This window comes from Megalops cyprinoides, chromosome 2 (assembly GCF_013368585.1).
Source record: "Megalops cyprinoides isolate fMegCyp1 chromosome 2, fMegCyp1.pri, whole genome shotgun sequence".
Lineage (NCBI taxonomy): Eukaryota > Metazoa > Chordata > Actinopteri > Elopiformes > Megalopidae > Megalops > Megalops cyprinoides.
The window spans coordinates 43330706-43474884 of record NC_050584.1 but is presented as its reverse complement, the minus strand read 5'-3'; the positions used below and the strand labels follow the sequence as shown (position 1 = coordinate 43474884).

The 144179-nt window shown below is 37.9% G+C and overlaps 5 protein-coding genes across 8 annotated transcripts; 2 read left to right on the top strand and 3 right to left on the bottom strand.

Moving 5' to 3' along the window:
* Nucleotides 1-44651: 44651 nt before the first annotated feature.
* LOC118796397 (neurturin-like) lies at nt 44652-49549 on the top strand. Its single transcript, XM_036555253.1, has 2 exons — nt 44652-44877; nt 49107-49549. Exons 1-2 carry the CDS (start codon nt 44652-44654, stop codon nt 49547-49549), a joined length of 669 nt encoding a protein of 222 aa, XP_036411146.1.
* A 38388-nt stretch (nt 49550-87937) lies between these two features.
* On the bottom strand, nt 87938-107845 carry ranbp3a (RAN binding protein 3a). Of its 4 annotated transcripts, none has more exons than XM_036521385.1 (17): nt 107808-107845; nt 97917-97972; nt 97697-97733; nt 97510-97596; nt 96300-96371; nt 95563-95628; nt 94719-94811; nt 94153-94286; nt 93483-93599; nt 92929-93041; nt 92750-92825; nt 91695-91794; nt 91352-91476; nt 91030-91150; nt 90776-90918; nt 90411-90600; nt 87938-88806 (listed from the first exon to the last, which is right to left on the bottom strand). In XM_036521385.1, the coding sequence occupies exons 1-17, from the start codon at nt 107827-107829 to the stop codon at nt 88763-88765; spliced, it is 1596 nt and encodes a 531-aa protein (XP_036377278.1). In that variant the 5' UTR covers nt 107830-107845; the 3' UTR covers nt 87938-88762. The 4 variants fall into 4 exon arrangements, with proteins under 4 accessions (XP_036377278.1, XP_036377282.1, XP_036377281.1 ...); XM_036521389.1 differs by having other exon boundaries at nt 94165-94286; XM_036521388.1 differs by lacking the exon at nt 107808-107845 and adding an exon at nt 107640-107778.
* A 1526-nt stretch (nt 107846-109371) lies between these two features.
* ctns (cystinosin, lysosomal cystine transporter) lies at nt 109372-114671 on the bottom strand. The gene is made up of 11 exons (XM_036522475.1): nt 114593-114671; nt 113930-114020; nt 113718-113796; nt 113449-113536; nt 113170-113273; nt 112121-112258; nt 111869-111968; nt 111039-111158; nt 110544-110714; nt 109965-110082; nt 109372-109820 (listed from the first exon to the last, which is right to left on the bottom strand). Exons 2-11 carry the CDS (start codon nt 113988-113990, stop codon nt 109684-109686), a joined length of 1116 nt encoding a protein of 371 aa, XP_036378368.1. The 5' UTR covers nt 113991-114020; nt 114593-114671; the 3' UTR covers nt 109372-109683.
* Nucleotides 114672-125053: 10382 nt separating this feature from the next.
* ccl25b (chemokine (C-C motif) ligand 25b) lies at nt 125054-129885 on the top strand. Its single transcript, XM_036521316.1, has 4 exons — nt 125054-125119; nt 125454-125543; nt 128239-128356; nt 128561-129885. Exons 2-4 carry the CDS (start codon nt 125480-125482, stop codon nt 128661-128663), a joined length of 285 nt encoding a protein of 94 aa, XP_036377209.1. The 5' UTR covers nt 125054-125119; nt 125454-125479; the 3' UTR covers nt 128664-129885.
* A 9181-nt stretch (nt 129886-139066) lies between these two features.
* On the bottom strand, nt 139067-143916 carry LOC118771301 (serine/threonine-protein kinase NIM1). The gene is made up of 4 exons (XM_036519260.1): nt 143905-143916; nt 141613-141802; nt 140597-140865; nt 139067-139825 (listed from the first exon to the last, which is right to left on the bottom strand). Exons 1-4 carry the CDS (start codon nt 143914-143916, stop codon nt 139067-139069), a joined length of 1230 nt encoding a protein of 409 aa, XP_036375153.1.
* Between the last annotated feature and the right edge of the window lie 263 nt (nt 143917-144179).

Here is a 144179-nt window from a genome sequence, read left to right as displayed (position 1 = left end):
ACAAACATTTTCTGCAAGGTCCACGGAAGCTTGAAGAAGCCAGGCTGTAAACATTTTCATTTCCTCTTGAGTAAGTGCACAAAGTCCAAGGGGATCATGTGGGTAAATTTCAATGTCATTAACTTGACTTGAGTTGCTATTCTGAAACCAGTTCTGAAATCGAACGTTTTCACAATACAGGGGCTTTACTAGTATAGGTCGAATATTACTTTATAGCTCTTAGAGGACTTGTGAAGTGCAACATATGATAGCCCGTTTTGTTGTATACATTGCACAGGACAGGACAAGTTTGTTTGTATACTCATCAACTGAAAAATATGTATATGTATATGTATAAGACCGCACTTCTTGTGGCAGTTTCCCACAGTAGTGCTAAATTACAAATATGGCCCTAATGATTCAACATCCATATGGCTATATGCCTAACATTGTGGTATGCACTTTTTGAAAGTCACTCAAGACAACAATAGCGTAAATAAGTAAGTATAAATCTAAGTATTGTAGCATTCCATTCAGCCAAGCCGTGCAGTTAGCTGCAGGAAACAGTTAGCATGGGTTGGCTGCCCTGTATCTGATTAGATACCAAGCCTTTGTAAAAAAAATAATTTGGGATGTTGTAATGTAGAGGATAATACTGCCAACTATACAGATATCATTAAATTGGGTTAAACATTACATTATGTGACCAAGTGATATATTGATTAGAAAACTGGAACTGATGGTCATTAGTTCAACTCCACATGGGGTAGCGCTGTTGTGCCCTTGAGCTTAATGGTAAATGTTCCAGTTATATAAGAATATAAGCCATATATGAATAGTAAAGAATAATAATGGTCAGAGAAGAGTAATATTCTGGCCTGACATCTTGTTATGGCACTGCATTTCAAAAGTGCAGAGTTATATATGTGGCTTCTAATCAAGAAGTATAAACAGAATGTCACCATTGTTCAGGGTTTAGCCTACTTTCTAAAAATGGAACTTGAAAAGGCATTGGGGAAAAAACAGCATTGCACTAAAACCATCGTTGGTAGAAAGTAGATTTATATTCCTTTAATCATGGCAGTGTTTGTCTCTGCTGTGCATAGTTCACAGTGCCGTGACAGGCATAACAGCTTGCTTTGGCTTGAGGACCCTGGCTGTGCCCACCAAGGTGGGGAAGTTGGAGGGCTGGAAGATAGGAGGACCTCCCAAGCTGTAACTATGCCAACCCTCATGCACTCTACGTTTTCATGTACATTGTTTATTATTTGTGTAAAATGTATTTAAAACATCAGTTTATGTAATGTAAAAGCAGTATCAAGGTATGTCAATCTTGTTGAGCTTGTAAAAGCAGCTGTATTGAGAAGGGGTTGCAGAAGACAAGTGTAATGTCAGTTTATTTTCTAAGGTAATGTTTTATAGTCAAAATGAGAAAACATTTGCTCTGATAGTTTATAACTCAAACAGGGTGATTATTTGAAACCTACATAGTACTAGAAGGGATATGCTCATGATCCATTTTTTGACAAAACTTTTAGACTTATTTTTCATAATTCTTTTGCACACAATACACAAGTGGAGGTGGGAGACATTTCACCTTTATGCTGTGATTAGTAAGCCGTAGAGAGATTGACTTACTTTTAGTGGCATAACGTGGAAATGGCTAATTACGGTGTGTGACATAATCTGTGTTTTCATACAGCATTTTGCAAAATAAAAGAAAGAAAAAAGCTCCATTATTTGACACAGAAGAGGAATGTGAGTCTGTATCTTGTACAATCAGTTTTGTAAAAATGGAAAATATAGTACAATCTGAAATTTACAGGCACTAAATAGTTCTCCACCAATACAATGCAAGAATAAGGTGTATACATCTGCCAGATGAGGGCAGTGCAACATAAAATATGGTTATAGACAGAACTACAAGGATTACCATTGCATAAAAGCACAATATAATAAATATTATATGAGGAACACATTCAGTCCAAATGACAAGTATAGTATAAGATCAATAAATATCAATTTCAATATTTTTTTCTCGTTAGATTTTCTACATTTTATGCATAATGGTGAATTTTATACTGCTGAAATTTTGCTAGAGTGACTCTGTAACAGATAATAGACAGTTTTGCTCTGCAGTGAAGTGATATTCACTATGATAGAACTCTGGTCATCAACCCAAAGTTTCAAATGATCAGTTTATATGCTGTAACAACATTGTAAAAGTATACAGAATATACAGTGTTTTAGTAATCTGAGTAACTACCAAAAAAGGCCAAATGCTAGCGCTGAAAAGCAAGTGCTGACCAAATAGAGATTGGAGATACATACATTGCTTACTGTGAGGGGAGAAGAGCAGGCACCTTAAAGATTTGCCAGTGTGCATGGGTTCTAATTGGTTTGATTGGCCAGCCATGCATAAAGAAAATGTAAGAGAATTCCAGCTGGCTATTTTGTCACAGAGTCTCACTAAGCCACAGGATAATTGCCTTGGATCACATCAAATTGCCTTTATCCCAACTGTGATGATGTACTGTATGTGGAGTTGAGTGGAAACTTTGCTAAACAATTGCTCCACTTAATTGCTTTTCAGTTGTATTTGAGGTGCACATGCCCATCAAAGACTGCCATTAAAAATAAATATATTTATAAACAGTTTTTTTCTGGCATGTAATCAGGATTTTGATCAGTGTACATTGTCTTTCACCATGGCAGCAACAAAAAGCTTGGAATGGATTCCTGGGCAGTCATTATGGGATTCATAGCTGTACACTGAACCAAGAAAGAATGGTTGCTAGTACAAGCACACTTATTTTGACAAACAGTAATTTGTCAGTTCAGTGAAATGCACAGTGTGGATGAATATATAGGAAGTTTTGGGTGGCCTGGGACTATTGGTGGGCAATAATATACAAATCTACCGCTGATCGCTGAGAACACACAAAATCCCGAGAATAAATTTATACAAATGGTCTTTTTTCCATTTCATTCGGTCTCTTACCAAACATGATGTCAAATAAACAAAAGTAAAATAAAACAGAATGTGATCCTTTAAAGCTCAGTTTAACCTTTGTGTTATATTCACCCTACAATGTGAACAATGAGACAAATGACACATTTAAATAATACTGTCTCAATGATCCAAGTTGTGCATTGTAAACTAAAGTCCACACAACCCAGCTACACATAGATTGTGCCTTGGCATTGTGTAAGGTGCTTTCACGTGTAGCCATAACAAGAATTCAAACAAATAAATGAAAAAAAAAGAAGCACATTACTTCAGCAACAGGGAAATTGGTTGCACATGTATCTTGCAGAGCAAGAATTTATTCATTCATATAAAGGTTACTAGCTTTAATACTACAGTGATGTTATTACCAAACAGTGGTGTACTTAGAATAATTGCCACAAATCTGATTACTTGCAGGAAACACATGTGTCAATGTCTTTTTATGTAAAAAATATTGGCTGTGCATGACTACCATTCTCATTGAAAGGAAATCCTATAAATAATTGCAATGATGCAAGCAAGATTAGGTCATACTTGGCCAGATGGCCTTTGGGTCTGACAATCCACCATGGCAAATAAAAGCAAGAACATGAGTGTAGCTGGAGATTGTGCAGTGGTTTGTGAGCCGTGCTTCTCCTCGTCTCTGAAGTGTGTCAAAAGTTAACTACATGACAAGAATTTTATAACTCACAGTGTTAAATTGTTAGGAGCAATGAGTTACAATATGCACCACCATCAGTCACATTATGGGAAGTGTGTCCTTCAAAGACAGCCCATGTACATTTAGCTGTGAGAAACAGGAAGCCCTATTGTGGGAGTCCCAGCACAGGCCCTGTGTTATGAGGATTACACTTGAGAAGCGTAATGTGGTCTTAGTGGTGGCATGTATGTTGACCTTGAGAGGGTAACAGCAGCCATTCTCAATGTGAAAGTAACTGATGACTTGCATCATGAGGGTTGTAGCCCTCCATGACAATGTTATAGCAACCCCCCCATCATAAAATGATGAAATGGGCAAGCGCAGTGCTGAACCATGTAATGTGGCACCACAAAACTCATGAGAGCTTTTGCCACCAAAATCATCATTACTTTGGCACAGTTGCTGGTGATGTGGTCAGTTAGCTGTGTCTGCTTTGAAGGGGCTCCACTTAAAAAGGTTGCGAAAGCACCTCTCCCACTCCTGAACAGCTCAGTCAGTAAGGGTGCCTGGTCCATATACCTGCTGAGCCCTGTTTTCCCCACATTGCCTGTTTGAGTCTGCACCATGTCTGTCATGACTGGAAATTCAGAGCAGTGGAACATACTGGGCTTATATCGGAACAGGTTTCTTGATGCTCCACTGTATGAGCAGCTCCTAGCAGCTCACCAGGGATGTATAAGCTTTTAGGTTATTGTCAGTGAAAGATACTCGTGCAACAACTCTCCTGTAGTGCCCCAAGGCTTGTATTTTAGCTGTTAATTGAGCAGGTAATCAATTGGCAATGCTAAAAAAAGAAAACATCACTTACTGGCATAAATTATTTGGACTACTCATATCATGTGGTGGAAAAAGATAATCTGGTAAGTGTAAGTATGACATATCCAACAACCTCAACCTGTGATCTCCTCAAAAGACTACATTGTATCTGAGGCAGTGTGGTATATGGTGTGCATTGTGGAGATTTGTGGGTCAGGGTTGTTTTTTTAACAGACTGTTTTCCTGAAGTGTAATGGGACAGCTTGGACTGATGGGTGGTCTGGGGCTGTAGGGCAGATGGCAGCACCATAACATTACTGGGAAAGAGGGATCTAAATAAAGGCTGACCATAGTCTTGAAAGTAAAAAATTAGCTAAAGTCTGCGACTGACAAGCGGAGAGAGTCTTGATGGAATTAAACTTTTATTGATGTACCTTTGTACAAATAAAGCAGACTGCACACAAACCAGGCACTGGAGAGTACAATGTGATTCAATGAAGCTGTTAAATATACCAGATGGCAAGCAAAACAGCTGCTTTTTACTTGCCTTTGAAGGAATAAGAAAGGAACAGAGGAAAAGAGGATTATTGTGGCATATGAGACATGATTGATCTGAGGCAGATTCTGGCAAAAGATGTCTTATTCAACCATTTCAAATATGTCCAGACAGCACCTCAGAAAACAGGCTGGAATCTGAGAGCCACAAGGGAATAGGAGGAGAGGGAAACTAGGAATGTCCTGTGGATGACATCTGGAGGTTTACTCAATGAAAATGTGCATAAGTGAAGCTGTTTCACAAGTTTGAAACACAACTGTAGACACTTTGCCCAATGCTTAAGCTCCAAGAGATGTCCAAAAGTCTTGTATAGCTAGTAAATGACCCACTCTGAATTTCATAACTTGATGCTTGCATCCCCATCTTAATGTCATGGAGTCCTAAGAAAGGGTGATGAGATGGGAGAGGCAGCATCTAAAATTTCACACGCTAATGACTGGGTGAAATGCATGTGGTAAAGATCTCTGCCAGTTGTATCTCTCAAACAGCAGGGTGCGGAAGGCAGTAACTGAATTAAGTGATGATTGAGACCGGACACTTCACTTAGCCATTGCGCAGAGTACATTAATTAGTCTTTTTCCACTTCTTTCTCCTTGTCACTTTAGCAATTTTGATGGATTATAAATTTGCTAATGCAATCATGCCAAGACCAATATAAATAAATTAACCAGTTCTCTTCCTCTAGAGCTTATCCCTCATTGTGAAGTTGAACCTATGGACAGAAGTAGAGAGGAACAAGTCAATTGTATTTCAAAGGCTTAATACAGAAGTATCTGAGGAATGGATAAAAAACATAATCAGAGCTAAATTCACTGATAAAAAAGATGTTTTGGTTGTGTTTTCTACTGTGATGGAAATGGCTATATCTAGTTGTGATATTTTGTAATTACATGAGTGCATACATGTAAACAAAATAACAAATGAAATATTACATAATGGGATGCAGTGCATGTACTGCATGTTTGTTTGCCGCACCAGAAATAGCAGCACATTTCTATACTTGCAAGTATGTTGCCTTTAATCCAGTTGATCCCAGCTGGATCCCCTCAATATCTCAATTTGCAGCTTGATTTCTTGTCATCTGAGTAGCAATGAACATATGGTCTGCCTTAGCACATGATTGTGAGTACAGTCATACAAAATTTGAGGGTCATGTGTCCTTTTAAGGGTAAAAGGAATAACTGATACGATCACCTGTAAAAGAAATGTCAGGTCTCCCAGCCTCCACAGCTATGTGTATTTTAGGAGACACATTTTCTGGAGAATAATGTGCCTGATCCTGGTCCACTAATGTTTTGCCTTGATTCTCCTAACTGGGACAAAGCAAAGGTAAGGTCTGATGCTTGCTTTGTGATCTCACCATATGTCCTTCTTAATTCAGGTAAAATTAAAGCTGATGGATTACATGCTTTTCAGAAGAAATACAATGGCACTGCTTTTATCTGTCTCTGTGACAGACGTAAGCAGGCTTGCCCTTTTCTGGGATCAGTTAGTCCTTTCCTGATTCGCAAAGCAAGAAGCAATCAAGCAGTCTGATTCAGAGGGGCACTCCGACTAAGTGGATGACCCCATTGTTTGAAGAAAGAATAGCCTGTCAACCTGTGGAGTTCTTCAACTGAAAACGTTGAGTTTGTTATTAAAGGGGAAATGGCCCTTGTGGGTCAAGTAAGCATACTGTTTGTTTGGAGAAATGAGAACTTGAATTGAACAGATTCCCATAGGAAAGGTGGTTAATGAGATAAGTCTAATTCTGTGAGCAGTCAGCAATATGTGTCTGCTAAGAGAAATGTCTGTCTCTTAATCCCATAACAAAACATGCTCCAGTGATCGTTATCAATTATCTGCTCTCACCTGGGTGTGTCTGAGCCATGTCATTTTAACCGTACATTACATATGCTGGTTCCAGCATTCAAAAACAAGATGGTCATTAACCACAAAAGGGTACTGAGACAAGATACAGTAAAACAAATATTTACATTTTAGTTAAATTCTTATCTGAGCAGAATTATTTTGACTGCAAAAAATTTGCATTGATGAATGTCAATTGAGATAGACCAGGTGATCTACAGCATCAGACTGGCTCTCAGGTGATTATGATACTGAAAATAAACTATTCTTTTTGCTTTTCATACACAACAATATTTTGAATGAAGCACATTCACAGCTATCACAACTGCCTCAGGGAAAATAAATGCCACATTCCAGGGTGTATGAGTGGCAAGTGCAGACAGAGCAACAGGCATTTCACAGAAGACCACCTTTATAAAAGACATTCATGGTTGCCAAGTACACACCTTTAGTAGTAGCATGTGGGATACAGCCCTTTCATTAATTGATGAGAAAGTTACACACAATCTCCTAATACGTTTCTTGATATTACAGAACTGAATGTCCCCCACACCGCCACACACGTAGTTTAGAAAACCACAGTGAAGTGCTTTTTGCAACATATATTATTTTTGCCTAAAATCTGGAACATGTACTTGTTTCCTATCACAGGACACCTACTGGACCCCCTGCAGTTTGCCTACCGGGCAAGCAGGTCAGTGGATGATGCAGTCAACATGAGACTGCACTACATCCTGCAAGACCTTGACTGCCCAGGGACATATGCAAGGACCCTGTGTGTGGACTTCAGCTTGGCATTCAGCACCATCATTCCAGAATCCTCTCCTCAAAACTCTCCCAGCTCACTGTATCCCCTGCCATCTGTCAGTGGATCACCAGCTTCCTGACAGGCAGGGAACAGCAGGTGAGGCTGGGGGAAGTCACTTCTGGTATACAGAGAGGCAGCACTGGTGCTCCCCAGGGATGTGTCCTCTCCCCACTGCTCTTCTCCTTCTACATCACGGCTGCACCTCCAAGGACCAAGCTGTTAACCTCCTGAAGTTTGCAGACAACACTACGGTCATCAGACTCATCCAAGATGGTGACGAGTCTGCATATCGGCAGGAGGTTGAACAACTTGACGTACTCAAGACTGTGGAGATGACAGTGGACTTTAGGAGACACCCCTCAGCACTGCTCCCCCTCACAATATCCAACAGCCCTGTGTCAATTGCGGAGACCTTAAAGTTTCTGGGAACTACTATTTCCCAAGACCTGAAGTGGGCGAACAACATCATCTCCATCCTCAAAAAGCCCCAGCAAAGGATGTAGTTTCTGTGGCAACTGAGGAAATATGGTCTGCCACAGGAGCTGTTGAGCCAGTTCTACACCGCAGTCATCAAATCCGTCCTGTGCACATTCATCACGGTCTGGTTTGGAGCAGCCACAAATCAAGATAGGAACAGACTGCAGCAAATGGTAAAGACAGCAGAAAAAATCATTGGTGCTCCCCTGCCCACCCTCCAGGACTCTTCAGTAGGCGCTACAGAACCCTGTATACCAAAACTACCAGACACAGAAGCAGGTCCTTTCCTCATGCCATCACCCTCATAAATAGCTGACCTGTATCATCTGCTATGCCACAGCTGCTCTAGTTTCTTCAGATAGTTATGACACTCTGCTTCACATCTACAAATACTGTATTGTACAAATACCAATACATCACAATTTCATTCCCATACGTGATGCACATTATTGTTGTTTGCACTACCGCACACACTTGCACTTTATGTATATTGTTTGTCTTTTATATAATCTGTATATTGCTTGTATATTGTGTATTGTCTGTAAATAATATGTACATTGTCTGTATATTGTCTGTATTGCTTGAGAGACACCAATGGCCGGAACCAAATTCCTTGTGTGTGCTAACATACTTGGCCAATAAATCTGATTCTGATTCTGATTCTGATTCTGATTTGGAATGCCCAAATGTGTCATGGGAATGCTTCCCAATGCAGAAATCTCAGCTGACAATCTGGGAGGGCACAGAAAAACAGGTGTTCTCTTCCGAAACATGTAATGTCTCCGCTGCTCTTTTACACTCCACAGACCCGATGCCAAGCTTGTGCAGACACGAATCGCAGGAAGGCTTGCATTCCATTAATGCACAGCTTTAAACAGGCAGACTGTGGGTGTCTGATTGACCAGCAGGGGTCACTGGTGAGCAAAAGAACTAACAAACCCATGGCCAACTTACCCAGCTCATTCCACTGTTGTGGGCTTCCACTTATCAACGACTCAGCCTGCACTTGAAACAGGCGCTTTTTCTGTCTGAGCCACTCAGGAGGCCCTCGCTGGTATCTCAATATGTATTTAACATCAATAAAAATATCATGTGCACACTAGTCCAGTGTGATCCTTGTTTCAGTGAACACTGCACAGCCTTTCATGGGTACTATTAATACCAAAATGAACCTGGACTTTTTCTGAATTAACAGGCAGTTCAAATGAAGACAAAGTCTCTCTCTCCAGTATTACAAAGGTATAACAATGTAGTGTCTTATTGTCGTATTGTATTGTATTTTACACTGCTGATGGTGTGATGGTGTCAAACTGCTCTGCTGCTTCAGCCATTACTGCCAACTGACTGCATGAAGACCACATGAAACCAATGGTCTATATTCTGTATAGGCTGAAAGGAAATATGCATGAATAAAGCATTGTACATTTCATTACATAACATTCATAATATTCATTCACAACATGTATGTAGGGGAGTGGAGGATTCCCTCCATTACATTCCGTGCAGTTCAATGTTGTCATTATTCTCTTCCATTCCAAGTTCTTCTGTATGAGCTTGTGAACTACCAAGAAGGACATCTTGGGGGCAGCAACGTGCTCATATTCCAAAAGCATTCAGCACATAGTATTCCATAAATGCAAGACTCTGGACCAGAAACATATGATGTCAATAAATTTGTTTTGATTTCTAAAAAGTGCCATGTGTTTGGGAATTCAAAATAGTCTTAAGGATGGACACTAATGATACAGAAGTTTACTTTCTGATCATGCTGTTGCTTGACTTTGCAATGCATTCCAATGAAGTAATGGTAGAAGTATGCGTTTATAACAGCTGTTTGCTCCAGCAATGTTTGTGATTCTGCACCTGCTGCCCCACAGTTTGCTGTAGACACACTTGAACCTGCAACCTTTTGCAACATTTAAGAACCTTTGGTTGCATGGAAAAATAAATGTTTATCAAATCCTGTAGAGCAATATGTATTTCTATGGATATCTCTGGGATACAAGATGAATCTTACTTGACCAAATCAGCGCTGCTCAGGTCAAGAGGTAATGACAATGACTGATGACTGATGACTGATGTCGACTAACTACTTATGACTAATAAATATCGCACAGGTGAGTACAGGATTCATGGAATTTTGACAAACCAGTATGGAGAGCCACTTTGCCAGTCATGAGATGGTTAATGAAAAAATTGTGATGACACTGACTCAGAGAGGTCTTATCACAACCGTAGAGAGTCCTTGTCATGTGTTTTGAGTGTCCAGTTCTAGCTGTGACTGTCCTGTCAAACAGCCACCTCAGGACTCACCAAGTAAAAGTCAGCCCTCTAGTCTGGTATTAATAGCTCTAGCTGTCCCTCAGTCAAATGGAAAGATAACAAGCTGCCACTGCACTCCTGCTGTCACTCTGTCACACACGCACATTTGGCAGTGACCTTACTGCTCGTTCTACACGTACATTCCGAGCTCAGTTGTTTTTCAAGACTTTCTTTTCAAGACAATATGACTTAAAAGTGCTTTTAAAAAATCTAAATATACTTTTAGAAATTGGTCATTAAGCCTGGGTACCTCTTATTACACGGCATGACCTCAGCAGAGACTGACTCCTCTACCCAAAAAATAATGACTAATTTATGAGATAAATTATAAATAACAAATGCATGAGTATATCACTTTTTTTTTTGAAAAGCTGAAGACAAATATACGCCATGAGCTGGAATATGCCACTTCTTCAGAGTGGCGGAAGATGCTTGCGTGAGAAAGAGGCCTAACATCATTTGAGAGTCTCAGTGCCCCAGTGGCTTTGTCAGCTCCAACCCCAAAGCTAAATGCAAGCAACCTCCCTGGATGCTGCTGAGTGCTGTTTTCACACACTGCCTTGTGGAGCCAGGGGGGAAGCTTTTAGTGCATGCTGATATTAGAGGTATTCTCCCAGCCTGCTGCAGCACTCCCACTGAGACCTCAACATGCCACACCAGCACCTCCTCATGCCACTCAGAGAGCACCATGCATACCACTCGGACACTGCGGACACTCAAGGAGACAGCCTCAACACAGCCTAGTCCCTTTTTTCATTGCCACGTTTGAATGCACAGCAAGTCCTTTCCGATTTATGGAACTGTCATGGAAAAGACTGTCCTAGAGGATCTCTGGAAGAAAAGAGTGATGGCTTCTATCAATCTTTTACTGATGCATGAGCTTTGGTGCTGACTGCACCGGGGGAGAATGTAGGGCCCTCCAGATTTAATAGATCCATCTCATTGAGCTGAACTTGCAGAGGAAGAGTCTGGCTTCACCCTCCCTCCCTTGTCTGATGAAACAGGCAGGCCGCCATGGTATTTAGGGCACCATGTGTGTGTTCAAGCATTCTCAATAAGGGGATGCAAGTGTACAAATCAATCAGAGACATGTCCAAACATGGCACCAAATGCTTTGGAATTATTTACTTACTTTATACAACAAAAACAAAAGACAACTACTTGAAGCTGAATTAATTAAAAATGTGCAAATGTGCTGTTTCTTTGCCTTTTATAATTAACTGTGTCAGGGTAAATTAAACCAAGAAAGACAAATCAATACAGAATGCAATAGCTGTAAAGCGCAAATCAGCCTATTTTTTTTTCTTGCTAAGTCATTAGAAAGGTCTGATACAGGAGTCGAATTCCTGCCCTGTCCAAGCCCATACTGATGCATTAGATTGTGTGTGTGTGGATGCTGTGGTCAGCAGGTAGCCACACAGTTGGAGATAGACTGAGGTCCTCATTCTGGCCCTGTATTCATTTAAGAAAATATGAATTAAAATGCTGACTTCCCTATACTATTACAGAGTAACCCCGAAACCACGTTGCGAAAAATCACTGATCTGACCTTTGCCGTAACTTGTAAATTACTGACCAAGAAGCATATGCTAATCAGGACCACCAATTCAAAATACCACCTTCAGCTAGAGTCAAAGCTAGAGCTGTGTGACAGCTGTGGAAATCTCAAAATTGTATATGAAATCTCCACTGCTTCAACCCTGCCATCTAACCGAGCATGTGAACTGATCTTACACCCATTCCTCCTGCATCATCCCCACAAGTATAAATCTGCTCCTCAGATCCACTGTGTTTAATGCTGAATGCAAAATAGGCAGACTCAGAGCTGGTGCCAGTAAAGAGAGGCACTATTGCAAATTGTTATTGATACCATTTCCCTGAGGTACTTCCACAATAGACAAAGGACAGAAGGAAACACACAATGTCAGAAAAGGGAGACCAATGCCAAGTCTCCCTGATCATTTTGAACAATGGAAGAGATTGCTTGTACACTGCCATAGTAGAAGCAGCTCGAGACTACCTAAACAGTTTACTGCATTTTGTCACTGAAAAAACACAAATAAATAATGAGGAGCTATTCCACTTATACAGCCACCAGTTAACTACAGATTGCAGCAAAATACAGTTTATTTTCTCATAGTAGCAGGATTCTGTTCATAAGGAGCAAACATACTGTTAATATTCAACATTTCCATTGAATGGACTGTTTTAAAACAAGATTCTTGCTTTTTTCTCAGCCTCACTAGCAGGTGAAGAGTGTGATGAGCGTCCCTGAAATTCCACAGCCAGCACACAAAGCCTTGCAACCCAGCACAGACCGTACATCTGTACAGAGAGAGAACCATCCAGTTGCATTCCATTTAAGTGGAAGTGAAGTTCTGGAGAGAATCGTTGCCTCTGCTCAGATCTCAGTGCCAGAACTGTTCCGCAGTGGCCGGTGATTGATGATGTCACAGCGCACAGCGCGGTAAATGCTTCCACACATCTATCAGTCAGGCAGCAGTGAGCTGTGCAAATGCCGTCTGTGCGGTCATGACCTCCTACAAACATCCACCCCTGTGTCTGAGAATGGAAGACTCTGTGTATCTATATAAGGGGGGACCTCAGGGATTAGTAAAACTCTTGATTTTTCTCAGGATGGTTGACTAATTGGACTGTAACATCACTGTTTTTTCACTTGTTTTGGTTTTGACATTCCCCAAAAAAGGATTGGTAAGGGACATTACTGTGCTCCCTGACTGTGTTTTGAAGCTCCCAATGTTTTTGAAGCATTTTTTACGATAAAAGTTGGTTATTAAACTGACCTCTTGCAGTTTCCATACAGACGATACAAGATTACTTTAAATAAATGAAACCTACATTGACATATCTAACTCTGTCTTTATCTACTCTAAAAAGTATTTTACATGTTCATTGATATGATAGCATTTACACAGATGAAGCCAGAAAAAGTGCTAAACAGCAAAATCATTGAAAAACAAATTGCATTGACAAATTCTTTTTTCTGGCATTGGCTGTTGTTTTATAGATTTAGAAGATGTTCACTTCTAGTTAATATCCTTTATCAAAACCATTTTCAAGAAATGCAATTTTAAACATGAAATTATACACATCCTGTATTACAAAGGATGTTTCTCCTATTTAGCTAGTGATGGATCACTGATCACAGTCCACTTCAAACCTACTCCAAACATACTGTAACTGTTCTATTACCTTAGAGATTTTCCATTCCAGTAATCCCCAATAATATTTTCCAACTTTATAGTTTGATGAACACATAAAAGCACATTTAAGTACACCACCATTGTTTGTAAAATGTAAATAAATTCAGAGAAAAAACTCTTTTTGTATCTTATTTCTTGAAATGTGTGAGACTTTCCAAATAATCCCACATGGTGGCCATTTGTGTGTGGGGCAGAACCAATTTAGTTGCCCTAGCGTGTCACTTTATCTTTTCCCGCTGCCTACTTAGATGTTTATTTGACAGACAATTAGGCACCAGTGTGGTGGAGACAGTCCAAACATTTGTGGGCAGAGCTTTTTTTGACAGGTAGGCCTCTTTCCATAACCTCCTGTCTCAGTGGCCATTCAGGATCAATGCAGTTTCACAGTGCCTCTGGTTTCTTCATCAGCCGAGTCTTTCTCGCTTCACTCGGTTTGCATCCCATGTATATTTTTACTAGGAGCTGATGGAGAGAGGATGATTAGCTCCTATTTCCATCCACTGCTCCTAGAGACCCTCATTTCCCTGACACCCAGACCAAGCCAGAGGTCAGATTCCTGGAGTTAAATAACTTTTGGACAGCAGTGGTAAGGTCCACTCTATAAATGAAATTTCTTTAGAGTGGAACTACAGATATGTCTTTTTTGGATCTACTGGTCATGTCACCTTACCACTGGATGGAACATTGCACAATGAATTTGTTGGATGAAATATATGCAATGCAGGCCCACACATGGTCAACTAATGGCACCTAAATTGGACTGACAAGTTTACAGATGATTAACAACGGCTGTGTTTGTATGTCCTTGGAGTTTGCTTTGAATTACCTCAAAAAAACACTGTTTCAGCACACATAAAACCTCCACACAGAAAAACATGCACATTTCCTCAGTATCCTTAATTGTTCCCAAATGAAGAATAATGTTTGCATTTATGTCCACATGCTGTTGAATTTGATCATGTTATCCGTGTGACTATTCTTCACAGAGGCATCTGTGGTTAAAAACAGTATAAATCTTTAAAAAAAATACTTGATTAATCAAAGACATTTTTGTGAGGTGTAACAAAACACAACAGAAGGTCCTCTGAGAATTGATTCTGCCATCTGGGGACAATATGACACCAGAAGCTTGTTTCTCATCGGTTGATAGAACTCTGACGTTCAGCTTGTCCTCTGTTTTATTGGTTTTGCATTTCTTCATGGCTCAGTTTAATGCAGTGGCTTTCTACTGCATGAATTTGCTCCAAAGCACTTGTTCTTGCTTCACATAATGTTAGCCTTTCAGCTCCCTTCTGTTTTCAGTCTCTCTCCTCACATACCAACTCTCATTTGCTGATAATGCCTATGAGCAGACTACCTCTCTTGTGTGTAAGTCTTTCTCTTTCTCTTTTTTAACTCCTCAGTGGTGGAATGAACTGCCTCTTATCTTATCAATAGTTCCCTAAATATTCACCTTTTGAAGAAACTCTTCACTTCTGCTGCCCTTTCATTTGGAATACCTACATCTTGTTTAATTTACTGCATTCAAATGATTTGTGTCTTGGCATCTTCCTGATAACCCACATAATTTTTCCTCTAATGACCTATAGTTTTTCCCAAGAGTCACTGTTACTCTGCCTCCTTTTTGGCTTGCATATTACTTATATTTCCATTGTAACAAGTAACATGATCTTAAAATGTTATTTTGGTTTATGGTTACTGTAATGTAACTGTCTTACAGAAGGGAAATGCTAATATAAGCTTATATAAGCAAATATGTCTTTGTGTGTGTGTATGTGTGTGTGTGTGTGTGTGTGTGTGTGGGGGGGGGGGGGGTTCCCATTCTCAGGAACTGTTTCCTATCAACAGAGAACAGAAGCTGGTCTTGTTTAATTTAGAATACATGACTTGAGTCTGCACCACCAAGTTTCAAAACCCACCAGGGGTCTGTGACTATGTGCAAATATTTACAATCCTTGCTAATATCAATTACACAGCATTCCAGAACAGATTTCTTGAGGCATAGTTAAATGATCATTCTAGTGCTGTTTAATGCATAACTAAACATGGGGATCTTTAGTGCTCCAGTCTCTCCGGTCACAGAGACAACATGACAAGAAGAAAATATTAAATCCAATCTAAGTCAACAGCTTACACATGAAAGTGCAAGAGGGAAGTGATGCAAGCTGAGAAAACACACACATAGCAGAGTGTGAGCTATTCGTGTCAATTGATGCCTTTGAAGACTGCTTTAAGTCTCTGGACTTTGTGCTGCACCTGTCTGTCAGCACACACAAATTGTCAAGGGTGATATGGTCACTGAACTGTATGGTCATCTGATCTAGGCCTTTCACAGGAGTTCACCGATGGACTACTGATTCTCTAAAGCCCCCTCCCTTCCACAGGTTACACAGCGCTGACCTTGGCAGCAGGATCCAGGAAATGACACGCTGTAACACCTGTCAAACACCAAGCAACCCACCTCCCAGGGGCAGAGAGATCTGATGTCGCAACCTTAAATGGTTCATCAACATTTAATCCCTTGGTGTGTGTGTTACATTCACCAACCATCTAAATAAAGAAATGCATCATAACTGACTCCACACTGCCTTTCAGACAGAAAGAACATTCTCAAATGAATTCTGCCACTGCATACACAACCAGACATTGGGCAATGTACCCGAGTGAGTGATAAATTGCCTATGACAAAATCCCATGTGTGGAAATATCACAGCTGGCCAGTACAGAACCCTCCACTCTACAGATGGGTTCCTTAAAGATGATCAGAAAAATAAAATGGCACCCAAAATTAACAATATCTTCACCAAAAGGAACCCTAGGTCACCAATGTTTCTTCATTTGTCACTTAACATTTATAATTGTAATTCCTTGTAATTCATTAACTACCTTGGGGCATATCACATTCTTTGGAATATCACTGATCCAAGGAGAGGTTATGCACAGTGGATTTAGAGATTTGGAGACTGTATATTTGTGAATCTAACAAAGTTGTTGTGGTGGTTATTATTTCAGTTGCTGGAATAACACATTTAATAAAAGAATGACATATTACTGTTGTTGTTGGTTTCTTTAGGGCTCTGTTTAAACTGTTTTGACATGGGGGGCCGTACTCCATGCTGTTGACCACACTGTGCACATTGTGAGTGAAGTGTCCACTTTCTGCAACTCCTTTTCAAACATTCCTCTGCTCCTTTTCTGTGTAAATTTGGGCAATGAACCTGAACAGAAAATTTGAGATGTGTGTGGGTTTGTGAATGTCCTTGTGCCTTTAAGACTCTCAGGGTGTATGGGCTATTTGGTGGATATTCAAGCTGTCATTTTAATATTATAATATAATATTATATAATATTTAATATAATATTAAATCAAACCTGACAATACAAAACTTCATGTAAAATGTAAAAAGGGAAGCATTTCCTTGGATAAGCTGACTAGAATGACAGTGAGACCCTGATGCTAAGGAAAACAGATTAGCAGACTACAAATAATAGGAGGCTGTAGTCCATGTCTATCCAGAAGGTGTAACTGACAGAAAATGAAATGCTTTTGGATAGGCATACAGGAGCCTTTAGTTTTGAAGTAACAAAATCACTCGTTGCAAAACATTTGCCGAAAGAGAAGCCACACTCACAAACTAATAGCATGGGCCATGACTTATGACACTAAGATAAATTGCCAATCAATCCTGACTGATATATTGGTAACTATGTTCAGCTTGCCTACATACCGTATGATCTGGCAAGTAATGCAACTGACAAAAAAGCAGGAAATGTCAAGGCTATAGTTGGCCATTTGGTGAAGATTCTTTCTTTCCAGATAATCAGTCAAAGAAGCTGAGAAATAAACTTTTTGCTGACTACTATGGAAACAGCTAAGAAAGAGAAATAATCCAATAAACCTGAAACAATAATAACTAATCAGCTTTCAGGTTGGCCCTTGAAGAGAGACTTGGACAAATTCAACATGATTCAGTATCACTTTGTTCTACTGGCCCATGCATTAGTTATCACTTCCTGTAAAAACAGTGAACAGATAAGAGAAAAGGGTTTTATATCTAAACTCAAATGGATTTTCCAAATCATTACTTGATGATGTGACAGAGGTTTAAGGACTACTATTTCATCCTGAATTCCAAAAGAGCAAAACACGTCAGAAGTACACGTATTTGCAGTCAGAATGTAGAACAAATTAATTGTAATAGTCATTCCACATCACAACAAGACACACCTTAGAATGACACATGGAATTTCTGGTTAATCTAAAGGAAACAACAGACAACAAAATGACAGGAAGAGCAAGCATGCCCAATTTTTTGCAAGCATGCAGTATTGTGATACTACTAACAGCCCTCTACACCAAGAGCATCTCACAGATGAATTATTTACTTAGTGCTGAGGAGGAGGAACTCAATACATATAGCAAGCCAAATACACACACAGAGGGCTCAAATTCTAGCAAGGGCACTCAGAAAGAGGAAATGTACATGTCCCGGTGGTAAAATTACAGCTGTTATAAGGTGGACTCTCTCCCTTTTTTGCAGCTGAGAGGGAATATTTTGCAGGCATCTGTGAGATATCTCCAGGGAAGCCCACTCTCTCTTCCCTCTGTCTCCATATCACTTTATCTTATGAGGGGAGGATATGACTACATGCTATACTTGAATCGTTCATATTTTTCCTCACTGATTTATAGGGGACCTTGGAGCTAAATCTATCATATCTTTCAGGTGCACTCCAACACTCACCAGCACTAGAATGATGTTTTAATCCTTATTTTACAGGCAGTAGTGCCGCCAATTTTATGTAATCAGTTTCAGATGTATATTTTATATATTTATTTAATTAAATGTAAATTTTCAATTTAATGATAAATCTCCAACAAATTACATTCTTTTGTTCTTCCCTGGTTTTTGTGACAAAATGTTCATCACTTTCATACAATCCATGCATAAATTTAGCAATTCTGCGTTGCATCTTCATTTGATGAAAAACACTGTCATCCGATGTAAAGCTGGTTATATTTCTAGTTAGCTGAACTGCTTTTCATGAAAGGAACCTTCAATACTTTAAACACCACTAAAACAAAGATCTTTATTGCCAAATGGTGAATTGCACTTTGAGAAAATATAGGACATGTCTATTCTGAAATGTAATCAAATGTGCCCTCAGTGTTCATTTATCAGGGAAGTATTTCATCAGATCATCTTCTGTGTTTATCCCTTCATATGTATGAAAACTTAAATAAAATAATTCCTTTCATTGCCACTCTGGGGTCTTTATTCAAAAGAAACTCTATATATTGGATTCTTCTTGTGGCTTTTCATCTGGGGCCTTGTTTAAATTCAGCCCTGCAAATTCTTCATATTTCTGACCTGGGGATTTTTATAACACTAACATATAAATCACACAGTTCAGCTCCAAGGATGGGAAGATGTTTACTAGTCACATCTGTGGGAAAATCTATGCTCTTCAGGTCTATGCTCTGTAGGTGAGCAGCTGGGAGACATTGCACTGGAATTCAAAGCATATTGGTTGCAGCAAACATTTCTGGGTCTTGTTGGCAGATGCAAAATGTAGCTTTTGGGTTTTGAGCAGCTGTAACTGCATCCTGTCCCCGTACTGTCGCTGTACCTACTGTATGCACTTTTGTAAGTCGCTTTGGATAAAAGCGTCTGCTAAATAAATAAATGTAAATGTAAATGCACCCTCTTAAGACTGTTTTATGACAGTTCATTTCAAATCAACTGCTATTGCTTCATGAAAATGTTCAGCAGCTGAAATGGTTATGAATATTGCGAAGATTACCAGGGAAAAGGGACATCTGTAGTACAAAAGTGTTCAAGCCCTAAGTACCAGCTAAAAGTATTTTGTGACAAAAAGGGGACATCCATTTCAACTTGACCCTGGTCTTAAAATAATAGCCACATATGAGATCCACAGCCAAAACCCCAATGAAATACCTTTAGACAAAAGTAGATCTTCCTATTTCTTGGACCCAAATATGGAAGTAATCTCCCCTCCCCAATACACAGACACATCGCAAAAGAAAGTAAAATAACAGAAAAATAAAAAAATCAAACATGAATCAGAGAGTTATCAAAAGAGCTACCTTAAAAACCCCAGCACAAATTACGTTTGATGGGTTCCAGTCAAAACAAATGAAAATGATTGATAATTAATGGTTGTAAAACAAGTATTCTCAGGTAAGTTTAGTTTCACAGAGTATTCTTCAAGCCAGTGTTCTTTTCAGAGGCTGGGCCCAAGATCTGGATTGCAGCTGCATATCTCAGGGTAAAAGTTAACATGATCACCATCTTTCGTTGAGCTGTCTATCACAACATTTTAAACAAACTCCAGATAATCTCTACTGTCAAACAAGCCTTGAAAACCAAGCTGGAACAAAATCAAAGCACTCTTCCTTTCTTTATCACAGTTATGCCATTATCATGTATTAATAGACTATGACTGCCAAGCTAAGTTTTTCCAGTTGGCCTTGTCTTATTGATGGCATTGTTAATCCTTTTAGTGCAGCTCATGATCTATTATTATATCATCAGCTACATTAAACTGAGTTCACAGAATCTTGGCTGAAATGTTTTTTTGCCCATGTTTAAACATTCCAAGGAACTCAAACAGATGCATAAACTCCAAAATTGGTAATATATGTCGCATCTCTCAGCTCTACTATAAATCTGTATTTGATGTTATTGTCATTGTTTAAACTAACAGGTCCCAGAGTGCACAATTGCCCCACCTTCCTAGTATATAGAATACAACAACAACAATGCAACCACCTTAACTACCACCATAAACAACAACAACAACAACAACAAAAATCCCAATGACAGTGACGGTGATAAAGACGAAAACAACAATGCAGCTGGAGGACTGATTCTGATTTCAAAGATTTTTTTCCAGGTCCGAAAATGAGGTATGAAAAGTGGAATGACAGTCTTAGCTTACTCTCCTCGCCTCAGCTCCAGCCAACGCTTCCTAAGGACATGTTTAAATGAGGCACATCTAAAACTCCTCGTATAAACAAAGCAACTGGAAGAAGTTCCATGATTACTGTAAGAGTGTAACACCATTAGTGTAGAACAGAAACACTGAACAGCAGTGAAAGTGACGGTGATAAAAGTTGTGCTCGATGTGTTAGCTCCCTGTTTTTATCCAAGACTAAGCCTCTTCATTTTTTTTTAACCTTCTGCCGTGTTGATACAATGCTATTTTTAGCAATGTGATCTACAGGCCAGCCAACGAGGAAAAGTGAAAAGTATGAAGTCCACTAAGTTTGAAGAAAAACAGAGGTATCCTTTCCACTGTGCATGGGACTGTTTCCTAAAATGTTTCAAAAGATTTGTCATATATTGTGCTTGAGGTTTAATGCTTCCCTTCTTAGGAAGACACACAGCAGCAGGACGTGGACTGAAATGACCAAAGCATTGTTTAACATAATTACACCTGAAACGCTCATAGGGGGAGAGTGAGAGAGAGACAGCCAGATTGCAGTGTGCCACCGAACACCTGCCCAGTCTCTTCTCCTGTGAGGTTTGTATTAACAGCACTACAGTTATAATGTACCTAATGGCAGGTTTACGCTAAGAAATAACTCCGGACAAACCAAACAGTAATTCATGGTTGCTCACTTACATTTTTGAATAGCAGACATAGATTAAGATGTGTAAAAATATATCAGATAACTACAATTCATTCTTCTTCAATATCTAAAGTAATTATGAAAAATGATCAAATTGTCTGCTTTGAAGGAACATTTTGACAGTGCTTTATTTTGTGGTATATTGTTTTCTTTTTATGTGCCAGAAAGGTACTTTGTAACAAGTTGAACTGATAAATACTTTGAGAAACTGAAGAAAAATCACAGTAATTTCTGTGGAACTAATTATGGAATAATTATGAGAAAAGATATCACAGTTATCAGTCAGCACTGTTTGTTTCCACAAAACACCAATCATTTTTGTGCTTATTTTGGAGTTGTCATTTTTCCTCTGTAGCCTTCCAGGAGTTCCATATTTGTGGCTATTCAGGAAGTGACTGAATAGCTCTGGAGTAATAATCCTAAATGTTTAGACAATGATACTCGGATGATATTTTCAATGCTTTCTTTGGTCTGAAGAAACAGACAGGTTTCAGCCAATAATTTCATGGGATTGTACACTCCTAAAACAAAGACTTCAGATGCAAAAAAAAAAACTTGACATACAATTGCTTATTCAGAGTATGGGTCTGTGAATGAACATATTGCTTATGGTTAACGTAAAAGATCACATTGTTGGTTGTGTTGTGAAAGATTCAGTTGTTTAGTACCAGCAGTGTAAAATATTGCCCTGCAATCCTTTCAAAACAGAGCTTTAAAGAATCTTAAATCAGACAGCTGTTGATGTTTATTGTGGGTTAGACCCCCCATACACTAATGCTTCTCGTCCAACAAGGTGTACCCCGTGTGATAAAAGCCTCCAGAAAGTAGAATATAGAGAGAAAGCAGGGAAACATTGAAAGTGTGTGAAAAATGGCCAACCTCGCTTTTGATTCAAATTGTATACATTATGCACAGAAATGTTGACATTTGTTGGGGGCTGGACCTATTTTGTAGGACTGAGGTTTTCCTGTTTTCATTCTAAATTTCAGCTCAAAGTTCTGATGTCTATTTTTTTTAGGTTTTTGCCACACGTTATAACACTTGTCATATTTGCAAATAGGGAATAACAGAGACAAAGTGGTCTTCAGGCCACCCCATAACCTTTCTTGTTTTCCATGCCATTATATTCTGCTTGATCAGGCTCATTTGAAGACTTCCAGATCACACTGAAAGAATCTGGCATTCTCGCGTCTCTCTGAACAACTTTTACTGTGCCAGCACCATGCATATCTCCTAGCGTCCCTTTGGATACGATTTCCATCAGTCTTACATGCATATTGGAATGTTACCGGGACCATGCACTGACAAAAGCACAGATGAAGACACACATAGTGCTTTTTTGCTGTTTTAGGATCATGTCTCATACAATGGTAAGTTATGAAATGCAACATGTATCTGTCTTCAGAGGGTAACCTCCAAGACTATGTACAATGAAAATGTATTTTTTTTGTATCACCGCATCTTAAATGTAAATATGTCTTTCATATGTGTAGTGATCTGTTGAATTCCACCAAACCTCTTCTAATCCAGGAATGTCAGTATGTTTTAAAATTCCTCAAACACTTCCTAGATTGATTTGTTATTTATGATAAGGCAGCTGGAACACCAAAAGGGGAAGGTATCAAAGTATGGTATTGAGTTGAAATCATGCAAACAGAAATAAACAAAATACCTTTTCACCTTTAGTGATAAATTAATGCTCGGTATCAATGCCTCTCACACTGTGTTTTATAGGTTTGCACAGACAAACATTGTAAGTAATGCCTTTGTTTGGTTGGGGGGACAAATGGAACCATATGGACCATGTTTTATGCAGATGACCCACATTTGCTCTAACTCTTCAAGGTCTTTAAAACAAGTGACTCAGGGGACTCAGTATATGTGTGTGTGTGTGTGTGTGTGTGTGTGTGTGTGTGTATACCTTGAAAAAACTGACTGTAAAATATTGAGTGTAGAACCACTGGCTCTGTGATCCTGAGCGCAAAGCTGTTGCTTGCACTCTGGTGCATGTGACCCAGATGGTGGAAGCAGAGCCTGCAAAAACATCTGGTGCAACATGGAAGAGGAAGGTGAAACAGTCCCACACAGGAATTCCCAGCAACAGTGGAGACCACACGTGTCAACCTGTCCTGTTTTCTAACAGGCATTTAAAAAGTAACCCCCCCCCCAACCCACCATGCTCCTCCATAACAGCAGAAATCAAAGCAGCCTCTGCAATCGCCTCCCTGACAGATGGATTCAATCAATGGGCAAAGATTGCACAATCCTACTGTGCCAAAAATGTGTTGACTAATATTTCCCATACCTCTGTCAGTATGTACACACCCCATATGTAACTGAGTGAGTTCCTGTTTTTATGTGCTTTTTTTCACACTTTTATACATTTTCTTACAGTGCATAATATTTGATATGCTTTCCAAGACATTCATGAAGTCTTCTCAGATCAAACAACAGACTTCTGTGATAGTTTGGAACTGGGAAGATGAAAACAGGTACTTGCATGGCCTCAGTAAAAAATCATTAGCAGCTAACACTTTTGAAGAACCCATCACATGTAGGATTCCATGAGGAGAAGTGATCAACTGAACTGAACTAGACAATTTCAGTAAAATGTACGGAATTACAAAAATTTGATATAACATTAGTTCTGAGATATTTTTAACACATGTCCACAAGGTGAAACAGTGTTTTGCAGTAAATTAATAATCCTGTGGTAAACCAGCAGTTTTATGGTAAAAAAAGGTTACAAAAAATCTGACCAAAAAAAAAATTTTTTTTCAAGAACTAAACAAGAATTTGGAGAAAAATGGCATCCTGAACATACGAACCCTCTATTTTATTCTTGCCTAATTCAACAAAGTAAATGAGGCATTGATTATTCCCATATTAGCAGCATTAATGAGATGTCTGTAATGAGGCTGTAAAACAAGTCTGGAAAACTAAGGAAAATTGTTTACATTGCAGACGTGAGGGTCAGTAAACACCGACACAGCCTTGAGGTGCCAACAGTAACCTAATGAAAACTCAGACATGCAAGAGGCGCTGATTTCAGTAGATGCCATCTTGCATCCATAATGCATTTCCCTGGGTTGTTTTTGACTTCAGTGGAACAGTGTGTCATAACAGCACAATGGTGTGACTGGCTAACTCCAACAATCAGGACTTATAGATAAAGAAAAGAAATCTAGAAAACAAAAGAATCAGACAAGTACGACAGTGACAGAGGCACATGACTTCAAAGATGCAACAGCACAAGTTTGACCACTGTCCTACTGTTCCTTAACAGCAGGACATATCCTTTACTGCCCATGCTACACGTGGTCTGTATGTATTGCCCTAATGCCCTATTATATTTGTGTGTGGGAGAGCCTAGGTTTATAGTCTTTACTCCCGAATATCTTAGTGTAAATAGCAATTAGGATTAATAACCATACTTAATCATCCACCCAAAAAACCTTCATCAGGCTTTGAATAAGGATAAATAGCCATTTATTAAATATATTATGACTGATGTCAATATTATTATGGGCCATACCAGAAATGGTGACTGTCATATATATAGGCAGTGGAATAACGAGGAATATATTTCATTGACTCTGGAGTTAAGGTGCATATATTTCAGTCATAGACATTCAGCAGTGTGTAACCATCAAAGTAAATGGACTGAGAAATATTGGTTAATATTAGCTTTTGTTAACATTATTGGTACTTTCACACTCTATATGAGGTATTGTAGACATGAGCTTATTAAATAAAATAGACAGATACAGGGACTAATTTAAAACAAAGATTATGTATGAATAATAAGTTGTGGTTACATTTCTTCCATGGCCACCTCCATTTTTTCCACATACATTAAAAAGATGGGAACAGAGTGGATTTGACAAATATTAGCAACATGTCTCAGTGGATATATTGTCCTATAATCAAAAAAAAAAAAAAAAATCTAAACAATACAGCAGTGGTGTAGTGATCTAGGATTTGTGAACATGTAGGGTTATTATAAATAGAAAATTCTCATTAAGGGTGGTTAAAGGGTGGTTAAAACCCACAATAAACATCAACAGCTGTCTGATTTAAGATTCTAAGCTCTGTTTTGAAAGGATTGCAGGGCAATATTTTACACTGCTGGTACTAAACAACTGAATCTTTCACAACACAACCAACAATGTGATCTTTTACGTTAACCATAAGCAATATGTTCATTCACAGACCCATACTCTGAATAAGCAATTGTATGTCAAGTTTTTTTTTTTGCATCTGAAGTCTTTGTTTTAGGAGTGTACAATCCCATGAAATTATTGGCTGAAACCTGTCTGTTTCTTCAGACCAAAGAAAGCATTGAAAATATCATCCGAGTATCATTGTCTAAACATGTAGGATTATTACTCCAGAGCTATTCAGTCACTTCCTGAATAGCCACAAATATGGAACTCCTGGAAGGCTACAGAGTTAAATTACATATTTTGAGGCAAGTGATGCAATTTCCAGTGGATTAGTGGATTTCAGGTAAAGTAGCACTGTAACTGATAAAATAAAAGTTTCACGCACTTCAGGTTTACTTACATACTTTTTCTACATAAGTAGCCTAGTTCAGTTGAAATACATTAATAAAATCTGTCTCTGTTCAAACAACTGCAATGATAAGCTATAGATGGATATTATCTGATATTTCCCTTATAAATAACATTTTAAAAATCTTTGCTCCTTCTTTTTTTTCCTTTCTGGCTGCTGCTGTTTCTGCGTACTCTTTGGCTGTTGTCTTTTGGCCAAGTGTCAACTTAACAGAAACACCTGCCTTTTACACATTTTAAGGGAATTGCTTACAAATCTGAGTGCAGATTGTAACATGCTTTACAGGTTGCTTGCTGCTGAAACAAAAACAGAAAGATCCCAAGGAGAATTCACATTGGAGGTAAAATACATAAAGCCTTACCTTCTGTCAGTTTCACCCTTTTGAATCATTCCTGCACAACAGTTGAAGAAATGAACTTTTGTCATCATTATCATCATCTTCAGCACAGCTAGCTACATTCAGACAGCAGACAGATCTCAAAGCTGGCCAGGATTCAAACCACACAGACACACCTCTGTCAACACCTTATGTTCAGTATGTGTTGATGTAAAGTCTATTACACATACTGTATTACATTTTTTGAAAAATTGTAAGTGAGTTTACTGCAATGTGAACCTTACACATACTGTGACAGGAATCAGGGAAGGGGCATATGTGCTACCCAAGTTTTGAAAATGTAGAATTGTAATATGTTTCTTCACCATGGACCTGGCAATGGTTTCAGTGTCATGGAGTTCCACCCACTTGTCTCTGATGCTGCTCTTTAAGGTTATGAAACACTTACAACAACCTGAAGAAACAGTCTACTGTGCTAAAGTCAATATTTCTTTCCACTTATGCTGTTTGCATTGGTACAGTATTTCTTTGTGGATGCATTAAAATATACTCTCTCTAAAGTGACAAGGTCTTATCAATCATCCAGTCCTAAAGACAACATGCTTGTTGACTCATCAGTCAAAAAGCAAGACTGATGAAAGTTTGAAGTTTGAAATTTCAGACAGAAATATTAAAGACCTTGTTCATTCCATGGCAGTCCATGGCAAGTGCCATGGCTCTCTGTTCTTTCTGGGCATTATCATTTTTAATACATCCTGTCTTTGTATATGCCAATATAATAAAGGCTTTTTGAAACACTGTTTTCGATTGCAAGAGTGCCTTGGACAGCTTTGGGATGAAAAAACTCTGAGATTTCTATTGGAATTCATACACTTTGAGCTTTCCTTATCCTGTTTTTGTCCTTTAACCCTCATGCGCTTGCAACATATCAATAAAAATCTGCAGATATTTTGGGCTTGGCACTAACTTATATTGCATTCTGCCATTCGTATTACAGGGTTCTCTCACAGTTTTCTGAGGTTCTACAGGAAACAATTTATAGAAAACAGCTGTTTTTGTTGGTACCTTACAGTATTGAGCGATTAATTTTCATTGGCTGTTGGCAGTCTCTCACTGCTCATGAAACCCAACACTAAACAGGAATCGGCAAAACTATCAAGACTGTTTGATATCCACTTACAGCTTTTTAGACATTAAAAATAGCAATTATCATCAATCGGTCCTGACACACTTCACAGTCTGAGGTGTTAAGCCAAGGTACAATTTCAGAATACACACACTGAGTTCCTACAGGAATCGTGGTACATGCATAGCAAACTTTGACCAGCAAAGCATTAGATGAAGGCTAAAATTGTAATGTATGTACTATGCATAACTGCCCCTACAATTACCCGAAAAACCTTGGCCCAAATTCCTTTTACACATCAGGAACAACTGCAGGCACACTATATTCCCTTGATTTCACACTCAGGTGTTTATTTCCAGATTGTAGAGGAAGGCATTCTCCTGAGCTCCCCTTCTGCTGTTGATTTGTATTCTTGATGATGGCCAGGCTTTAAACACTGAGCTGTTTCTGGAGGAGATCTGGACTAAGGCAGCTGTGACATAAATTAAATTGAAACTGTGGCTGGAAACTCAGTGGCAGAATCCTCCCTACTTAAACTAATTTCATGGTTTATAATTTTGTAGCATTCTTCAATGTGAATCAATAACTGTATAAGCGCAAGGGACATTCTCATCAGTATTGCTTTCAGTTTCTAAAAGTTTCTATGCCCATACATAAAGCACGCTGTTGATGGCTGATATTACATGGACATAGAAAATTGTTATCATAGCATTATACAAATAAAGCATTTATTACTGTTCAATAGTAATCTGTCTGGTCAGTTTTAATGTGAGTTATACATATGCTGCAATTACCATTGAAAATATAAATTATATAATTTGTACCTTTTTTACACAGGCCTGAGAACCTGGGTTTTTCCTGGGTTTGATTTAAATGAGTCTTCTTGCATTATCTACCTTACAGCCAGCCTGCAAACCTGGGATTTGGTGGTCTTGTGTTAACAAGGGGAGCACAGATAAATCCTGGGTTCACAGTCTAATGGGCCATAGTTAAAAAAAAAAAAAAAACGGGATTCAAATCCCGGGGTGAAGCTGGGTTTCTGTGTGACAGTGGCTTTTGTTATGAAGAAATTTTCAGACAGTAATGGGTGGGTCGCTAAAGCTACAGTAGTACATTCTCAAAACCACTCCCCACTGCCTTCTCACACACATCAATGTATTAGTAATACAAAAAGAAAGAAAAACAACTCTGCTTTGATTTTTTTTTTTCTTTTATGTACTGTACAGTAGCTTACTCCTCATCAGCAAAAAACATGTATCACTGAGTGTCAGGCAAGACCTCCACCAGCATTTCTTCTCCATTCTGGGACTTCTCATTCTGGGATATGTCTTTGGAATGTGCTACATTATTTCTGTGTGTATAGAGTAAGGTGTGGCTGCATAAATGTGTGCATATCATGGCTTCAGAGGCTAAGAGATTAACAAATAACTATGACATCAGGGTAAAAATGAATAAGCCAATACCATTTTGATTGTCCTCAAATACACAAGTTAATTTGAAAATCCAAGTTTAGTTGGAATTTAACATAATTGTATGGAGCTGGACTGACACTTGATGTTAAAACTAGTGAACAGAAATAAGAAATGGAATCCTGATCACAGCCCAACAGTTGAAAGCGCTTGGAGAAACGCTGCTTTTATTTTTAGCCAGTTTGTTAGTTTGTTAGCTAGCTAGATAAAAGCTTGACAATTGATTGAATATAAGCTTGAAAATGTATTGAATCTGTTAGCAAGCAAGATAGCATAAATGGATGACAATGGAGTGTTCTTGCTACATATAGGCAGCATCTTATTTTATTGCCAACCAGCTTGGTAGTAACCTTGTTAACTAGCTAGCTATCCCTGGTAAGAAAATGTGAAATTATACCTCATCCCTGTCCTTATATGCACAGATTGGCCATTTATAGGCTAGGAAGGTGTTACAACTAAATAATCTCATAGAGAAACAACACAGCCAACATCCTACTCTATAACACTATAATTCGTATGTACAGTATGGTTCTAATCCATAAAATGCAGTACCACAATACATGATATCTCCACAAAAATATGCCATGTGTCCACAGAAAACAGTTTTGCTTAAATTGTTTGGTTCACTGATTGTTTTAACATTAACAGACTTAGCTCCTTTTTTGTCCATAAATTGATGTGTAACCCTCTACATGCATATTGTTCCGCTCTCATGTAGGTTGGAGTTCACACCACTGTTGATTCACATACAGCAAGTGACTCTCAATGACCCTACTTTTAGTTGGCTCTCCTACTGCTTGCTACAGAGCAGAAGTGAACGTCATGAAAAGCATCATTAGTTTGTTTGAAATATCACCATTAGTGTATGTGGGCTATAGAAAAGAGGGCAGTTTGGTGGTCTTAGTGAGAAACAATGAGGTGCTACAGGCTCAAAGAAACAGGTGCCAGTATCTGCCTTATCACCCTACATTACTAAAAAGAAAACAAATTTCTCCTTGTATGTATACATGGATATAAAAGATTAACCTTCACAGACTCTGGCGAGACGTTTATTAAATCCTTTTACTAAAAATGCTTATCTACTGTATGGTGGACAAACCCCACATAGTAAAATACCTTTTACTAAAGGTATGAGGAGGAAATTTGCTTGGATTAAGACATTATGAACTGGAATTCAGATGTATCGAACATGCGAAGTTCAGGGTATTCATGCGTATAAATCCACAAAACCTCTGGGAAATACTTTAAGCACACAGAATGTCTCAGAGGTAGATTATTTTTTATTATTCTTTTCTTCTAAACTATTCAGATGTCAAGTGCAATCAAAAGCCACTGCTCAAACGTTTTAACAATATTAGTTGTTCTATCAATCATGAATGAATCAGCATTTTGTCTTACATGTCTGTAGAGCAAATTTCTGCCTTTACACACCACTATATAGTGTGCATGCATTTGTGTCCCGGACATGTCCCAGTCTGTTAGTATTAGTCAAGAGAGGAGCCACTACGGGAGCTACTCTTTTTGACTGAACCAAGCTCAGACTTTACATAGTTTTGTCAGGTGTGCTTCTAGGCAGTTTTATCCTCTGTGTCTTGATCACTACAGTTTGCATATGACAGACCAAGTCCCAGCAGCAGGCCAGGCGCTGCGCCACTTCCCAGGCGGGCCTGAGAGACAGACACACCGAGAAGGCGCATCTCCTGCCGCTCCCGGATTTGCTACAGCAGGCCATAAGTGATTAGCATGTCAACAGAAACCTGACTCTGCGTGCTTCAGTAAGGAGGAGCCAGTGTGGGGAGGCAAGGCATTGCTGAGACTACACACTCCTTTCCGCAACCCTCCCTTTACCCCCCCCCCCCCTTCCACCAGCCTTTCCTACCTAGAGTGCAGCAGCCTGGAGTTCAGCACTCTGTAACGGGGGAGCACTCGAGTAAAGTCCAGGCACTAAAAGAAGAAGCTGCATTGAACATCTCAAGGCAGGAGATATTTTTTGTTATCTGTCTATTTTATTTTTTTTTTTATAAGGTTGGGACACGGATTTAACTAATACAATACTCTGGACTGACAGGATTTAAGGTGAAGAAAGAACACCTTGCTCACACTAGGTGAAAGGACTGTCATAAGTGGACAGCGTGGGGAAGCAGCTTCATCTTCTCTTGGCAGAGGTGATCTTTCTCCTGAGAAGGACCTGACCCTGGGAAAAGCCGTGGTGAAGGATACAAAAACAATGTTCATGAGAGTGGAGCGATAGGACCGTTTTATGTTCATTATAAAGTGAAGCGGATTGTGTGATTCTGTCAGGTGTGTAAATTCGATACACATTGACATTGGCCGTGTCAGTAACTTCAGAGTTATTTGGATAAGTGTCCTGTTGTACACCACTTACCAGCCTCTCTCTTTCACATCTCTGAATCATTCTTGTGGAATCCCTGAGACTTCAAGTAAAATGACTTTGAACAGCGTACGTGCGCCTTTCCAGAGCACATTTTATTAACAAAGTATCGTGTGTAACAGGAACAGGAAAATTCCAAGCTGTTTAATCATCAGATGTTGATGAACATACTCATCCGCTTCATCCAGGGTGGTCTGGACTTTAAGTATATTAAATAACTTTCAACTGTTAATTTGTTGATTCTCTGTGGTTCAAGTTCAATACCTGTTTATACTTTACCCATTTATATTTTATATTTGTATTATAGTTTGAAGTAATAGTTTTGTAGCTGTAAGAAGATAAAGTCACCATTTGTTTTAAAAAAGGTGCTGGATGTGGACATCTTAACATTTCTGAAAACGGACATATATTGTTCGCTGGATAGTTTGTGAAGGACATAAATCTTTACTATCCACTTGTCCTCCTTTTGTTAGCTGAGGAAGCTTGTTGTTAAAATATGAAGCTCTCTTTGAGGGAACCAATCTCTTCAAGGCAAGATGGGAATTTCTGGATGGTTCCTACATGACAGCTCCTGCGAGATCTTACGATGCAGTGGAGTTTTGAGGAATAGTGTCAACGCTCCCTGATCGCTCTGTGGGCTCTTGATGTATGGATGATCAGCGCAGAGGGAGAGCACACGCCGGTCTCTTCTGCCTCTCCCTGCTCCTGCAGCTGGTATATCGACACAGCCTTTACCTGGAGGTCACACAAAGAGTGAGACACGCAGACAAGTCTGGATAAGCCGGGCGAAAGGTAAGGACATATCCTCTTCTGTCAATATAAGCTAGGGCTTATGGCGAAGGCGTTAATCACAGATGAGGTTTGAATTCAAGGCATTAGCATACTAGAAAATGGACAGGATTGACATGGTAATATCTTTCAAAATCAAGATGATAGCATTTAGTTACTGACCAAGCTAGTGGTGAGAACATCAGATTGGTAATTTTGAGTTTTTAACAAGTCTATTAATTTAACTTGTATACTTAATGTTGGAGCAAGAGAAATAAATCTATCTAATAAATCTATTTCCTATTCACAAAGCAAAAACTGAATCTTGTGCGTCAAAGGCCAACATACTACTGAACAAGTGATAAATAATTCATAAATCTCCTTGGTATGCATTATTATATATGTGGCCTGTTCTGCCCTGTCAGTTCTTCTTTGACTTCCACAGAAGGGAACCTTTAAAGAACTGATTTAACCAGTGCTATAAAAGGCAATGTGAAAGAAAATCCTAATCAAAGACTTGATTAATTGCTGCCTATGGAGAGAACAAGGTACAAGAGGCTAAGCCTGTAGTCTTCTGAGCTGTTCAACTGCGTTAACCTGGGCTACAATCCGGCTTACATGGCAAACCCAATAAAGACTGCTGCTGGTTACATAGAAAAACCACCATCAATCTGTCAGAAAGGTCATTCAAAGCAGTCAATTTTATGTCAGTGGATTCATGTAAATATTCAAATCATACACACACCAAAATTGTGTTTAATAATATGCAAAATATTATAATGTTATATATAATAATGCGTAGAATATAAAACCTGTATAATAATATCTAAATATAATAAAGATTGATTCTGATTCTGGTGTCCTATAGCTTTAGTCAGTTTTTAAGAGATGCATTCAATGAGACATGTTTTGAATCTTATGGGATGTGGTTGAGAGATCTGAGTGGATTACCTTCAGTGTAAGGCAGTAATCATCAGACCTTTCAAACGGCACAGAAATGTTTCATATGCCTGTATTTTGGCAAAGGGAAGACTTGAAAACACGTCGTATAGGAAACACGGACATAGCTGAAATCAGCTCATGCGAAACCAACTGGGACACACAAGCTATTGCTTAAAAGATTACATAAAAAGCATTGCCTTCTTATGTCAGATCATCACAAGTCAGCTTTTTACAGTTAGTAATGTCAATAGAAGACAATGTTACATAGTAGTAAAGCAGTCACCATAAATTTATTGTAATGTTTGTTTAAAAAAAAAACAAACAAATGTAAGCCCGATACCTCGTGTGTCACAAATGAATGTTCCAGCTGTAACAATGTACTGAAAAAAAAAATCAAATGATTTTACCATCTTTCCACTGCAGTAGCAAGTGAGGAGCAAGCCTAACAGAAAGTGGTAATACCTTTGCAAAACTGTAATAAATGATGTGTCATATGATATGACATGATATGATATACAATATAACATATGACACTAAAGTAAAAGGTTGAACTGGACAGAAAAAAAAACCACAAGGGGGAGTTGGCTCCAGTTTTAACCAGAGCATCTGACAGTAATTAGTGCCATTACCACCTTCGCAGTGCCTACATACTCAAATTGTATTGTGGTACCGTGGCCCTCTGTACTTTTTAGTACTATTCAGACACATTAAATGAAACATGATGTTGAAAGCTGAACTAGAAGGAGGCATTCCTTTCTGGATATAATCTTGGCATCAGTGGTAAATCACAATTTGTCAGAAATGATCAAGTTCTCTGTGAGATAAGTTCACATGTAATGTATGATGATAGTCTTGGTACTTTTATGGAAATGTTAAACATACAAGAATGCATTAATTTGTGGCTCATGTACGTTAAAGGCTTTCAAGAAAAATCCAGAGGCCGACTTTGATGCTTATTTATGCAAAAAGCTATAATGCACAGGGGGTCCTCAGCTACTATAAACTGTGAGATTCCCACATGGAAAATAAACTATAAAACATTACAAATGCTTAGAATGAAACTGAGCCCATCATTTGTTCACTTCCCATTTCCACATTGTCTCCCCAGCCCGCTCTTGTAAAATGCCACAGGGCATGTTACTGATAAAAATGATTGAGCTGAAAAGCTGTAATACTTGTTGCACTTAAGTGGCACAACATCTTAGTTTCTTAGTTTCACCAAGAAGGAGAAGCCCACAGAAGAGTGATATTTCCAAAATTTAAATTACTTTTATTAAAGACAAATAAAAGGGATATTCAAAAAAAGAAAGGCAGATAACTTCTAACTGATGGCCACACGTAAATAAAACAAAATAAGCCTTCTCCAGTTCCTGCTCTGGACCTGATATACTTAATTTGGTCAATACTGTGATAGGTAAGAGCAAGTCTATTTCATGAAACACTTGTTATCTATTCCCAATGATCTTTTCCCTGTCCACACAAAAAACCACAGATACATCACATGATACAGGGTAACACGAAAACCTGTTAAAGCCATGAACATAAAAACACACAAAGTGACATGAAGGCAACACAAACAACATTAATAAATGGCAGTGAGCAGTAAATGATACAGGTTAAAAAACTGATTTTCCAAACATTCAAAATATGAGTCTCCGCTTCCTCAGTTCTGTGGATGTAGCTCCCTTTGAAGCCGTAGCGGTGATGTACAAGTCAAAAGGTCAGTGCATTTGTCCACTGGTCAAAAGTTCCTACAGCTAGAGTTCAGCAGTCAGTCTATCCATTGGTCGCTGTTCAAACAGATCAGTCATGTGATTTCAGAGGAACAAGATTCATTTATACTTCAATTGCAAAGCCTACATCAGCAAAAGTGATTACCAAAAACAACAATCTTTGTAAATATTTAATAAAAGGTGCAAAATGCATAGATTTTGGTCATTACACAGTCAAATTCTTATGAGCGTTGCATGGTATGGAAGGTCAGTGTGTGGACAACTTATACACTCTGGCTGTGAACGGTTTGATAAAGAAAGCACGGAAAGGACTGGCTTTTTCATCAAAATACCTTATTTAATTCATTATAGATATTATATCATGACATAATATGCCATGACTAAAATATTAATAATATTATATTATTAATATATTAATACATTATTAATATATAAATAATTAATATTGTTTGGATCATGTCTCAGGAGAGTCCTTTATATCTAAGTTTTGCAATTCACATTACTCTGTGCAAAACATTCATATTCATTTTTACTGTTTGTAATCCTCAGTATACTAAAATGTAAGCCTACTGAACATATCATGCACATTTGAATGTGCTGGTCTGAATATTAGCGGTTACATAAACCCATTCATATGATGAAAAAGATAGGATTTGCTTTTTATCATGTGGCTTCCTATTGGTTTAGTAAATGATACCTAATCTGCAACCACTTTCAACCTTCCTTGAGAGAGTTCAGCCAACATTGCTTAACTTCTTCCATATGCACGGGAGACTTGATGCGACACAAGGAACTGTTAAAATAATAGGGTCAGATTCATTTGGGGATAAATGAAACTGAGATAAAATGAGATTAAAAGCTAACCTCATGTTTTCATGCTTTGGAAGTAGGCCCTGTCAATCAATATAGATGTCACATACAGTAGTCCTGCAAATCAATATCACAGTACTTCATGACTTCTGTTGGCCAATGTAAAACTTAGATATAATGTTCCCTTCCATATAATACACACACAGACACATTGCAAGTCACAGACCTTACTGTATTGGATATCACGTCAGTTTTCCATTTGACTTTTTTCATCCATTTCATCCTATAGAATATCAGATTACAATAGAGAATTTAAGAGTTAAGATGATAATTTTGGAATCTGCCGTTATGTATTACATTACAACCATTAATACTTGTAGAAATACACATGCAGATGGATTGAAATATTGTTCAATACTTTTTACACTTTACTGCGTATTGGTGTAAAATGTATATTGCCCAGTGTTCACAATAATATATCTATATATACTATAACATTAATAAAACCTTTAAGTGACAAAAATGTGATCAGATGAGTGGGGTGATTATGTCCAAATGTGTGATTAACAATTTTACATATTAATTTCCTCCCCTAGCCATAGACTGGTCTTTCCAACAATGGCAATGATGCTGAGAAACACCATTAAACAGCAAAAAGGGGAAATAGGAAATAAAATATAAGTTTTGGCAAAATCTGAATTCATGTCTTCAGTCTGGGGAAGAGCAGAATATTTATTACCAATATCCAGTGATCTTTAACCCTTGCTTTGGAAATAATTTTAAAAATTTGACTTTGAGAATGACTTTTCAACGTTTCATCATCTTTTTAAGTGTCCTGATATGGTAGGCATTAGTTTCGGCTGAAACGTCCAAGAAATTATAAGTATAGTATGTAGAGAAGTACAGGGGGGGAGCTAGAGGACGCACAGCTCCTGCACCTTACCAGGGGTCCTGACCCCTCAAGCTGTAGGCTGAATTTCATTGGTGACATCACTGCGTTCTGATCACAGACTCTGGGTTATGCTATTGTGAGGCAGACTATGATCTCAGTTGGCCAGGTTAGAAGCTCCATCTGCCCTTTCACTAAAACACTTCAGTATGTTCTTGGAGCTGCAGTTGTTCTCCCAAGACTCACATATGCTGAAATCCATCCGTCTTGGTTATTTGTTTGAAATATTAGAGACATCAACGTACACTTTAAAATCTATTAAAATATTGATGATACAAACAATGGGACCAGTAAAATAATAATAAAAAAAACATCATTTCAATAAGGTACACACACACACACACACACACACACACACACACACACACACACACACACACACACACACACACACACACACACACACACACACACACACACACACGTAAACCACAATGATAGATGAAAGTTTTGTGTCAGAGCATCTGTAAATATGTATGTCAGTCCAAGGCCATCTTAGTCTCCTTCATTGGTAAAGCAACTCTGAAACTGAGAACCACAATCTGACCACATTCGGATGGAGCTTTTCCTAACAAGACCCCACATGACACTGTTGACCTTTCACCTTTGGAACAACACCCCTGAGGATTCTCCTGGTATTTCCCCTGACCTGCACCATACATAATGACATCCAGAAACCCACCAACCCAGTGCCCCCTCTTTCTGCCCCCCTCTCTGTCAATCCCTCTGACAGTTGCAGTGCCCCACAGCTTAAATGCATCAGGGCTGAGCTCTTGCCAGTACTGATTAACCAGCATTAGCTCTCACTCACTGACACCAGAAGTTGCCAGCTACTTCTATTGCGTGAGTTCCTCTCTAAACAGCCAGATGCCATTGTGATGATAAAGACTGTAAAAAAAATACATTAAATGGCTATAAAAATCCAGTGCTGCACCCAAAGACAAAGAAAAGTTATGCTGGGACATCTGAGGGTCTCAGCTGTTACTGGTAAATACTATAACTTGTGGTTTATTCACAGTGCACTGTTACAGCTAAGTATAATATTATTTCCCAAGAGACCACATATAAAATCAGATCAAATATATAGTTAGCATAAAAAACCTAAAACCCTGTTTATGCACATGTAAAAGTCATAGATTTTAATTATTGATTAAACATTTATGCCATTGGTTTAATTAATTGTTCTTTCATGACTGTTATAAGGTTAAATAGTAGTACTTCACTTTAGAGTGGTGCTTAGGTACAGCTGTTCAGGTTATTTAACCTGCTGCCTGTCAACCCTGGCAAAAATAAAGAAAAACAAAAAAGAACAGATATGTCTCACATACCAAGAGAACAATATAGATATAGGTATAGATATAATATGTCCAAGTCCCTTTTAGCAATGAATCATGGTTTTGAGTAGGCCACCATAATAGACATTAGTTAGTCTAGCATAGACATACAAAATAGTAAGTTAATTCTTCTGTACAAGAGACCAATCAATGTTTAGATCTGAGTGTGATGCTCTGGGCATGGGTAGTGGTAACTTCATAGCACAGCAACACATTGATAAAGTCCTGGGACTTCGTTGGCTGCCCTTCCTGAATGCTCATCCTGACGTGACACAGTTCCAACAGGGCAACATGTCCTCATGCAGCTGTTTTGTGGGATGAGAGTGTGACCACTATACCATAGATGCCCAACATGAATACCACTGAACCTTTTTCAAATGAGTTGTGAAGTGGTGTGACATCTGCGGCTTCACCTACGGAAGCAACACTTGCTGGTCCAGACTCCACCAGAGGACTGTGTCAGAATCCCACAAGACAGCATGTTTAACCTCATGCAAAGCATGCGTAGTTAATGCTGCTTGAGGGTGCTTCCAGTGGTAGCCAGACATGCTTCAAGCCTTTGAACCTCATTGTCCATGACCTGTTACAGCTCATCAACAATATAAGTGATGCCAAGCTATCCAATCAACATCAAATTCTAACCAACCAAATTCTGAATATTTTTTATGTGTATGATTTGACAGAGTGATCATTTACCTTTGAAGTACAAAGCCTTTGAAACCAAACTGGAAAGTTAATACTCTTTATGTTACCAAGGCATTTTCATGCAAAAAAATTCTTACATACATTCATAACATAAATACATGGTATTGTTAAGTCTCCAAAAATGCCCACCCAGTCCCAGATACAAAATAAAGCCTGCTTACGATGGAGAAATTGCTGTTCATGCCATTGTCACTACTAATAATGCCCAAGTCCTCCTGCACAATAGTAAAATTTAATGTCAAATGTTCATGGTCAACCTTCACATCTACCTCTGTTACAGTGGGGCATTTACTAAGTTGTAATTAGAAAAATGACTAATGCTGTCTGTGACCTCAACCTATTATAATGTCCATCTTTTAAGACTTGTTTCTCGCCATTTGATTCTCCTGTAATCTCTGTCTACTGAGCCCTGTCTCCACTGGGTTGTCTCTGTGTCTACACTTTCTGTTCCAGGAATAAACCAAAAAAATGGATGTTTTCCGCTTCTCATAAGCAGGGAGCAAGTGCAGCCTCTTTGCTGCCATGGTAGGAAAGATTGCTGAATCCTGATGACGATGACTCTGAGATTAACTTTGGTGGCTGGGCCTACGCCCTCAGCCTGTGAATCGGCAGTGTAAATCGCCCCCCACGTGACAGAGATAAACTGGGAGGTATTAGCAGTAATCCATCTCTGATCTTGGGAGCATGTTCCCATTACCTCTCAAGTCTTTCCTGGCCATTTCCTTGCCCATTGGCTTAACCCAGCAGGGAAAATGTCCCTTTAAGAGAACTTCAGATTCAAAATCATCACTGCTGTCTGGGGCAAAAGAGTAGGTACAATTTTGTCTTCTTCCTGTGATGTCTTCAGTGTCTTGTGCAAAGTGTGTGTGAAATTAGCTTTGTCCATTGCCTCTGAGAAGTGTTAGTAACCTCAAAATGAAATTATTTGTATTATTTGCTGTGACATGATGGCCCATTAAAGGCAACAGCATTATGCTACTGCATGTGGGGCATGTCTCTGAAGGCATACTGTCCTAGGACTGCTTGATGACACACTGATGTGATAAGCATGTAGCAACTGCAGAACTCATGAACTGGTCCACTATGGACATGATTACACATAGTAATACAATCAATACCAGATGATGACACTGAAAAGCTCAGTGCTACATGCTAAGTGAAAATAAGAAACTTAGAACTCTAGGGCTAAACCAATATCTCTTCCATATTATGTCTTCAGACCATTTAAGTTTAGATTTTATCTCACTTTTCAGAATGAAATGTGTAATATGATTTATTAATAACCCCAGTATCATTCTTTCCTAGGCTGGAAGTGTATACTGATATTTTTGTTCATATAAGCAAATGAATTCATGTGGCAACAGTAAGTGGCTGTAGAGGGGAAAATGACGCATATTATATTTTGCATTGTTTCTCTTGACAGCCTGAGAAAGTTAAACTGTGGTAAAAGGGACCCAAGTGACTTTCATTGTGACCAAGATGAGAAAGTGAAGGGCCTACTTGACTGCCTGAAAAAGAACCTTTAGAATACTTTTGTTTGTTTATAATGTTCCACAAATACCAATGTCGTTGACAAGGTTCATTTCCGTAAGGGTGGGAATGTTCAAACAAAAAACTTTTTAACGTTTTAAAGATGCATCATTTCAAAAGCTTCCTGAGAACATGGTGACATGCCCTTTGTGATTTGTTAAGGGACAGGCTGCTGAATATAGAGAGCTCTACAGGATGCATTTAGTTGCCTTGCTTTTCTGTTGCACACAATAGTTTGATACGCAAACTGACATTCTCACAAAAGGAATGTTTACACAATGATAACGATCTCACAACTTGCATTATAAACGGGACATCAATCAGAGGGCTTTAAATATATAATGCAGCATTAAAAGTTAAAAACCTATGGCAAAACATCAAGAGGGTGCAGAGCCCAACAGCCCTACAGTAGATTCTCAAATTCAAAGTTGTTTTGTGGATATTATAAATAACAACACCAAAACAGACACATTCACACCTATATCCAGTCCTATAATCTACATGATACAAACAGATACATTTACATAAGTATATATGTTCATGATAATGCACTGAATAAAACAAAAACTAAAAGAAAAGTATGGTAGTTTTTTGTTATTTACAAGCTAAAAAATCTCTGCATGTTAGAATTGTCAGTGGTAGATGAACCAGCTTGCATAACTTGTAAAACTGGGGTGCAAAAATTATTAAATCAACAATTTTTGACCTTTCAAACCTATCCAAGTAACACCACCTACTTGTAATATTCTGTAAAATATCTCAATGTTATCAGAATTAGCAGAATACTTGGGGAAATTCTCCATTTAATTGATTTTGAAATACTGAATTAATAGAGGCAGCGCTTTACTCATTCAAGAAAAAATACAGATAAATAGAGCTTGGACACAAAAAAACCTCTACTGAATATGGGGGAATGGAGAGAGGGTGGGAATACAGAGGGTATTCTAAATATAGCCTGCATAGGAGAATGTGACAGGATATGTCATTCAGGGTGGGTATGAACAGCATGATGCTTCTTTTTGTGTATTGATAATAAAGACAACTCAGCTGCAGGCAATCTCACTAATGGCTCTCTTCGCAGTTGTGCCCTTTTCAATTCACATGAGCACTGTAGCAAGTACTGCTTCGGCTTTGGTCAAAATGTTGACAAGTGCCAAATTGCCTAAATGTAGTTCCCTCAAACGTTAGTCATTTTCCAATGCCCACAAGATACTGCTATGTCAATACTGCTTTGTATCCTAGATCCATTCAAAAGTGTAAATATCAAAGGCTGTGGATCGTATGAAGCATAAGACATTTGATGGTATTAATCATATATGTCATCAAATGATAAACTGTAAATACAGAAAATCACCTAATTTAGAATCACGCCATCATATAAGCAGCAGAAACAGTATAGCATAACAGCTGGTTCATTCAGGACACATCCAGCAATTTCTTATTTTTCTTATTTTGCCAGGAATACAGTTTCTGGTGCCTGTCGCAATAAATTATAACACTTACAAGGAAAGAGAGTTTGACTATCTGAGAGGTGTCATCTCTGTACAGTTGTTGCTGCACACCTTCCCTTTTATATCCATATAAAAAATACTGAAGTAATGTTGACCATTAAGGCCTTTAGGATTTAGGATTAGATTAGTGGTTGTTAGACAAGTTGATATCTACCATTCATTATCCAACAACTTTAATAATATCTCTTGGCTGAACAGTATACACTTGCAGTTTACAAAACAGATTATAAATAGATACCTTGTTAAAAAAAGTGGGCTTTTCTCTTCTTTTCTGGAAAGCACATCAGTGTTGCATAAAAGAGCAATCTTATTTTCAAAGGAATGCTGACATTAACTGGCAATGCCAAGATACCAACGTGTCAGTCTATCATTAGTGTTTCCTGTATATGCTGTAGGCAGTACCCCACAAAGGTCATTATCCAAAGCATATGACATATATTCAGCAACATGTCTGTGCCAAACAATGTGTACTAACTTGTAACCTCACTGACTAATGGAATTGCCATGTTGGCATGAATCTGCCCTGTTGGAATACATCCTGCGTTGGCACATCTCCTTCACACAGAAATTTGTATTTGAAACAAACAAATAAGGGTTATCCAGCACAGCTCACAGGTTGTAGGTCTGCAGAAGATTCCTGCAGACTGTCATTGTGGAAGTGGTCATCCATGCCCCTTATGCTTTGGATTTAATGAATGGAAACAGCTGTTCAGGCTTCATTACATGTTCAGTGATGAGGTAAAAAATGTGATAAAGTCAATGCCTTGCTAAAGAAGACCATCTTTTGCATTTTGAAAAACATTTTAATGGCTGTAATGCTGTATAGTGTAGGAGGGAATTCATTTCTAAGGAATGCCAATCTAGGCTCATATTTGGATCACATGGATCATATTTCGATTATTGAACGCCCTAAAGGGTAGGTTGTAATGGAGTAATTTATAGATTTCAACTAAAAGAGGACCAATGACAACTGTTGGGATTTGGTCAGACCTCAAAAATGATGATTTCTTAGAAAGAGAAAAACTTTTTCACCTTCATTCCAGTTTGCAGTTCCCTCTCCAGTTAATAAGAAAGGTATATATTTAACAGGTAAAGGTTATGACAAAATGTATTCTTATTTATACTGAAATTTTACTGGTTTATGTTGTTATTAATGCATGTATTTAATGTGATTTAAATAAGTCAATAGGACAATTACAATTTTTTCAGGTTTAACAGTTCTGTTCTGAATGTCGCTGCTTTGAAAAGAAAAACATTTTCTCTTTTACAAGTACACACTAAACAGGAATGATAACAATCTGTTCAATGACACAAAGTAATTCATTTTCAGATTGTAAAACCGGAGAAGGATGATAATTGGTGATGTTACCGCAGGAGTTCAGGAGCACAGAGAGGATGTGGCATAATCGGTTGTAGCCTTTGCAACTCACTCTAAGAGGAATTCTAAAACAGGAAGCCTCTATTTACATGGTAGTAAACCATTAGTGACGTTTCAAAATGTTTGATGGTAGTGTCTGATGAAAAGCACACACAGTTCCCTTAGTGTTACCAAGAGAGCGCTAATGCTCTAGGTCAGATTCCCTGCTCACTCTCCTCTCCTCTGCTGTGCCACACACCTCTTGAGATGGGGAACATAGGGCCTGGTGTGGGTCTTCAGAGGCCGCTGCACTCACTCATGGTCTGGCAAAACACTTTGGAAAGCTGGTCTGGATATGTCCTCAGCCACTGTCAGTTTACCATTTCCTGAACTGGAGAAATGTTTTGCACACCATCACGCCTCTTGTCCTACATAAACTCAAATCTACTTAAAAAAAATCAGAACCAACAACAAATAATACAGAGAAATTCCAAGTATTCCTGTAAGGTAGCCAGCGGTGTTCACACAGACAGGGAGGCAGAAATAAAATACAGCAGCACACACATACAACCATGATCTGAAAGGTGGTAAACATGACAAGCAAGTAAACATGTCCTTTCTATATTTAATGTAATGTAATGTCCTATTGTTTGTTTTTTGTTATTGTTGCTTTGCACACTCTACGTAAATACATTTTTTCAAAAGTGGAAAAATTCATAAAACGATGTTTTTCGGGTCCTGAAATTCCCAAAGCTCCAGTCATAGGGAGATCTGGAAGAAAACTAGGGAGGGCTGAACCATATTTGGTTATTGCTGCTGCCTCCCAGACTATATTGGTGAAAGAATTACACTGGGCACACAACGTCTCAGACACCTGCACTGCTCCATAACATGCTTTGGAATTGCATTTTATTTTCTCCCTCTAAGAAGAGTACATGTTGAAGTGAGAGACAAATCTGGATGAAAACAAGACAGTAGCAGACAAACTTTAGGGATTTGTAAAATCAAACTTTACCCAAAATCACATGAACTCAGTTCATGAACTCAATCAAAAACTTCACAAACCATTTTACAGACACCAAACTCGGACAATTGAGCAATGCTATAGTGTTGTCATTGACATTTTGAGTCCTTTTGCACCTTCTTTTGTTTGGCCTTGGTTCATAGCATCTACATAATTTATATCTTCCTGAGGTTTTCCATTATTTATTTCACAGACAAGTAAAGAATGGATATCTGCAATAAAATACTGTAGTGGCAAGTGTTGGATGAGGTATTGCACACTCAAAGTTTGGCATTGAAAATGTCCCTACAGATTGCACAGATCTACACTATATGGTATATGAAATATACATAACAATGTTAAACATGTTCTGGCCCTGCACAGATGAATTTTAATACAGCATGAGACCACTGCTATACACACAAGTAGCTCTACAAACAACATGAAATACATCTTATAATGTAAACCACCAAAAATATGAAACGCAGCCTTGAAATCTCCTTAGAAAGGGGGCAATCCAAACCGCTTCCAGATTTGTCAGTGACAAAATATAACACATAACACATAACATTTGTGGAAAGAGTCCGTTGGAGTAAGCATGACATATGCAGCACATGGATTCACTGTGCTCTTCACACTTACCTGTACTCACACTGTAATATCAGAACAATTTCTCCTACATTATAAATGGCCAGTGCACCATGTACACTTTATCTAATTGCCCCATTCTCTGTCCTTGTCTTGCAGAGTTTCAATGCTCTTACTCATTCTAAGATGAAGTTATGGAAGTGTGCCGCCCTCGCCTTGATGCTCTGTGGTGCAGCACTGTCCCTCTTCCTCATTAGAAACATGGTTCCTGCAAGGGCTCAACAGCTTCACTCTTGGGCTTCATCCTCAACGCAGCCATTGCCATCACCCTCAACCTCAAGTTCCTCTTTGATGGACAGGCACCACCGCAGGGCCAGAGCAGCAGAGGGAATGAACTCTCTCCTTTCCGAACGTAAGACAAACCGTTGCTGCCTTTCCCATGATTGTTTTTTGTGTAGAAGAGGTAGAACCTGAGTGGACATTCTTAACCAAAGGGTTGCACTTTACAGCATCTGGGTAACAGCTTGAAAAAACAAATCCCGATAATCCCTGTGAGTACACAGATTGAGTCATCAGCTCCTCTAGGAATTGGTGCCTCTGCATCCACCCTTTCCTTTTAATGACTTTGTAACTGTCTAGTAAATTGAATTTACTGGAATGTTTTGGATTGTTTCACTGATTTAGATGGTTAAATATGCACAACAAAGTAAACTAGAAGTTGCTAATGCCCTCACAGACGTCAGCACAAAAAGCTTCACCACACAAACTGAAAATTTATTTATGGAAAAAATGAAAGCCTTGTGGTTATTTATTTATCTGGCATACACCCTTATCCTTTCTAACTTACAGGGCATTAGAAATTGTATTGTAGAATATCAAAAAAGCACAATACATCCTTTAGAACAGTCATTTTACCAGAATAGAGAAAACTCCACTCTATAATCGAAAAACCAGTTGGTGGTCAGATTAACTAAAAATGGTAGTCATTTAAAGTCTTAGATCAACTCACAGGTTAAATTCCAGTTGGATGAACCCAGACCCCAACTCTTCTGAGTTTAAAAAAGGGTGCAAAGTAAATCTGTTGTTCCAGTAGTGGTAGAGGCCCCATACTAAGAACGAGTAGGACCTCACAGTCCTCCTTGTCCTGGCTGAGGCGTTAATACTGCAGGACCTAAACATGAGCCTTGTTATGGAATCTACTGTGTGGGGTTGCCTGCAGAGACAGAAGAGAGACTGCAAGTGCACATGGTTCAGACTTTGGGGTACCACTACCAAGTCCTCTAGTGGGTATGGACTATGGCTAAGAACCAGTGAAGGGACATGAGGATAGGGGTGGCCTGAGAGTAAGTGTGAATGGGGGAAACTAGTTCTGAAGTTCTGGGTGAGATGAAGCAGTCAAAGAGTGAAGACAGGGAGGAAAGGTGGATGTGGACCAGTTGTCCAGGTAATGAAAAACAAGCAAGATGCCTACTATGCTGGCAAATATTCCTCATATGCCATTGAAAAGTGGCAGGATGTGATTCTTGGAGAAGAAAAGTACATTGTTGAAAGCAACTCCAAGGTTCTTGGTGGTCTAGGAGGAGGTCAAAGTGGTGGTGTTCAGGGAGGATGCCTCCCTGTTGAACAAACCCCTTATTAGCCATTAGTTAAATTAATTAAGTTTATGACCTCCAGCTTTGCATGCAACAGCCACTATAATTTTAGACATGTACAAGTGTTCATAGTTTTCTTATGGTTTGAATTTTATAGGAATGAATGTAACAATGGATTCTCACGTCTAACACATTTTCTGGTCAGAGTCTTGCTCTGATCTATATAAGTACATTCTTGCAACAGACGAGGTGAGTGCTGAAGCTATGGAAGTAACTAGGTATTTACAAGCTTGTAGTACAAAGAACTGTTTGATTTATCATATGTACAATAGAGCTACTATAGTAGATCAGGAGTGCTCCAAAGAAAGAGAAAGACTTAACAGGTCATCTTCGGCTAAGCATACAATTCACAGGGCATCTGGGCTCAGGGCTGTCTTTCATAATAGATCCCTTGTTTCTTTTCCAGGGTCTGCTTTCATTCTCTCCAGAGCATTAGACTATTCCCATACAGAGTGTAATCTGTTTTATTTGGTAACAGAAATTTCACACATCCAGCATTTATTTGACTTGTCAGATCACCTAGCTGAGATTTTTGGGTCAAGTGCAGTGTAAAATCGCCAGTTTCTAGTCACATAATTGTTCCTGCTACTGCACGGCACATAACTTTTATTGAACCACTGCTCTGGTACAATATGCTGCTACTGGTACAGTATGCTGTGCTTTCTGTCAGAAGTCTGAATTATGTAATTCATGTTTTGCAGTCTAGCAATGGACCAGACAAATCTTTTCTACTTCCATTTATAAATAGGGAAATCACTTGACTTCTTACCACTGGCTATAATCCTTCAACACCTCTGGGATGAACATGCTTTTCACAGCTTCAATAGACCCAAGACACAAGCATGGGTCCAAGGGAAGGGCACTCTGTCTAGATGATTTTTAACACTAACATTTCTACTATGTTCAGTAAGACCTACTTTAACATTTTAATTGAATCAGCTAAAAAACAGAAACCAGTTAATAACAGGTTTTCCTCAGACAATACACTTGTAGTGATCTCCAGACTCCACTACTTCTCTGATTACAGGGTGGCACATGTTTACAGCTGCAGGATATGTGCTTAATAGATTTCTCTAGGCTCAGAACTGATCAATTCAACAGACGTATGGCTGTGATCGTGTTGGCTCACATCTAGACTGTCTACAGAGGTCTGTAGGCTTTTATAGGGTCACGGAAGACAGGCAGACCAGAACTCAAACATGTCTGTTTCTTTCTGCCAGGCATAGTACAACCTTTATATACATCTTCAGAGAGATCACAGAGGTGACACAGTACCATTAACATTTTAATTTAAACGTCCATGCAATATTTTGAGCACAGTTTGTTCTGACCTTGTGCATAATTCCAACAACATAGTCAAACATTGAGTTGTCAGTATTATTCCTGGTTAAAATTGGGACTGACAGTAAGTAGCCCACTCATAAACACACACAGTGTTTTACCTATCTTAGGACACGGGTGGGGTAAAGTCTGCTAGTACATTGACTACAGCACTAACAACATTCTCAGATGTACTGTAAGTGGATGCCATGTTTTAGTGGGTATGCCAAGACAAATTTGTGTGATTTCTGTAAATGTTTACATTTTATTTTGGCAACACTAAAGAAGTTTATGCTCTACCTGCCCAGCCATAATCTCTTGGCATGCCTAAGGTTGTTTTATTTGAGGTGGCCAAAGCTGAAAATACTCATGGGATGTGGCGAATCTGAATTATACCATCTAAAATAAAACTCATCTGGTCTGAGGAACAAAAACTATTACTGACCTTTGAGTGTTTAACTGTAATAGAAAATCAGTGCAACAGTAGATTAGACATTAAAGGTAAAATGCAATAAATATGGTAACAAAGAGAACTATCTTATGCTCCAGTTGAAACATCTAAATTAGTATATATTTTATTTCGTACCATGGATCAGTTAGAAAATTCAGACAGACAAATTACAGTTCCTGTACAGATACTATTATCATCCAACTAGCTAGGTAATAAGCTAATTTATCAAAGAATGATCACAGTGCTGTTCCTTTCTGGTGTGCATTGTAATTAATAATTCTGGGACTATGTGACTGAGCGTTTTTGCTTAATGTTCTATTCAATTCTACACCTTCTATTCTGCAGTTGAAGAATTTTCTTCTAAAACCAATTCTGGTATTCTAAACCGAATCATCCCAATGTCCTGTAAGGGCAGACATTACATTAATGCTTACACACTGATGCAGCTTGGCTAATGAACCAGATACTGTAGATGACTGAAAAACTGAAAAAATTTCATAGCCAAAAATACATTTTTGGCTATTCAAATCAATTTGTGATTTTCTCTAAAAATCATTTATCTTTCCCTGGAGAGAAGGTAGTAGGTTTCATAGAATTGTCATTCATTTATTTTGAAAAAAAAAACCATATACAGTGTATATATATATATATATATATATATGTGTGTGTGTGTGTGTGTGTGTGTGTGTGTTAGTATGGAGATTTTGGAGCAAGCCTAAAATACTTGGAGCATTGCTACTTAAGAAATCCAGACACAGTATTCTCCACTGACCCAAGCATTTTGACTGAAGCTCCCAAAAATCAAAAAATTGGAAAGCGTGGAAAGCTTGAGATTCCATATTTGCATCAAAAAGCATTTCCCTTCATGTTCATCCCCCACACTTGAGTTGTACTTGCACATGGATAGTGAAAGTGAAGTAGCTGAATGCTCATTACATGCATGAACTTTAGTAAAATGTGCAGCCATACTGAACAGGGGACAGGTTCCCATTTTTGGCTCTCCTGTAGTATCCAGACCAGAGAAATAAGAGTATCCACCATTAGCTTGACTTCTGTAGATCTTGCAAACTTGTGGTTGCTCAGTGCTCACTGGGATCATCTGCTCCAATCTCTCAGCAGAGCTCCAAGTGCAACTGAGCAAATAGCTCAATGTGTTGCTCACTATGAGCTCCACTTCAGTTGTCTAAAACTGTTGCAATGTCTTCTTTTTTTACCCAGTCTCACACGTGTTCCAGAGCTTCACAGAGGGAGAGCTGAAGCAAATCATTGGGACTTTTGTGGACAAGAAGGTTAGAAGAGACAGTCTGCAAGTCAGCCAGAGCAAGAGGACTAAGCGGGCCAGAAAAGGACTAAAACCTTGTTCGCTGAGGTACAAGGAAGTTACAGTAAGTGAGCTGGGCCTTGGCTTCGAGAGCGATGAGGTTCTGCAGTTCCAGTACTGCAGTGGGAAGTGCACTGAACACAGACGCAATTATGACATAACTTTGGAGAATATGAAAAAAAAGGGCATCATCGAGAGAGAAAAGAGAAGCAAAGCCCGACACAAACCCTGCTGTCGTCCAATCACTTATGAAGACATATCTTTCCTATCAGTCCTGGGCAACAGCAGCTCATATCATACCATTCACAAAGTGTTAGCCCAGAAGTGTGGTTGTGTATAATGTGAGACACAGACTTGTACAGGCATGGAAGCCAGAAAGTCATTGGTGGAGGATACCCAACTTCATGCTTGTTGGAAACTTTTGCAACCTCTACTACTCATCAAAGGCAGGAGGAAACTGGCGAATGAGCAAATGTTCATGTCTTTGAGTCAAGACATCACATTTCTTACACTGTGTTGATATTTCATTTGTTACCTTAAACTATTTTATGTCTACAGCTGAGGATGATAAAAAGGGATGGAAGCATTGCCTATTATGTGTTGTTCCTATCCCAAACATCTATTTTTATTTTAAAAATATTCTTTTAATGGGATGGAGTTAGAGAGTTAGGAGAAATGCTTTGAAATCCCAAAATATGTTATGGACATTTTCTGCATCTTGCTTTTATTGAATATTGAAGTCTGAAGCCTTCAGCTAATCAACTGTGAGAATCTACCTCATTTTCTTTGACCAAGATGGACCAAAATGGAACAACCAAACCAAGAGAAAATGGACACCTTCTTTTGCTGCTTTTTAAAATGCTCTCAGAGGGAAAAAAGTATAAGGTAAAAGTGTTCCTCAGAACAGAAACCATACTGGAGAGATATGAAGAAATGTGTTTGTTGGACTGAACTTCTGTCAAATATGAAAAGCCACCCAACAAAAACACTGACTTCACTTGTCACATTATGGTCCCATGTTATCGTTCTTTCAGAACTTGAATACCTTGTATATAATACTTGAAGGAAGAGTAATACTTTAGAGAATGTTCTATATTAAAATTGTAATCATCTGTTTTTGCTCATCAGAAAGCATTGCCAAACCTTTCCCATACCACAATAAGGAAGTTTCTTTGTTATTCTAGTAATCCGTTTACTTGTGGAATCCAGGGTTTTACATGTACAGAATTCAAAATCTTCCTTTCACTATCACATCCAAGTATGATGTCATAAAGTCTCGCTGATGGGTTTTGGGATATGTAACAAAACTGGTCTCTGGATGATATTTGGTCAAGTCTAGCTATCACCACCTTAACCTGAACCCAGTGAGGTGCATTTAGAATTCAGTCTTTAACAATTACTTTCATCATTTCAGAATACATTAACACTCTGTATTACTCATCATGCATAACATCAAGCCCAGGAAAAATAGTATGCTGATGCAACTTACTACACCACTAAAAAGCAGTTTTCCCTGTGAACAACTGAACAGCCAAAAACAACAACATTCTGGTCTGCTGACAAAATGCACTTAGTGGTTGAAATGTATCTGAGTTATTTCAATAAGCATGCTCTCTGTGATTTCTGTTTTTTTTTCAGTTTGGTGATTCTAACAAACTGATGGCATGGAATCAGCATGAGATTGTAGGCTGGCCGGTTCACAGAGAAGATGAAAAAAGTCACAACTTTAAAATAAGAGATTCAAATTAACATAGAACTAATTGTTTGAGATCAAATATTAATGATGCAACCCGGAAAATTACGTATGAACAAAAGCAACAGGCACATTCATCTTGAACTTTTCGAATAGATTCTTTACACTGGAATAGTTTCAAGTAAATCCAACCACTTTCACATTACTGCATGCTCTGTAACGCTAGATCTGTTAGAATATATAAGGGGTACATTTAAACAGTCTTGTTAGGTCATTTAGACTGCAAGTTAACGAATAAACATTCTTCTGGATTTATGCTTCAGTGAAGTCACTGTTTTACCCTGATTTAGCCTCCACAAATCCGTAACATTTGTGCAAAGCCCATAATAGATTATTGTAATCCACTTAACTCCTTTATAACTGACTTGTCCAAAAAAGATTGCACACTAAAGCAGGAGGCACTGCACACCATGTAGCAGACAATTTATAGTAACCAGATTATCAGAAAATACTGAAGATGTAGATTCCACATAGATTACATTCGTGAAATGGTGACGGTCTGCAAATACATCTTAAATTATTTATTCTGAGAGAAAAAAAAAACAGCAGAGAATATTCCGATTCAGGCTGAATAACTTATAACAACTTTGTGAGGTTTCAAAATGTTAATGCAGAGCATTCTGGAGCATATGAGATCAATATATGATATGTCTAATATTCCAATGAACTACACTACCACCACTCCTCAAAGAATGCTTAACCTCCTCAGCCCTTGTCCAGTGGAGTACTTGATTATTATTACTGTCATTATGCCTCAGTCTTCCTCTTATAGATACCAAATTCGTAGTTTGTTGATAACATTGTTACTGCACTGAAGGTGTCATTAAGCTGAGGCTGTTAGTTTCTGAAGAGAAGGAATGCACCATCCAATGATCAGGGGCCTGGAGAGACCTCTTAAGTTAAGTCCAATCAAGTAATTAGAGCAATGAGGTAATTAAAGACATGTGCTGGGAGTAAGCCAAGGGAGACTGGGCTCACTGCGACCTTAAAACTTTAAAGCCTGTGTTAGTGTTTCTCAGCGCTGGTCCTAAACCAGAAAACTATTCTGTTTTATTGTTCAATTGACCACTTACATAATACAGCTTCATTAAGCTGTTAACTGAGTACTGATCTGGATATGATGTCTCTTCATACATTATACATTTCTGCACTGTTGAGAAAGAAGTATTTTGTGTGTTAAGTATAATAAAAAGATCCGAGTAAACAGTTAATTTGTATTTCTCAAAGAAATTACCAAAAAAAAGATTAGCCCTTCTTACTTAAGAGCTTAGAGGGAACAAGCTCCAGTATATTCAGTGGCTTTCTGGGACCAATGTTGAGAAACTCCTATAAAAAAACACACACACACAAAGGATTCCACTTTTGTGAAGCAAAGACTTACAAGCCACATAATCAAGGACTATCCACAAAGGTTCATGTCTGGAAGTCATATGGAAAAGAGCTATTTAAATTCACACTGCAAAGAGCACAGACATATATTTTATTTCATGTACTTTATTTCTTGTGTGAGAAATGTGCATGATATGCTTTTTCCATGCATGCAATTGGTGGAGGATTATTGTGGAATGTGACAAACTCTCCTTCATTGTGAAATACTTCTCATTTGATTTATGCAGTAAAGAATATCAACATGCCTCTTGAGAAGAGTTTCAGTAATGGCAAAACAAACAAGCTTGAAGAATAGTACATAACCCATAATGCTGGCAGAACCCCACACATTGACACTCTACAATATATCCCTCTCAAAGACAAATATCTTTTTGTTTAATACCTATTATATTCATGTAATGTATACCCATGTAAACTGCACTGCTCTGACATACACTACTTCAGCATGACCCTGTTTTGCTTTGTTATTTTACCACTTTATTCAAAGTACCTCAGTTTTCTTTTGTCATCCTTCCTTCCACTCCACCTCTTCTGAATTTTTTGAAGTGACAAAAGACAAATGGCAAACAATAAACTTCAGTTTTGGCTTTGTTGGACACTGTTGACCAACTGCAGGAAAGTTGATGCAATGCATCTGTATTATGGATACTCTATATTTATTGGAAAGTAAGTTATGGTTTATTTATTTAGATAGCATTGTTGACAACGAGGAACACTTTTATTTATTGACCTATTCGTGCCAAAGTGGAAATTACCTGTATTATATTCTTCATCCTATACTGACTGTTGAATAAATTTTACCAGCTTTAAAAAAATCAATGTTGCATGTTACTCTATAAATACACTGCTGCTATGTGTTCCAAACACACACGATACCGCATGTTACTAGTTTGGCTTTTTACAACATTGTCACACAACACTTGGACTCCCCTGCAGTTATACAATATTGAGCATTTATAACATATCACAACCTACTACAGAAAAAAGTTCAGTTCAAGATCTGAATAACTGTGATGCTTTGATGAAGGCTCCTTCACAGTGTTGAATCACAAGAACCAGCAGTGAAGCAGTTGTTACCAGCTAGCAGTAAAACCCTTTTTAGAGTTACTTAACTTTATACCTCTAAATGTATACCAATAAATGCATATCTCTAAATTTACCACGGGTATCAGAATGCACAGAGGGCAGAATGCATGTATTTCTGCAAGTGTGGCATTTTGGGGTCTGTCAGTTAGACTTGCTGAACCATGTTTAACATGTTTTGACAGCCAGTTTGACAGTTTGATGTTATATATTATTAACACCTTCATATACTGCTATAGTGACACGTTAGCTAGTTAATTAGGCTCCAAGTTACCCTTGGAGCCACATACAGTATACTATGCTGACTGAAGCAGAGTAGATGAAACCCCAATAGTAGCTGTCCAAAAAGTAGCTAGCTAGCTAGCTTTAAACTACTGAAATCACCATATCCATGTACCATGTGCTAGCTAGCTAGCTGATGTTAACAGTAAGTGTGTTATTTTTTTCATTGCTTTGAAACTATTCTCATTTAGCTAACATACATGGGTCCTAGGACACCTTTGGAAGCACCCTGAGTAAGTAGCTACACTATGAGTCTACATTATTTCATAGTGAGTGACAAATGTTTTTGGAACCAGGGGACTATATTCTAGTTATCTTGCTATAATCTGGAAATTTAGCTAAATGTATCCTGTGACATACACAGCTACAAGTATGAGAAGATACACCATAGCTTGCTAGCTGCTTAACATGAACTGTTCCCCCTAAGACTATGTGTATCTGCTTCCAACCATACTACCTAGTGCACACCACCAGGTATACAGCAAGCATTTAAAAAGTCTGATTTAAAAAAAGCCTGAGAGTGCACTTTGCTCCACTATTATGCCACAATGTTTATAATTATATCTATATGTAAGTACTATTGAACCTCCTCATGCACTTCAAAAGAGGCCATATATATTTCGGGTGATATTGCTTAGTGTGTCAAGAAAATAAAATACTGACACCCAACACATTCTCCCCTTGCTGCCTTTCTGTGGGGAGTAAAAATATGAATGAAGAATGCTTGCTTCGATTTTTGGTACTCCCAAATAGGCAAGAACACATTCAGGGAATTTTATTCCATACTTGCTCATGCATACTTGAATTTGCGAACCTGATGTAATATGTTGGCTATGGACTTCTCTACTTTTATGCTTGTTGGCTAGTAGCAAGTAGGTGATTTGGAACACAGCCTGTTTCTCCACCCAAACACATTTGTATGGGACTAATGATGCCATTTGGAGCATGTGACTTGAAAAGGACTAGGTTTATGATTGTAGGCACAGAGGCTCCTGACTGTAGGATGGGTAGGCCTGTGACCTTTTCAAGATGTGATGGTGCAATTATATGGCAAACATATACATGTGGTAAGTATATGTATGTTTCTTTCTGGAGTGCAGTGAGAGTACAGTACACTTATCTTCATAGGAGTCTTAAGCCCTCCCTGTAAGATGTGCCAGGCAGACAGGCCACCACAGGATGCCCATGATGCTCATGTGCCCAGTCTTGGCCACGATCATGACCACAGAGCCCTAGAGGATCAGACTAGCTGGATGAACTTTTTCTCCACATGTCAAACAAGCTGGCTATGCACATATCTGTGAAACCAGTTATTATTAAATACTATAATACTTTGCATACTAAGCTACCTGAAAAACGCATTCAATATCCTGTATATATAAAAAAAGAAACCTGAAGTTGGCTGCAGTAGTGGGCTTTCTCACAAGCTCCGTTATGTGGTTGAATCCAATGATTACAGAGACCTCAAAGCCTCCTCTTTCCTGGAAAATTCAATATCTGAAGTAGAGAACCATAAGCTATTTAAAAAGAGCACAGTGAAAAAGGTTGAACAGCATGAACTTATTTCTTAATCTTGTTACACAGCAAGCATTCCCTCCAACCAGCATTTTTGGCATTTATAATAGTTTTTTTTTTTTTTTTTTACGTATCACTGCAAACCATTAAACATGATGCCACATAAAAGAACAGTTGATCTTACTTTTTAGTAATATTATTTACTATATATATAATATATATCAAATATGTTTCATTTATATATTAATTATATATCAGATATATTTAAATGCTACAACATTTAAAACAGGCCTTAACCTGGTTGTTCACTATTAAGTAATGCCTGACAAGACCTTACCTCTACAGGATCTAGCCTCCTAATAAATGAAAGTGGCTCCACTGCTCCTTGCTTTATTGCATTGATTTTGTTTTTATTTTGTTGGTAGTTGCTTTACTGGACCTTAAAATGTTGCATGCTGTCTTACAAAATTGGACAATATTAGTTGATGGTGGGTCAGTGCTCAAGCACATTTTAATTTCCTTCTTCAGAAAAACTACACTTCTGCTCTCTTCTTTTGCAGGTCCAACCTTTTTTTCTCAGCCATTTTCACAATAATTTTGCAAATTACTGAAATATATAAACAATCCAATTTCTGTGGATATACTGCAATTTAACAGCACTGAGGTAAGAGGTAATTCAACAAACATACTGAAAGCAAACAAAGCTGGATAGATGCAATTTAATCTGCTTCTATGACTCATGTCTGCGTGATTATATTCATTATTGTGACTGCAGTACTCATAATAATAAAAAAATCATGAAAAATAATCATCCATTATTATGTTTATTCAAAGCTCAATTTGTCTCCAAAGGACATGAATGAGTAGCTGCAACACAGAGATCCTGGATACAGTGTCACCGCCCTGTACTCCCTATAACAATCCTTTCATCTATTCACAGGGCTCGCCTGCTTTCTTAATTCTATACTTCTCCATGTTTTGTCTAGTTTCATTATCCATTATCAGTGAACAAATAACTTAAAAGGATGCCAAACATCCTTATCAAATTTAGCAAGTATAATATCTTGAGCACCCATCAAACCACTGCAAACCTACCTTATCATTGTGGAAACAAACTCATAAGGATGAGTTCATAAGAATCATAATAATTCAGCATTCACTGTACCGTGGAGGAAAATTATATGGTTGGCTTCTAACCATTGTAAGTCATTTTCCAATCTAAATTAAAATGCATAGTACTTAACTATCTTATACTATGTCATAGTATTGTATCATGATTGAACTTACATTTTACATTTAATCATTTGGCAGGCACTCTTATCTTATTCAGCTTATGAGGAAATGTACAATTCAACATTTTCGTGCTTCTTAGCTGGATGGGCTTGTTCACTACAACTTATTTTTGGGACTGCTTTCAACAACATTAAGAGGCAAGTGGCACATCCTTCACTGCCAAAGAAATGTAATCATCACACCAAGTGGCACAGATGGGGTAATGAAGCCATTTATATGGAAGAGAGCAGAATTTAATTTAGATAGATTTTAAAAGGCTGCAGACTGTGTCCCAAACCATGAGGTATTCCAATCGGGAGGCTCTGATGAGACTCCTAATCTCATCAGTGACTCATGCACGGGAAGATGAAATGAAAACATTGCCTCACTTTGCATGAGGTATTGGTGTACTTTAAACCCGACTTGCTGCCCTGCATTTTGACACCATCTAGCATGGGTTGAAACTAAAATAAACAAAGAGAAACACATGGCACAAGACAAAGAGTGAAAAATCTGTCTGTACAATAAAGGAAGACAGAAATGACCTTCCAAAGCAATATCAGATCATGAGGTCGTGGAGTAATCAATTCAGTGACCTAATGCCAACCAACACTTTGTTATGCTGGATTTACTCCTTTAAGGAGCAGTAGACATTAACTGCTTACAAGATCCAATAAGTACCAAAACATGCAAATCACAGTGAGTCTGGTCTAAAATGTAATAACAAGTCTGATCTGTAGTATTTACTCCTTTCTGTGAGGGAGGGGAGACATCAAGAGATTGACCATAACCATCTATTGCCTGGTATTGACAGGATATTTATACAGTCTCCAAGACAGTTTATCTGATGCTTACAACCACCAAGCGTTAGCTTGTACCAAGACATACTACCGTTATTGTGTCTGGGACAATTCTTTTGTAATGGCAATGCTATAAATAATATTAAATTTAGTGATCCATTAAATCAGTGAGCCATATAGTTTGGCTGAGATCCTTTATTAAGTGTGCATGTTTTATAGAACATCCACTCAAGATAACAACGCGAAGACCCTATGTGAGAAAAGACTGTTCTTACACATTTTCTGCATATATTAAGGTAATAATGGAGATGCCATCTTTTTCGTGCATAGTTTTTATTTCTTATTTTCTGATGGGACATTTTGACTTTTGTTACCAGGGGGTAGTATCTCACTCACACACCTACACGCATACATTCTTTTATTTTGGGTTTTTTTTTTGGCACCTGCTGCTACGTCATCACGCAGCTGACGGTCCCCCTAAGGGTGGGGCTACCTCTGATTGCCTTCATAGGAGCTCCAGGTGATCAAAGGTGTGGTGGAGTTTGGCGTGTGAATGGTGGCAAGTTTAAACTGAGCAAGTGGTTTGCCTCCAAGGAAGAGGAAGATATGAGCTTGATCAACTCGTGGGCACGAAGCCGATTCAAGGTATGAGCTAGCGGTAAAAGTAATTTAAGCATATGCACATTGTTGGTTGTGAAATAAGAATAATGACGGCATGCCAGTGAACCACACCACGACCGACGCCAATGCCATCCATCCATGAATGCCAAACACCATTACAGATTGACCAAGGGTTGACAGTGAAAAGATTAGGCTGAAAATTTACTTTAAAATTTTTTAGTTGGCTTAATTTGCAGATCATGTAATTAAGATCATTTAATAAAAATAGAAAATGAATGATGCTGCAGGTTTGCCTCCAAGTTGGAGCATTGTTGTTGTATGCTTGAGCAAGTATCAAATAATAAATTAAAAATTTGTTGTTCATAGACACATACTATTATATGCTAAAGAAGAGTGGGCCTTGACATTAACTTTTCTACAAGAATTGGAAAACCGATACAAGAATTGAGAATTAAAATTCAGTTCTACATTCATATAACAAAAACTTCTACAGACTTTTAACTGTTCAATTTTATGTCCTACTAAATCCAGTTAAAATGAACAATCACTAATCTTCTATTTTTCATTCTAATAAATCAAGTTAACACATTCCTCATGGTAGTCTCTACAAATAAAAAAAATATTTGCTGTGCAGTTGAGGATGAGCCAACAAAACATAGAAACACCCTTCTCAGTAGTCTGTGAAATTTGTCATGACAAATTGTGACTGTAATGGAATTTAAATAATAATCACTTTAATATACTTTATTTGAACATTTCTTAACATATAAGGTGCTTTATATAGAAGGATAAAAACAAACATAAATAGGAAATGACAATGATCACATAATAATGAGATAGAACAATATAACTTATATAACATATAAAATATCCAGAGACTTTTTTAAATGAGTTCAAAATATTAAATATATATAAAATTTATATATATATATATGTATGTAAATTACAAATTGATAAATACCAAAATGAATAAAACATTACCAAAAAAGTAACCACTCATTTAAAATCAAGTTTATAAAAGTGGGTTTTTAAAAGGGATTTAAAGGGAGACACAGATTTAGGTAGTCTGATCCCTTTGGGAAGACTGTCCCAGAGCCTAGGAGCTTTTACAGATAAAGCACGATCCACTTTGGTATTCATTCAGGACTCTGGAACATTCAGGACTTTATCCGATGATATAAGTGGCCGATAAGTTCTACACGGATTTAACAGCCAGTTATACAACCAGGAGCCAAAACATGTCTTGCTTTAAAAGTAATCAGTAAAATCTTGAAGTCAATTCTAAAACTAAACATTGCAACAGGGCTAGGACATGGGTTGTGTGATTTCTCTTTTTGGTCCTGGTTAGGAGCATAGCTGCTGCATTCTGCACTAACTGCAGGTATGAAAGTGCCTCCCAACAGAAAGGATGTCTTTCTCCAAATCAGTGCATGACAGCGGTTACTGCGGGAAAAATTGAACTAGCTTCCTTACATGTTGTTCAAAATTTAGATACAAAATTACTCCAAGATTCCTAAAAGTAGATTTCACATTAGCGGTTAGGGGTCAAAGCTATACTGAATCTCAGTGACATGTTCAGGAGCAATAATTACAACATTTCACTTGTCAGAATTCAGCTGAAGAAGGACTTTTGACATCCAACGCTTAATGTCTCTAAGGTAGTCCTGAAGAGTTAGTAGAAATACAATAGAAATACCTTCTATTTGTGCTGAGTTTAGATCTATTGAGGTAGGGGTGGACATTTACAAGCAAAACCTTTTATGCTTTCAAGAACTGTGAAGCTGGCCAAGATAGTGCATACATTCAATACATATAAAAACACCAAGAATGCTGTTTCCAAACATTGCACTTTTTTACTGCATCAAACAATGTGCTTCATACCAAAACACACTCTACTAATGAAGGAGTTCTTATTTCACAATTTTTATTTCATTGCCAACATGCCATATATGTCCCATAGTAATATAGTTTTACTTTCACAGGGTAAAACAGGTGGTTTTGTTTATTGTTTTATAGTTTTCCTTCAGCCCCTCAGGGGAGGAGATGTGGGGTTTCACTGTCAGATTTGTCCTTTTTTACTGCACAGTACATCAATTTGATGAATCAGATGTGTCTGAAACTGCTAAAATCACTCCTGAAGTTCAAAGACATTTCAGTCATTTCTAGGTGAGATATTACTAGAGCAGAACACAAAATTGTTCGTTTTTGTCACTTTAAGGATGAGTAATGTGTAACGTTAATTCATCAGCCTCACAGGAGACTGAAGGAAGACTAACAAGATGGGGCCAGCACTGATCTTTTTATCCAAAGAAACTGAGTATGTATTTAGATGAAATGTCTTATAAATGCCATAAATGTCATCAACCTGTAACGATGGCCTACTGGTGTGGGAGTACACAGTATTTGTGGCAATGTTATAGGCATTATTTTAACTCTTTTACTGCATTTATAATTGTTTTTATGTTGGTATTTTGATGACCACATGTGACATTTGTAACAACAAGGTAAAATCCTTTCATACATCATTTTTATGACAAAGAACTACAAAGTAGGGGTGATTTTGTTGTACATGTCTTTGAGGGAAAATGTCATATCTGCTCAAAAACCAAACAGTGTACACTTCTATTTATCATTAAACAATGAGAGAGTGATTGACTGTGGTGAGAGTGTGGGGAGAGAGTGTGGTGACTGCCATAGAAAGGCAGTAGACCTAGAACACAGAATCACCTCTGATGTGGCAGCAAATCATGGAATGGGACTCCACTTAAGAACAGTGCAAAAGCAGAACAAGGACTATTTTTACCTAAAGTGAAGAAAATGATGACAGATACTAACTCCAGAACATAGTAAGATCTGGAATTTGGGCAAAGATACAGTGAATCATCTGCTGATTGAGATTCCAAAAAGAAAAAAGTAATATGAGAACAAGATGTAACCCACTGGATTACAGTACCCAAAACCAATAAGTTGCTTTTCCATACTATGGCCGTGGATAAAGCATTATAAGATCCTTTCAAAAGAAAGTATGGATCCTTGAAATAAAACCCCTAGATTTACAACCTGAAAACTTACAACCTATGTCCTGCTGTTAATGGGGTAGGTTTATCGTCAGTTGATTGTCACCCTACAGGAATGTAAGACCAAAGCTACACGAACAAGAAGAACAACGCTTTGCTTTGCTCTGTCTGGATCTGTCTATGTCCATTCTCTTGCCCTCCAACATGTTGACAACTGAAAAAAGAGTTTTGGAAGTGTAGGGTACATGGTGATAATTGCCATAGTCCATTCAACTAGGTTTCATTTGAAACATTTTGGTGGTTCAGACTGTGAGTAGACCCATCTATTCTGGAACTTTGCTTACATATTTCCAAACATCAACTGAGATAAATGGGAAATAAGATTTGAACATCACAAAACTGGGCGTTGCATGACATTTCCCTGTTTTAAACCACACTAATGCACAACTCAGGATTTTCCACATTTTATAAAGCCAAGATGTATTAGGCAATTCTGGTGTGCCCATATTTTACTTATGAGCACACCACCTATATGATTTGTATTTTTTTCATTCCCTGTGCATATTCTAAGGAAACTCTGGCTGCATTCCAACAGGAAGGCTCTTCTGACTCATACTTATGACTCACACTCACACCCATGTGCACAAACCCATATGTTGCTACAGTGATAAGGGAAGCTTTTATGAAGACATACTTGTTTGTACAAGACCATGCCACACATCTGTCCTCTTTGAGAAATCTCCTTTATAACGATCATGTTTACACTGCCAATGTGCCCCCATGTGAACACCTAGTCATTTATTCTGACTTCATGTAATTTTAATTAACAGAGAAACAGGGCAGCTGTCATGAATCTATTGTCTATTTCTAGTTTGGGAATCATATTGATCAAGGCTATGTACCCATATCAGTGCGGAAAGCAGATGTTCTCAATGGGACACAGGTGAGAGCTGGCCCCTCTGATCACTAGTGTGTGTGGATGTGGAGTTGACTCCACTGTTACACAATCAGGGTAATGTTTTGTGATTGCAAGTACTTAAATAATATTAACCCTGACCCACACTGTGGGACAAGTGTTATAGGCATAGGGTCCCAAATGGGTCTGGGGGTAGAGTAAAAACCGATCAAGTAAGATTCAGAAACAAATGATTAACCTGCTATTAATCTAAATGCAATTTCATGTTTGAGACATGGCAAGTGTCAGAGGATTTATAGGAGTGCTTACTGTGTAACGTTGATGTCTCAGCCATTGATAAAGCTCATCATCTGTCACTTATAAGTCACTTTGGATAAAAGTGTCTGCCAAATGAATAAATGTACATCTAATGTAAATGTAAATGCGTGTATGCAAGCCAGCACATTGAAAAGAATTACTAATTTAACATGCCAATCTCCAACAGAGTGGCAGAATCAATTTTGTCAATCATGGTGACAAAAAAAATCTGTCTATTTTCACCATGATCTTTTTGAATTCTTCTGCTTATGACATGAGCTAAAAAAAATGACAAAAACATCTGTGGAGGATATATTCCGAGACTTGCATGTTACAAGTAATAGCACTTGAAACTGATGGATATGATATCAGCATATTTGTGGCAAAGAATAATTTGCTGATTATTGCATTTGTGCACAGACTGAAGAAATGTATTCCTATGGCTGCAATGCATTAAAGCCTACCATTTTCTGCATTATCTGCAGTAAGAGTAATCTGTTGTAAACAGTGGTGGAATGAGTACCAAAAAATCCCACTCAACTAGAAGTACTCCAGGGAAATGTTTTCACTTCAGAATTTTTTTTTTTTTTTTGCATAAAAGTATTCATCCTGGAAGCTAACTGAGTAAGAGTGAGTACCTGATTAAAACATACTGCAATAAAAGAAATAAAATTACTTTTGTGTTACATTTTTGGGAACCATTTACCATCATATTTACATTTATTCATTTGGCAGACGCTTTTATCCAAAGCGACTTACATAGGTTACAGTTCTTTACAATGTTATCCATTTATACAGCTGGATATTTACTGTGTATATATTATATGTAAGTTACTGAAGTGTAGCTCAATTTTGCCATGTTAACCTGAGCTGTCCTGTGCAATGTCCTGTGCATTCATCAAAAAAGATACATACTCACACAAAATGTTTACTTTCCCTTGCTATCTCACTCATGCAGCTAGCGAGCCATCGTGTCATTAATAATCTCTTAAATGTGGAGCATGGTAACACTGCAACCATTTCTGTGGCAACATTAATTAAACATCTAACTGCATTTAGCTGGCTTGCAACTTCTCAAATGCATATTATTGAAACTATTGAAATCTACCTCTACATGGTAACAGTTCTTGTAAGCTGATATCTCCAGTGACATTACTGCATGTTTACCAAGATGAATAGTTTGTGCAGTTGGTGATGTTCATCCTCTCAGTCATTTGAAAGTGGCCTTCTCTGTGTCCTCCATTAATGTGACAACCAGTCAATCAGCTAGCAAACCATTACTGTTTTGTAAATTGCAGCCAGCATTTGCCTCTGGAATTGAAAAGATTAAAATGTACCTGTTCCATATTTGAAATTATGGTTTCATCTTCTTTACTTTGGACAACATGTTAAATGTGACATTCTCCCCTCAGTCCCTGTTTTGCATCAGGGAATAGGGTGCTCCCTGTCCCTGTCCTATTTCTTGAGTGTCAGATATGCCCACAGCTTTCAAATGCTTATACATTTGTGCTCAGAATGTGGATACTGGGACCAAAACCTGAGAAACCTGTTAAAACATGAAAAATTAGAGGCATTCGGTTGCTAGCCCTCTCCCAGAGAGGTGGTGTCAGAAACACATTCTGAGTTGGAGCTACCATAGCAATTCTCACCATATGTGCTGAGTTATATCTGACACCCTTTGATAAATCCACCAGAAAAGAAGCACTTGTAACTTGTGGAATATGCTCCTGCAGTTCTACATTCCAGCCAATTCCTTAATACTGACATATATGATATTTTTTATCAGAAAATATAAGTAATTGTGGAGGGAAGGGATACTATATCATATAACACAAACTGTGAAACAGTAGCTGCTCTTTTGCTCCAAAGTAAAATAGAATACGACAAAAAAGGCATGCAGAACACAGGATTGTGGCTGACACTCCTCAGATATTTGAAATTTGTTGTTCTTATGTATCAGCTAAAACATCCATCTACCTTCAGTGACCTGAGTGAATGTAGGAATTACAGCAAGTGATTCTGATAGGTGTTTTAGCTTCTTTGAGCCTCTAATCCAATACGTAAAGTACATCATATATCCCTTTGGCAGCAGGTGGATAGCATTTAACCAATGTGAAACCAAAGAAATTGCCATCACATTTTTGCACATAATGGAGGATTTGAATCGTGGAAAGGACATGGGGTCCTGAGGAACAGAGCACAGCTTTCTGGTTGTTGCATGAGGCACTACCCATCATCACTGCAGCCACTGCTGATGCTCTGCGGGATCCATGCTGTTTACCCCACATTCCCACCACATACAGCCAGCCAAGTGTGAGGTACAGCAGGCAAACAGAACCGCCTTTTCAGTTTTTTCCCAAGGAATGACACTTAGCCAGACATTTTGCACTCAATGGTTCAGTGAACATGAAAAATAAATAGTGTAAACTTGGGGTTTATTATATTTTAATTGGCAAGCTTTACGACTCAAACGAAGGAAAAAAAACTGCTGCCACACTAAACACAATCTATGAGGAGGCTCCCAATCCAAAATTCAGTTAATCCATTTCCCCTCCTAGGCACAAAGGAGAGAGCCATCAGCAATCACTGTGATTCAGCACTGTTTTGATAATTACATCTGTCTGGAGAGCCATGATATGGGAAACAGAAAATAACCCGTTTCCTGGTTTGTTTTTTAACTTCCTCTAGAGTGTAATTTGTGGAGGTTGTACATGTTGGCCTGCTTCTCTGGCCTGCTTATCACACGTGGACACTTCACATTCAGCAGTGGATATACTGCCAGAGCCTGAGCACACACATTAAATAAAGAACAGGAACAGATAACGCCCAATATTTTGCCACTAATTTTTGACCAGAAATAAAACTAGTACCATAACATTTTGACTTTCACACCACTTTTCTCCTGGTTTCTCTTAGTTTTTCTCTTGGTAGTTGTGCTTTTGCTTCAAATTAAAATAAAACACTAAAAACGCTAGCATTATTCACAATATCATTCATATCAGCAATTTTATATAGTGAAATGTATACAAACCCAGCTTATTCTTTAAAAAGCTTGTAAGCCATTACACACCTTGTTTGATATCCACCTTCATTGGATCACCATTGTTTACATTTTTTTTTTTTTCAGAGCTGATGTTGCTTTGAAACAATGAAGATAAAGATGTATTTTCCAGTTGATGGCCATCAGCTTCAACAACTAACAACTAGGTCCTTTTCCTGACAGAACATATGCCTTGCTTTCTGTGGAAAGATCAAAGCCGTTTTGATAGTGATAGTGAATCACTCTGACATCGTCCTGTATCATGTTTTCACCCACTGTACACACCATCAATCTTCTCTTTCCTGAGAAGTTTATTTTCACTGTTTATTTGATATGTGAATGAGGTCTGAATATCATTGAAGACTAAGTGAGGCACAGTGCTCAAAGGCCATTGTGCACACACCAAGGGACAAATCCCACCTGGGGCACTTAATTATGCTCCTGGCAAAGGGCTTCACAGTGGCCAGCTTTTGACTCAACATTTTGTCTAAGCCGCTTGTATGATAAACTATTCATAAGTGTAATTACTTAAAGATAGAATACAAATACAAAGCACATGGAATACAGCGTCACGCTGAGAACATACTACTCATTAATGCCACAAAAAGAAATCAAGCTTACATTTTTCTTGAATCTTGTATCTATCTCTTCTATTATATTGTTAATCTACCTGTCCTTTCTGCCCTGGTGAGATAGAGCATCAAGAGCATGAAGGTATTTTTGATTCATCTGTGGACTCCTCCCAAAACAAGCAATGGAAGTACGGTAAATGGAAAGAAATGTGTGGGCAGATTTATCGAAAAAGTTGGTGAGTTCTTCTGTCTTGGAGGCATGGTAAGTGCTTAACAACCTTATAAACTCTCTATAACTTCATAACCACCACCAATCTGTATTTCTCCTACTGACAATACCTGCATGATATAGCGAGCAATGTAATGTGAATGAAGCATGAGAAACGGTGGAATTTGCTCCCTGCCACACAATGACCCCATTTCACATTGATGACTTATATTAGAGCATCTGCTGCATGAATAAGTAATAACAAAAACAAAATTATCATAATGTTTTTAAAGATTCATTTATTCTGGTCTGTATGAGGTTTTAACTGCACTTAAGGCTGGACTCTGGGGCTTGTGGTAATTCTGTATAAATCAGAGGAAGCTATGAACAGTAGGACTCTCAGAACGGAGAAAGGGTTGCTGCAGGGTGAGGAAGAGCTACATTACACCCACCACTTAACACATTACCCAAGACTGTATTAATGCACAAATTCAGTCCAGACAGCCTTTTTAATGTACAAAGTTTCATTTCTTCAGAATACAAAGTTACCTGCTTAAAATTATTTTATTTGCTGCCGGTTTTTACACTTAGGCTAACAATTAATAATGAAACCATATCCCTATCTTACATTACACACAGTTGACTGATTACTGTGCATGCTGACACAGTCATGGAGTAGACTTAACTTGTACAGCCGCAAAAGATGGAACTCATTAATGTTCATCAACTACTAAATTCTTCAAATAAAACTCAGTCTGCCAAAACCAAAACCATGCTCTTATGTCAATCCAAAGGACAAGTCACAATATTTCATATCTCGGTTCACGCTGATGATTTCAAAATAAATGTGTAATTATCTATTATTGACGATTCAGAGAATGATACAGAGAAGGTTCTTTCTGTTATCCCAATATGACTGTTACAGATCATTCAGAAACAAATCTTATAGCTGTGCATACTCTGTCTTCCCTTTGTTTCTTCAGCAGGGAGGGGACATACAAGAATACAAAGAATCACAAGCTCTGTTCCTGAGAAATCCACGTATGTTTTGATCTCGCAGGTGGAAACCTGGTTTGTTTACAACAGAGGAGCACAGTGCATTTCTCAGAAAACAGTTTGTGATCATGTCACTGAGATAGTTACTTTCCACAGATTACTGTATTGGCTGCAGAAAACCACCCCATATGTATCTAGTAAAAAGTTACAGCCATTGGCAATTTGTACAAACTAAAATACATGCATCTTGCTACACACAGATGTGGAAATATCAGACTTCTAGACTTTTGTCAAGAATGTTTTGGCTGAAATGGAAAAATCCAGCACAGCAGACACAAACAAGCAATAATTGCCATAATGTTATTTCTTCGTGCAAACTGTGGCTGTTTAATGTGTAATTACCAATCTGTGAGAAACAAATAAAGCGCTCTGGCTGTCACCCATGTTTACTGAAGCATTAAGTGATGCTTTTGAAACCTGGCCCACCAATCAAGATATCATGTACACATACAAGTGGAAACAGAAAAGCAGAAACAAAGAGAAAACCGACTCTAAAGCCAGGAGAAGGGCTGAGGGTGGAAAATTTACCCTTTTGGTGGGTCAAATCACACCATAAAAAAGGCCCAGAAGACATCCCGTAATAGTATCAAGTGTGTGGTTTCTTCACTGTTTAAAAGAGATATTTGGAATACTTTACCTAATAAAAAGTAATTCACTCCGGACACCAGCCAAACAGCCAGATGGTGAAAAGATGGTGACTTGGAAGGGTGGATAAATCAACCCAAACTCTCTTCTCTGAGCTGTGTCTCTCAATCTCAATTTTTATTTACCCTTTTTATCTCTACCTGTTTATCTTCCTTGCCTAACTATTCACACTATTACCTGATTTTGCTTGAATTTCGCAGACTTATTTGCCAGGGACTGTAGATATAAATTATTTTATTACCTAAAGCATGACAAATCATGTCCATTTTGGCCTATGGATATGTTTTCACATTCAAGAAAACTCTGACAGCATTTATTCATTCATCTCAATGCTGAATCAATAAATCATCTCAAATGTTCCAATCAAAGTAAACTAGTACAAGATAAATTATGAGCCACAATAACAAGTGACAAGAAAAATGATGGGCCACAGATTTCATACTTTGGTCCTGTCTGTTATGGAGATAAATGTGAATGTGGATTTCATGTTACAACATGTTGGTGGAAAAAGTGTAAAAGTGATTCTTTTTGGGACTGGTACGAGTAAGCCACCCATGAATATATTTCCAAAAAAAAAAAAAAAATACTCTGCTAAACAATCTGATCAAGATCTTGGGGTGGAAAACGATCCAAGATCAGATAAAATGTATTTAATGATTTTAATCTGGAAATGGGAATGAGCACAATGTAAATACAACTACACCACCCTGTGGGCATGCTTTGCTTCTATGGTCGGAGGGAATTCACATTATCTTAAGGTAGGGGTACTTGACAATCCAATTGGTTGTCCACTAAAAAACCTAACAAGTAACACTTGCATGTATTGGTCACTCAAAGATAAAGGCAAGATACTTTCTGGGCAAAAGTCTTCCACGTGGCAATCAACAGTTACTCCCATCTATAAAAAACCTTTGTAGAACAGTTGTAACTACAGAGTATCAGTAAAAGTTAGGATAGATACAAAATAAACTTTCCTCACAAATTTACATTCACACTTACACTGATACAAAGAAACAAACTAAGCTCGAATCATTTGCATGATTCTCACAGAGATGGCACTGATTTGACCTCACATCTTGTATACAACACTATGTAGGTTCCACATTGTTCTAATCCCAGTGTTGCGTTACTACCAGCTAGAGTTACTGTATACTACAGTCATGTAAACATGGAAATTGCAAAGAACAATGCGAGTTAAATTTAATGGTTAAATGCAATAACACTCTAAATACTGTGTTTGTTGTCATAAGTAACAATGTGAATTTGGTTTAACTGATTCATGTTTTGAAATAAGTGAGTGATTCTAAGTTTGTTTGATATCATGCAGGGTATGGTGTTGCATAGCAGCTGAATGGGCTCAACATCTGTGCATTCAAAACGAATGCAATGTTTCATGCTATGTGTTATAAAGTCTAATTTAAATGTTTTTTAGCCGTTGACTCCAGCAAATAGTTACAGTTTTGTGTATAGTAGTATATGGTGGAATGTACAATGTGTGTGTGTGTGTGTGTGTGTGTGTGTGTGTGTGTGTACATGCATGTAGGTTTTGTCCACAGTTTTTATTGCAAGTTAATTGAAACCACCAATTCTCATTTGACAGCTAAAAAGGTTCTTATGGGGTCCACAGCTGTTGTCAAAACAGCAGAGCAACAATCACAATACACAGCCTCAGGAAATTATAGGCCTGTGATAGATAAATAAAATCATCAACTTGGACACTTCAGTGATGCAGTTGACTTCCACTGGCATATCCAAATCCTCTCTCCTCCAGTAGCTCTTCCCAGAATAGATTGTTTAAGTGCACAGAGGAAACCACAGCACTCCACAGGAGCCAGAGAGTTTATTTGTTATCTTTTTTAGTCATCATTGATTTTGTGCTTCCAATGAGGGGCTATCAAATATCATATGCATCTTAATTACAGTATTTTTTATGTGGAACCTGGTTTTGCTTAACATTTTTCCCTCATGGAGATAAACAACATGGAGAGTAGGAGACAGCAAAATGGCTTTCCATTCCAAACACTTTGCAGATTGGGACAGAAATAACTTCTGGACATCTGATGCTTCTATCATGTTTTCAATTCAGCTGCTTTAACGCTGGCCTCCACATTCAGTAGCTCTCGAAGCTGAGCAATGTTTCCACCTTACGTTTATTTTGGTGACTGAAAGAGTAATTGAAGAATGGGGAAAATGAGAAACAAAATATTAAAACAGCTGGATTCAAATTGTTCAGATAAAAAACAACAACAACAGTGAAACAAGAGAAGTAAAATTAATAAAAAGTAATAATCGATCTAATCACAGTTTGACAATAATAACATAATTTGAGGTTATGAATTTAAGCAAGTGTAACATTTTTAATCTAAAGTTCTAAACAATTAATTAGTAATGAATAAAGTAATGAATTTGAGTAAGCATTAAGTTTTCATTCTAAACATTTATTCAATGCTGTCATTGACTGCCAAACTCATAATGTAGGGTATTGAATGTATCAACATCAGAATTACTTTTATTAGCAAGAAAGATGCAGCTCTCCAAAAGAAAAACACAACATATGTGTCAGTTTTGAGTGAAACCAGAAAACCATGACTGAATAGGTGAGTTGATGCATTTCCTGAAAGTGCCTGAATTATCTAGAGTCACAGGACACTGAAGACATTTCAAGATGCATCTCAGTGGACCTTGTCTGTTAAAATGGGGAAAAAAAGTGTGCTCTACTGTAGCATAGCACATCCATCAAAAACTGTCAAAAATTCCTTCTACACTCAAATGAGCAGCAGCCAAGCCTGCCAATCATTTCTACTGGAGCTCTTCAGTGCTGTATTAGAAAATATTTTCACATCAGCATAGTGAAAGACATGCAGATCTTACTGTGTGACCATAAAATTATACAGCCTATGTGACCCTAAAATTATTCATTATTAAACCCAATGAAATATGGGTTAAAGTTTATGCAAAAAAAAACAACTTATGACACAAATTCAGAATAAAGGGGGAAAATGACAGTGTTGGAATTACAGTACATATTTGTGATTTGCTGCAGATACATACATACATGACATACATCTTGTTCTTTATTCCTTTTCCTTGTTCCAGGAAGGATGGATTCAGTTGGGCTGTGTAAATTAATGGGACAGAGTTCTTCTGTTTGTTGTTCATTTGTGGCTTGGTCTGAGGAATGGGGATATGGGGAAAGGTGAAGACAGGACCTATTGGGAATCCAATCTTCCATGACAACAACATTACCACACTGCTGAAAGATTGAAGCAGGGCTTTAGTCAAGTGGCAAGGACTTGTTGTGATGTGTGTGCTTATGCCCAAAGATGTAATAAACAACTTTTGTTATTTCATTAACATTATTTTATTTCAGAAAGCTACCTTCAAGTGTAATGAATTTGGCTATAAAATCTGTGTTTGTAAAATCTACACTTTCCAGTGTCTGTAGCAACCCAATAGTAATTACAATACAATGTACTACACCAAAGACCTTTTATTTTTTACAAACATGCCACAGTAATGAAAACCTCTGCTTACTACATTGGCTTTAACAGATACAGACTCAAAATCTGGATATATTACAGCAGATTGCCATTGATTGCAGCAGTGTGATGTAGTGGGAAAGAGCAGTGCTTGTCACCAAAAGGTTGCTGGTTCGGTTCTACGCTGGGGCACTGCTGTTATACCAGTGAGCAAGGTACTTAACCCTCATTGGCCTCAGTGATTATCCTGCTATATAAATGGATAAAATTGTAAGCTGTTCTGGATAAAAGCATATGCTAAATGGTAATAATATGATGTAATTTCCTTGTGCATTGATGTCATATGTTTGAGCTCCCTTCACACACTTAAAAACCCTGGAGTGTGAGCTCTGCCACAATTTAGTGAATCAATAATTTTCTCTTGTGTTATACTTTTAACGATAACATGGTTCTCCTGATGAGTTTTTCCACAGGTTTTGATGGACTGCTCTTGACTCTGTAATAACCCTGATACAATCTGCAATGTGGTGGAATGAGCTTCCCATAAAAGTCAGGACAGCAGTTACTGGCCATTTTCTGTCAAAAACTGAGGACCCACTTGCAGGACTTGAGGACTGCGTCTTGGCTGCCCTACAGAAGCATTACTGCCATTCTCCTTATTTGTGCCACTGTATTGTAATGTATTTTGTAATAAACTTATGCATAGCACTTGTATATTTATTGAAGCATGTATGTAAAAGAGTGCAGCACTGTTTAAGGCACTGACATGTACCAATGTCATTGGTTGAGTGCAGTCTGGATCATTTTTCATGTAGCTTTATTAGATTCTTTTTATTGCATTTGTAGTGTATTTGTACTAGTTCTATGTAAGTGACTCTGGATAAGCATGTCTACTAAATGACAAAATAATAAAAATAAAAAATTAGATGCATGGAAATAGGGAAAGAATTCTGCTTTACAACAACAGAGATATTTAGGATCTGTTCAATGAAGACTTCACTAGGCATTGACTTATGAAAGTATTCTAAAGGACTTGTTGAAATAATTTGTAAACCACTAACAGAAATGCTTATTCAATCTATAATAACAGTAGAAATCACAGGACATGTGAAAAACACAGTGTAGTACCACTGAATATAAAAATGGCATCACACTGTTCCACGGATTTATTGACCATTTATCTGAAAATACTATGCTTCCCATCTGAATAATCCAACCCCTGAATCCATGTGCACTGATATTTAAGTTAAGGTTTAGTTTATCAAATAAATATATTAAATAATTTTAAATATATAAAATAAATCCAATGCTCCAAAGCAGAGGCGTGTTTGTTCAATGTTTTAAGCTAAATTCATAAAATAAATGTTTTGTACAGTGATGACAAGTTAAGAGTCTGTCAACAGCAAAGAGCTTTTCCAATACCAAATTGTAGCCTGCAGACTAAAACCAGCCCACCAAAAATCCAGAAAATCACTGCTGGCAAAGAACAGTGCTAACATACTCTCTTTAGAATGAAATATAATTCACAGGCAAAGACTTTGGGAAAACAAAACCGTGGGTTCTTGAAATCAAGGTCAAATCCAATAATTCAATTTCTGACTGACTGGGATCTGGGTATTTAAATCAAGACACACTACTGACTAAATCTTATTTATCAATCAGCTTGAAAGCAAATAACGTGTTACTTCACAAATAATTGAGTTACAAAGCCTAACAGTATATTATACAATAGTAGCCCAGATCTGTGTCACATGCCTAGAATGATTCACCTTCCTTACACACCCTAGTAAAAAAATAAATAGTCAGCATAGATCATTTGTTTGTGGCATATCCATAGTGACCAGTGGTCTGCTACCACAAACAAATCCAGGTCCTAATGTCTGCCCTATGGATTAGAATGATCACATCTGAAGAAAGTGTCAGAGGAAGTGGAGCCACCTCTGCATTTTCGTGAATGAGCGTGTTAGCATAAAAATCCCAAAACTTGCTCACAATACCAAACCTTGCAAGAAAAATAAAGAGAAAAAGTAATGTACAGTTTCAGATAAATGTGGTGTATTTATATATGTGGGGAAACAGGAGGAAGGATGTTTACACTGAGCACAATTCTGCTCTGTGCATGCACACCAAGGGCAGATGTGTCTTCTAAACACAGCAACCGCCACTTGCAAGAATCAACTTCAAATCTTAAAGGCTGTGCCTTTCACTGAAGTGACACTGATATACAGTTATAGCAATAAGCCCACAATTCAAGTGTCCTGGAAAAAATTAAGCAGCCCTATTTGACAGAAAAATCTAAATTAATGCAGTTAATTAAGGCCAGGATCCTGGATCAGCCATCACATACACAGCAGCAGTAAATATTTGTCCTAACCATTATATAAATTTAATATACCTTTTCTGCTTAAGTCATCACTGTTTTGTTTTGTGCTTAAAATACACTTTTGTCCTTAAATTATCACTGTTCATGAGTGTAGTTTGGATGTGTTGGTGGTATCACATGGTAAATGGATGAATGAATTTATCATATCTCTGACATTTCTGACATCTTCATTTCAGCATTCATTAGCACTACCATTGGCAGTTTTACAGTTAAAATGGGAGTGTGGTATGGGCAAAGGCTGAATCAAATTTAACTGCTGGCAGTTTGCATTCAGGTTTGAAATTATTTAGGTCTCATAAAGTTTAACATTTTACTGACAGGATGTATGTAAAACAAGATGCATGCATGCATGCATTCATGCAAAGAAAGCTTCCAGCAAATCTAATTTAGTTCCTCTGAAGAGTAACAAGTTCTTTCCAACTACCACGGGATATTATAGTAGCACTGCATTTGATTGGATATGGACAAGGGGATAGTAGTCTGTGATTGTTGCCCAATATGTGTTTATTTTACAGTAGATGTCCATAATCAGGGTGATGGAATTGCACACAGATGGAAGGAATCTCTAAGCGATTTTGCTTTCATGCTTTACAGTTTGCCAAAGATGTTATTGCGAGGACAAGAAATGACCGCTTTCCTGAGAAATTACATCAGTTAATTTTAGGATCATGTCTGTTCAGTTAAATTACATGTTGCATGCATTGTCAGTGTCAGATAAAGCAGACTAGAGATTTTGTGGGAGTGGTACTTTAGAGTCTTGGTATATGAACGGCACCATTTCAAACTTCCCCAAAAACAATATTTTACATTGAAGTATCTGCTGAGCAAATGCCTTTATCCAGAGCTATTTACATAGCTTTCATTTACATGATTTAGTGTATAATGATACTACATGTACATGTAATGCAATGCTATGCATGGTCATAGTTTTTAAAGAGATTCCCACTGTTCAGTTTTAATGATGCAGATATGGAAGGTCTATGCAAAAGGTAAAAAAAAAGTTCACCCTGAAATATGTTCTTACCAAACAAATTACATAGTGCAGATAAGATTATTACTTTGATTCACTGCCTGGGAGAGCTATTTCACCACTGTCCACGAGAAGGTATTTCCCTGCAGACTACAAAGCCAACTCTGACTGCAAGCTGCAGCTGGAATCAACTCAGCTCTGCTGTAAACACCTCTTTCCCTGCCCTTCTGCCCAAAACCCAAGAAGGTCCAGTATGATTGAGGTAATACAAATCATATTGTGATTTCATGCTGCCCCCAGTCTACATAGTGCAACAGCATTATTTTCTACACCTGCTCCCCATTGCTCTCTGGCTTTGTCGTGCCAGGAAGGTCAGGTGTGAGCAAAAAGACAGGCAGAGGATGGAAGGGAATGGAATGTGGGGGAGAGGCAACAGCGCTGGATTTGTAAAAGTGTGTGGATAAAAGCCAGACAAAGCCCATGGAATCTGTTTTTCTGTTCAGTACTTAACAGGATTTGTAAACCACCAAGACTTTGTTTTAAGTTTACTTTGAAATATGTTTTTTTGTGCATCCATATCACAGAAGCTCTCAGAGTTCAAGTTTTCAAATTGACTCTTCTCTTCAACAAAAAGGGGCAGTTTTGATTGTTCACACTAGTAGAATGCCTGACCTCAGTTCACCTCAAAACCAACAGGGATTTAACTGCCTCCAGACACAAATGGGTAACTAAAACTTGGCTCCAAACACAAGCAAGTCACCGGTTCATTCATATTCTGTAGAAAATAAAACCATTTAAGATGAAAAACTCATACCAATAAAGACAGCAGGGAAATGCCAGACCACTTTTTATCTGCAGTCATTTGTATACTCACTAATATCTGGAAGTTCTCACACTTGATATAAACAAAGAGCAAAAGTGCAGTGATGTTAATGAGGGCACACTTCCTTATCCTGCTGAGGCTCTGGGACTTCTCAAAATACAGCTAAAACTTTAAAACTAGGGGGAGTGGAGCTACTTTTATTTTGCTTGAAATTCCTTATAAATCCCTTTCTATTAAAGAGCCCCCCCCCCCAGCCCCAGCACACCCACACACCCACACACCCACACACAGACAGACACTGCCACCACATACACAGAAACATTACAAAAACATACTATTTGCACTGCACTAGGCTGAGAAGCCAGTCGAAATAAACTCAGGTTAATTGCCTCTGTAGGTCAACCACAACACAACACATTAAATGCATTTTTTTGACAAATTACTCTACATTTGTCATGTGTGCTACTATATACACTATTACTTCATTTGAATATTTCATTTGTATAGTTCTGAAGAATAATGAATGTGCCATACTCATGGACATTAGTAAATTCCAGTTTTTGAGTTCTTCCTCTTGACTATGGGGTCATTCTTTGTGAAATCAACCTATTGTACCTTTTTAATGCTTTTTCCTTCATCCCTTTTTGGAATAGCCAAATGTACCTTAGGATTGTCTCACCACAGCCAACTCTGTAGTCATGCTAGACCACAGAAGAGAGATGAATGTAATCTTCTGATAAACTCACACACGGTCAATGGGTATTTTTCATACTAAAGTTCACCACAATAAAGTGGTTGCCAGGTGGAGGGTTCTCCACTGATATCCTCTGAGTTACCTGCCAGTTGTGTCCCAGTTATTATTGGTGAATGAAACAGTCAGCATCAAACCCAGGCTGAACATGAGATAAGCACCTTACTGATTGAGCCACTTTAGGAACCTTAAATTGACCAAATTTTTACAAAACGGTAAATCACCAGTCGAAATAAGCAAACTTTGAAAGTATTATCTTTGACTCTATTATCTAAACCTTTTGGATTAAAAAGTTTTTAGATCAACAAGTTTGTCGTTATGTTGTCTTGTCTAACAATGCATTTTGTAACCAACAACAGAAGGTATGTGGGAGTATACAATACACACGGCTACATGTAATTCATACCTTGGCACAAAGACGCTCAGTTAGTTCTGTGCGACCATGGGATCCCCACGTTGTGCGCATACAGTTGCGAACAGTTGTTTCCTGGCCACACTGAAAACAATGCAAAAGGCGAACGCCATCTTGCATGCCTCCTTATTTTTACAAACGTTCGCCACTATCTGAGGTCGTACACATCCACTGGCCTTTTAGCCAGTGGATCACCCATAGTATGCTCCGTCACCGCACGATAGCGTTAATGTGAGTTTTATGCAGCCTCTTGCGGTGTCTGCCCGCATGTCAGCACGTAGTTTAGTTTTAGCACGTAATTATTTAATTATTATTTCCTTTCCTCACTTCGAAAAGGAAGTAGGGCTAATTTGCCTTGATTCAAGAAGTGGTCTACCATTTTATCGCAACCACGATCGCCACGATCGCCTTGTTTTGTGATGAGAGGATATCACAGAAAATCCCTAACAAGTTACTTGAAACTGGCAACACCTGTGTTCTTAGCTATAGAATTCCCACATGCCTGATGCCTGTGTTTATGGGTTTCAGCAGTTTTTGTTGTTGTCATGTCCCCATACTCTCAGCAATAGCTTGGCACCTTTTCATGTCTGATGAAGCATTCTTCATGGATTCATCTCCCTCCACCTCTTGCCCCTCTCTTTCCCCTCCTCCTTGGCAGAGCTCAGTGGCCGTTCTCCTGTCCTTCATTCCCACAGTCCCCCATATTATATTGTGAAATTTAACTTCAAATTCTTCCTATTGAGAGCAAAGTTATTTTCTAAATTTCATGAAAATCTAAGATGTCAATATAGGATTGATTTCACACACAATTATGCTAAACTTTTACAATTAATAATACACTTATGTAGTATACATTATACATTATGTAGTATACATGCAATATTTTTGTTTTAATGATTCAGGTGAAATGGGTTGCTCAAGAGTCAAACTGCAATATGTAATTTTGGCTTCACATCCACAACTTACAAGTCAGACTACAGGATTGAAAAGAGTAAACCAAATGCTACCTTTTGATGTAGGATAGTTATAGGTTATAGACCCAACCAATATTAGGAAACATAAAATGTGCCAGTTTTAAGATTCATGTTTTACAAGTATTAATTGTGCAAGACATAGTCTTTAAAACGTTTCTTCACACCTTCTGTGTGGTGAACAGAATTATGAGGTGGATATGGTGTCCATGAGGAGAATCTGAATGCTCAGCAGTCCATTTTCACATGCTGACAACTGCATAGTGATGTGCAGCATTTCCAGGAGAGAATGCTCCCCTTTCAATATATGGCATGATAAACCTACTCCAATGAGTTTCTTTTTGACCCCTTCATTAAGTTCTTCACAAATGAGGCTGTCATTTTCCCTCCTTTTAAGCATAACAAAGCCCTAGCACAGCCAAGAGTAAGCCTTCCCATGGGCTAACTGATAAACTAAACACCTGGCAATTCAGAGTTGGCCAGAGGTAGAAAGTCTCAGATGAGCTCCAATGCTGTCAGACATAATTTCTTAACAGCCACTGAATTTGGATGGAGTTTAAAAAAAAAAATCCCTCAGGGGATAAAACTGTCTTGAAAAAATGTGGTTTCGAGACACTGACGGGATCAGTTACATTATCATCATTTGTAGCTAACTATTCTTAACTTTTTCTCCTCTCATGTTATTTAAGAACTTTCCTCTCTCACAATCTGGTCTTAATATTAATGTAGCAGTCCTTTTGATACAAGCCTGTGGCTGTCTGCATTTATCACCTTGGCATAACTTTGAGCAATTGAACTTTATTTTGGCACATGTACACATGGATCAGAGATGTTACATCAAGCAAGGTTATATATAGCATGCCAAACCCCCTTTAAACCACTGTGAAAAGCTTGTTAATGGAGAAAAATTTAACACAAAAAACTTATAGCTGGTTCATTACTTTTCATAACTTTGAATTTCACATTTTATGTAATGACTCCAGATCATTATATTGCTCCAGATTATTATAAAATGATAAAATAGACTTTATCTGTTGAGGTAAACACAGAGCAATGACATTCCATTCTTTACTCTTACTATATCTCACAGACAGAGAGCATATGCTTAGTGTTGAAATACGAAATTATTATTAAGAAATGATCACATTATTCTTACATTATTAAAATAATGACATTATTAAGAAAGGGACACAACATATAGCTGAGATGGCAAGAATTCAGGTAGCCAGAATCCTAGGTAGCATGATAACAAGTTGTCCTCAACCGTATGTAATGTTATCTACCAGATAGCTTCTTAGCAAACTAGATTACCTGTTGCAAATGACTTGTGTGATTAGGTAGGTTACTTGCTAGGTATAGCTATAAAGTACCCTAGCAAAATATGCTTTGAATTTGTCACAAATAACAGCCATATTTTAGTAATATGGCTTTCTACAGGAGCTTGGCTCCTTGTCATTCATAAGGACCATGATATCACTACTCCTCTGATACAGCAAGCAGATAGAAGCAGCAATGGGTTGGTGGATTTCTTACAGAATTTCTTTTTTCTTCATGTGAGTAAATTGAGAGATGTTATTCACAGCAACACATTAAAGACATATTTACGTCATTTAAGATCAATGAATGTGGGGGCTGGGTAGTTACATTATACTTTCATTCAATCATAGTAACACAACACTGATGAGCCTCGTTGGTGAATAAGCTCTCAGAGAATTGGTCTTCTCAGTGCAAATTCAGATTTCTCAGATAGTCCATCAATTGTGACATATACTTGGGTGCCCTCCGCCACATGGTAACCCACAGCCACAGGTGTAACCAATTACTGGAATTTATTTTACTCTGGCCGCTCACACGGTTGGCTTAATTAATCAGAACACAGCACACTGTGTAATTTTCCAAACTGCCTCAGCCAATTACACTTTTTCTGTTGAGGTAAAATTACATGGCAGCTTCTGCAAAGCCATCTCAGTGATTACTCTGACTATGGTATAAAATTTTGTGTTGGCACCTAGAGGCCTATGTACAGTACATCAGAGGGTGGCTTGGTCTGTCTTCTGCAATGATGAAACAAGCCCATGTTCTGCACCGTTGGATGAACAGACTTGAAAGCAAAATTGAAAAGGGGAGGACTGCACATCAGGAACATTTAATTGTTGAACATTAATTAGTAATAAAGTCAAATATAGTTAAATGTAGTCAGCCTTAATTATTGAACTAATTATGTATATCACAAGATAGTGTAGTCATTCAAACCCACAAACCATGCACAAGTTTCTATCTTTCATTCTTCATCAGGATTGCCATGAGAAGTAAATGCAAAAAATGACAAGTATGCATGTTACCATGGTAATAAAGGTCTTCAGGCAGGAGGCATTAGTTGATAGAAATAAATCTATTTTGGGCGTCCACTTGTCAAAACAGTCTTAAACTGATCAAACCATAGCTATTAATGGGGTCACTCCACCAGAAGAAATATGAGCTGACATTCAATCCTTTTGTTTAAAGCACCATGTCTGAATTAAAATGATTTGTATAGTCAAAAATAGGTAATTACATCACTTACATTACAAGGCTATGGTGTGGAACATGTCAGCTTAAACACATAATTACACACAAGTTGACCATGCATCAAGAGCAGTGGCTAAAAAACGTAAGAGTTTTTTCCTGAACTGGGGGGGTTCTGTCATCCAATGATGTCTGAATATTTCCAGGACTCCCACGGTGCACAAAATGCTGTCTCATGCAATTTGTTACATATGTTACAAATGTTACAAACAGGTTTGTGCTAATTCAGTTCTAACCATGTGCACACCAATGTCAGACATATTAGGGTTAGTGTTAGTGAACATTTTGGTTCACTAAGCAATTGTCCATATGTAATGTAGCTCCTCTCAGATCAATGTCAGTTTTAGTGAGTAGTTCATTTTTAATGGTTGCTGCTGTACTGTATTATGATGGATATCTTAGTATCGGTGGTCAAACAACAGATTCATAATGATACATCCTCTCCTCAGATTGTGAAGTGTTTGTGTTTTCTCTTCAGCCATACAGTAGTTGGTGTTTTATATATTTTTAGTGAACAGGTAATTATAATGTGGTGCTACAATTAGCAGCTAAACTCATATGGGTAGATGATCACTAAAGACATGTGGGTAGACTGTAACACTTTGTAAATGTGAGAATGTGTGTGAATGTGGATGGAAAAAAAAATTATGCACCACTTATGAGAGACTACCAAGTATAGTTCTTTCAAAAATACCTAGAATGCAAAGCTCGCACCTCTGTAGAAACACTATGTACTGAAGTTAAGCAACCAGAAATAAAACAGTTTTATATTTTCCTGGAAGAAATACACAACATGAAAGATGATAATGGCATCCATCTGAAAGCAAGAGATGATGCACAAGATATTTAAATGTATTACTGTCATTATGGTTTGTGTTTTTGCTTGCACTTCTAAAGGAATGGTGACATTAAGTCTTTGGATTCATTGGAGTGCATGAAAAGACTGAGTGATTATGAGAAAGTAGTGAACAAAGATGAGGCCAGGAAATTCTTTGCTTTGTCTAAGTTTTAGCTGACTGTAGAATGAATCTCTGGCAGCTCTTGTGTTTAGTGAAGAAGACATTCTGAAGTCTACACTGTAGACGAGTGATTCATGATTACGTTTATGACAACCATAATCATTCTATGTAATTATTTTCAGATGGTTCGACAATGGTTGATCAGTGTGCGGTAAGCATCTATAATATTATAACAATTGATCTGATTGCACAAATTGATCCCTGGCATTCAAATGACTTGCCAATCACCTTATATAAAGGTGTCAAAACCTTAAAAATTATATTGATTGCAGTTTTAATATTGACATCCCTTTGTCATACATTAAAAGAGAATCCATAGCACTTAATTGCCTTGCACTGAGTGATGGATGGCCTGCTGTGCATATTTTCTCTGACAGTGTGAAACACATGAAGCTGTTAGTATAGTCACTGATTCTGCAGCAGAAGCCTGCTCAGGATTGACACTGACTCCTTAAAAATCTGTATTGGTTTCCAAGGAATTGAGGTTTCGCTTCACATTCTCATGACCTGCTGACTTGCTATGCTAAAACATGGACACTGCTTTGCTGTCATCAAGCACCCATATACACATAACTGTAAAGTTATCACTTTTATTGGACGAGATTCCAACAAAATGGACGTGCATTTTAACTCACGTACTCTGTGAGGGACTATGAATTAAGTGCAGCAGTGACTAAGAAAATACTTATCTTCATCTTTTTGACACTTTTTGACACATCTTTTTGACAAAAATAAAAATCTAAAAAGTCTAAGAACACAATTATGTGGACTACTATGTTAGATTCAACTTCCATTTCATAAAGTGTACTGGTGTTTCTCAGAAAAAATTACGTTGGATCCATTTGAGATCAATTTCTGTTGCTGCATATTTTAATTAGTATTACATTATCAAGAATAAACATTTAGATACGTTGAGAACTACTGTATTGAAATCAGTATCGTTAAGAACTTTGGAAACTATAATGATTTGATTCTACTTTTTACTAACCATACCTTTAGAACATTATTGGTATTTTACCTTCTACATAGTACTGTACATTCATAATAGATTTACACTCAGGGATACTTGTAATGATGATTAAGATTCAAGCATTTCATTCTTTGTCACTAAAATCCTGCCCTCTGAGAGGTGGAGGAGATGAAAATTTGCATTTTGTGTACCAGAATATCCCATAAAGATTTAATGATGTTTAGATCTGGTGATTGGGGAGGCAAGGCAGGTGTTTGATTTAATCATGGCACTCATGAAATCACTCTTAAATCCATTTAGGTGTATGTATGGGCGTGCTGACATTTTGCAATATGGGCACATCTTGAGGAAACAATTTTTTCACTGTAGGATGCACCTTGTCATCTAAAATGGCTGTGTATTCCTTGGCTGTAATTCTGCCATGCAGAGTAATAATCAGCCCCAATGACTCCCCATGAGATGGCTATCCATACCATACCACAATCAAAATATGTTTAACAGTTGGGAAGAGCCAATGTGGGTTGAAGGCTTCCATTGGCTGTCTCCAAACATAAACCTGCCCAGGAAAAAGAGACTCATCAGACCATATCACTTTCCTCCTCTGTTCTGAAGTCCAGGTTTTGTACTCATTACACCAGGTTATGCATTGTGGTCCATTGGTCTTAGTTACAAATGGTTTCTGTCGCTACTGTTAGCTAGGTAAAAGATCAAATAGGTAAAATATTAATTAAAAATGTCCATGACATACCACTGTCACCACTGAATTGCTTCTCCTCCTCTTTTCTCTGCTTCCCCCAGATGCCCTCAACAGTTTGGACATGTTCATGATGCATCAGTACTTTTCTGTATTTCTACTAGTTTGACTTGCTGTCTCTCATCAGCTGCTGTTGCGCACATATATTGCCACCCATTTTCCAGTAAGTACAACTCACTGTCAGTCACTGCCTTTAGCTCCAAGGTCAGTTCAGGATTAGTTGCCCACAAGTGCAGATCTAAGAACAGATTGCCCAACCCCAATCCTAACCTTACCCATTATCATGTGAAATTAAAATCTTGTCCTGAATCAGTGGCCAACTTCTCACAAAGGCCCCATGTCATTGTTTTTCCCTCATTAGAAACAGTTTTCACTGCTTTTCCTTCATTCCCATGCCAAAGGATAACAATTATCCCTAATTAAGGACATGTGACATATTTGTACATTTCAACCTTCCAGTAAATTTTGATTTTCCTCATCTATTAGGCGAAACCACTCCTGCCATTAAAATGATATGTAAAAATGTGTTCCTCGTATGGTACGCTCCCGATACAAATCACCATGATATGAAAAACAAACGGGTGAATTAAACCCCTGGAACAAAAACAAGAGTATTTAATACACCAGCATAGACAAGCAAACACCCAGTATAAAAAACAAACAACAATCAAAAAGCAAATAGTTTTATGCATTATATTTCTAGAGTGTATTTCTTTTCATATTTGTGCATGTTCTTTGATTTAGGCTTGAACAATTTAACTTTAGGCAGTTGCTATTCATTTTCATTTTTTGATCATCCTTATTATATACATTTTAAACTCACTCAATAACTGAACTGACAAATTCTCTGTTTGTGTGCACTTGAACTTGAGCACAGCATTTCAAAACCATCTCCAAGCTTATCTGAATCCATCAGGAGAACCCAGGAATTCCAAACAGAAGATGGATTAAATGTGATTTGCTTTTAAAGGAAAATGATGCTCCTGTTCATTTTTCCTGTCTCAACAGCAGCATGCATTTGGTTTAGGACAATAGAACTTAATTCCTCTTTCCAGATGTCCTTGGCTAAAATGTCAGAAAGCGAGTCCTGTTTGCCTTTGTGTGGTTTTCCAGGCATTATGCAGGGGTAAGCGCTTCAATAGATGCCTACTTTTTGTTATGCACAAAGAACAGGTGGAGACTGAGAGTTCCTGTAACAGCAACAAAGAGAAAAATTACCATTCATATTGCTGTGGTGAGCCTAAGGCTATGTTACATTTCAGTCATATAAAACATTCAGGGTAAAATGTTATACAGTTATTATGTAATATTCATCTTCAACAGTGAGTGTGGGGGAGCCACCCAGCAGTTCACAAACTGAATTATATCCTGCTTGTGAACTTGATGCATTCTTCCTAAACAATTGTGAATGCTAGCTACTGTTCAGCAGCTAGTATGTTCTTTCAAATGCGGCAATCTAAGAGAAATATGGGATTCTAAAGAGCATGTCATCAGATGCACACCATGTAGGCAAACCCTCCAAGTCTGTACTTTAAAGTGTGAAAGCATTAGTTTAACTTCAGAAATCAAGATGACTGTCCATGTCCTGATATATTTTTTCTGTTTTTCCTGTGAAATTTCTGTCTATTTTCTCAATTATGAAGGAAATTTTGCCATTTGAGACAGTCTACAGCTAATAACATAGTTATTCAGTTTGCAGGAAATAACAGTATAGCTATAACAGTTTGCAGGAAACTGCTGGAAAGGTCTGGCTACATCCAGATACAGTGTAATTGACAAAAATGAGAGCATCAATACTGTTTCCTGTTAAAAGTTTTAATGTTATTCTCAAATACATTTGATATGACAATTTTACATAAACCTTTTCAAAACACACGTGATTTTTTTTATTGGGATATTTTTTTTTCATTTATTTTTTTTTTACTAAAGCTCAAAGCAAAATGTAATATATTGAGTTGGTTTGACCTGGCAAGACAAGAGGGCTCAAAAATGAATTACAATTAAGTGGCCAACAGTGGAAATCTCTTCCCTTATCCAACACCTAGTTTGGATGTTTCTCTGAAGAAAACAAAAGGGCAAAGGTACAGGGTTTGCTTAATTTACAATGCTTACTACAAATACATGTTTAAAATGCAAGCTGCAAACCCTGCTGTATGTGGGTAACCTCAGACAGTGAAAACCATCACCTGCTGTGGTTCTTCAGCCCAGTCAATTATTTGAGTTCAGGCTCTTGCTCCATTTAAAAGCTCACGAGTGACCTACTGCTCTGTTCTCTTGGTCCCTCAAACGTTTGACCACATCCCCTTCCATACCAACACAGGTAAACTAACACACAGTCCTTCAGAACATACTAAATCCACTTTACACCGGGCAGGCTGAGAACTGAGTTTCTTTACTGACAGACTTAGCTAACCCCGAAAGAATGCCACCAAAATGCTAGAAAACGATACTTCTTGCCCATTCAAAACCTAGAAGTTTGATGTGTCTGTGGTACCCAGTTCACCTACGTATAAAATATGAGTTTATAGTGGTTGAACAATTCAATTTAAATTCTAAAACCGCTATAATCTTCTCAAATCCTGTTGCTGTTCCCTGTACATAATCTTTTCAGGTTGTTCATCTCTGTTAAATGTTCACAGTGCACAGCTATGACTACTCTGCTTGACAAATGTATGTGTTGTTCAACACACCTCAGGTTGCTCAAATAATTTGTCTATTCTGTCTGTTTGGTGGCTTAATCTACTCATGTTACTGTCAAAGACTTCTTTTTTTTAGGTTCAGAGCGCCTGCTTAATGGCAAGATGCAAAATGTAAAAATATAAATGTAGATTAAAATGGTATCTCAACAGTCATAGGAAATGCTATGAAACCCAACCAAATTGCTTCATCAGTGCACCTCAACAAAACTCAAACTGCCATTACAAACTATCCTGAGTACATGAGGCACAGAAAAGTTATCAAGTATAACATTCCAAGATATTTCAGTCTAATTTTAATTCCTTGCATAATCGGAGAACATCTTTTGAAATACTGAAGCGATGACATATTGCTTTTCAAATGGACCAAGACTCAGTTGTTATCTACAAAGGACAGCAGCTGCAAAAATATTCTTTATAATCTTAAAGTTAACGGCCACAATTAGGATTAAAAATGGTATGTTGCAGAAAAAAAAATTCCAGTGTCACCAATTTCATGAAACAGACACTATTGTACAGTAGCAGCTCAATGCTTCTCAGTGACAGAGAATGTGCACTTTCATAAAATCTGTACAATTCATTTTCCACTAAACGCTCATGAATTTTCACTTTCTAATAATTAGTCATGTCTAAAAATGATCCAAGTGTCAACCTGAAAAGGCGAGAAATGGTTACCCAAGAAACAGGCTCCAAATGGGAACAACGAAAATAGCACCAGATTTTGGAACAATTAACGTGGAACCCTTGCAAGTCAAAGCAAAAATACCACATAAATCTCAGTAACAAAAACATGGTGAAGGGAGATATTATTTGTAATTCCCCCATGCACTCCCAATGACAGAGAAACAAAAATAAACGTAAACATCGGTAGTTGGATATCCAACATATCATCAGCATTGACTAATTAGCCATTTGATCAATGCCTCTGAGCATTTAAGCAGATTTCATATTAATGGGAAATAACAATATTAACAACAGAAAAGTGCTGAAGGACTATAGCCCTCTTACCAAGACAAAGAAGCCATACATTCATTTGTGAGCCCTGTAACCAGAGGAATTGTCCTATGTAGTTTGCTACATAACTGTAAGCAGAATTTGAGAAAATATATAAAAACAAAACTAAGCACAAAAGCCGGTGACAATTCTACAGACAGCAGTGAAAAATATAAAATTAAGCAATAAGGATAATCATTTACACTATAAGGCTGTTTGTTCAATAATATACATATTAAGGGAATTATACATTTTACCAACAATACCTCTACTTGTATTTTTCCTTTTTCTTTTTTTTGTATTTTTCTTAGTTAAAATACATATTTTAACATCAAAGGCTTGCTGCAGTACAAGGAAAGGAGTACACTATCATACAACAGTTTAGAGATTGCTCATCCCATTGGTTTAATCAAATGTTTTAAATAAGGGCAGCTACACTTCACTCATTAAAGAAATGCATTTTACGGTTTATTAGTCAATTTTTCTTTACATGTAATTTCTTCTGGATTTATAGCAAACTATAGGTGAAACACACTGACTTGCATTTCACTCTCCTCTCCTGTGTGCATAGTGCCACCTGGTGAAATATGTATAGAGCTTTTAAAAAGAATACGGCAGCATTGGTTGTTCCAAGAATATGCAACTTCCAATACTTTCAGATGTCAAACTCATTTGGGATAAATGTTAACAGCAATAAGTTTATGTTTACACAGATTCCACAACCAGGTCCTGTCATTATTCTACTCACTCAAGTCTATTTCAGAAAGCCTTTATCCTGGCATAAAGCATTATAAAATGACTTAACTGTACTACAACACATATAGTGCCATATTTACTGCATTCCCTCTGTTTAAAACTGAATGGCCAGAATCTGCTGTTACCAGATCTGTTTTGTTTACAATTGGTACTGTGGAACCTCTGAGGAAAATGTTTCTCTGTAAGGGTACAGTCTCATGTACCTCATGGTATATGCAAACACTACAAGATGAACAAAAACACATACCATGTATATACATGGAAGTATTAAGAGAATGTTAAATAACTCAAAAGGTCAAACTCAAAAACAATGTCCATTTTGTCAAAATGTGTCTTTAACTGGATTTTAAGATTTATTTTTAGGGAGAAAAATGTAAAAATGCTGTGCTCTGTGGTAAATTATAGTATATTCAGAAAAGCTTTACATGACATTTCAAGCAGTACAGAAAAAGTAGGAAATCTCATGAAAATATATAGTGATGTTTAACAAAATGAAAGTAAAATGAGAGTAAAATGAAAAACAAAAAATCTCTTCAACTTGTATGTTTAATAATGAAACGAGGGAAAAAAAAGATATGGCATTAGCCATTCATAAAAAAAGTCTTAACACAATACATACCCCCAAAAGGTATTGAAAATTAAAGTATTAAATAAAGAATGTCTTTTAGTTTGCTAATAGGTTCACTTCTTTAAAACATATTAACAATAACAGCTCTGTTGCTGGACACAAATACCTGAAAGATATTCATGTATTGGTATAATTGATTTTATTTCCTCTTAATCCTCTGTGCATAGACCCACCAGAGAATGGTGTGTGTTTTAGTCTTCAAGTTCTAGATCTTGAATTATTCATTCAAATGAGAAATGGATAGGGAGCTCATTGTTGACAAAAAGGGAATAGACTGACTACCCATTAAAGCTAGGTTGTGTGTGTGTGTGTGTGTGTGTGCATTAACAAAAGAAAATTACAAAACTAAAAAATATATTTCAGACACTGTTCACTCACAATAAATTGGTTACATGAAAAAGAGAGGTGAAGTGAGTTTTCAAACAAGAATCCTCCAGAAGACAAGAGTTTTTAGGTCTGAACAAAATGAGAGCCCTGCTGGTAGTGAGTCCCAGAGGCATGTTCTCTTGAGAGGTGAATAAAAAGGTCCCATACTTTAAACTGTAGTCTTAAAATGTGCCACATCATAAATGGAGAGGAGAAAAAAAAACATTTATTCTTTATTTATTTACTTTTTTAATCTCTCACACCTTCTCACTCATCAATATGATGAGCATTCAAGTCCCAAACCAAAGCGGGAAAAAAAGTCTCTGCAGTTTACAGTTAAAAAAAAACAAACAAAACAAAACAAAAAAAACCACCTTGGGTTTACTTTGAATGCAGAGTAAAATGAACTGCAGACGTAAATGAGAAACACCTGCATGTGATCCTCTCCGGAACTTAACTTCTATCCAAAGTACTGCTGGTCTGAGTCATCCACAGGGGTGCCTGCAGTTCACCCCTACGGCAACATCCCTGCAGGTGGAAAGAAGGTGGCGCTATGTGCTCCCAGTCACCTGGGACTCTCCAGCTTCTGGGGTACCTAAGACAAAAGAGTGGTGGATTCAGTTAAACTTGTGGCATCTGCAGCTGTAGTCTGCCAGTACTCCGAGGGACAGGCTAATCTTTACAGATCCATCTATGTCATTAACAGTGTCCACAATCTCATTCAAGTGGTATAAAGATCTATACATAAAAATTCCAATGCAAATACCAAACACACTATCGCCTCTAAAATAATGCCTCAAAGGAGTCTTGTAATAGGAACTTTCTCTTAACTGCACTTTCATCCTCTGTCCACAGGGGGCCAGTCAAGTCTGCTTTTCAGTTCACAAGTTGCTCAGTTGACGGTATTTATCCCATCCAACTGGATTTTACGATTTCAATTGACTCAGTGGTGATTAGATCAAATCAAGAAGATGACCATGAATAAATACAGCTTGGAAAGAAATGCAGAGAATAATTTTCTTTGTTGGTTCTGGCATTCTGTAATAGCAAAAATACTAATAAGCTGTCAGGAATGACTGATTTGCCACTCTACAGTAAGGGGTAAGGAAGCCTGGTTCTGGAGTGCCTGAGATGTTTCTGTTTTTTTGCTCCATCTGACTTTTTACTACTTATTTTGGATCAGTTATTCTATCAAATAAATGTGACTCAGCCTGAAAGGTGAAACAGGTGACTCAGCATTATTAATCCAATTAAGTGATTAGGAGTTTGGATGGGACAAAAAACAGAAAAATCTCAGGCACTCCAAAACTACGTTTGCCAACCGCTGACCTATGATTTCTGTTTGTCTTAAGTGAATGACATACTGTTTTTAATTTTTATAAGATTTCAGTTTTTTAATGCAAAAACTAAGGGTGTGCATGATGCAAGTAATTTTCTAAATGTCATTTCATACTTCAAGCATAGCTGCATTGCTATTGTGGATACTGTTCATTTAATCAGGAACAACTGGCTTTCTAGTTATATTGACACTATTTTTCTGTGCTTGGCTGGAACAGAAATTTGAATTCATACCCAGAGTAAGGAAAATGGACTGAAAAACATTTTGCTCATTTCATTGAGAATTACTTAACTGCTCGTTAGCATGAAAAAATAAGATTAAAAATAAGCAAATAACACTAGCTCAGAGTAATAATATCAGTTCTATTTTGACTCTGACAGACCACTTTCATTTATAATTTATCTGAAACAGAAAAATAAATAAAAGTTAATGATTCTCATGTTGATGGCACAGCTGGCCATGCTAATGATTAGTGCTTCAAGGAAATGCCTTCTGAATGCATCACATGATTAATGTCTGCCTTCATCAGAGTAATGCTGTCGTTCACCAAGTTTAAGACTTTTTCTTTTCATCAGAACACACTGCTGTTTTTTATAAGGTTGTTATTGTGCCTGCAGATGGTGTCCCCAGAAAGGAAAAAAAAAATACATCACAGATAATGTGTTCGTGCTGTAGCATGTGGCGCTTGTGCTGCTTTTAGGATATTTACATATAAATTAATTGCAAATATTAAATATCACTATTAAAGTAATACTGTAATTTAAATATTAAAGATCATGTTTTTAAAGAGCATGTTTAAACAGAGACAGAAGAGGGCCAGAGCACATTGGGTGGGAGGGCTGCAGTAAGTGGCCGGTTACCGCTAGCTGGGGTGGTGCCAGCCGAGGGAGAAATGACATCATCCTCGTCGCTGTCCTCCTCGTTGGACTGAGGCACCTCCGGCTGCAGGACAGCTGGCTTGGTCTCGGTCTCCTGCTCAGCACGGCTGCGCAAGGCCAGGATGCGGTGGTGCAGCGCAGCGGACAGCTGCCCCGTGTCCTTAGAGCTCGCCTGAGAGGGAACAGGGAAAAGCATGCTCTGCGCTGGTACTGCAACTCTTGCTTACTCCTGTGCAACAATTAGAACAGCAGCACCACGCATTGAAGAGCTGCATTTCACGTTCCCTTTTTCTGCGATTACCCGCTCTGCAAAAGCACCTCCACCCGCTCCAGACCTAGTGTCGTACCGATATGAGGAAGACCTTGACCCCCTGGTCTTCCGTGTCCATGGCAGTGATGCGGATGCTCTTCTCGCTGGCCTTGTCAATCTGCATCTGGGCCCACAGCTTGGTGTTGAGGATCAAACGCAGGCTGCCCTGGGTTCGCATCACTGCAGTGCAGAGACAGACAGTGCACGATCAGCTGGGATATTACTGTGACTGGGCTGGGTGGTATTGCTGCCTCCCTGCAAAAAACTGGCAGTCCTAAGCAGGTCTGTTACCTAATCTTGATTGCAATGTTCCATCGTCCGTGGATGCCATATCATTCAATCTCAGCAGTCCTCGGCCTCTTTCTACCCACGACTGGGATGTCTTGTCGAATACAAATAACTTGCACTGTATCTAAGGAGATTAAAAAAAAGGACTTCAAACTCCTCTCTAATTAGAAGCACATAAGCTGTCAGATGACATAAATGCAAAAATGACTGAATTCAATATTTTGAACATTTTAAAATAGCTTTAATAGTAAACACACGGAGATCCAAGGAACTGTCAGAGCAATGGCATGTCTGTTCGAAAGCTAATGAATACCACCTTGCTTACCTGTAAAACATTACTTTCGGACTCTTCTCCAGTTATGACCTCTACTTTCTCTAATAAGCACCTCTTAGCTGTGGCTTTAGTGTAAGCTGCTGCTGACTCCTCCAAAGACTCAGTCACGCTGTTCGCTATAAAGACAGGCATGAAATCAGTCCGCAACATGCACTCAGCACAAGACAATGCAGGGAAGAGTAATGGGAAGAGAACAAAACAAACTACATACACCACAGCCAGATCTGACAACATCTCAGCTACTGTCAGGACCATGAAATCACTCCAGATATTCTCAAACGATAATCTCTACTCTGAAAAGAAATGTGCTACTCTGAAACCTGAGCACACCTACCCTTTTCAGGAGAAGTGTCCTGTGAAGAGGGTTCAGAGACTGAGGCATCTGGGATCTCTTTGCTGCCCTCTACTGACAATTCACTGCACTTCGGGGGACTCTGGAAGCAAGAATAACCAAATAACTAATCAATATAGATGTATCATCCCAGAAACTTATTTGCTGTGCTACAGAAACATGGGCAACACAGTTCATGAAAGCACAGTACAGTACAAAAGATAAGGTAGAAGGAAGAATAAGGAAGAGTAACAACACCAATCTCATAATAATACAGCCATGTACTCTGCCCCCTTCTCTAATATGCACCATCTCTAGTTATACAGAATGGAATGCATTTCTCTTCACTGCTGCTCAGACTCAACTCCAACAGTAGCTGCTTACTGCTCATTTTGCTCTACAGTGAGGTAGCATATATAAGTATTTATTTTTGTGACATTTTTGTTGACATTTTATTTAATTATTTTGGGGTTAACATATATATGTCAAAAAATAAACAAGTTTTCACACAGTAAGGTGCACCCCTCATCTACCACATCCCATCAGAACACAGACATATCTCCACTGCTTGGATCTGCCTCATCCCACATCCCAAGAGATGCCTATCTCTTCTTTAGAGGAATATCCTTTTCCCGCCGAAAATGATTTTTTTTCTTATTCATTACCTCTGGGGATTTGGAAAATATGTAACTACAATCAGTCAAAAATATTGATTGGTAATTCATGGCAAGCACTGTCACAGTCAGTCAACTAATCAAGAATGTGGCAGCAACTAGGCATCATGGATTACTGCTGTGGAAAAGCGGAGAGTACTTTTCTCAGCATACAACCTTGCCTGGAAAATTGGGTCTGCAATACGTCTGGTCTATTAAATAAGTGGTGGTCAGTTTTCCGCAGCAATAAATGAGAAAATACATCTTAAACATCTATCAAATATAGTACAAGCACAGACTGAAACTGAGGCAATAAAGTTGCAGTCTATAACCGTTCTTATAAAAGCTATCTTGAAATATTTAAATTTTGTACAGATTTGCTTCAGCCAAAAATGTAAGACTCACCAGGACACGGTCAGACATGTTCTGTCCAAAAACGAACTTTGTCCCAGACTCTGCATTGTTCACAGCTTTCTGTGAGCTGGAAATGCAACAGAGCAACAATTAGCAGAGGAAAAAAAAATTGTCAGTACCCCATATGAAAGCACTGGACATCAGCCATGAAAGCTTTCCAGGAAACTTGCCTCGGAGTGCTGATATACTGCAAGAAATAATTTGTTTCTCCCGACTGAGAGTCTGTTGCTGGAGAGCTGCTCTCTTTAGACTCCTCTTTAGAAGTAGCACTACTTTCATCAACCTAAAAAAAAAAACAGAACAGAAATATCTTCATTAATTGCATCAGTTTGATTTTTATTATTGCGCTTTGATTTTACATTTTTTATTTTACTACATACATTTTAAAATAAGCACTGGAATATTACTGTTACCGTTATGTTCAGCTGTATTAAAAATTATCATTCAAAATACCTGTATCAATCAATATCAATCAAATCAACCAAATAATCGTTACTTAATTTCATCACAAAAGTTATCAAAACCATAAATTAATTCAATATTTATATTACATTTCAGCATTTACTTTACAAGCTGCAGAACACCGCAGAAGCAAGGCTGCACTGAAAAGCAGCAATTCCCAGATATACACCTAAGAATCACAGAATGATTCACTCCCACACCAACTGTAAACAGCATACACATTTTCCTCATAGCTGTAAAATCCCAATGAACTTAAAGTAACCTTTGCTCTGTCTTTGATATTCTGGCCGAATACAAAAGAGGAAACTCCAGGGGGCTGTCTCCGCTCCTGGTCCTCCTCTCTCCCACTGCTCGGTCGACCCTCCGAGTTAACATTCTCCTAGAACACAGCAAGATGGACCAGTCCGGATATACGTTTCACTTTGCTGTGCATGTACAAAATTTAGATTTTCTCACTAGTGAAACTTTGAAATCTTTTTTAAAAATTTGTAAAATCCATTATGTACTTGACTACTGGTTGCAAACAGGCTTCCAAGCCTGTGACATTGACACTGTACACTGTCAGATCAGGCTGAAGAAACCTAGTATGTCAATATCAATCAATCAAGACTATGACTTTTTTTAAAGAAGAAAAAGAATTTTACTTTCTGCCAGAACAAGCTTCTGAATAATGGCACAATTAAAGACTACGGGTAGAAACACGCAATCCAACCAGAAAAATCTCAAATTAGAAAGCATCCTCACTCCCATCGAATGTTAAAAATATACTGAATGGACACAGAAATAGCATTAACATCCATCATGACAAGGCTTAAGCCAGAGCTAGGTTAATGGTGTCAGGGTTACAGGGGCTACAATCATTATGACAAGGCATCATAGCATCCTAATGAGCCCCATAAATGTCCACATTAGTGCCTGCAGCACTTCTTTACCTCAGTGCTCACCTGTGACCTGGCCGTCTCCTCTGCAATACCGTCCAAGTTCTCTGTGCGATTTTGGGAGGCTGGCTGCCCCTCTGTAGTGCTGTCTGATGATTTACTCATGCCATTTGTCCCACTGCTGGAATCTGCAATTACAACAGAGACGAATGGAATTTAGAACAGACACGTACCCATTTTCACCTCTGTCCACTCAGTTTGATTCTATAGAAATAATCACGCTTTATAGCTTTTAAACCACTTAAAATGAGCACAAAGAGAGAACACAGCACTGCTCTAACCATCTATGCTGGGACAAATCAACATAAGGGAAAGGAAAGGGAAAAGATATTCACGGCTTAAACCTGTGTGGATACATCTGAGGACAAAAGCAAACCTGTTAGGTGTTGAGCCTACAGCACAATATGTAGTCATCCAAGAAATAGCAGGACTATCCTAGATTTGTAAGTTACGCATGTGACGAAGCTGTATTTGCTTATTCTAGGAAGTATGTTAGTGAATCACATGAAACAGTGGCCTTTTTCTGTGGAACTCCTGATTTTCCAGGAGAGGGTACTTACTGGCCTGGGAGAAAGGCTTGGGCACTGGGGCCTGGAGAACTGCAGGGCGGAGCACGCTGCGTTGCTGCTCCTTCGGCTTCTGGCTGGGCACACCTGCAAAAGAACCTGCTCACAGCCTGGATCTGAAACAGCATGGCTTCCACTGCCACGAGGAGCCCACAACATTCAAGCATCACGACTAATCAAGTCAACAGTACGGCTCTTGTTTTCCAATACCAGGTCCCTTTAGGTTAACAACAGACTGAGTCTTGAGAAACAGCTGTGCCTTTCAGAAAAGGCCATGGTGGCATTCATGACTGCAGGTCATCTGAGTTCACCCAAGCTCTACACTTCCCTCAGTCTGAGGGCTCATTTTCACTGAGACTCCAGTTAACTGCCTATGAGCTTATGAAGCAGAAATAAACCACAGATTGTTTGAGCAAACAGATCTGTGCAATATAACAGGGACTGAGGTAAGTGTAACCAGTAGAAATTCATTTCACACATATTTGTTGTGAAAATATTATCTTTCCATACATGTAGCTAGTTAGCTTGATGCAATTAGCAAGATACCAATCAGCAGATGTATAACTAATGGGAACAACTCTTGCTAAAAAAATATTAGTGTGTGTCAATTCATGCTAAATAAAATCTGTACAAGGGACTCTTGGAACCCTTTCTGTTTGTGTCATAAATTAAACAAAGACGGACAAATCAATGGTTTAGTATTACACCATCCATAATTCCCATTGCAGCAGGGCAGCTTTTCAGGAGCTCTGCTTTAGATGTAACACAAAGCATGACAAATGTGTTACAGCTATAGATTGGAAGAGAATCAAAGCACTACAGAGGCATTAATACACACCAGCACTTGGTGCCTGCCCATGGATCAAGGTGGGTGGTTTCAGGCGAAATCCAACAGTCTTTTCCTCTGTTGGCAGATGTGCACAAACAGATAATACGTGGTTAGGTAGGGTTTATGAAAGATAAATTGTGTTGCTCAAAGAACAAAGCACAAGTTGTGTAGATCAAATAACTAACCAAACCATAGAAACAAAATGGTTTACTTTGCAAAATAGCAGAGATCACAAACAGGGATGAAAGTAACGCCACAGAAGCAGGGTTTAATGAATAATAATTACATCAAGTTTTCAAATCAATTTATGCCGCGGAGGCAACACTACACGCTACTACAATCCGACATCACACTGAGCGACATGCAATCGCATCTCTGTAACATGCATGTCTTTTCCCAGCAGAGTTATTAGAAATGTATGCAGCTTCGCATGGACAGCCTGTCAAACTGTGCTTCCTCTAAGACTTCAAATGCAGCTTGCCTAGATGCCAGTTACAGCACAATTCCCACTGCAGCGGCCCATGACACAGAAAGTCATTCAGATGAGATGTGATGAGATAATACTTTACTGTCTGTTTTTAGCAGAAATTTATTTTGCATCTCAAAGCAGTGGACCATTCCTGAGATTAAGTCATGTAGTAAAGAAAAAAAAAAGTATAAAAACATGCAAGCACCATGCATTTTCAAACATTGCTAAGGTGGTTTTTGAAACAAACAAAAAAAAGAAAACAGTTTACTGGTCTCACCAGGTTCTGAGTCAGAATTTCCAGTTGGAGACTGACAGAAACTGGAGGGCATGAACACATTGTTCTTGGAAACTACAAAGGAAGAAAGGTAAACACGGGGGAAAGCAGGTCATTTCCACATTTGCTTTACTAATAAACTATCAGTTTTCATTCTTGCAATCAGATTGTACGGGTCAACAGTTCCCTGTACGCAAATACATGACTTAGAATGACATCATTCCGAAATGATAACTTTACTCACTGATTGTGGCAATCAGCTCACAGAAGGCAAACCGATTATATTGTTGAAAAATGTGACTGCCCAAGTCCCACAGATAGTGTTAGCACAGCCAAGGTAACCATTCTTAAATGCTCTCATCCGTGTGTATGCGCAAGCCCAATACTAGGTCATGTTACAATCATGCACAGCTAATGGTAAATGTCATAAACTGTAGTTCAATGTTGAGTAAGTGCAAATGTATTGTACCATTTTCACCTTCATTGTTGAATACCACAAGGTACTCATCCACAGTATTTTAGTCAAATTCAAGTGATTGGCACATTTTGGCTATGCTGTATGTAATTGTAAAAAGGCAGAGGACACAAAACATACAGACATCTGATTACTAATCTATTTTTGTGGCTGGTTAACAAGACAACAAACTAAGAATTGTGCACACAACACTTTTAACTGACCACATCCTTAGAATGTTACTTTACAACACCATACCATAAACTGACTGGCTGTTCACAATGTTGTTACAGTTGAGTATGTCATTTCTTGAATCAATTACACTCTGTTAATGGTAACGCTAAACCAAAAAGTTGAACTTGGCTTCTGTAAAGCTAAAAGTAAATGTGTTTCCTGGTGATATTATAAAACACTCAAACCCATGGTTATTGGAAAACAGCTTAAAGCAACAAAACTAAAATATCACATTAGGAGTGACATTAACTTATGTGATGTTAAAAGAGTTTATCAGAATTGGCAAACATGGTTGGGGTAAATATCAGATATTGTACAGGCCTAAGCCCAGAAAAGTCAGTGCCTCTGTCATATATCTACATGCAAGGACATACTGGGATTTCATCAATTGAAGTGGTTCTAGTACAAAGAATACCGTCCATGACAAAACAAGTCTGAACTAGACAGGAAACTCAGTTACTTCCACTACAGTGGTACACAGGCCACACACAGTCTGTATGTATGTAATGCAATTTGTGCACTTACCGGAATGAGAGGGTGGGAACTGTGTTAAAGATGATGTTCTTTCCCTCTTCGTAGGGGGACAGTAATCACTATCCTCTTTGTCTGAGTCTGACAGAAACAAGGGCATCTAGTTTTGTCACCACCACTAAAAAGGTAGAACATAAAAAGTCTCTATAAAGACACTGCAACACTAAGAGTATCTACTCACCTTCTCCATCTTCTGCACTGGATCCATCAGCTGATCTCTGAAATAGACAACAGTCACTGACTAAAGGCAACTGGATTTATTTTTATGGTGTGTAAAATTCAATGCACAAATCATGCAACAGCTATCCAGCTTGTGCTATTTCAACAGGGGTCTGCCGTCAGAGACGTACTGCCTCTGCTCCGAAAGAAATGATACAATGAAACAGCACTGCCTGCTTTACCTTCTGTGCTTTGTCTTTCTGGAACACAAATACTGGTGGTGCTATGGCAGGTTTCTCTAAAGAAAAGAAAACAAAGGAAAGTTTTTTGGGGTGAGTGAAAGTGCACGTTTCAAGTTCACACCAGTTTCATGTTTAAAGCAAGCATTCGTTCAAAACTATTTATGCCTACCATGAAGTACTGTTCCCAACATGTTCTCATGCAACTTCTTGACACATTTTACACCCAATTTGGTTTTAATGACCCTAGCCATGACCTGTCACATGCGCCAGGTTTCTACTGACCCACTTAGGTGTATGTGTGCAGCTCTGAGATAATACCGCAGTGTGTGTTTAAATTCATCAAGTCTAACATACTGCTAAAGTGCAACAGACCCCAGAACATCATTTGTGCGTAACTTGGTACCTCCACTGTAAAATCTATATCACGTGTTTTCTAAATACTTGAGTGCATTCCTTCGACAACTGACAGGAATATTTGATTGCTAAGGTATGGTAAATAAAGAAATCCACATGCTTGTGCTTTTGTTATTCTAGTCATGGACAGTACAACAAAAAATATGACTTTGATTGTCTTCAGTTTTAATGACAGAAATGCATCGATCATATGCACAGCACAGCAAAGATTAATTTTCTGCCTTGTGCTCCAGATGATATGTGAAGAAAACCAAGCAACCAAGTTAGGAGTAAGTATTATTAAAATAAATACAGAAATCCAGTTCAGATGACTGTGTGCTATGAGCTGATGTGTTTAGGCTCATGGAAGTCTTGGTACTTTCCAATATTCCCACTATGTTGTATGCTTGAGGACAACCCAATATGTTGTGGCTTTTAAATGTTAATATTTAATACACAGTTCTTTCCACATCATGTACTGGGATATTTTTTCCCATCTGCAATTCATTTTCAGTCATTTTTTTTAATCTTTTCCCACCAACTGTTCATCTCCAAAGAAAATATGTGCTTGCTTGTACGCTTTGCCACATGATTACATAAGCAAATAAGTAGCCTAAAAGTTCCTCCAATTCCTTCCTTGTAAAATGAGATGTCTACTGCCTACTGACAGGCAGATGCCGATGCCATATTGACAATAGAAGATGAACACCCCTACCACCCAACCTAGCAACAGGGCCCAAATACTGTCAAATGTCATGTAGGCAAACATGCTGTTGGCTTAGGTCATTTTGCTGTGGAAACAAAGACTTGGACTACATGTAAAATTCTATAACTTCGTGTTATCAATAACAAACGTTCTTAACAATATGGAACAAACTGAATTACAATCTAAATTTATCCCCAGTTCCACTACCTTGGCATTTTCACAAGGCAGGCCTGTAGAAGCATAACACCAGAACGTAACAAAACTAGGAGAATGACGACGAGAGCGGGCCATTTATCGTCATTGTCTTGGCTATAGCTTATACAGTGTATCTAGCACTGTGGCAAGCCTGGTCTTGAACACTCTATGGGTCTCTGCCTCCACTCTGAGATGACATGTGAGCATCCTGTGAATGCAACGGTAACTGCTTGTCCTCAACAAAACTCTGGGGCAGTGTGGAAAAATACAAAAACAGGGAAAGCTTCTCCATTTTTGTGTCATTCTCAAACCCCTGAACTGGTGAAAACCAACACATCCCAGTCTGATGACATTAAACATGAAACTGCCCCTTACTGTACTGCCAACAGTTACCCCTACTCCTGCAGCTGCTATGTGGATTACATCAAGAAGTCAACCACGTACATCAGAAATAGTCACAGACTGAACACATCTCCAAACAACATTTAGAACATCCAAATACTAAAGAACGTGCACCACAGCGGAAAAGAGACTTCAACAGTCTACTGATTAATCAATAGGACAAAACATTTTCTTTGATAAACTGCCATCTCTAATGTGTGTGCGTATATCCACGCATATTCATATCCCTGATTAAATAGGAAAAAAACACAATAGGAAAAATAAACACTGGATTTAAAAAGTACGCATATACATAATACCTTAATATTAAATTGTCTTGCAGAGGGCAAAGTCATATCAGAAGTAGAAGCATTTTATTCCAGAAAACACAAACACTTTGAAGTAACTTGATATTAAATCATACTCAGAGGCTCCTGTCTTGTTTGCCACAGAATATGCCTGTCACTATATTCTCCTACAATATGGGTCAGGGTCCGGAGGCTGGAACACACAGCCCAGACTATTGCTGACAGCTCATTTACCAATATGTTCTCAGTCTGTAGGTGGGAGAGCCACACTGTCTGCCACTGCGGCTAATCTCTTCTCTACTAGCCAGTGAACAGCCCATGCTACCTACCTTCTCCATCGCAAACAATATCATTACCTTTGTTCATTTATTCTTTAGCTAACTAGTTAGCTAACTTTCGACAAATAGCTTTATGTTAGCTAAACAATGCTAGCCAGGTTGTCCTCAATCTCCTGTCAGTTTGGTCGTCATAAGCTTGGTACTGTTATATTGTACAGCACTTGCTCAACCAAGCTAATCAATTTGTCCTCACATTTGTTTGTCTAAAGTGTCTTCATCAAGAATGGACAACAATGGACTATGTGTGGAACACACAACAGTGACTACAGGTGATAGTGAGCCATTGACTATTTTTTACTGACCATCAGCTGTGTGTGTGTGTCCATTTTTAAAGACACAAAATCAATGAGAAGAATCTGTGATGCTTTTATGTTTCAGGCACTTGTTAAAAGTAAGTCTAGAGTTGGATATGTTAGTGAACTCAAACTGGTCTAGACGGGCATCTTATTGATGGATTGACAGAATCCATCTTACATTTTAATAAACAACATGTATCAGTAAATAAGTGGCAACAATTTTTGCCACTCTTTACCAACTTAAGGAAAACGTGCATAAAAATTTAAATTACAAATTATACACCACCACTATGGTTTCAAAGGGGACAAAATTACTGCTCCAAGCCTTGCCATTTCCTTCTCCTCGACTCAGACAGTTCCTCGTGTTTGGTTTGTGTTTCTGCTCATGCTACCTTGAACACAGTAAATATTCACCATGAGAAAAGTTCAGTGCAAACAAAACGGACCCTGAGAGCTCACTGTTCTTCTTGGGTGTGACGTCCTGAAATCTGCACTGAAACAATGCCAAGGAACCAAACTGGCCTCACCTCATCTACCAATCAAATAGCTTCAATTGCCACAGAAAGAGCATTTCAAACATGTTCTTTTGTATTCTTCAAGATACAAGCATCCTGTACAAATGGAATCTACTGTCACAGTATGTGTTGCTGTAAACGTACCATAGTGAGAGTGAATAAACCACTCCCGAGGCTATAACTAGCTGCTAGTCATGAGACTCAACTTAATCACTGTGCCCTGAATAGGTTATGACAAGTTATCTTCACTCCACTTACATACTACCTGTCACAGCTACAGTGTCAAGCAAACGGAATGAAGGCCCGTCCCAACACATGAATTTAAAAGACGATATAAACCTTCAACAGACACTCGGCTGCTATATTTTGCACTCAGATATATTTTTAGCTCACCGCGTGAACAGCTCAGCTTACGAAGACATGCATGACTTACTTTCTATAATTTCACAGGCCACTTACCTATTTTAACGTTCATATTTCTTGGGACCAAATGTAATACGATGCTCCAAATTAACTAAAAGGCTACCAGTTAGCCATAACATGTCAGTTGCAATGCATGACGACATAAAAAAAACATGCAGGATCAAGCAGGCTACAGCAAAAAATATTCATGAAACCTTTTTTTTTTCATAAATATCCAAACAATGCCCTCTCTGGCCATACTACATTGACTGCATATCATTGCACACTGTATTATGGAATATTTTTAAAAACATCAGTTTGGGGCTTGCATATTCATTTTTTTAATTGACATTTCAAAAGAATAACATGTAATACAGTGGATTCTCAGTTAGGGTTAGGGTTAGTACAACATTCTCAGCTGTACCATTTACCCAGTCTCAAATGAATAGTTATACCTAAATAAGGGGAAGTTTATTAGTCATGCCTAAACCTATACCAGCTCAGAAGACTTCAGAAGACTGTGGTCAAAAAGACAACAGCATCCGGCACAGTGCATTCTGTTCATAAAAACTACTGCTATTAAAATGAACTAAGTAGTGATGCAAAAACCTGGGGACAGCACCATTCCTATATTAATGCTGTTAAACTCTGCCTGTAAGAATCAAATAGTCCACTCATAAGAATCATTCTGGGCACACATGCACGTAATAGATACTCAAACAAGTGCAACCGTGTGTAATAAGGGAGAAACTCTGCCACAAACTTTTAAATTTTTATGTGGCCTTGACTATCACCACATAAAATATTCTGAGAAAAAACTGCAGACTCCAGTGGCAGGAAAAAGACATCCTTCTCGAGTCTTAAGACAGGAACAGCGTGAAGACTGAAGGTGGAAAAATATGAAGTAATTCAGAAAGGGATCTGTAAATGAAGTGGCATTTGAGACACTGGGAAAAGTCTCATCAAGCAATGACTGCACTATTGCAGCCTACCAAGCACTTGCAATTCACACTGTCATTCATGAGAAGACTCACATTTTTATTCATTACATTACTGTCATTTAGCAGATGCTCTTATCAAGAGCAATTCAAACAGGTAACAGTTTTTTTTTACATGTTATCCACTTATACAACTGGATATTTACTGAGGCAATTCTGGGTTAAGTACCTTGCCCAAGGGTACAGCAGCAGCAGGGAATCAAACCAGCAACATTTCAGTTACAAGCCCTGCTCATTTACATTTATTCATTTAGTAGACGCTTTTATCCCAAGCGACGTACAAAAGTGCTCCTTACCACTGCCGTCCCTAAACGTTCAATCTAATAAACAACAGTATAAAAGTACTGTACATACAAAAAACAGTCCATGTTCCATGCTTGCAGAAGCTAATTTAGAATAAGCTACTGCTTAATAAAATGGGAGAAAAGTATTTAATAAAAGATAAAGGCTCATTTGATCAAATCACCTCATTCCGGTTTTGAGAACAAACCACTATTAAGGCTTGACTCATTCTGCACAGGTGTAATCATTATAAATGTAACGAACAATATTACTAAAGCAGATGTGTGAGCCCTGGACCTTTTACAGACATCATTATTATTAAGGACAACACATGTCATTACCAGGGGTGGAGAAATCAGTTCCCTGAGGCAACCACTTTTTAGCCCCAGTCAACCAAAACTGGACATCTGGTTGCCCAGCAGGCAACCAGTAAAAATAGTTCATTCTCTCTTATTTTCTTCTTTCAGTATTTGCTTCATATTCTAAGCTGTATTCCTTTTTGATTGCCTTCATACTACTCACCCCTTTGTAAAAACACTTACAACTGCAGATAATTCCAGTACATTACTAAAATAATTTTCAAAAATCTGGGAAACCAAAGACTGACCCTGGCCAACCAGATTTGGGATACTGTCTGCCCAACAGACAATCACATGAATTCAAGATTTGCCCACCCCTGATTGCTGTGTCATACTAATACATGTCAAAATAAATAAAACTACTTTTATATGTTTTTGGAACCACAAAAGAGTAGCTCGTATGGCTAATGCAATCTCACTGCATAAGATATGCTAGCAGGTACAAGCATGCAGAGTTCAACTAAAAAGTATAAAGTTAGGCTACTTACAACTAGCTAGTTGGCTGTACTACTTTCTCTACACCCAGCATTACTAATTCAAACAACAACAAAAAAAATCCAAAAAATGCAGCACCTCACACCCTTCAGCAATACGAACATGACTCCAGTCATCCTCTGTGGAACACTAAACCCTTGAATGGCATGAGATGTCACTGATCAAATTGTCATGTTAAATGCATATACTCCATTTCATCAAGCTTTTGATTGGCTTGTCGTTTCATAATGCTCATACTTACAGAGAAAAAAACATCCTGTGTTGCTTTGCTGATTTAAATCATTGGGGCAATCATCTGAATTTTTTTGATTCTTCATTATTTTGAGGTAACTAGCCACACTTTGATTAAATCAGTCTTAATTTTTGTTACTGTCCAATTACTGATCTGAAATCTTTGGAGGGGCTCAATGCAAGTTTAACGGCCAGCTTACATTTGTCATTTCGCCCTGTTGTCAATAAACAGCAGACTATCCTGATATACTATGGGTCCATTTCCATTTTTCATAGCTAAATATATTTAGGGGATCTGTTTTTAGCAGAAACATAGATTTATGGAATCATTTCTCAGAGCACGCAAAGGACAATTCTCATCACTTGTGCTACTAACAAGCTATGTTAACATGTGTTTTCATTTATCAACTCGAGCAGTTAGTACACTGAGATTTATATGAAACACGGAAAGGATTTCCCAATGCTCTATTCCACACAGCTAACACGTACAGGGAAACACACGCGAAAATGCGGTTTTGTGCTCACTCTCTGCTTTGACAATGTACTCCGTGTGCACCTTACTCCTGCAGTAAGGTTCCTGTTCTGCTCTGTTCACATGCTTTGCACACTGGTGGCACCAGTTTCATTGCATACCCCTAACCTGATATACACCATCACTGAGGCACAGCTGGATGAGGCCTGCAGAAATGTGGCATGACATACAGCTAAAATAAATGATGAATAATGTGATCTATTGCATCAATTCCCTGAACTAGCCAACTTCCCTAAATTTCCTAAAACTTCAGAGTATCTAATAATGGAACATAAGTGGAGAACAGTTTTAAAAAGAGCAACACTGATATTACTGAATAAAATACATCTGAACTCTCAATGTCCTTTCAGATCATGCAAATCTATCCTTCATCTTAAAATGCTGAGTGTGAAGAGTGTTTTAATTCCCTACCTACTGTTTTCACTGTGGAAGAAACCTTCTACAATTTAATATTTTGCTTGAAACTTCCATAGATTCAGTGAGCCGGTTAATTTGCTGAACGTCAGGCACTTTTTCCCTCTTGGCGTGATGTGCAGTGAGCACAACAAATGTTGATAAGTCCAGAGCGAGCAGACATTGAACCAACATTTTAATATGCAGTAGCGTTAAAGCTTGCTGCTCAACTACAGCGGGAAAGTACAAAGCTCTCTTTAATGGCTTGGCATTGCTCCTGCACCCTAAGGGTGTAAAACTACAAAACATGATTATCTCTCGAGCTGCTCTACAAGAATGCAGGACATACACTGTGCTACAGACTGAATCCAGAGGGATATGAATTATTGCAAAAACTCCATACACTTGGCCTCGAACAACTTTTTACAACTTCAGTGTGATAAATATTCATATTTATACTGCTTTCATTTGCCAATATACACTTGACTCACACTGAATGAAAGCTATATCCATGCATGTGTTATCAGTTTTTTGACAGTTTTCATTTCTCCTTACTTATGTAAAGGTATGGCACTTAAACATGCAGTACACATTCACAGACAGATGGAGCTAAACTTGAAACCTCGTACCTTGTTTATAAACACATGGCTGAAGCATATGATTCAGCCAGATCCCCCCCATGTATTTTTAGAAGCCATGAGACAATGGTCCCAGAGTGGTTTAAAAATGGCATCCATTTCTGTACACCGTCCCACTAAAAATAACTAGTACAGCTGAGCGACACATACTATGTTACACAGAACACCAATTTGCAGGGTGAGGCAATGATATTTACAGAATCTAGAACTAAATAAAGTAGTAGTAGCACTAAAGTACAGTATCTTGCACATCAGTGATAGTGAGATATGCTCAGTATAGCCCAGAGTCACTGCCTGTAACAAAGCCGTAGAGAGCAACCACCTTCCTCATTCGCTTGTACAGTTATGCATCTTATGTTTGGAGTTCCTTTGCTCCATCAGACCAGTCAAAGAACACTTGAGACATTTGTCACGTCAAATGACTCAAGTGATCTGTCTAAGTGTAGTTTTTGTAAAATGCATGGATAGTGTGAGTTCACAGCTGCACAGTGCATACTCATAGGAACTTTTACCCCCAAAAAAATCACATCTACAACAATGACGAGCAGCATTTTCATCTGAACCATTCAGTAGTATGCACTGCGCAGCTGTGAACTCACACTATTCATGCATTTTACAAAAACTACACTTACACAAATCATAACTCATGTCTAGAGTTCACTACCAACACAGAAATTAAAGCCAGCCATCTGAAACCACACATTCACAGCTTTTGTTTAGGAAAGTTCAGCAATATTTCATAATACATCCTCAGGCTGCAGGCAAGCTTTTCACCAACCACCACTGCATACTCTTCAACCTCCAAGACCTACTGAGTGGCTGACAGATTTCTAGAAGTGCTGTATGTTTTTGACATACAACCATTTTGCCGACTTGACCTAGAGTCCAGCAGTAGTCAAATATATGTGGTTTTGTTCCAACCCTACTTTGAGTTTGATTCAGCTACAAATAAAACACATTAACAGCATTTAGTTTGTTGATTGACAACGACATTTTTCTGATAAAAAGAAAAATGTTGAAGTATTTCAAATTATTTTGTTGCTAAGGGGCTACTGCTAAAAATACATGAAAACATGATTTAATTTAATCAGGCATTTGGGCGTACAACAAATGACAACAATCGATCTTTACTTCGCCACAAACGTCTTGGAAAAAGAACCTTTAAACAGTAATTCAAACAGTAATTCAAGTACTTACAGGAGACAACTCAAGAGATTAGTGTTCAATACAGATCAGTATTCAATTCAGAGCTCATGAAATCGAATCTAGTGAGGGCTCAGTTTGAACACGAAACATTGCACGTACATACAGGGGTCATCAAGGACCGGGCCTGGAAAATAGCAGGATATTGACTGCATGGTTTTACAAAAAAAGGAGAGACAGACATTACAAATCACAGCTATCCCTGCTTCAAAAGAAATCAAATTTCACTCCATGCTCACGTCCGACACGGGCAGTCTGCAAAGTATGCAGGAATCGTGAAAAATCGCTAGCAAGCCACTCGCTTGTCAGCCGAAGTTAAACCAAGTAGGCTTGCCAGCTAATCACATCCGATCTAAATCTTAAATCGGAAACTAACAACTTAACGTTATGCAAGTGCAACGTTTGCGGTTTCCGAGGACGTACGCAATCGTCTAAAACTATGCAAACGCGAAGAAATGCCATGCTTATAGTCCCGCAACTGGCTAACTACCTCTAGCTAGTAATCCCACTAATGTGGAATGCCGCTCTCCTTGATTTAGCTGTGAACGTTGAGAATTACCCTTTCACTTACCACTAGCATGCTGGCTTACTGATTGCCCCCACATTACATCTGCCTCTCTATTAGGCAAGTTAGCCACTTAGTTTATCTTAACTGCACCTACTTATATGACCTAACTGTACACGTATATGGTGAACAGATTTAGGTGACACTGGCTAGCAACCAAGCTACCGCTCCTTGACAAGTCAGTGGAGCATTAGCTAGCTAACGTTAACATTGTTATATTTGGTCACTACGATGCAGACAACTATGCTAGCATTAGCGCCCGATCGACACCAATAATGAAGTTAGCATAATACACGAGTCTATGAGAAGACGGCAACGAGGATCACACTTAAATATGAGTGTCGCGCTTTAATAATTAGCTAGTTATGGATTCCAATCTCAAAGCACCCCCTCCCCATTACACCACTGTGCCCGACGTTTTGGCCTGGTTCCCCTCCTCCCCCTATCTGGAGATTATTTGAAAGGCCGGGAACACTATGTATGCAAACGTTACCCGAAATTTCTCTCTCCATTATCCGACCAGACCTGTGTCGAGTCACGGGCACAACTCCAGCTCCCTGACACTTTCCTTTACACTTCTCCGTGACTGCAGATCAGCCCTTCCGACTTTAGTTGCTCATTCATTTCATTTGTTTTCCTTTCCCCCTGCGCAGCTCCTTACCTTCGTTTGCAAGATCCGCCATTTTACTTCCTTACTTGAACCCACAATTCCATTCGCTGATCATGCGCGTTACTTCTAAACTGAGTGGAAGGTAGGTTAATTTGGCAGCGATGGATTCATGCGCAGAGACCTCTGTGTGTGTGCGCGTGTGCGTGTGCGTGTGTGTGTGTGTGTGTGTGTGTATATATATATATATATATATATATGTGTGTATATGAACCATTTCAAGCATTTACTTCTATACCATCAACTTCATACCACTACATGATTTGCTTCTTACCGTCTTTGGCAGTCTGGCATAGTCGTTTTATAACCCCAAAAGTTTCCACTTCAGTTCCCATGTAGGCCGCTTCTGTTTTACTGTTGGTCAAAGCACTCATCCCAATTTCCCTCGATAAACATCCAGGTGTATAAATTATAGTGTGGGAAAACTGGAAGGTGTGTAAATTGCCCTTGATAACAGTAACTGCTAAGCAAAAAGTACACATTCCTCATCACTAATCCCTCCTGTCTGGAAAGCCCATTTCATCATATTCAGCCTGGAGCTACATCTGTGCATTGTAGCCGAGTTGAAAGAATTGTGGATAATGTCAATTATAGGCACAGCCACAACAGATATGACCATACCCACTACAGGGTTTTGCTGTAACCAGACCCATGAGAAGTCAGTTCATCCCAGTACTCTTAGTTTAAAAACAAAATCTTTTAGATGATTACAAAATATTGAATATTGAATCATAAATTACCATCTAAACTCATTTGACAAAATGCAAAAGATACTGCTTATCATTAGTATGTTCTGTTTCAAAAGGCTAAATTTCAGCATATTCAGTCTATAGCTACATCCCTCCAGCATAACCAACTGTAAGCTGTTACCTTTCACCAGGCCACTAAAAATGCAGTTTATTTGAATCTAGAAGACAATCGCTTTCAGTGTACAAAAAAGCAGTACTTACATATACAGACTATACATATACAGTATGATAATATATGTAATTAGCTACTCAAAAGCTCCAATATCTCTATAAGAAATGCTCTCAACATGTAGTGAATGCAATTTGTCATGTTTGTAACATACATGCAGAGTTTAAGAGTTATAGTAGTATATAATTAAATGTCATATTGACACCCTGCATCACCTCATTCTGCTTCACAACCACAGACTATGAAGCTCTACAAGCTTCCATCATTTCCATTATGAAGGCACTGTACCTCACCACACTATTTCCCCCTCAGCATTCATAAAACAAAACTGAATAAGTACACTGGCAGAGTATAAAATGTTTATTGGAAATCCCTTATTAATGATGGTCATCACAGGACTTTAATTTCCCTGTCCTTCTAACCAATTGTTTTTACAAGAAGTATACATATTGATAATTAACAGAACAATGAATAATGTAGTTCTACATTCATCTGAAATGTTGATTATGCACATCATCTGCTAAGAGGAAAATATCAGTGTACTGCAAGCCAACCCCCCCCCCCCCCCCCCCCCAAAAAAAATGAACACAAAAATAAAAGAAGGACAAACTCAGTGTCATTTGTGAATTAGCACCTGACATTGTGATCAATAAAATGTGAACAGATAAAAATACAGTACTCAGAGAAGTCCTTACAACAGAACTCTGTGTGTTGTTTTCTCAATGACATCAGAAAAGATCTTTAAATATCCCCCCAATTGACACTGATAATGCCCATAGTCCTACAAAAATATTTCACTTCCATGTAATTTGTTTCCAAAACAAAAAGCCCTGTGTTGTCCACAACATCCTCTTCATCCACTTTTTGGGAGACTGTAAAAAGTACAGTCCTCAGAGTCACAAGTCCTTGCAAGTAAAAGGCACCAAGTTTAATAGCAGAGGTATTTACCTGGCTAATCAACAAGCTGGTATTGTGGATCCGGTCGTCGATACAGACAGTAGTGTTGAATTATAAACAACACATCAAAAAATATGGAGAAGACACCCAATCCAAACTTCGTAGGGTCTCCAAAAATCAGCTTCCACTCATCTACAAAACGAATGAATGAATGAATACATAAATCCAGCTAACAAGACATGGCCTTTTACCCTCTATCTATTCACATCACCCAAAAGATTTCACTTGCAGTGCAACAGACCACTGATACCTTCCATGTGGTGTGGATAGTCTTACCATTGTTGTATGACTGCAGGAACATCTGAATGAGGCTGAAGCTGCCACCAGTGAAATCCAGTAGCACATTACCAATACTCCATCCCTCTGTACTTTGTCTCTGATAGTTCATGTAAGCCTAGGCACACAAAACAGGGTATGTAATGAAGGTGTGTTAGGGACTGATGCAGAATCCAGGGTTAGACATGATGCAGACTACAGTGTCTCAGACAGGGACGTTATTGTAAAAATATGGTCCTGTGTACAGGTAAGACAGCAGTGTAGTGGCCAGAGGTCTGAAAACAAAAGAATTATATGTATGATGCATCTGAATCCCACGCAGTATAGAGCTGCTTTAATTTTGAGCAATGTACTCAACCTGGATGCTGAATTAAAAACAGAATTAAGTTTTCCTTCTTGTGTAAACATGTCAATGATTTAAGCTGCCACAGTTAAGAACATCTGCTAATTAAAACCATTTTTATATGTTGACAAGAGCCACTACCTATTTAGTCTCTCTGATTACTAGTCCCTTTCAGCCACTGCTTCAATAATATTGCAAGCATTACAAAAAGCAAAAAAAAAAAAAAAATTTCATACCTGAGGGATGTATTTGACCAGCGTGACACCTAACTTTATGTAAGAGAAGTAGTAAATGTATTCCAGCCACGTAATCTTATTGGCCACAGCAACGAAGAGGGTAACCAGAGCAAACATCCAGCCAATTATGAGTAAGGCGATGGCAATTTTGGACACCTTCTGTTCTCCTCTCTAAAATACATACACACCAGAAAGCAGTCACATTTATTATGACATTTCACTCATGCTTTTTAACTTTGAAACGCTTGTACATGCTATTGTTCCAGGGGAGACAGATATGCTTTTGAGATTTTCAAATTTGTCTTCAAAACTGAGCACCACAAATTCAACCAGAAAAGCTTGATTGACCATTTCACTCACACATATGCTGAGAATTTGAGATGATCCAATCTTTAAACGAGACACATATGTAACTCATAATAATAATAATAATAATAATAATAATAATACTTAAATTAGAAACCCTTGTTGAGGTAACAGCAAAACATCACTCACCTCATACATGACACACTGGCAGACATACACCAGAGTCAGCACCAGAGCATGAAGGCTAAAAAACACATCATTGGCATCAACTGGGTTCACGCCATTGGGATATTTCCTCAAGAACTCCTCCTAAAGATACAAAGCACACACATGTACATTAATACACATTTAACAGGCAATGTCAAGTGAAGGAATCATTCTGGATTAAGAACAAATATACTGAGGTTTTCAATCCCTATTGAGTATTGTGACCTTCCTAACAGCCTTCTGTTATATTAGTAATGAAAACCTGACTCCAAATCCAGAGTTAGTTGTATAGTACCTTCCAAATTCAGCACATAAGAGAAGACATCCAAGTTCCATAACACCTTCTGTACTTTATGATGTCTGTATCCCTCCTACAGTTCCCCTCTTGTCTCCTCAGACAGCTCTGACCTAAAATGTCTAAAGTGTATCTCTCACAGTACAAACTGTACACTTCAGCCAGACACCTAATCTTAAAGATGCAACCCTATAACATCTGTTCTGACAAAATCAACCTCCATATGTCTTCCAAATATTCTCCAATGAAAAATATTAAGGACATACTTGAGAATTTTTCATTACCTTGTGGTATTACAATCATCACTACTGTTTGATGAAATCAAGTTTAAAATAAAATTGAATATAACCTATTATATGTTCAATTTCTTGAGAGGGACTATCCTTTCTTCTCATGAAAAGGGTTCTATTTGATGGAAACATGTCATTAAATTTGAGCTAAATATGTCTGACCCAAATGTAAACATATTTAAAAGAATGTAATTACAAAAGTCAATTCACAGGCAGCCATATTTTACCTTCAGGTAGGGTACCCAGAAGAGACCCACATTAAAGACACTGTATGCAATGAATCCAGTCAAGTTGAGAGCCAGGTAATCAAAGTTCAGCCCCACCACACTAAAAGGAAGACATTATTAGTAAAGACAGAGGTCCCCTCTGTAATTTGCTTTAAGATTTTAAAACCTGGATTATGGTGACTGTGAATTAATTAGTGTCCAACAGGAATGTGATTTTTTTTTATTAAAAAAAGAAACACCTATTACATATACCTTTTTCTTTTCCAGTTCTCATACGCCTGAGGATAGAATGAAATGGACCAGGCAAGAAAGTATATCCAGCCAATGATTTGGTTGATGATCTCAAGGATGTTGCTTCTGACAACCATGAAACGAATCCTGGTTGTGAGGCTGAAAAACAGAGGAAGAAAAGCTATTGAGGGTGTTATATCAAGCTAATGGAGAGCGAAGGCTCTAAATCTGAGACAAAACAGCACCTTTATAAAAGCTGTTACAGCAGTGTTGCCTTTTCTGAAACAGCATTATTTGTAAATATGCTGTAATGTACAAATGTAAATTTCAGTAGGTTCCTGTGATGTGCTACACCTTTGCATACTTAATGCATGCATGTAATTTGAGGGTTTTGTCACTGCTACTCTGATATTTTCTCATTAAAGGCACATCACACGACAAACATACAAGTCCTGTCATCTTTTCTATTTTGTTAAGAAATGCTCCTGTAGGTTTTTTACCCTGTGGTATGCATCACACATTGCCTTTTACTAGAGTTTGACAGCTGATGATGCAAAAACACCACGAATAAATAATACTCCTCCTTTTTCCAAGCAACTACTTGCAAACACCAACTGAACATGAAGCTCACTCCATCACTACAACCGCTACAACTGAGTGGAAGCACAGGGCAAGGTGCATGCATGCAACCCTCCAAAACATATCCCACCCAATGTTGCTACTTTTCAGACTACAAGTTCCATAATGCACCAGGAGGCAGACATAAAACTGTGGATAAAATAAGTGCATCTCTGTACTACCATGATACGAGTACCTCATAGGCGCCTGAATAAGTCACATGATGCCAGCTGTGTGACAGGCACCGTGGGCTACCCATCATCATCAGCAGATGATATAGCTAGTTTGCTTTCCTGGTCATGGGACTCAATTGTCACTAAGAGAAACCTCCTCTGTTGTCTGAGCCATTCAGAAGACACTCCCCCCTCCACCCCTATATTTCAAATTGAGTTACAGTTACCAGACATTCTCTCCTTGAGTTATCTGAGAATTGATACGATCTTGCCCCTCACCTTGTCAGGTTGGTGCCGTTACTGTACAGATATGCTGTCACCTGCCCCACGTGTTCTGCATGCACCTCAAAACTGCATGACGGGGCCCCTGCGGGCAACACCACCTGTGAAACAGAATGTGTAACTGAGACTTATGTTGCAGTCAGTTAAATGTTCAAAATATTTGAAAGGCAGTCTCTCAGTTTCACTTCCACATATGTCCTTCCCCTTATAAAACAAAAAAAGTCTGTTCCACTAGCAAATAGAAATTACTAGGTGGGATTGCCAGATAAAACGTACCTCATCAGGGAGATGAATAATAATAGAGGCATTTTTAGAAGCATAGGTGATGTTAAAGAGAATGGCTGCAGTCACATTTAGCGGTGCACTGTACAGGAAAACAGAGACATGAATGAAGATAAGTAGATGATTCCTCAGCAGAGCGATCCGTTCTTAAAAGAAACACACCTACATAAGGCTGAGAACACCAAAGAAATGGCGAGGCCACATAATATTTTACTTAAAGCTTTAACGTTAAGTCGACTATTGGAGAGAAGCTTAAATATTACCTTGGAACAATGGTCACATTTTGTGAACTTTTCTGTTCCAAATTTACAGTGGGTGGAGCCGACAGGAACACACTCGCATCTGAGATGTAGAAAAAAAGGTTGTTACACTGTTCCGCCATTTTTACAGAAATAATTACGGGTATTTAAAACTCTCTCAGCACTACTTTTTTCTTAAGGGAAATTGCTAAGGTTCCCGACAGGAAAATACTCACCACATGTCATCAGCATACACACAGTCACGGCCAATGCTGACAGAAACCTGTCATCTGACATCTTGAGTGTGGAGCGCACGCTTACCCACTACTGTTGGGACAAAAGATGAATGAAGCAAAGCGATTAGCGTCCCTCATTTTCGGTAGATCGCCGGATTGCTGCGTGGCTAATAGGTAATTTCACCGAACTTGCCCATCGAAACCCTTCAAAGTTGCGTCAAATCCTGAATCTAACGGGTTTGTAATACGTAACTAAGCAAGTAGGCTATGCGGCAGCAAGTCATTTAATTGTCCATTATCACCAAGAGTAGATTGCTAAATATTTAATTACCATTAAACTCATTTAAATTATACATTTACCAAGAAAAAAATACATTTAGCTAGTTAGCTAAAACACAGCTCTGTTTCTTACGATACCTAATTTAATACACAAATAGCTATCTAGTGCACTACAGGCTACTGAGCTAGCCAGTTATGTCTGTGTCTATTTGCTAGCTCCCTAATGTTGTCCGCTTGCGAAAGGTGATTACAGGTATGTTTCACTCACATCAACCTTGAAAACAAATACATGTTGTCTACTCTGGTTAGCTATATACTTCTAATACTATGCTTAAAAGATAGGGCAACATTTACGCTGGTTAGACATTTTGTTAGATGACTTACCGATCCGTAGCTGCTCGACTTCTATTGTCTCTATAAACAAAGTAACTGACGTTACTTAAGTTTGCTGTAAAGAGATCGCTTCCGTATTTCTTGTCGCTTCTAGATCACATGACATTACTCAGCTGATCTTCCTGTGTGGCTTCCAAGTGAATCCACGCGGAAAACGGCAGCTGCCGAGGAGGCAGAGAGCAGCAGAAACAAACCTCCCTACCCATGAAAAAAGTGATTCTCTAAAACTACCGAATTTTCATCACATTTGTCAGTTATTGTCCAATGTGGTTCATTGAAATAGATAAGTTAAATAAATTAAATAAAATAAAAATTTAATTTAATAATAAATTAAATGAGTCCATATATCTTTTAAGTAAATCATATATGATTTGGTTTTTTTTTTTGAAAAAGTGTATGGGAATTTTGTGGCAATAACAGCACGGAGCCCATGTTCACTGATTCACTGATTGCAATATTAAACCCCATATGCAATTGGGCGCAGTTGCCCATGTGACCTCCTGTTGTCTAACTGAGGTCATGCATTCGAGCTATTTAGTTAAGAAGTGCGCAAGCGCTGTGCAGCTGCGAGGCAATAGTTGGAAACGTGTGTCGGGTGGCTGTGTTACTGATTGAGTACTTCTTGTTCTCGTAAAACCGTATCCCTTGGAGTAAGCGATGTTACTTGTCTCTTAAATAGCAATGCCATCTGTGAACACATTTTATTTACATGGTATTTACATCAATAGCTGTATTTTTTTTTTCGTTGTAGCATCTTGACGAGGAAATCCACTCGAAGCTCAAATAGCCTACGTGTGCGCATGCGGGTAGCTACATGTCGCACGTTAATGTACTGTGTCTTCGTAATATAGTGCAAACGTTCAGCCGTCTCAGATCATCTATAATGAAATGTGTGTCATTGTTGCTTTACGTCATGAAGGACGAGTATTGGTTAACACAGTTAAGCTGACCGCCACCCGTTGCATTATTGTGTAGAGGTTATGCACCAATAGTTGATATATTGACCTAAGCATTTCATGTTACACACATGAACATGTCCGTAGTTTCCCCTCCTGACCATATGACAAAACGTTAGAATGGACGACCGAACGGAGCAGTCTGCATGTATAATTACTCAGAAACAGCGTTCACAGTTTGACGTTCTTTTGTGTTCTCACATCTGCTTTCATCACAGCTACTTCACATTTCCTCTGGACCTCCCGTACGCCATGTTTAAACGATGCAGGGTAATGTAGGATAGTAGGCCTATTTGTGGTGCCTAATGACTCATTAAAGGCCACTCATAATCTTTAATGTTAATTTGAACTGATTTTACTCTTTAAGTGCCCCCTTTTCATCTTCCTGTCAGTAGCAAAATAAGTAGAACATATATATTCAATATTAAGTATATTCCTGTGATTATTTAAACATTTTCCAAAAACATCATCATGTTGAGAAGTACCATTGCTATTTTTATGTAAATTAACCAGTTATTTACTTCCAGTGAGTTATAGAATGTATTGGTTCTATTTTGGATTTGGTCTCTTGGGTCATTACAACACTAAGAGCAGACAGGCTGCATTTTCTGTTCTGTTTGTTAGAATTGTTTTGTGAAAATAACATGCGTATTTCATGCCTTACTAAAACAGTCTACACATTCTTTTTTAAAATGGCTTTACCAAAGATCATTGTGAAATTTAACCCAAGCATGAGATCACAATTTATTTTACTGAAAACCTCAGTGTTACAAAGAAACTGTACTTCTGTACTAGAAGTTTGGATGCAGTGTATACTTTGTCAATGACTCTGTTTTTCTCTGTAGAAGTAAAACTTTAAGCTGTTTTGTTTAACTGAAAGCTATTATCCTAAGTGGACAAAGGTTAAACAGAACCTGTCCACTCCTCCATTCCTTAATGTTTTACCTATTAAAATGTACCCTGTAGAGGTAGAATTTTAAACTGATCTTTGTGTTGTAAGTAAAGTGATTATGTTAACTGCATGATGGTTACAGACTCAAATACAAATGTGTATTTGAAGGAAATGACCATACTCATTCAATGCAGTTAAATTACACTAAAATATTACATGGAAGGTATATAATAAGTATGTTTTCAGATAAGTAAAATGTCTTCCTGTATGCAGTTTTTAAACTATGCCCAATTTTATTGATAATACTGCCATTCAATAGTTTTTGTAAAAGAAAGCACCAGAGAAAGATTTGTGATATCATGCCTCCCATTGCTTTATGAAGTTGCCTTATTAATTCCATACATCTGATAAATGCATAAACAATAATATCAATTTTTTGCAGAATTTAGCATTCATAATCAGGTAACAATTTCAGAAATTGTCTTATTGTTATTTCTTTCAAAATGCCAAGGCAAAAGGGAATAAGGCAGAACAAAAACAAAAAAAAAATTTTTACAGTGCTGTAAATGAAATTTAGCAAACTACAGCTAGTCAACCATAAGCACTGTAAATTTCAGACTTCAGCTGGAGACAGCAAATAAAATTAATTCCTATTGGATATCTTCAATCAGAGCACCACTAAAAACCTGAACCATGGTAGGTATTCTGATAATCTGATTCCCTTTGCTAACATTTTTATGGTCAGATGATTAGGTGTATTATCAATGAAAGTTGGTAACATGGCCATTTCACAGTTGCTGTCAATTGCCACACACTGCAAAGGTGGGAAATTGTGAATTCCAATTTTCACTATTTTTACCAAAATTTGTATACATCCCTTCTTTCAGGTTATTCCCATCTATTTATTTCCACTTTTTTGAAAGTGCCCTTGTGTTTTTGGTTCATCTGCCTCAGTCAGGTGTCAGTGAAACATTTCACATTTCTGCAGACATACCTGACCTGGTCCTATTCTAGCTCAATCAGAGGTCAGCTGATCCTCACTCTGCCCCTAAATGCCTGCTGCTAATAAATCACAGCTGAGTTATGCTTGTTTTTTCTTTTTTGGCGGAAAAAAAAAAACAAGAAAAATTATTTGTATTTGTCCACATGGAAGCTAAAAATAAATTATCACTTTGCCCCTGGCACCAATGAAACATTACAGAATAGTATAAGGAGCAGGGCTTGTGACCAAAAGCTTACTAGTTTGATTCCCCGCTGGGGCACTGCTGGGTACTTAAACCAGAGCTGCTTCAGTAAATATTCATCTGTATGAATGGGTAACATGTAAAAATTGTAAATTCCATAAGTCACTCTAGATATGAGTGTCTGCTAAATGACAATAATGTACTGCTTGCAAACTTTTTAAAGATAGATAGATACTAGTATTTTCACTGGTGAAAATATTTATGTGATAGTAGTAAACACATGTTTTATCTTCTATTCTATCCTATGTTTTGTTGTTCAATTGCATTAGGTATGATTGACTGCTGACGTTGATACAAATAATCTATATTTGTGTTAATGTAAGATGAGTGTGAGGTTGCCCTGTAAAATGCGATCTAATAAATCACATAATTACAGCAAAATGATTAAGGTCTATCATGTAGTGATGTAGTTTAATATAGTAAATCAGTTGTATATACTATTGTGTGAAAATCTTAGTGCCCTTGGAGTGGAACTGAATGTCAATTGAAAATGCAGTTTTGAGGTCATGGCTTCCAAGAACATGCCACATCATGTTATTCCCCACTCACCCTCAGTGCATTCATGTACACACTTCTGAGAGGTTGCGTGTAACTTTCTTGCTTTCTTGCTCCATCTTGTGGACAGAAGAACAAGTGGAAGAAAACAACCAGTGAGAACCTTAGCTTGGACCTTGAGAACCACAGTGCGATTAAGAGGGTTTAAGTCAAAGTCAGGGTTTAGGGAGCTGACACTTTGGTGCTCCTCTTCTTTGCAAAGGTAATAGTATGCACAAAATCAAATCAAAAGAAGTCTCCCAAATCAAAACAAGTCCTTACAAGCACTCAGGTTAAGCATACTGATATTGGTATACTGTGGTCCTCACCACAACATAAAACCAGAATGTGTAGTGTTACCTTCCAGTGCAATGCTATAATAATAAATCTTTTAACACTGTAAAAATAAAAAAGCTATTATGTCCAATCCACAACACCCCAGACCCTATAGGTGGAGCTCAGTACCCCTCCCACAGGCATATTCCACAATGCAGGTAAAGGAACTTTTAAACTCAAAACCCTGAATACACAAAGAAGAACATTACATACATTTCTCACAATAGAATGTGGATTATGCATGAGAAGGACAGTATAATATCCTAGAGATGACTGATGGTTTTACAGTAACCCCTGTGATCACAGGGTTTTGTAGGGCCCTGATGAGCACTAAGGTATCAATGTGCCAATTTTACTGTCTCAAGTCTATTAGTTGGTTGCGACCCTCTGAATTGGTGTGCACAGTTAGGGCTCCTACGTTCCTCAGACAGCAAGGCACTCATTTTGAGTGCAGACTGAGGCCAACAGCTTAAGTGCAGTCCCAGCCACACCATTGGCCAACAGTGACTTGGAGCCCATAGTGGTGGAACAAATTGGCCTTGGTCTGTCAGAGTCTGTCAGACTGTCAACAGTGTCACCTTGTCTCACAACTCTCATGCAATTTTGATTCATCAGATGCCTGCAAGCTGCTTGGGCAACTGCAGTGGAGTTCACTTACCTGCAATGCACTGTCATATTGTGGTGTGAAAACTAGCTATTGGCTGTATGAGAGTCTATCGGAGAAAGCTGCATTTGTCTTGCTGCAGCACTCCTGCACAAGCACAAAGATTGTTGCAGTGAGATGAGTGGAACCATTCAAAAAGGGCAGCGTGGGGAGAAGCATAATAAAATATGCACAGTGAATAACATCAATACAAAACTGAACTGGGTACAATTCTTCAGTACAGTCCAAATTAAGTAGTAAAGAAAAAATGCTGTTCTTTACACAATGTGAACCATAAAGCTGTTTTTGAAGGTGTGACATAGTTATTCCTTCAAGATCTGAGCTATACATTTTCAGATTTTTCAACATGAAAAATACATCTTACTTGCAACCAAGCCAGAACCTTCCTACCTTTCATGCATGTTGTAGTGAACATGCTTTGAGGGTTGGGAACAGTAAGATTCATGTTATGTTCACAGTGAGATTCATGTTATGTTTGAAGCAAATAGAACATAACTAGCTAATTGTCAGGGTTCACATATTCATACAATATCTTATAAATTGGTTTGCGTAATACTGTTACTGGTATTGTAACTGCCCAGAGCCAATTTATTGTGAAATATTGCCACTACGGCATATATCCCACAGCCAAAAGAAAGGAATCTTGTGTTCATTAGATAAGTGTGCTTTTTGCAGTTCTGGAAAAGTAACTCTTGGCAATAATATTATTTTTGCAAGCAACTGAATACCTAACAGAGAAAAGAAATCAACTCCCAATGTTTTTTGAAAAAGTAAAAAATTATAATTATACAAAAGATAGTGAAAACTCAAAGCTAATATTTCCTGATTGAGGAAGTGGAATTTTACTTATGTTTGGTGATGTATTGTATATCATGTGAAAGGTATTACTGTAGCATAAAATTCAAGCATTCCTCTTCCATTGTCCTGAATGTGGTGTAAGGTCGCATATGTTTGCATCCTTTTTGTCTGATTTATACCTGAACACACATTTTGCACATATCAGTGGAAGCTATTCATATAACTGCACCCTCCCAGGGAGTTACAGTACAATACAGTACACATGCTTACAGGAATATAAATTTGGAGCTCTCAGCTTCAGAATATTGTCTACAAACATGGTCAGTGAGTTTGTTGAACTCTGTCCTAGGGGGGACTTAAGCTAAATTCCAAAATATTGTTGAGCGGGAAAGGTGATTTACAGAAGAAAAACATGGGAACAAAATTAAATACAAACAGGAGTCAGAAACTGGCTTGTGGTGTATTTGTACAAGTACAGCAATGGAGAAGTGATTCAACTGAGAGAAGGCAAATATGTAAATTCAAGAACTCCTGTTTGAACAGATTTTTTTTCATAGCTTTGAGTATCAGAGGAGGAATCCAAGCCAACTGGCCAACATGGAAATAATAATTCAAACTTTTACTGACGGGAGTCATTAAATTTGAGAGCTTCATATCTGCCAAAACACAAGTTAACACACGTTCCAGGAAAAAGGTTTATTGGAAAAACAAAATGTACAGTGTCATGAAGTACATGCAGAAAGAATGAGATTCTTGCTTTACAAAGACCTGAAAATAGTTTTATTTTGCGCAAAATACTTAATCTGAGGCTGAATGGATTTTTTCTTATTTCCTGTAAGACCCAAAATCCTGAGTTTAGCATTAAATAAAAATATTATTTATATATTTATCAGCCTTTGTATTACCAGATATGAATGTTATTAGGGAGATTTTGCACTTTATCTCTGTTCTCATCTTTTTATTTTTTGGCAGAAACCGTCTTGTATGACAATGCTACATTTCACGCCAACATACTGTCTGTTCATTTTATGCTTCAGATTTTTTTTTTAATTTTACAACTGATAATGACTGCCAGAAACCACAGTGCAAATGTTGCCATGTTTCTAGATTACTGGTCAGTTTCCCATCACTGCTTTTCACTACCGCAGTCCCAGATTTCTCAATGCAATAACAATAAATTGGCTGGTTTGGAGAGTCATACTGCTTCTTCAAGTATTCTGTTCATGTGCTTTTATTTCCATAATGCTAATAATGTTATAAATGACTGATTTGGTAGAAAGCTGATAAATTAAGAAATAAGTCGGAACTTTTTTTTTTGGGGACGACAGTGGCTCAGGAGATAGAGCAGTCGACTAGGGATTGGAAGGTCCCTGGTTCAAATGTGGCTCATCCTGACAGAGTGTCAAAGTGTCCTTGAGCAAGACACTGAACCCCCAACAGCTCCCAGTGGCCAGTTGGTAAGCCTGTATAGCAGCCTCTGCCACTGGTAGGTAGATGTGAGGCATATAACTGTAAAGTGCTTTGAGTACTCAAAATGAGTAGAAAAGCGCTATATAAATGCAGTCCATTTACCATTTTTCTCCCTTGATTGTCACCACCTTTGCTGGAATTAGGTTTTATGAAAAGGTGTGGGCTGTCTGTCCTTTGATTGTCACCCTCTTACATCACATGATTGGATTGTAGCTATCTAGATAGATACATTGTTTTATTTGGGAAACACATTTAGTGTATATAGGGCGTTAGAGCACTATAAAGAGCATTAGAAGTTATCCTGCACTACGAACAGCAAGTAAGCAAGTAGAATACAGCACCTGCCATACAGTACAACTACCCACTAAGCACAAGGAGCCATTTTATCCTATCGAAACACAAATCCCTCTGTGTAAAGCCATAAACCACAATTAATGCATAATTAATTAAACTCAAATAAAGCATTTGAAGGATAGAACAATGAAAAACAGTCTTTATGAAATATTTTTACCAAGAAAATCATTTTAGTAGTAGTTCAGGGCAAAAGGCTAAGGCATTGAAAATGTGATTTTAGGGTTATTTCACAATCTTAGCACCAACAATGATTAAATTTGGTATATTATCTACAGTGACCACTCCCAATTGTTTGAAAAAATACCATTATAATAATTTGCATAGTTTATAATAAAAGATACCATGAAAAAATAATTGGTGGGCAGGATCACACAATAAGTATCAGACAAAAATCTTTATGGACTGCACTTACCCATATGGTTGTATTGAGTGTGCTAATCTAAAGTTTTAAAAGATGAACAACAATCTCTCATTCGTGTAATGATTGATGCCATGGCAACCACAAGCATCGTCAGCTTTGGGACAGGGCTAGGACACCAGAACAAACACAACAAGATGCTACCACTTCATTCCACACCTTCCCATCCATGAGATGCCAATCAAATGATAGATTAGGAGACTGACCAGCATCCCTGACATGACTTAAGGGCTATGCCTTTCATTTGAATTTCCTTTATTTTTCAGCTTTTAGCCACCCTTAATTTCCATTTTGGTATGAAGATAGTACAGTATTAAAGCAGGAAAATGACTAAAATGGTATGAATTCTGAAAAGATATTTCCCCACATTAAGTAAGTTCCGTGTCAGAAAGGTCCCTTTTCATCCTCTTTCATCTAATAGCACTTACTTAGGTAAGGGAGGTGTGGGGGGTGCCAGGACAGCTGGCATCAATGCTGTGATCTGATTACACCCTTATCAGCATGCAAAGAATAGTGTCCAAGAACATGTGGCAAAAACAAGGGTTCTGGTTTCAGCTCAGTGAGGTTTCCAACTGAGTCAAACTCAACAGAGGGGGGAATAAAAGTATGTAAACCAGAGAGAATTGCTTCATCTTTTTTGAAAAAGAAGAAAAGATGTGGCATCTTGCCTCAGCTTGGTTCTGTTTTTCATTTAGGACTTATCATGTGAAATAAAATAAGAGCAGGCCAAGCGTACTGGAACATCTCAGAACAGTGTATGCAACTTGGGGTTTGAGGGGAATTCCAAAGTAATATCAATAACTTAACTGTAAAACAATACTCCATCTGCCCTCATTACTGTAAATGCACCATGATTTTCAAATCAATCAAACTTAATTTCAAATAATGTTCAAATAAAACAGTTCTCATGGTGTGCTTCGAGGATTGAATTTCATGCAAAGAGTTCAAAATCATGGTGGATATAGCGCAATGGAATGAGAGATGTCATAAAGGGGCACCTTACAGTTACAGATATTGAAACAACACATAAACATGTTGTCTTCAGAGGACAAAAAACTCAGCAAAATACTTGCTTGGGTCTTCAATGGCAACCAAAGTTAAAATGTTTTTGGTTTGTTTTGGTTGGATACAACTGAGCTAACTTTAAAGAAAATGAAATTGCAATAGAGGCACATAATTCATAATAATAAGTATTATAAATTATTAACTAAAGTAGAGGAGAGGAGGAACAGGATCCAATGTAGATTTTACTGAGTTCTTACATTAAGAAGTAACCTGGAGCTGAGTAAACATATGGTATGTTAAAAATACACTTAAAATACATCTAAATTCCATGATTTGAACATGAAACTTGATTTTGATTTTTCAGCTCAATTCCATTAAATTACAGCAAGGACATATGAAATGAGAAAAGCAGGAAAGGATGCAAAAATGTAAAATAATTCTCAGTACACATGTACTGAATTTTAATTTTTACTTAGCCTTTTTGTACACTGAAAGGGCTTTTGTCCTGGATGTAACAAGGCTCAAGATACAAGATAAGATAATTAGGGGCAGCTTACCCATGTTGCCATGTATCATTACTTAGTCACAGATAGCTAGGTTTTTGTGAACAGCTGTGAAACAATTAGATGTACTATTTGGCTATCTTTTAGCTCATCGATTTAATGACAGCATGACTTGATAATGCGGGACCAGACTCTCCCTCTACCCTTACTATCAATATTTGGAGAACAAAAGGTCTTTATTGATATAAAATTTACACCAGTGTGGCCTGCTGGCACAGATTATCTGTAACTGGATAACTGAGAGTTGACTGTAGTGTAGTGTCATACTCTCAGATCATTGTTAGTCACTATGAATTTGGCAATCTGCTGCAAGTTAACATTGATCTTAAGGATCATTTTTGACACTGTGTAACCACAATGGTTTAAGGCAATGAGGGATCAATCAGACATCATGCATGTCTTGAGATATTTCTCATGAAATTATTATATATGGTTCACAAATTCTAAGAAAAATCTTTTCAAGAAATCCATATTTATTTGATATTTTTATTATTGCAGCAAGAAATAATTTATTTTGCAGTGTACATTTGCCTTTTATATTCATCCCAGTCCACAATTACATAGACAATTATGTTTACTGTGGGATCATTAGGCAAAAAAAGATGGCCTATTGCAAGATTGAGATGACATCTATTTTTAAGACACATCTGAAGATACAACTCTTCTGTGCTCACCTGAAGCACTACAACCTAAAGCAATTTCATATGTCCTAACTCTGTTTTCCTTTAAAAAAAAAACAAAATAAAATAAACTTCAAATTTAATGGTTGAATGCACTTGTGTCTCTACCAGCTGCCTTGGACCTTGTCTGGCCAACTACTGAAACTTGGTCATGCAGCACTTCTAATGTTGTGACTCCTTGCATGGCTTTTGCTTCTGTTGTGCTCTGCCTCACCTAAAAGTTGCTTTAGATAAATGTAAATATAAATCTACTGGGAGACACTTCGGTCTCAAAACTGAAACAATGAAAGAAATAATGGCCCTCATCATGGAAGATGTGAGATGTCAAGCATACACCGTGCAAGCTACACTGAATGTTTTACCAAGTTTTATTAAATCAATAAAAATAAATAAATAATTTTCTCGAACAAAGACTGGTGTTGAAAACTTTCATGCTTGTTCCCAAAAGAAGAAGAGTAACATGGATTCAGGTAACATGACTGATGGAGGGGTGGGGACATCACCTAGACTTTATATAAGGGTGCAGACTCTTCTTAAGACAGAGGAGACAAAGAATATTGCTGTAATCTTCTGAAAACGACTGACGTTTTTCTTCTCAAACTTTGTAAGTGTGTCAACATTTTGGGGTTTTTTGGAGGGCTTTCTAGGGGATGTTCTGCAGCTGCAAGATTGCAAAATAGTGTGTGAATGTTTGTGTGTGTGTGGTTAGGATTAGGGGGCTGTGCATAAGTATACTCAGCCTCATAATTTATGCTAAGAATAAACACATGTCCTTGAATACAGCTGCCTACAGCTGCTGCAGTACTCTGCTGAGGTTTCGCAAGAGTTTCTTCAAAGATCAAACTCGCAGTTTTAAGTGGTATAAAAAGAGCCTGTTTACAATTCTTGCATTGAAAACATAACACTTCCCGACCGTGCACCTTCACTTCTGTTTGCAGCTGATCACAGACTACCCGAGCGAGCCATGAGGTTCAGTGCCTTTTTCTGTCTTCTTCTTCTGGCCTGCCTGTACCTCAGCCTGGCACAAGGTAGGTAGTACTTCGGCGCAAAAAAGCCTATCATGTCTAAGAAGCTAGCACTGATGTACTGTTATTATCATTGGTATCACTGTTATAGTCATTGGTATTGTCTCGTCTGAGGTTTCTGAGGGCTCAGATGAAGATTACATTTTCAGTTTAAGAAATACAAAGTTTCTTTTTTTTACTTTGATTTACTTGGATTGAGTTTTACTTAGCCTAATTTAAACTAGTTACAGTTACTTTAGTAGGAGAACATTCCCGTTTGAATATCATTTTGCTAAATGAGTTGCGTGTGTATGTGGTTTAGCGATCTGCGGCATCCAAGATTAGTTAAAACTTGAACTCATTTCATAGCACCATTTAAGATTTCATATTAGGAGAATACTCCTTGAATACATAGTTGTAATGCATAATAGGCTTGGCTAGGGGGAGACCACAGCATTGGTGCAGCGCCTCATTGAGCTAGAAATTTAAGTCGGCTGGTTTATTCCCTGTCCTCCGACCGACAGAAACCAAGAATGCGTGATGGTCACATCAATGTACGCTTAGTCTTTTTTAAACTAATAATCTGTCTCAGGATGGTATTTGCTGGAAGTATCGTTGAGAGTTCAAGTATGTTTTGCCTGTTATTTTTGTTTCGATTTTTAACTAGTCGATGACCGCATCGTGGTTTAAAATGACTGTCATGCAAGTTATGTAGCTTAAATGTTACCTAGCAAGCTAACTAAATTGTGCCGTTTGTGAAAGAGAAAAATGTGCGACAGGTTATTTCTGAGAAATAGCCTCAGTTTCATCACAGGACACCCACGTCTCAATGTTCACGGTAGGGCAGAATACGATGACAAATTAAACATGCACAATACTTGGTTAGAAATCTCAATTCAGCCAAAACCAGCTCTCGAGCGTAATTAGCTGTCTGACTAGTCAGCAGTTTAATTCGGGAGTACCCAAACAGCTGAAGAAGATGCTCGGTTGTGCACACCTTTTCGTTCTCCTAGTATTAAGGAGTAAACAGTGAACATATAAAGGAGAATTAATGTTACTCGTCCTTTCCATGCTGCTGTTTCTTCTCCCGCCTGTGTAATGGTGCCAGGTCTGTTGCTTTATCAATGCTCGTTTGTTGTAGTAGGTTTTTATAGACTGCAAGCACTTTCAACATCCATGCCTCTACATTCATTTTACAGTTAAATGAAACTAATTAAATTGCAATTCGTACTTGTTTTATTGGAATACTGTACAACTATAAGATAATTGTATATCAATGTGTTTCTTTTTAACTAAAATCCAGTATTTTCAATAATCACATTGTGTACCTGACCATAATTTCAAATTAATTTCAAATTAGACTATTCTTTTCTCAGTCTAGAAAACAAATAAACATTGTTTACAATGTTCTGTATATTTATTGTAAAGGTACTAACAATTTTGGCTTTTAAGTACAACTGAAGTACAACTGAAACAAATGCAAATGTGCATTAGACACTCTTAACTTTACTCTTAGCATTATTATGACCCCCTGAGTCCAGGCACACATAAATGTGACCACTCTGAACCAGCTCTCGAGGAGGTGTGCTAAAGGGTTAGGGTAATAATGAAATATCTACTATGTCAAAACTTAGCAGGCACTTAATACAGAAACAGGCTCTTGTTGTATATCACCATGCACATGGCAAGTCTGAAAGCCCATTTGCTGTAGATACATTGTGGTCTGGACCTCTCAGGTTAATGTCAAAACCAGTTGTTTAGCATGATTTGAATTACTGAAGTTACTTGATTAAGTGCTTAAGCTAGTTAAGTGATTCCAGACACCTTCCAACTGTTCAAGGGAGTAGTAGTGCCAGGTGTATTAAGCTCTGTCTGGCAGAGTTTTTATATATTGTTTGTTTGCAGCATGTTTTATTCAGTGATCATATCATGATCCTCAGTGTACATAAGACTTACTGTTGCAAAATTTAAAAACAAAAATAAATATGATGACAAAACTAACAATAAACATGTATCATGAAAAATGGTCATTACTTATCCGGATAATTCTATACATGTTCACTACATACTGTGTCTGTACCTTCCAGCTGTGATCAGTGATGAGTTATTGTGGAATACAGTCTGCAGGTATTAGCAGGAATTCCATACTATTCTGAGGAAGATCACATTTCTTCAACAGAACACTTTTTTGACTTGTCAAATTTTGGTCTCCCAGTAACTTGATCCAAGATAGTCTCAGCTTTCATGTTTACACAAACGACGTCCAACATAATGTTTCTTCACCTGCCTTACCCGTAATGCTTCATTCTCACTGCTCAACCTGGACTTTCACTGATGATAACAAGTTATTTTGTTTAGCCCACAAAATCTGTTTCATGAGACAGGTTTCTCCAATTGCTTCTCAAGGATTAAGAATTCCCATGGTGTTTTATGTGATCTCCTAAAACCCATGTTTCAACATGTGGCCTTACTTCTGCCTTTTCACAATACTTCTGCAAGAGCCCTGAAGGCTTAAAGTCCCTCTCTTACAGTGCACACAAAACAATCAGAAGCTCAGAATCCTCAGTTATTCTTTATTCACAAGTCTTCACCCATGCATGTAAAGAGTCTTAGGTTCAACTAAACTATAGGTCTATTGCAATCTCAATAGATATCTTGAATAGCACAGCTACAGTATCATTGTTCATGTATTTAATTGAGCTCTCTCCCTGAATATCAGGCTCATATGAGAACTGCTGTTTGAGGTATGTCGATATTGTGAAGAGGAGTACGAAGAGGAACGTGATCACCTACAGAATACAGCAAACTGATGGTGGATGCAATGTTCCCGCCATTGTGTGAGTACAGAAGAAAATACTACACATCATAATGCACATTATACACAGGACAACACTGGCCATCAGTGCCAACATTATCAACGTGAACAACTTTTCAGTCGTTGTGATAAAATAATTAAAAAGTGTTCACAGACATAGACAAGGTATAAATCCACAGTAACCAAATATGTTAAAACATCCTTTTTGTCTATGTATGTCCAACAGGTTCACGCTGAGGAGAGGGACGGCATTCTGTGCAGACCCCAATCAGCGCTGGGTAAAATTACTGATGAAGAGAGTTGACAAGAGAAAGGCCCTTACCTCTTAATGCTTAGGAGTAAATGTTTCCTTTAAAATTCATACAGGATTAAAACTCAGACAATTGTAACAGCATTATTTCATACATAATTTTCAGGTATCAATTCTGTCTCTTAACAGAGTTCCTAAATTCTTAGAAATAAGCAGCCTGAGATGGCTTCCCTGGTGGATCTCTCATATTCTGTGTATTTGTTCCTGATGTCCACAACTCTTCTGTCAGACAGAATTTTTTTTCTGGCCATAGTTTGCATGCTTTGATTGTTGTCCTCTCCTCACACACAGGCATGCACAAATACACACACACACACACACACACACAGTCTACTCTGAAGCCCACTTTACACTGAAAGATCAAGAAATACTCCAGATGTTTATCTCAGTTTAGATCACAATAGCTATTATTAGCAGCTGATTATTATGATTAGCTGTTACTAATTCAGTGACAAGTTCAGAAGGGGTATCTAAAAGTATCAATGATAAGCAATTGCAAGCAAGTACACCCCTCACTCAATATATGTAATTTGTTTTAGTTTATGATAAACTGTACATGCTGCAAATGAAGTGTTTATAGATACACTAACATCTGACATGAATGAAATGTTCCTAAAAAGAATTAGTTATTCCACAATATCATAATACCCTTTACTTTGTACAGGGTATATTAACATACAGTAGAAACATAATGAAGACAAACAAGACATATATAAACAGCATTTCCCTGATTTTGAGAAGTTTCCATAATCTCTGTGTTTTTTTTTTGGATATCAGCATTTCTTTTTAGAAGAACATATGTTTTGTCAACGCCTGGCTAATGCTGCTTATCTTGCCATTTATAATCAATGTGCAAAACATGGAGAGTCTCATGAATTGTATTGGTTGGAAGAAGAGCATTTTCATATGCTAACTCAGATAAGTAAAAAGAAATACATTTGACTATGTATTAATGCATTCATTGTTGAACTGAAGCTGTGCAAAGAGATTGTAACATGACAGAGAATGCAGGTTGTGTTGTGCTTGTGGGACATTGTTGATGTGTTATTACATGCTGAAATTGTAGATATACTGTAAGACAGCAGAGTACAAAATATCTTTAAACATTGCTGTTGCTGGTAGTGTACAGACAATGTCTGAATGTGAATGTTGTTCAAGTACCTGCTAATATTGAGCCACTATTTTCAGCTTTGCAATTACCTTTTTTGTTCCTGTTTATTATGTCTTTGTGCTTTTTGTTGTCTTTTGAGAAAGTTTATTTTTACTAACATTTTTACATTTTTACATCCACCAATATGAATAAAATATCAACTGTCCTTTCAATACTTCCATGATTTTACTATTATTATTATTATTATTATTATTATTATTATTATTATTATTATTGCATGTTCTGGCTTACTTTCCTTTATGGGTTTAGAGGGAGTTGACTGATTTTTTGTTATTATTTACTTACATTCTCATTCAGAATAAGAATTATGCATCTAATTCAGGATTCTCGCACTAATTACAGAAAGAAAGGAAAGTGTTTCAGTCCAGCATGGAAGTGGCTAATGTTGTAAAATCATAAACAGAATCCTAATATGCCCCAGGTGTTGCTGTAATATAACATTGTAATTTTTTTTTTACATATAAATACATATTGAAAAGCAACAAAGGATATCCATTCACAATGTATGGTGACCTAAATTTTCAGAAGATGCTTGCAGTGCATTTCAGAGCAGGTGGTAGGTTTTTCATTTCAACACTTTAAATAAGCTGGCAAGTTACACCTCACACAGGTTATAGCCTACATCAATTGACACATTACTCGTATGAGTAAATTAATTGTTCAATGCAAACTTAATTACCCAATAATTATTTCTTTATTTTTCACTTAGATGGTTGCCATTAGATGTTTCACCATCTCACATGCAAATCAAGATAGGTAAAGCTGTTGACCAATGTTTTTTCTAAATCTTCACAGTCAGTATATGTAGATGTAGGTGTAAATCTGTCTTCCCTTCAATATGATCCACAGTTATAACTTGATGTATTTAACATTTACACTGCTAATGTGAGCAACAATGGACCATTCTTTCCTCAAACACAGCTGTGTCGTTTGCAAAATATTGCCTTCTTTGTTCACAGTTGTGGATCACAAATTTCCCAAGCCCCATGTTGTACACCAGCAATAACATTAATGGAGTAAAAACCTCAGAATGTGTCACTCCCTCAAACATGTTCATGCATGAACTTATTAGCCGTGAGAAAGGATTTTCAGTTCTTGTGTGATGTGTGTCAGAGAGAGTTGGATTGGAAGATTTTCAGATATTGGTGTTCCATAGTGAGTCTTTTTGTTCACCATTTAAGTTCAGACATGTCTGACTGCTCTGTCTTTACTATGACATTGTGAAATATTTATTTTACACTTCAACATGGCTGGAGTCAGATCCCACTGGGCCACAGGCTCGCTTGGGTGCAGGACATCAACCACAAAGCTTGTACTAAATATGACTGTTTAGTTGAATTAGTTGTGTGACAGTTTTATTTTTGTGGTGTAGAAGGAGTTTCCTGACTCAGGTTTACAAGTTCAATTGCACTGACATTTAAACAGGTTAAAAAAAAAGAGCATGAGAGAGTTTATTACAAATATGCACCAAACTTAATGATTGGACCTATTTAAACTGTATCCTCTCATGAATTGTATTAATTGTAGGTTGGGTTCAATAATGATTATGAGTGCTGCTATGCTATGGGACATGCTGTACATCTTTAAAAATTTAGCTTCTCTGAGTTAACATAGGGCTTACTATAATTACAATCATTATTTCCATGCTATCAATATGGTAGTGTCATTATACTGGTAAAGCATACAGAAAGAGGTTTAAATATATATAAAACCACCTGGCTTTTCCTTAGGCTATTTCTACATTTCATATATTGAAAGAGCCTATGAAATTTAATGTATGTGAATACTAACTCAGTTCACAAAGAGTAGAGCATACTTTAACTTAGGAAAAAGTAGAGGTAGAGTTCTCAGGTCACCCCTTTAAAATATGATATTGGATAAGACCAAGGGCCAAACTGGCTGCACAAGTCTTTTCAATCCACCCTGTTAGCTCTTAGGGACATTGCTAATTGCTAATGAGCATTTTGGCTGTTAGCAATAGCAGTGTCTTATTCATGCAGTGAAGGAGTTTGGAAAGGTATCAGGCTACAACATGAATCTGTTTCAAGTTTTAAGATAATCCTCTTGTAATTCTAACAGCTAATTGAAGTTTCTGATGAGCTTTCTCCTTCAAGCTATGCTGGAATGCATATACACCTGTGTATAGCTGGATGACAGAGATTAGTAGTGTTTCCTAAATACCTTCTCCAATTGTATGAGATTATTTATTGAGGCATGTGTATGATTAAACAGTAATTATCATACTACCCAAAAGTGGTTTAAACAGTAAACAGGGAAGCCGACATTAATCTATGAGATGGAGCCATTATGACAGTTACAAAAATACCAGCCTCATTATTTTAGATAACCCTATTCATTGCTGTGGCAAATTCTCTTCAGGAGAAATCACTCAGATGAAACAGTAAACTATTTATTTTTTTAATCATAGTTCTATTTTGTGCTGATCACACAGTAATCAGTAACACCGAGTACAGCACAAAGTACACGTCAGCCTCTGATCCCAGCTAGAAGCTGTCCACATTTGGCTCCACCTAAATCCCCTATCACTTGTTTCAAAAAGGCAAAATGTAAGTGTTTAATGACACATTGTAAATTCATTACTGTTTCAAAGGGCAAGAGCAGTCACCCCACCCGGTCTTGAACCCGGGTCTATAGGGTCCCAAACATGCAACTTTGACTGCAATGCCAAAGAGGCAGGCTCATTAGTATGGCAGTCAGAGTGCATACTCAACTGTAGTGACTGTCACAATTACCCTATCCTCCCCGTTCCTTTTAGCACACAATCCCCTCACACACATAAGAGATGTGTTAATACTTAAGTGTAACTGGGTTAGTATTCACAATTAAACCCCACAGCAAAAGATAAACTCAACAGCTAAAATATAAAATATGTATATATAATAAACTTCTACAGTATATCAACCTCCCTAAACCTCAGCCTTCTCCAAATACCTTATAGCCATACTGTTGCCACTCATACTATTTGGTCCCTCACAACAAAAGAGGCACTGGAACCAACAGAAGGAATTTACATTTGAGCACAAAAGATCCACTCCAATACTCCTGGTCCCACCACAACTCTCCCTTGCGCTAACCTCAGGTACACTCACCACCACTTTACAACAGGTCTCCTCTGCACTAACCGCAATACATTCACCATCACAATTTATGACAGCTCTTCTCTGTACTAACCTTGACACACCACTCACCATAATTCTTTCTTTTCAGATCCAGAATGATCTAGCTAGCTAGCTAGCTAGCATTGTTACCTATGGAGCTAGAAGCATAAAAGCCGTCAGCTAAACTGGACACATGGAGCTACCTTTAAGGTATGCAGGCTACAGTGCACATAAACTGCACTTCTCATCAACCCCACAAACCTCAGACACCTTTGCAGTCACCAGCATGACTAGGACACACAAATCGTGGGCAATCACAGCAAAATTTCGTGGGCAATCACAGCAATCACAGCAAAATTTGTTGGCCCAGCTGCCAATTATTTCCAACAAACTTACATGGAGCAATGGAAGGAGTGGACAGAGTCCACACATTGATACACAGACTGCAGTTTTGATAGCAAGCTCATCACTACATTTAAGATCACTCATAAAACTAAGTGTACCTTAACAATAAATAACAAACCTTCAGAAGGTTATACTGGCTAAAAGAAAAATATGACACACCAGGCAGCTTCCCCATAATGGCATGAAGAAAACCGGAGGATCTAGAACCTAGAAACATAGTAGTAGAGAGGTATGGATCTTAAATCCTTTCTGCTGCCATTGCTTTTTAGAGAAACTGATAAAAACAACACATAATCCAACTCTTATTCATCTATGGGAACTGTCTTTTAGGGCCAAGTAAATCACTAAGAAATATGATGACAGAACTGATTTACTTAAGGTACAAAGGGTCTCAGACTATCAGTGATTCTCAAAAGAAGACGCAACATCATAAAAATATGGCAAAGGATGCCAGTATGAATTTACATACAAAGAATATAGCTACTTTAAGTTCATTAACTTTTAATATAATGTACAAGACTTTATGAGCTTTTGAGTCAGAGAAGAGAGAAATAAGAGCATTTACATTTAGTGTTAATTAAAACATTATGATCTTCCCTTCTTACCTGCACTCTGATTCGACTTTGGCACATTAGGGTCATGGATTTCACCAGTGTATTCATTGAGGAATAAGAAGAAAGGGGAATCAAAGGACAGGTCTGTAGACACACCTTTCACATGGCAAAAAGGATTAGAGACTTGATTTACTTTTATTTGTTCAACTGTCTAAACTTGTACAATTGGAACAGTTCTTTTTTGTTTTGCAGTATTTCTGGACAAGTTAATAACATAAGTGTTGTAACTCCCCCCAATAACAAACATGTCTATCAAGTAGTTGAATAAAAGAACTTTTTTTTCTTCTGGTAGACTTAATATGTGAATAGCTTGAAATCCTTGTGTACACTCATAACTCAAAATTACAGAAAAAGCACATTCCATGTAGATTTAAGAGACTAAAAAGCATTCATTCTGAAGAGTAATAATCAACCTCAACTCCACTTGCATTGTTTTATAAAATATATTTACCTTCATCAATGAAGAATAATTTAATAAAGAACTCATAAAGAGGAGGAAACAGAAATATGTGCCTTCATCATAAATACATTTAACAAATTGTCATTCTGTCTTGCAGTTACATCATGCGTCACACCAAATTTTATTCAACATGCCCTTGCAAATACCAAACCCACAGTGTCAGCCTCGATGTGCTTAAATAAACTAGATAATTCCAGGAAAACATTCAAACAAGGAAGGTTTGCCAAATTCCTCATTGTCCTTGCATGGACTTGTGGGAGAGACACATTTCAACGTATTGGGAAAAGATCAAATGAAGCTTAGCACATTTAGGGCACATCCAATACAAGACAAGTACAGAACAGCTTCTGGTGACAAGAGGTCAAAACACAAATCATCAAACTGGGTCACCATGTGTTCAGTACTACCTTAGGATATTACCAGTCTAGATACCAAAATTAATACCTTATGAGAAATCATCTTTTTTTTCTAATCATTACTTTTTTTAAAATTTTGAATGTTTGTTGTTAGAGATTGCCCCAGCAGTAGCATGTGACATTTAACTGCTTTTATTCAGTCCTCCTGGCAATCAGGTAAATTCTAGCAAAGACCAAAGTTTATGGTTTTTAAAGATGTCATGGAATCCGGGACCATTGACCCAACAACAGCTCCAGTTATTATCCCATTTCCTTTCCTTTCCCATATTTGTCCTGTTTGGTTACATTTCAAACATGTAGTCCTACCATCTGTAGCACGAGTAAACCTTGGGCTCCTCCCCACAGGTTCATGCCCTTATTCCTGTTATCAGAATAAGCTAGTGGTTTAATGATAAAATCTGTGTCTCTTGTTTGAGAGCTATACTTTTTAGTTGATTGGTGTTAACAAATCTGTAAATGAGACTGTTTCCTGGGCCACACATGCAACATGCACTGAAGAACCCTACCTGCTGTCCTTCTTCCACTCAATGAATGGCCTCCCTTCTAACATCAAGTAAAAGCAGGACAGAGTTTTGGCACACCAGACGTTTCATTTCCCTATGGAGCACATGGTGATGTACATTTTCACAGAATGAATCTCTTAGTACAACCTGGGAATCGGGTATTCCATTACGATTAGCAGATTGAACTCGCTCCACAAAAGTCAAAAGAGAGTGGGATAATTTTATTAAAGACTCACTCTCTTTCTGTCTGCAGTCAAAAACATTGTTGCAACAACACATACAGTTGTGAGAAACCATACGGCTAAATCAGTGCCCTGAAAGTTTCTTCTGCATTACTCTTTACTGCAGCGGTAGTGGTACTGCAGTAATAATTTATGTTAATTACATCAAAACTGATGAACTAAACAAAAGTCCTTTGGTAACCAAATGGAACCCATGTGGTGTTTATTTTATTCCAGTGTAAATTTGATTCAAATTTCAATTGGGAGAGTGAAAGTTTAGTGATGAGTAATAATAGTGTATTTTAGGGGTATGTGATCATTTTTTTTTCATAACACATAAACAAGCTGAGTTCTGCAAATGTAAAATTTTATTGGTTCTTTGAATAGCCACTATTTTTGTATCTTGCCAACTCCAATGTGGAGTTATTAAATTCCAGATTGTTGTATATAACATATATATTGTATTATATATTGTTTATTTCAGCCATAAATACCTTATACTTCTGTGTGTAGTATAGTATAGACCAGACTGTCAACTTTTTTGGTCTAAACCCCTTCATCTATTTTGATTTGTTAATTTGGCATTTGTTTCAACAACTTTTGCAAAGATTGTCAGATGATGAGCTACAATCATCCCTGATTTCACAAACAGATTTGAGGTCGAGGTTGTGTTTCTGTGCTTCGATTGAAAATGTGGCCTTCATATCTAACTGTAGTTTCCCTTTTTCTGTCCAGTTTTTTTGAACATCAGACAGGAATCAGGAAGTTCCTTTTACTATATTTCAAACAGTGCTTCATCAGTCATGCTCTTGACAGATAAGTGACCATTTAAGCTGTAGGCACTATTGTTTAATAGAATGAGAGACTGTGACCAATATATAAAAACAGATTTTGAACAATGATTTAACAGTCATCAAGTGATATGTATTTGAGATGAATAGTGACCCATTATTACAGGATTAATTAAAATGATAGGAATGACTTGCCATGCGTTACTTAAATTGATGTCAAAACACTCCATTAATAACCTAAATTGTTTATTTAAATACATTATGTTTCAAAAACATACATACATCATTAGCGTAATCAGTGTCTTCTGATGCTCACTTTAACATAGTGTAATGGGTGCACACTGATCCAATTTATTACCTCCAATATGTAATTCGATCCAGCAGCTTCAAACACTGAACTCCCAAAGCTGCATTCCAAACATTTACAAAGGCATAAAATTCAGTTTTATCTTTATCTTACCAATGCCTGTTCATTATTTTCAATAATCCCAGCGGGTTCAATCCCCGCTGGGACACTGCTGCTGTACCCTTGGGCAAGGTACTTAACCCACAGTTGCCTCAGTAAATATCCAGCTGTATAAATGGATAACATTGTAAAGAACTGTAACCTATGTAAGTCGCTTTGGATAAAAGCATCTGCCAAATGAATAAATGTAAATGTAAATGTAAATTATTTTAAATGACCCTGATATACATACACTAAAACTAAACTAATCTAAAACTAAAAGTATATGTCATAAATTCACAGGGTGGATTTCAAGTCAGAACTGCACTCTGGCACATGCCCCAGGTAGTTCAAACGTTACGGTTTCTATGATTGAATTTCTGTATATGCCTGTCTTAACAAGAACAAGGCATGGTGGGGACAGAGCACACTATTGCAAAATATATAAAAAATGACTGCCACTGAACTTGAAATTACGTAGTACATACATGCATGAACTGGTAGAGTGCAGAGATAAAACTGATTTCATTCAGAGAAGCTGGCGTAGGTAATGAAGGTTCACCTCTGAGTAAGCTGTTGTAGAGATTCAGAAGGAAAAAACATTTTCAGCATTTGTAAGATCATCGCAGCTTTTAGTAACAAGCCAAGTTATTATTACAGCAACTGAAATTGACACTACACTTTAAAACAAAAAAATTAACAAAAAGAAAATTATGTGACTACATACAAAAACACCACACAAAAAAAGAATTACACAAAACCTGTGCAATATTTTAATTCACTGTATTACAAGACTAATTCAGTATTTGACACAAAATAAAGTGGTATACACTGTTTTTAAAACTAACGTTATCAACAGAAAGCATGTAAAATACTGTTACTGCGGTTTACATTGTTAAACAACCACTGAACCAAACAGTCTGTTGTAGGCACAGGGCCATTACTGTACATTATTATGAGGATCGAGAGGCTGCTGGAGTGCAATGCCTCCTGTTGGAACATGGAAATGTATTTCAACAATATTTGTCTTTCAATTATCTAAAAAGGAAATAATATTTATACATACACATATACACTATTTCTATGGCTATTTAGCAATAGGTGTATGGACAAAATTTTAAAGATTTTGGCAAGACTATGTCATTTTTATTTTTTGATCTCATAGCTCAAGTGCATAGTAATCCATAATGAAAAATATGTGTATAAAGGTTTGATGCCATTAGGCCATTAAAATATTGACATAATTAGATTAGATTAATTTATTGGCAAATAGGATGTCAATAGTTATATTCAGAATAAAATACTGTAACATACGCACTTATCACATAAAAAAGTACATAACTGCAGTTGAAAACAGCCATAGGCTACATCTCAAGAAAAAATATGCCCAATGGAGAGCGTAAAAAATGTATTAATTTATAGCACCTGCAACATGTGGCAGCAGTTTTAAAAGATTATCAAATTTATTTTCTACTTGTTCAGTCATGTTTAAAGGTGCTGATACCGTGGCAACTTTCCTAAATCAGCCCCTTACTCGCTATTACCCTATTGTGAGAAACAACTAACTTGTACAACCATCTGTTCAGCTATACAGGGGAACCACAACATTAAATATCACTGTTGAAAAACAGTCAATGTTTCTTTTTAACTGCAATTTGTACCTCTAACTCTATTTTAATTGCAGTTCGATTTAAAGAGAAGCTCTGGGCTGCAAGCCAGCACTTGAGAAAGGCCCACACCGTCTTAACAAGAAAGGCATGACGGGGGCAGAGAACACTATTGCAAAATCTACACAACTGACTGCCACAGAACACAAGGAATGATTTTTCACATGTCTACACATCATAAATCATATCAAGAGTTCCACTTTAAGCTATAGAACTTCTTGTGATCACAAGAGGGTGCTATATATCTAGAGGAAATGTAACCTGTCTCCGTTGGCTGGGGATTTCCTTGAAATTCATCTGTCAGTGGGAGTGTTTTTGAACACATCAGAGCAACACAGTCAGACTCAACTTCCTTTCATTAACTGAATCTAAATCACACTGCTTTACTAAACATATTCACACTAATTTACAATGCAGAAGTTGCTAAACTTCTGTTAGTGAATAATGATAACCAGTCTCCTTTTTGTTGCCCTGACATTGACAATAATGAATATTCACTCACCTAGATATTCCTTTTGTAAAGAAAACGTGCCTTTCATTCCACAGGATCTATGCACCTCTACAGCATGAAAGCTTTGCAGCAGACACTGTGATCCCCCTGCCGTGACTCTCACAGGATGATACAAACGGCGGAAGGATTGTGCTTCTCAACAGCCCCTGCAGCTCGAGTACAACGTTTTCGGTGCTGGAAGTCATCAGGGTACAAGGCAGAGTAGCCAACATCCTCCACGGATCTCCTCTTCTCGATGCGATGTAGTGTGATCCGGTAGATCCCCGTGACAGGGCTGCGAGAGTCAGCGCAGGCATTGTTCTGCAGGTGAGTGTCTGTAATTCCCAGGCACAGCAGGGCTGACCTCACCTCCTGCTCCTCTTTGCAAAGGACCCGCAAGGGCTCGGCCAGAACCGAGGGTGTTGAGCAGAAGGCGGGATAAGGCTTGGGGTAGTCGATCCCTTTAAGCCATGAGCTGATCATAAGCTGGGTGACAGAGGGGCGATCAGGGGGCACAGGCCGCAGCATGCTCTTGATGACCTGCTGGCAGGGATCAGGCACGTGGGATGGGATGCCATAGGAACCCTGCAGGATGCTACGCTTGAGCCGACTCAGGTTGTTGGCATAGAAGGGCATAGTGGCAGTCACCATGAAGTACAGTAGGACACCCAAGGCCCAAATGTCTACATGGCGGCCCACGTAGCCTTTCTCCTTGAAGAGCTCAGGTGCTGCATATGGTGGAGAGCCACAGAAGGTGGTAAGAACTTCATTAGGACCACTCACTGTGCTGAAGCCAAAATCTCCTACTTTAATGCAGTAGCTGGTTGTGTAAAATATGTTCTCTGCCTTAAGGTCTCTGTGAACGATGTTGCTGTCATGCTGGAGACACAAAGTAAAAGCAAATCATTATTACTGACAGTAACAATGGCTGTTTCCAAAGATTTTGTAATAAAGTACATCTTATTGAATGAAAAAACAGTGAATTCGAAAAAAGCGAAAAGACTAAAACACTGGATGAGGCCTGGCAGGGGGGAAAGATTATAATTAATTGCATAGTGATTCAACATGGTTACAATGTTGGAGTGGATTGGGAGCTGAAAATCTGGAGTAACACATTTTAAGGAAATGGCAAAGCTGAAGTGATTGTGCATTTTAACACGGAGGGCCAAAGTATTACTAAAACCAAAGAGATGCCACACTCAAGGAATAAGAAATGGTAGTGGGATGTACATTTGTAATTACAATTAAACAAAATTTCTACATAAATAAGCATTATTTAAGTACAAAATTACATTATTTTATTTGCACCTACGTTTATTATTTTTGTCTGTTTATTTTTCATTCTCAAAAGTAAACAGGATGGCTTGTGATTTATTTGGGATGGGAGGGCAATCTATTGCAAAAAAAAACCAAAAAAACAATTGGTTTTAATAGCGGGGGTGCCACAATATTAATCTGTGCGTAATATGAATAATAAGTACTAATTATTAGTGTGTGAATTATAGCAATGTAGTTGGTGCTAAAAATCATATGAACTCTGTCAATTTAGTAGGGCTTGACACCTCTATACAAAAAATACAAATACCAGAACAGAGCACTATGCACAGTTTTCTCCCCTTGACAGATATCTACTGTCTTGTGAGGGCTCACCATGTACTTGACTGCAGACACGATCTGGGCAAAGATGAACTTGCTGTCAAGGTCAGACAAGCGCCCCCTGGTGCTGATGCGGGAGTAGAGATCCCCTCCACTGCCATATTCCATCACTAGGTACAGGTGCTTTCCTGTCTCCATCACCTCATACAGACGCACAATGTTGGGGTGAGACAGTTTCTCCATACAAGAGATCTCTGAGGCAAACAGCCCCTGTGACTTCTTGTCCAGACGAAGCTTATCCAGAATCTTGACTGCGACCCTCTCTGAGTGCCACAAGAGAAAGACAGAGAGAAAGAAAAGGAAGGAAAGGGAACAAGAATGGCAACAGGAATGATATCACTTGAAGCTTCCTGATGTCTTATTGAAATCCTGTAAAATATGTGGTTCTAAAACTAATATTAAGTGGAACTAAATGAAACCCCCTCTTCTGCCCTGCTGTTTTCCTGAAGGCATCTCTGACTGTCTTCAAAACAATGAAAGAGACGAGCAACACATGACTTTGTTTACGGATAGGCGTCTGGGGGATCTACGGGTATTAAGTAGTACTGTATTTGAGGAGACTATCCCTTGTCTCCTGGCATGTGGAGACACTAACTTATAATCCCTCCTCTTATTTTGTTGTCAGAGACTGTGTGTGGCAGGGGAGGGAGGTAATATGCCATTGGCATCAGACTCCAAAGGAGAAAGGGCTCTTTGCCACTGACCTCAAAGGTAAGACCAGCACACTTGCCCAATACAGTGTAATACGGTGACAACACTGGTTATCAAATTTGTTGTGTTAAACAATGTATTTTAATTTGTTTTTCCCAAAACTTTACCTTTATATTGACTTTATTCTGGTTAGTTTGAATAATATTTGAAAATTATATTAATTAAATCTCACTTGGAATGCGAAACCAGCATATGCTGCACATTAATAACACTTGGTAACTTTACAAATGCCGTTATTCAGAAACACTATCTGGTCACCCACTATTTTGCAGCAGCAAAGAATAGGTGGTCTTCCTCACCTCTGATCAGGATGTGGACCCCCAACCTCACTTGGGAAAAGTTGCCAGTGCCTATCTCCCCCCGTAGTTCATAGAGGCCAGCCCGTCTCCCCAGAGTGATGTCATTAGCGACCGTTTCACTGTGGGCCATGTCATAGATGACCTTTTCAAAGGGGGAGCATATCATCGGCGGTTCCTCAGCTGTGACTGGCTTTGGTTAGATTGCATCACTCCTCATCTCCTTAGCAGCCATCTCAACATTCACCTTCTTCTCCTCCCTGCACTTCAGCCATGGCTGTCGGGCAGTGTTCCCTGAGGCCACAAGCAGAAGATAAGGGAGAGGAAGAAAGAGGGAAAACATATCAAATATCTGGATTCTTTATGCCAACAGAAAACACAGCGTTTCATCTACAGACCTGGTAACCTCTTCTGTAATACCAATGAAAAATGAAAAGTAATCTAATAAAATTACATTACATACTATCATATCATAAAAGATGTAATGACAAGCATATCACTCTGCAACAGAACAGAGGTCATTTGGTTTTATTTCATGCACGATGTTTCACCATTATAAGTTCTCCCATGAGCACTCCTGGGAGAACTCTGCTGAACGGCTTACAGTGTAAATGACAAATTAAATAAAAATTGTGTTAACTATTTTTAAAATGTAGTTATACTTGCTGAAGTGTGGATTTTAATGACATTTGCTGCATTTAAAGTCCCTATGCAAAGATTTATGCTTAAAGGGTTAGTGATTTGACAGTACAGAACAACTACCCATGGAATATGGTAACATCAATAACAACACTTAGCATTTATTGTGTGATACAAGCTGTCTCTAATGATGATCTACATTTCACATAGGTATAAAAGGACCCACATATATACACAAACTCCTGCATTACAACAAGAGAGAGGCTGGTGAGTGAGAAAAGAGCAAAAAGACCTGGGGAAATGATGATTCAGGGTGGTTCAGTGTCTGTTTTAGTTTGTGTTGCCTTTTTTATTTTGTTGTTTTTTGCTCATAAACTATTCATAAACATAAATAACATCACCATTTGCATCTTGCAGAACACATATTATGCTTCATATGTCTGGTTATACTTGGATATACAAATATTTATTCAATATTAATATCTCATGGATATTTGGCTTTTATAAACACGACTGTGTACTTACTACCCATGGAACTTGAGCAGAGATAATGTAGGTTTGGGCTGGCACAAAAGTAGAACAATCAACATGACACATTAGGGCATGTGTGAAGCCCCGGGATAAACCTAACCCTAAGGCCAAGCTTGGCATATTCACTCAATACCCTTTCCCATCCTGTCCATTTCCAGTCTATTTTCCTTTTGCTCACAGCAGTAACTAAAGTGGAGGAAGTCTGTTGATGATAACCAGTTGGTATTTCACAGGACTTCCCTGGCAGAAGTTCTGCCAGTGATGGAAAATGCCAGTATTAGACTGAGAAAACTGCTCCAAAGGAGACAAAGTGCTGGCTGAGATAATTTGAGACAATTTAATCAGAGGGGAACTCCCTGAGACTGTGCACCAACTTTCACTGTCAGAGAGATGTGGAAGACCATAGTATTGCACTGTATCTATCTCTACTATTTTATGCTCCTTTTACATTCTTGCCCCAAGTAGCTTTTAAAGCCATTTTATTTATTCTTGTTGGGTGGTCTTACACACCTAACCTATACCAACAAATTCAATGATCAGAAATAATTACTAAAGGATTAAGTTTGTCCTTCTGTCAGACATTAGGTTCAACACTAATCATTACATGTGAGAAATACAGAGGATTGAAGGCTGAAGGTGATGTAACATGTATAATAACAAATCCTTGTTTCATTTCTTTGTCACTCTCTTCTTTGTAACATCCTTACCCAACAATGTTAATGAAAGCTCTAAACCTTTAAAATGCTGTGGGTCAGACAGTATCTCTTCCCTCATTGGGCAAGATATTCTTTGCATTTACAGCTGTAAACTCGGATTAGGGCCAGGGGTAGGCTTTTAGTAATGGAGGAATTTATAGATATAGGTATAGATGTGGACATAGATACAAATGACCTTACACAAATGACAGTGAATGAGAACTATCAGATGCCATCATACCCAAACACCCATTGCAGCACAGTCAGAAGACTCCTCTGTATTCGGGCTGTCTGTCTAACAGACTACTCACTAATCATAAATTGTGATTATCTATATGCCAGGCTTTTCAAATTTGGGGTGAGTAAGAAACATATTAAATTACAGAATTTTGTTGCAATGCCTCTCAGTGGGACTGATTCTCAAACTTGCCTCCATCATCATTCTTCTAGATGTCTACTTCCACTGGAAGTCAAAGCAGGTTAGGATTAGGATTACTATTTTAGGCAATACAGATCTTAGGTCAGTGTTCCATAAATACATCAGAGTAAGCATGCTGAACTACTTTTATTGAATGGGAAGTGTGGAATGAGATATTTTTATTCCTTTACCTATGTTCTGGAATTTTCATGGAACAATAACAAGGAAAATATTACTTATGGCAACGAACCAGAGGGCCTTTATTATGAGTGTGACACTTTTTGCAT

What these genes read in the sequence shown, in the direction of transcription:
- LOC118796397 (XM_036555253.1), top strand. Translation starts at nt 44,652, where the DNA reads ATGAAGTTATGGAAGTGTGCCGCCCTCGCCTTGATGCTCTGTGGTGCA. An exon ending in GAACTCTCTCCTTTCCGAAC is followed by an intron (nt 44,878 to 49,106) that starts GTAAGACAAACC and finishes TTTTTTACCCAG; the next exon opens with TCTCACACGTGTTCCAGAGC.
- ranbp3a (XM_036521385.1), bottom strand. Translation starts at nt 107,829, where the DNA reads ATGGCGGATCTTGCAAACGAAG. An exon ending in AAATTCTGACTCAGAACCTG is followed by an intron (nt 95,629 to 96,299) that starts GTGAGACCAGTA and finishes ATCTGCCAACAG; the next exon opens with AGGAAAAGACTGTTGGATTT. An exon ending in GGTCACAGGTGAGCACTGAG is followed by an intron (nt 93,600 to 94,152) that starts GTAAAGAAGTGC and finishes GCTGTGTTCTAG; the next exon opens with GAGAATGTTAACTCGGAGGG.
- ctns (XM_036522475.1), bottom strand. Translation starts at nt 113,990, where the DNA reads ATGTCAGATGACAGGTTTCTGTCAGCATTGGCCGTGACTGTGTGTATG. An exon ending in AACGGCACCAACCTGACAAG is followed by an intron (nt 112,259 to 113,169) that starts GTGAGGGGCAAG and finishes TCTGTTTTTCAG; the next exon opens with CCTCACAACCAGGATTCGTT. An exon ending in TCTGGGTACCCTACCTGAAG is followed by an intron (nt 111,159 to 111,868) that starts GTAAAATATGGC and finishes TTGTATCTTTAG; the next exon opens with GAGGAGTTCTTGAGGAAATA.
- ccl25b (XM_036521316.1), top strand. Translation starts at nt 125,480, where the DNA reads ATGAGGTTCAGTGCCTTTTTCTGTCTTCTTCTTCTGGCCTGCCTGTAC. An exon ending in GTACCTCAGCCTGGCACAAG is followed by an intron (nt 125,544 to 128,238) that starts GTAGGTAGTACT and finishes CCTGAATATCAG; the next exon opens with GCTCATATGAGAACTGCTGT. An exon ending in TGCAATGTTCCCGCCATTGT is followed by an intron (nt 128,357 to 128,560) that starts GTGAGTACAGAA and finishes TATGTCCAACAG; the next exon opens with GTTCACGCTGAGGAGAGGGA.
- LOC118771301 (XM_036519260.1), bottom strand. An exon ending in GGTCCACATCCTGATCAGAG is followed by an intron (nt 140,866 to 141,612) that starts GTGAGGAAGACC and finishes TGTGGCACTCAG; the next exon opens with AGAGGGTCGCAGTCAAGATT. An exon ending in TGTCTGCAGTCAAGTACATG is followed by an intron (nt 139,826 to 140,596) that starts GTGAGCCCTCAC and finishes TTGTGTCTCCAG; the next exon opens with CATGACAGCAACATCGTTCA.